Source organism: Lactuca virosa, chromosome 4, assembly GCF_052849685.1.
Source record: "Lactuca virosa cultivar CGN04683 chromosome 4, Lactuca_virosa_CGN04683_v6, whole genome shotgun sequence".
Taxonomy (NCBI): domain Eukaryota; kingdom Viridiplantae; phylum Streptophyta; class Magnoliopsida; order Asterales; family Asteraceae; genus Lactuca; species Lactuca virosa.
The window spans coordinates 514,182,632-514,326,810 of record NC_136429.1 but is presented as its reverse complement, the minus strand read 5'-3'; positions in this window follow the sequence as shown (position 1 = coordinate 514,326,810).

Here is a 144,179-nt window from a genome sequence, read left to right as displayed (position 1 = left end):
AACTCACCAACTTAATTGTTGACACTTTTTCAAAACTACTTGTATTCTCAGGAAATCAGTGAAACAGGAAATCAACAACATCTTGAGGATGGGACGTTAAATCGTCAAACAGTTCATTTTGTCATCATAATGTAATTGATTTTGAAACATGTAAACATATACTATGGTGTAACCTTTTCAATTATATTTATGATGGTTGTATTTACTTTGAGCACTATTATACTCGTTGTTGTGATACTATACATGAAGTCCTCGACCCCCGGACGTTTCCACCATCCTTGGTTTGGGGGTGTGACAGATTGGTATCAGAGCATTGTTTATAGTGAACTAAGTATATCGAACCACATAAGATATACAAACTATAAATGCATTGGGACTAAAGTCTCTGATTAAACATTTTCAAATAACTATACTTTTAGAAATAAATAGTTTCTTGTTAAAAGTATACATGCATGCATACATACTAAGGTCAGCATCATACTAGAACAAAACAAAAGTGGTGATTGTTGAACGGCACAAGTAATCTTGGGGATGTATAGTCAGGTCTGGGAATGACATAGCCTGATCAACTATGTCTATCCCAGAAGTGATTAGCATATGCCCGGGAATGGTTGTGGTGTTGCAACAAGTCTAAAAACTTACCAACTCTATCTACAAAGAGACATTGAAAACATAAGACAAACATTAAAATACTATGGGAGTATTTTGTGATACTATAACCAACATATGTGAAAACTAAAGACCCCCATTAGTAGGTCTATAATGACTGAGTGCATACGCTAAGGTTATACATAATTAAAGATATTATAGACTCAAAATCTATGACTATTGCTCTACTTCCTGTTCCTTGTTTGGTTGTGGACTTAGAGTAGAGTCATTTATTCGAAGGTCTATTCAATCTCAGATTATGTATAACTAGTATGCACTATGTGATTATAGACGTGACTAATAAGGATCACCCCCTATAAGTAATTATAGGATTAGACGTCTATTAATTACCTCTTCTACCCCTATTCTCGCACGAGCAACGTGACGGGAGCTCAACTACCAAGAGACCCTATTCTTCCTAACCAGGAAAATGGTGGTTGGATCAGAGAGAAATTCAAAGATTATCCTGAAGAAATAATAGAGGAAGACCCCGAAGACAATTAGGAAGAAGAGCGAGAGGAAGAGAAACCGAAGGAAAACAAAGGAAAAGAAGAAATGGGAGAAGACCCCGACGAGGCTTCCATGGTCCGACGCCTCGATAAGCCGTAGATTTACAGAGACGGAGTTAGGAACAAGGTTAACACCCTCCCTATGACATGCATGAGGCTTCTACAACCTCAGCAGAGGAGGATTAGTAGACAGGGCTCTCCTTGTCATAATACGCCGTATCACTCACTTGAGCGTACAAACACGAGCAACGGTCAGCCGAAATCATGGAGGTTGGCGCTACCACCAAGATCACCATAATTCGCCTTCATCACCTGGATGGAGGCCACAAACAGATCAGAGAACACATCAAAGCCTTCAGAGGGAAGTGACCGCAACTCGAGCCGAGATTAGAGAGTATCGGGAACGTCAAACAGCATTAGAGAAAACGCGTGTTAAAAGCAGGACATGAAATAACAAAAGCCAGGGCAGAGGATAGGGCAATGCAGACTTTCATGTCTTCATTCTATGGCCCACGAAGCATCACCCGCCACGAGTAGTGTGTACACTACTGACATCCTATTACAAACTCAAACTCCTGGCTTGCGTTTGAACACTACCCCGTCATATATATAAATTCGACCCTTCAAATTTAGAGACTACACTATTCAAGGGGTCGCGCCGCCATCAAAGTTTTTCCTTACATTAACGAAATATAGACCTAATATAAGGTCAAACTTTTCTGAACTCAATGTACTAGATTATATCAATGAAATTGGCATGCATTTTGTTTCACTAGGAGTTTACCACATATTTCATAACCTGGTATTACAAACGATTTGCTTATAGCGACTCTACGATTGCTTAATGTATACCTCAAGATTATGTGTAATTAAGAGACGACCGACTTAGAAATGATGAGTCTGCCTCAGGTCCTAAATTCATAAGTTTATTTATATAGACCTCTTCTATGAATTGATTTCCACGGACACGGAAAAACTCGAATAAGTCTTACCATCTATATAAACACGCAGGGTTTTTACTAGTGAATCTATGATGGCTAGTGTAAACATTATGGCCATATACCATTAAGATTCTATGGACTTAGAATGTATGATTTCGCCTTACTTCATGTTCCTTGTTTGGTTGTGGGCTTAAGGCGGGGTAACTCATCCGAATGCCCTTGCAATCTTAATGATATACGACTAGTTTACACCAAGCGATTATAAAAGATCTGGTAGGACTTATATTGCAAATTTCGTCATTAATTGTCGAAGCACTCGTAATACTAGTACTCGCTAACTACATTATAAAATATTCATAGTAGTAATAGCAAGAATAATACGGAGAGCATAAAGGCATATTCATAGAATACACCATCACCTCGAAAAAATCACTTGTAGTTTTTAATCGACCTAACACCAATTACAATAAGATGTCCAAACATCGTGAATTAACGAAAGATGGCGTGGTCCTTACCATATCAATTCCATGTGCTACGAAAAGTACCCACATCTTTTCCCCAAACTCTCGTAGTCCCAGTCAAAATGCTAATTTCGGGACGAAATTCCTTCTAACGGGGGGCTGATGTGACAACCGTCAATTTATGGTCAAGTCAAAGTCAAATAAAGTCAACAAGTCAAACCGGTCAACTCAATTAACCTTGCATATTAGGGTATACAATATGCTACTACTGTACATCTCGCTATTTTAATAAGAAGTTAACACTTGGAAAGTTCGTATGATTGAAATTCTTAAACCCTAAACGGGATAAGTGAGGTAACAAAACGATAAAACACTATTGCATACCCTTCGGGGGTGTGTAAGACCCTTAAACATTGCTTAACGGGGTTTACGAACCTTGAGTTGCGAAGCTAAACACTCAAAAAGGTCACAAACAAAATCTCTTTCAATCTCTCTTTATCAATCTTAATCTCTCCCAAATCTCTCTCATAACCTCCCTCAACTTTTTATAATGAATTTAGGGCATTCCGACCCTTAATTTAGCCAAAAACTGCGCAAAACGGGGAGTTTATGCGAAAATCAGCCTTATAGGACCGAACCTTCTTAGGGCCGAAACCCTAAGAAGCGAAACCCATAAGAACCGAAACCCTCTTGCAAGAACCGAAGACTGCCGAAACCAAACTTCGCCTTCGCTTCTCTTCCTGCCTTCGCCTTCGGCCCATTTCGGTCTGTTTTGCCTTCAGGCCCAGCAGCAGGGACCGAACCTTCGGCCCAATCCGAGAAGCTTCGCAGTTTCGCCCCTTTCACCCGGTTTTCGACCACGACTTCGTTTTAAGCCCGTTTTTCATGATTTTGACGTGAGATTTTCACCCAAACTCATATTTTGACATATAAAACACTATATAATCATAATTTAAACATATTTTAGGGAAAATCATTTCCTAAGAATAAAATCTAGTAGGTAAGATTTATGGGTAGAGTGTTGACTTTATCTTTAGGTTATGACACAAGCAATACCACACACACACTCCATGGCCATCCCCAGTCACTATTCATCACTATTCAATCAATCTTTAGCCCTTCCACCCTCTTTTTCCAGCATATGAGGGTGATCAAGGCTGAAAATCTTTACTCCACCTCCCACATTCTACACACTTTCTCCAAGGATCAAACCCATTTCTCTCTCTCACTTTCTCTATCTAAAAACTCGAATTTGAAGGTTGTTCCTGAGCATTTCCCTCCAAGTTTAGTAATTAAATTCATCCTTCACTTGATTATCTTGCATCCTTTCACTCAAATCATGGTTTTCTTACACAAACATCATCATAATTGTTGCTAGATCTTCAAATCTTCAAGCATCTCCCAAGTGTTCTTGACTTGGAAACTTCTTCTATTCATCATCCATCTTCTGAAATCACTCAAGGTGAGTTCATACCCCTACATTTTCATGTTTTCTTCAAGTTTTAGGGGGGGGAATACAAGTTAAAAATACCAAAAACTCAACCAAACTCAAACAACAGCTTTCATCAGAAACGTTGAGTCTTATTCACGGACTGTTTTGACCATCTTAAACTTAATATATTTCAAAACGGTTTAATATGAAAATATTTCAGGTTCATACCTTTAAAATGACTACTTGCACATCTCCATACGATATTTCTACAATTTATGGTAATTTTTACAAAACTGCCTATAGTTTCAGAAACGAATTCGGACCAGTCTGTGAATATGAACGTTTTCACACAAGTTAAAGACTTCTAAAAATCATAATAAAAATTATGAATAAACTAGATACATTTTATGAACTCTCAGAGTTTACGGATTCAGTTTTCGACTTCGTATTAACAACATTAACAACACTTTGTAGTATCTTGAGTATCTTGAGCAAAGTCCATAACAATGCAGAAGGGTTAAAAACTAGTTAAAACAATGCAGAAGGGTTAAAAACTAGTTACATAGTTTACAATATTAACAACACTTTGTAGTATCTTGAGCAAAGTCCATAACAATAAGTTCTAAATATTAAATGTATTTTCTTGTTAGTTTATCATCATAAACAGAAATTTAGTCATTCATGATAAAGATTCTTCATTCATTTTGAACACATATAATAAACTACAATAAGCATAGTTTATGGATTCTACGATAAAACCATACTACATGAAAAAGGTTTACTCTCAAAACAAATGGGTTTTTCATATACTACTTGATAAAATATAATAGTAATAGTTTATGGATTCATATCACTAATTTATTTTCATAAAAAGTGATATCACTTTCACCACGGAAGGGGTTTAACACTCAAACTATATGTAAACTAGTTAACGTAAGTTGTGAGACAATTTTTCCATCGTACTCTTAGAGTACGGGTTCAAATTCATGTAAGTTATAACCAGAGTCTCTTGTAGGGAGAGCGTGATAATTGTGTATAGATCTATATTGGGATTGACACCCCACACCTCGCTGCTAGCTACAGTGGACTGGCAGGTCTACGGGTGACAAGAGTCATATGATCTTGACGTCTGAAAAACGTTGTTGCAGGTTATTTCTCGTTATAGCATGGTTATAACGACTCAAATAGGGAGTTAACAATCTTTCAAGTTTACAGGGAAAATTCTACTTTGAAAAGGGGCTTTATCTATTTAAAACTACAAACACATTATAAGTATAAAACACACTCATACTCTCGGTCCTGGGATTTAGGACTACATGACTTTTATAAGGAAAATATTGGATTTTCTTTGGAATCACATTTCTATTAAAACTACGTTTCATCTAGAATTGTTAGACTTCAGCTATAATCGCTAAGTGTACATGTCAGAGTTATATTAGTTTAGTCGCAATCGACTTAGAATTTGTGGGCCCGCCTTACTTCCTGTTCCTTGTTGGGTTGTGGACCTAGGGCAGACCCATTATATTCGACGGTTTATTTAACTTAAATTTTATATAACTTATATACGCTGGGTGATTATAGAAGGAATCTACGGGTGTTTCTTTAGGGTACATTATCGCATAACATAGGAGCGTTCATTTCACACTTAATAAAGAAAATATTGGATTTTCTTTGGAATCACATTTCTATTAAAACTACGTTTCATCTAGAATTGTTAGACTTCAGCTATAATTGCTAAGTGTACATGTCAGAGTTATATATGAGTTTAGTCGCAATCGACTTAGAATTGGTGGGCCCGCCTTACTTCCTGTTCCTTGTTTCGTTGTGGACCTAGGGTAGACCCATTATATTCGACGGTTTATTTAACTTAAATTTTATATAACTTATATACGCTAGGTGATTATAGAAGGAATCTACGGGTCTTTCTAGGGTACATTATCGCATAACATAGGAGCGTTCATTTCACACTTAATAAAAAAAATATTGGATTTTATGGAATCATACTCTATCGCTTTTTACAAGAAAAACGGCTTCTTTCTCAAATAAAACTCTTATGAACTCACCAACTTAATTGTTGACACTTTTTCAAAACTACTTGTATTCTCAGGAAATCAGTGAAACAGGAAATCAACAACATCTTGAGGATGGGACGTTAAATCGTCAAACAGTTCATTTTGTCATCATAATGTAATTGATTTTAAAACATGTAAACATATACTATGGTGTAACCTTTTCAATTATATTTATGATGGTTGTATTTACTTTGAGCACTATTATACTCGTTGTTGTGATACTATACATGAAGTCCTCCACCCCCGGACGTTTCCGCCATCCTTGGTTTGGGGGTGTGACACAACCACAACTGGTTGAAGATGATGTAGGTGTGACCCAGCCACAACCGGTTGAAGATGATGTAGGTGTGAGCCAGCCACATCCATTAGTAGATAGTGATGAGGATTTGGATAATCTTTTTAAAGATTATTTATATTAGTATGTTTAATCGTAATGCCTAATAATAAAAATGAATGTGAATTCATTTTTATGTTGGTATTGAACGAGCCTAGGAATAAATCTCTTTAGTTAGTATTTTTTTTAGTATTTCTAATGAGTCTTGGTTTTAACAATTTGGTACGTTTATGGTTTTAGGTACTTGGATATTGGAATTTTTAGTAGTTTTTATTGATTATTATTGAATTTTGTTATTGTTGACATTCTTTTTATTGATTATTATTGAATTCTTTTTTCAAATTTATACATGTTATCGTAAGTATCTATACAAAGTAACTATAAATTTTGAAAATGATGTTCGATTAATTCATAATATAGCATCCTACTTTCATAAATAATTATTATTTTACAAAATGAACATTTTAAACTATCTCAATCGCAGAATATTCATAATCAAAACTCATGTAACAAATTGAAAATTTCATTTACAAACAAACACAACAAATATTAATCATTTTTCTTAGGGTTATCTACAGAAAAGTCCCAAACTTTTTTCAAAAGTTTCAATAAAGTCCTAAAAGTTTTTTTTTTGAACAGAAAAGTCCCAATATTTTGAAAAAATCATATAATCTATCATTTGCTGTTCAAATATAAAAAATGACTTTTTCGTTAATTTAGTCAAAAAATAAAAATATTGGGACTTTTCTATTCAAAATAAAAACTTTTAGGACTTTATTGAAACTTTTGAAAAAAGTTTGGGACTTTTCTGTAGATTACCCTTTTTCTTATCTTGAACAAGTGCAATACGAAAATCATAAAACAATGGAAAAAGAATTAACATAACGAGGGAGAAAAAGAAACACGTTAAGATAAATAACTTTAAAATATAAAAAAAGATTATAAAATATTAAGAAAATAGATTTATGCAAATCTGATATATTAAAAGATAAATAATGGAAAATATGATATTTGGTTTCATAAATTTAAGTAAGTTGCATTATCCTAATTTGAAAATAAAAAATTTACAATATGTATTTATTGAATTATAAATTATCAAAAAATAAATAATGGAAAATATGATACTTAGTTTCATAAATTTACAATATGTATTTATTAAATTATAAATTTTGAAAAAAAAAATTTTAAATGGTTATGACAAAAGAAAATATATGAATTTTAAAAATTTTACATTATCTTAATTTGAAATTTAAAAAACATATCCTAAACTTTCTACATTATCTATCCTAACTAAATAAATGTTGGATATGTTTCATTGACTTTTTCTTATCCCTATATATATATATATATATATATATATATATATATATATATATATATATATATATATATATATATTCTATTGCGCCATTTTTAAGTCACTTATCACATTATCATTCGTCTGCTGTTCCTGCAAAATGTATGTTTTTCTTATGGTTTTTGTTTTTAAGTTCTTAAGTTTTGGTTTAAAGTGTTATAAAAATTAAAAGTGCATATTTCTTCATCCTACAGCCGCTATTAAGAGTTGTTTCCTTGATTAATCAAAGTCAAACAGGTATGTCTTTCATGTTTTTGAGCCTTTTGTTTTTGTAATTCGCTAAATTAAGCAGTATGCATCACGTTAATATGTTTATATTTCATTGATTTTACTTCTTCAAACATTTTGATCCTACATAACATACCATATGACCATATGTTTTCCTAATTATATGTGACCAATTACTTGAACAATGTAGCCACTTTGTGTATGTATGCTTTTAATTTTTATCAACAATTATCATATAGAATAAACAGTTTTCTAAAATCTTTAATAATGCAATCCATATAAACAATCATAAATAATAGAATATTACCAAATTAATCGATTTATAATGATGTACCTCCTTTTAACTGAGCATTTCACAACTTGCTAGCTTCCAAATTTCCTGTCATCAACAAAATAACAAAAAAATATAAATATAAAGTATGTTACTATAAACAATGAAAAATATTGGAGTACAAACTTAGATTGATATCTTCTTAAAATTTATCTAAAACTTTATTTGAATTCAATCAAAGGCAAAGACAGATCCTGTTAGCAAAATTTCATAATTTTTTCGAGTATTATTTAAGATAGCTTTTTAATTGGAACATAGAAGAAATGAATACAAGCAAATAGACACTAACTAATCTCACATGGCAGTTAAAAAAATGATCTCACAGCTAACATAACCCATCAATAATAATAATAATAAACATAGCATACTGCACTTGATTATTTCAATCAAATATATACCTGTATATTTCAAAAACTTTAAAAAATGAAAGAAAAAAACAGTTACCTGTGTTCATATGAAGAAGCCTCCATTGATGCAACAGCTTGAAATATTTTCAGGGGTGTTAATGATATTCCTAAACAAAACAGCTTGTCAAATCTGATTCGGTACTTTGTCATATTATTAAATACATCAAGTTTGTTTGTGGGTTTGAGTTCACAAAGAAAAAAAAGGAAGAAATTTCTTTTTTATGTTTTGTTTAATTGTCAACCAAAATAAGATCTCAAACGCACCTGTAGCTGAAGAGCAAAGATATTAAATCCCACAAACGCCCCCACCATTCACGCTCGAACAAACCTGCATCTAGTTTAACATAAAAACAGATGAGGAAATAAAAATCAGGAATGGTCATTCATAAACCGAAAATAAGAATATTATGTTATTATAAGAAAAGAATATTGTAATTTACTTAATAAATTTGGAAAAAAAAATACACAGGTTATGTTATAATTCTCCCTAACATTCATGATGTATTTTTCATTCATATGGAATGAACCATTCCATTTCGATCCTGATTTGATCATACCAAATAGTAGCTAAATCTATTTTGATAAATTAATGTTGCAAAGAAGTGAACACCACCTTGGAGATCTTACATGTTTACAGGAAGATAAGAGATAAATATGTACCTCCCAAGTTGAATCCCACGACTAAGGAATGGAGGTTGATCAAGAATGGCCCATTGATTTCCATTAGGTAAAAGACACAACAATTATTGTAAAAACACCAAAAAAAACTTAGGAATCAGAACACTCAGAAACATAGGAATTAGAATGTAACCACGCTTAAGTAAAAAAAACAGACTAATAGAAGAACATACACATAGTCAGGGTGTGTGGAGAGATTGGGAACGGAATCCGACTGTTTTCTGCAAATTACGAACTTCAGAGGTATTCAGATATCAAAAGCCACAAAAGCAACTGCAAAAATTCGATAAAACACCAACTCATTACGTTACCTGAAGAAGATTTTGGCAGTACAACAGAATATAGTTGATTATACCGTTGTTGTTGCTGTTGATGGTGATGATGAAGCTGAGCGACACTGCTTCTGAGAATCATCAGGAATCCTTGAGCCTAAATATTATTCACTTGGGTTTCTTTCTTTGTCTGGTCAACTCGGCATCTGCGGAGCTTGAGGCGCGTTAGGTTAGGGCACCAAAACGAGATACGGATCGGCCCTTTCGTCATTTATACTAACGGATCTGTGGTCACACTGCAGCGCGGGTTTGGTAACGGAGTCAAGCTGTGCGAAATTTAACGGAATAACAGGTAGAAGATCAGATTGGGAGTTTAGATCAAGGCGGTAGCGAATCTCGCCTTAGACGAGTAACCATGTGCGAGATAAGAGGGAACAACGCGCGGCGGCGACGACGGTTGCTAGAAGAGGATCGGCTCATCCAGACGAAGTGGTAATGGAGTTCTAAAGCAAATGTCGGCTGTAAGAATCGATTTTGCAATTTAGGGTTTGATAGAAGATAAGAGGGTGTTATAACATTACCCGATATAACCCTATATTATTATTAAAAAAATAAAATAATAATGAATGGTAAATATTCACAAATTAACGTATGTATAGAAAAAAAATAATTAGAATATATATATTTAGGGAAAAAGAGTTCATATATTATATGAATTGTTTTTTTATTCTTACATTAAATTAAATGTAATAATGTAATTTGAACTTTTAAAATATTTCACATAAACATAAAACTAATTTAGGCTTTTAAATAAAAATGATTTTTTTTAATTATTAAATAAAAATAATAATTTATAAAAATGTTTATATGGTTAAAATAAATTATACAAACAAATACCTATTTGTATTCCATACTGACATGGATATTTTAGTAATGGATGGTCATACCACTGTTCGAGATTTTTCTGCATTACGACAAGTTCACGTATGGTGGAACATACTAGCTGTTCGAGTTTTGTTTGTGTGAGACGACGTTGAACATAAGAGACTTCTTATTTGGCTGATTGATCGCAACGTAAGTATTACCACAATAAAATGAATATGTCATTATTTGTTTAATGTTCTATTTATAATTCACTTATTGTTATTATATAACATATCTTAGAGAGACAAAATGATCGCAATTGTCCCACGGGTTTTGAGGTCAATTTTGAACATGAATTTGGTTGGACGCGTTATCTCTTTAAATAATTTCCAAATGGATCATCTTTTCGAAGACCACCCACGATATCAACATTATAGAATTTTCTTTGGTGAGTGGGCTATATTGATAAAGAGTAACACAATTTTTACTCTCTTGGGAAATGATATCGCCAATTCATTTCCAATTTATCCATTGTGTTCTTCTATCACAAGCCTCACAAGAGATTTTAGCCGTCGAAGAATGTTGATAGGTGCATTTATATATTTGATTATATATATTTTGTTTTTTTATATATTTCATACGACAAATTAAATAATACAAAATTTGGTGTATTGTAGATGTCGTTGGAAAAATCGTATGGGGAAGACGAATGAGCCCATTCTATGCATTTGAACTATTTATCCAAAATGAGATGTAAGATTATATATAGATATAGATATATAAAAATATTAATAGTATGTTAATATAATGTATTTTATATAAATGTGTTAACCAATTATTATTATTATTATTATTATTATTATTATTATTATTATTATGTGTTTTAACAAAATTTTGTTTGAATGAATAGGGGGCATACAATAAAGTTGATGTTCAATCACGTACCGATGAGCCTTATGATACAAATATATCTTGCAATTGTGAATCAATCCATAATTTATGTCTCTAGGGACAAGTTGGTCCACCAAAATTTTTGTAAGTTAACTATGTGCAACATTATATATAGTTTCAATTATTTATAAATAAATTATTTCAATATACCTTATTAACTGTATAATATATGTCCATACAGATAATATTTTGGTTTCAACTGCATTGACCGATGTCACGTTAGATCCAAGAATGCCGGAATCTGATAGGATTCGAATGAGAGATAGGGAAAATATTTAATTTTTCCATAGTTATTTGTGTGCATCGTATGTGGTAGTTATTTGTTTGCGGGATTTAAGGTTTTTATTTGTTTTTATAGTTTTTTTGGTATTTATTTGTTTGCGGATTTTGTGATATGGATTTTTGGTACGCTTTAAGTTGATAAATTTTACTTTCTTTGTTTGACAATTTTTTGTTATATGGTTGTATTTTGTTATTGTTGTTTATAGGATATTGATATTGTTGTATATTAATTAAAAGAAATATTCTACCAAATAGAATTTACAAATATTATCTAAATATAAATCAATCAAAATGAATTTATCCAATTATTGAAAAAAAAATTATTGAAACCTGAAAGAACGATACACTGAAAAAATTATTCAAAATTCAAATTTTAAGTTGACACAGTAAGTCAATTCCCAAAAATTGTTAAAACATTATTTCCGAGTCTTCCAAAAACAAAACTATATAACTTAATGTAACGATCAATCTCACATATAAATAAATAGTTCAACCCAATCAATTTTCGATTAATATATAAGTATTTTATAAAAAAATCATTTTTTATTACAATGTGTTATGAAACTTTTCATTTTTAATTTTTATTGATTTTGTATTAGTTAGCATTACTCTTAATAATGCTATTTCAATTGGTTATTTTATGTTATTATTACCGTATTGTGTCATGTTTGTCATATTTTAATTGGTTCGTTTCGTGTCAATGTAAAAAAACAAGTTATCGTGTCATGTCGTGTCGGACTAAAACACGACATGACACCCCAATTTGATAGCACTAATTGAGGAAAACAATTCTCATAAAGAAAACAATTTACCCAATAAGACAATCAACTTTACTTTTTTAATCAGGAAAAGTAGTTTTAACACAAAATAGCAACATACATATAACTTTAAATCAAAACAAAAACATACTTATATTTGAAGTCCAAAAAACAAATGGCCTCTAGAAACTAATTTTCGTAAAAACTATTCACACCCGTCGCTTGGCGCGGGTAAACGGCTAGTATATATATATATATATATATATATATATATATATATATATATATATATATATATATATATATATATATATATATATATCCAAAGGTGATATAGACATCCGGACAAAGCATCCTACTCTAGAGCCACAACCAAGCGAGGAACATGCAAGAAAGCCTAGATCAAGAGTTCTTAGGATATCCTACGTGACTACATACATCCCCTAGGGCACCACACTAGACGATAACAAGCATACGGTAATCGAACTAGCATTCCACTACTGCTATATCCTAACATACAAGGATATATACTACAACACGTAGTATAGTGATGAAACTCACCTGAACCGAAGACCCAAGAACACCGCGACACACTCACGCTCTGAACTGATTACTCCCGCGAGCCAACTAACACCAAAGCATGGGAGGACCTTAATCAATAACCCAATTCCTTTATGTTTAAATAAAAGTCAGGGGGTCAAAAAGCCAACTGTCAAAGGTCAAAGTCAATAACCAACATTTCCAATAGTTAACCCTCACGTCATGACCAACCCTTAGTCACATCATGAGAATGTGTTCAGCCCAATTTTAGACTCGGTCACGCACTAACTCAGCCAAGCCGGCCATATCAACTCAAATAGCAGACATCACAACGTGAACCCTCCTTGGTTATGTTGTGAACAAATCAGGATAAAATAATCAAGGGACTCTCCACCGTCACGTCCTGACATTCTCGATGTACATGCATTAAGTCTTCAACTCTAACTTTCCATAATGGTTTAAGGGACTCCAAAGATTCATAAAATTATGACAAGTTTTTGTACATGCATACCCCATGCATGTCCTCTAGAAAATCTAGGTCAAAAGGCAAGAAAGTGACCAAATTCTCATGCAATGCTTGGCAACTACATCCAATTCTTAGATCCACAAGGTATGATGCTCTAGGGACTTAGGAGGACCATAAAGTTGCCAACTTTAGTCCATCAATTTATTCAAATCAAAACCATGAACGAAAAAAGGGACTAAAAAACCTAGGTGTAAGATAATAACCATAAAGGTGGAAAATTGAATCCTTACAAATGGTCCAAAAGGTGATATCAAGGATGAAAAGTTGTTGCTTCCTTGATCTTTGCATTGAAACTCATTTTTCTTCCTTGAAAGAGCATTAAAACCACCAAAATGAGCCAAGAACCACCCAGAGGAATTAGGGTTATGGTTTTTTGAGGCTTGAGTGTGATGGAAGCTCATAATGAACCCTAAATTTGAGTTAATGGGGTTTAAAATGCAAAAGAAACCCTAAAATATCATGGGCTTGGGTTGCAACCTTCCTCAGATCGTCACCACATACGTGTCATGTCAAGACCATAGTCTAGATACATGTTCTTTTCATAGGCTTGTCATGTCGTGACATCCTTATGGTCACATCATGACACCTGTTTTTCCCTAAAAGGCATGCTTTTGACTCTTTAATGCCCTCAACCGATCCATTCTGGAAAACGGGTGTTACACATTGATGAATCGATATACACCTCCTAGGCAGCCGCGTACCTCTTAAGGATTAATCAAAGATTAATAATGGACTAATAATTATATCTATACCTACCATTAAAATAAATATACAAATTATATTTTACTTAATCTAAAAGAAAAAAATATGGATGTCTTAATGCTTAAAGGATCACTTACTCCACTTAATCTGCTAACACATGATTTATGTATCAAGATAAAAAGAAACATATCTATATATTTATAAATGTTGGTAATATTAGTGTCATCATTATATTTAGTATAACTATGATTCTAATAAAGACAAACTGAGTTTCATTTAGTTATATTTTAAGACAATATGTATGAAGCGCACACTCAGATATTCAATAAAAACTAGGGAACATAGGGATCTGTGGGTAGTACGTCTGGTGCGATTCCTTAGGGTACTGCCCCGGGCATGGTCTACGGGTAGATCCCTTGACATGAGTCCTGTTGACCCGTCAATAGGTGGGGTAAAGGGGACCGCCCTTGCAGGGTGTGGGTGATGGGGAGTGTCTCGATACAACAAACTATCCATATACAGAAAAGGGAAACCCCTAATTTTTCTTGCCAAAATCTAGTGTTTGCATCCACAACAAAATAGGGGTCGTTTCCATTATTAACTGTCATCTTTCTCATATATCTACCTACCTAAGAAAATATTTCATTTCTTACCACATGGCTTTTCCTGTCCCTCCTCCGAGGTTATTTTCCCACTCATTCAGTCATAGTGCAATGTAGAAAATTCCTTTCTTATACTTTGTACTCATTGGACATTCAATCTGTGTTGACCTTCTTTGCATTGTTTAATTTGTTTAAGGGTCCCTAATTTTAAATGATTTCCAATTTGAATTCTACTTATTATTTGAATTATCTAGAAACCAAAAACCAAATTGAATCTATATTTGTTTTTTCTCGGCATCATATGTAAGTGGAATCATACTGTTTAATAGATTATGGTTTTTGTTTCATGATTTTGATTTTTGGTTTCAAGGGTTCACATGTGTGGTTTTTGGTTTATATAATCATTATTTCTCAGAAACCCATGATTTTTATAGTTTGGTTTCTACTGAATTATCGATTTATATATATATATATATATATATATATATATATATATATATATATATATATATATATATATATATGGGACGGTTCACTTGAGATTAAAAAAAAGTAGAGATCTTGAGAGTCAATCTCAGCCATATATTTATCATTTGCCGCTCTAATGCTCCAGCGTACCGGCAGCAACGGGATATGCCTAATCATAAATGATTATATGGAAGAGAGGTATAATCATATAGGATTATAAATGTTTATACGTATATGCCTAATCATAAATGATTATACATATATGTCTGTTCACAGATTGAGTAATCATAAATGACTATGACAGTTGGTGGCAGAAGAGATAGTGGTGACAGAAGTGACGGTGGTATAAGTAACGGAGGTGACAGTGGTGGGGTCGGCTGGTGTCAGAGGTGGTGGTAGTGGTGGTGGCGGTGGCGGTTATGGTGGTGGGGATGGTGGCAGAGGAGAAAGGAATGGACAACACTGTATAATCATTTATGATTATACCAGGCCTGTCGCGCCGGTACGCCGAATGGTTAGAGCGGCAGATGTGAAATACTTGGCTGAGGTTGAATCTCAAGATCTCTATTTTATTTTTAATCTCAACGGAACCTACCTCTCTCTCTCTCTCTCTCTCTATATATATATATATATATATATATATATATATATATATATATATATATATATATATACACACTAGCCTTTTACCCGCGTTAAGCGACGGGTATATAGTTTGTTACGTCAATTATTTACATTTCGAAACATGTTATATTTTAAGGAATGTACGTTACTTTTTGACAAATCGTTATCGTTCGGTGTTTACATGTCAATCAGAAATATCCCTTTAGAAATATGTTGCTATTTTAGATTAAATATAGATGTATGTGGACATATTTTGTTAAAAAAGTAATATTTTATTATGAACGTTCTACTTGAAGTCTCATATAGTTTGGTTTTATGAATTGTTTTCCTTACGGCCAACGGGGAATATTTCATGGATGACATACGACATGTAGGAGGGTTGTTTCATCTAAGTGAAAAAGGATTGATAAATTATTAATTTATTTTTGTTGATTAGTATCCTCGCGTAATGAGAGCTTTGAATATTAGCATTTTGTGTAATTTGTTTAGTTTTCTTAATAGTTTTAAGATCAAAATCTTAATGTTAAATGTTATATATAAGTAAGTTGCGTGTAAATTAAAACCGATGCATTTCCAATAGTTTGAAATATGTTCACGAAAAAGGTGCGCAAACGTTGGTACAAAAAAAACCCAGTTTGGTCAACGCAGATGTAAAATACAAAACGCCTTGAAATTAGAATTTGTAAGGTTTAAGCTAGACCGCATACTTAAAATCCTAAAAAAAATGATAAATTACAACCAGTTAAATTGTAATATTCTTTTGTAAGCATATAGTGGACAAATAACTTCCATAGATTATTTTTAATAAAAAACTTAATAATAAATCAAGAAAATAACATTCAATTTGTTAAATGTTAAATGAAAGAAATGGCAATGGTCTTCCATTTATATGTTTAAATTCAAAAAAAAAGTAGTCAATTTTTAGTTTATCATGAAAAAAATTCAAAATACTTTGCTATTATCAGTAAATATTAAAGCGCATCGTTTTAATTGGTTTGTTTTGCAAAACATATTTCTATTTCTTATATTATATAAAGTACATACACACAAGGGGAAAGCCAACACATGTGAAATTGGACCAAGGGCAATATCGCCCAACAGAGGGAAAGCCAACACACTTATGTGTAGAGTAGTGCAAAACCAACCGGAACATCATATATTGCACTTTAGCATATTGTTTTTAACATTTAGAACATGCAATAAGCAAATATAACAACATTGGATGTTACTCACTCCCACTCCCATTCGAGGGTAAAATGGTCTAGATTTCCCTTTAACGACCAAACCAAGAAGCCAAGATTGTCAATCATCGCACCTTTTAAACCATTGGACTTATTCCAAACTACAATTAAGCTCTACAAATTTTTAGTCAAGCAATGATGAGAGTTTAATATCTTTAGAAACAAACATGAATTGCCTCCATTATCTCTAGCTTGATCTCGATACAAACTCTTTAATTTTATGTCTTAAGCTTTTGAAAACCAAAATAACACCTCCATTATCTATTTTGTATTTTTTTTCTTCTTTTCTTATTTATTATATGTCTAATTGTTTTTAGTTTTATTATTCAAAATTGATTAAACCATATGAACAAAGTTTAATACAAAACACATAAACGAAAAAAAATCAAAGTTTGAGACAAAGGAACAAAATTCATTTCCATGTGAAGACCAATCTAAATATAGCAAAGTGAGAGGCAAAGGAAAAACTCAACCCACCATGTTATGTAAATAGAGCATATAATTTTGTTCATCTTGATGTTTGATAGTGTCATTGTACTTCTCCTTAAAAAGGCGTGAATTTGTCTTGGTATTAAAGTGTGTCATGGAAGTAACCCACGCCCTCTTGAGGGTAAAATGGTTTAGACCGCCCCTGTTGACACAAAGAGGTGTAGCTAAGTAGTATTCCGATGCAAATTCATGTTTTTGATTAACTACAACATGAAAAAGTACTAAATATTATATTAGAATCTTGAAAAATCATTAGATAATTCATCGTATATTATAAAGAATACATGTAACCCTCGATGGTGTGTATATATATGCTAAAAAAATATCCAAACTTGATTAACACAAAGGGAGAAATTTGGTATGGAGTGCTAGATTCAATACCTTGGCATTAAAGTTTAAGCCACAAAATCAAACTTCAGACCCATAGTATTTCATATGTATCATAAAGAGTCTCATCCAAATACAATCACGTTTCTCATCAAGATTCAAGGACCAATACATAAATGGAAGAAAAACATACAAATCTAATATTATATATACATATTTATCAAATACACATACAAATTTTTATTTTCAAAGTACTTCGCGTATGTTGATGGCTGCTTCACAGAACTCTTAAAAGTCCATCTTCCTGTAAGACATGGGCACCATCTACAACACTACTCCACACATGATGTTAATGTGAATGGTACGGGTGAAGATCAACACAATAGCAAATGTATATGTTTATATGGAACAATGGAAAGAAGAAATGACGATCATAGAGTAGACATAGATTTCAGAGGAGAGTATTATTCTCACTGGTTTGTAGCATTCTTATGGATGGAGAATTTTGTGCCTGAGAAGATACAATGGGTAAAGTTATTTGCATCTGGTATAAGTAAGGCTTGAAAAAAAGGAGGAATGAAATTTGTTGTTTCCTTTTAAGAGGAAACATGTCCAAGTACATATTGTTTGTATAGTATATACATGGTTTGGAGATTCTCTGTCAACCAAGATTATAAAAAGTGTTGTCTGTTGCTCAATTAATAGAAATGATACTCTTGAGAGAAAAGACAAACCGGTTAGATGCTCCTATTAAGACCTGCCAAAAACAAATACAACATAATCATGGTTAATAGATGGTTTGATTCATTCAAATTACATCTAGGGGTAAAAGTGGCATCGTGACTGGTTTCTACAAAAAATTAAGATAAATAATGAAATCAGATTACTCAGCGTGAGACTAATTATTATAATAAATTAATACAAAAAATTAATGGATTGTTTACCACGTCATCATTGTGTGACAGACCATGAGGAAGATCAAGTACCATGAATCTATCATGAGCCTTTAGTAATGCAATTTCCTCCTTCTGTTCCAGCTAATGACAACCATTTTTGTTTTTGTTTCTAGGTATGTTGTCCTCGGTTACCAAAATAATTGAAGTGAAGTTACAAACGATGTGAATATTTTTGAATTAATGGATGGTTTGGTTCATTCAGGTTATATTTAGGGGTAAGGGGTAAAATTGGTATTGTGTCTGTTTTACTAAACAGACCTGATGCACATAATGTGTAAGAAAACACACATCCTACTACAAAGCAAAAGCTGTGTAAATTCCTACACATAAATCCATATGAATTTGGAGCAAAAATTATGGTTAAGTGTTACTAAGTTTTTCAATATGCAACCAAATCCTTTCGAAATTATGCCTCTAACTATTAAACTTAAAAAAAACAATATTAACCCAAAATAGGATTTCACATGAAATTTAATGAGGCCATATTTGAAATGTGAATCTAATTCCAGAAATTGGAGAAGGCATTGAATCTTGCTTCACATTAGCTTGATTTCTAGCTTCTTAAGTGTATAATCCTATAACATAGAAACAAAATAAAAGAACGATGAAATCACAAAAACATGTAGTGACTTACCCAGTTTCATGTAACGTCCATAAAATTCGAGCCATTTAAATATAATAGCCCATGATTTAATTAGTCTTCCTTTTAATCACTAAATTAATTCATAATTAATTCAAGATTAAAACTAATTAAGTAACATGACTTTATATTAATATATTATAACTTATAATATATTAATAAATCGTAAGTATACAACTCTCATAAAATTATCCATAACTAGTTCGGGTGAAGTGCAACCCAAATGGACCATGCCGGGTCGGGTCAAGTATATACCAAATAAGTTATGGACTTAGACACCTTATCCAACACATTTCCCTCCAAGTTTAGTAATTAAATTCATCCTTTACTTGATTATCTTGCATCCTTTCACTCAAATCATGGGTTTCTTACACAAACATCATCATAATTGTTGCTAGATCTTCAAATCATCAAGCATCTCCCAAGTGTTCTTGACTTGGAAACTTCTTCTATTCATCATCCATCTTCTGAAATCACTCAAGGTGAGTTCATACCCCTACATTTTCACGTTTTCTTCAAGTTTTAGGGGGGGGGGGGGGGGGGGAATACAAGTTAAAAATACCAAAATCTCAACCAAACTCAAACAGCACCTTTATTCAGAAACGTTGAGTCTTATTCACGGACTGTTTTGACCATCTTAAACTTAATATATTTCAGAACTGTTTAATATGAAAATAGTTCAGGTTCATACCTTTAAAATGACTACTTGCACATCTCCATACGATTTTGCTACAATTTATGGTGATTTTTACAATACAACCTATCATTTCAGAAACGAATTCGGACCAGTCTGTGAATATGAACATTTTCACACAAGTTAAAGACATCTAAAAATCATAATAAAAATTATAAATAAACTAGACACATTTTATGAACTCTCAGAGTTTACGGATTCAGTGTTCGACTTCGTATTATTTTTCTATGATATTTTTAAAACAATGCAGAAGGGTTAAAAACTAGTTACATAGCTTACAATATTAACAACACTTTGAAGTATCTTGAGCAAAGTGCATAAAAATAAGTTCTAAATATTGAATGTATTTTCTTGTTAGTTTATCATCATAGACAGAAATTTAGTCATTCATGATAATGATTCTTCATTCATTTCGAACACATATAATAAACTACAATAAGCATAGTTTATGGATTCTACGATAAAACCATACTACATGAAAAAAGGTTTACTCTCAAAACAAATGGGTTTTTCATATACTGCTTGATGAACTATAATAATAATAGTTTATGGATTCATATCACTACATTGTGAGACAATTCTTCCATCGTACTCTTAGAGTACGGGTTCAAATTCCTGTAAGTTATAACCAGAGTCTCTTGTAGGGAGAGCGTGATAATTGCGTATAGATCTATATTGGGATTGACACCCCACACCTCGCTGCTAGCTACAGCGGACCGGCAGGTCTACGGGTGACAAGAGTCATAGGATCTTGACGTCTGAAAAACGTTGTTGCAGGTTATTTCTCGTTATAGTATGGTTATAAAGACTCACATAGGGAGTTAACAATCTTTCAAGTTTACAGGGAAAATTCTACCTTGAAAATGGGTTTTATCTATTTAAAACTACAAACACGTTATAAGTATAAAACACACTCATACTCTTGGTCCTGGGATTTAGGACTACATGACTTTTATAAGGAAAATATTGGATTTTCTTTGGAATCACATTTCTATTAAAACTACGTTTCATCTAGAATTGTTAGACTTCAGCTATAATCGCTAAGTGTACATGTCAGAGTTATATATGAGTTTAGTCGCAATCGACTTAGAATTGGTGGGCCCGCCTTACTTCCTGTTCCTTGTTTGGTTGTGGACCTAGGGCAGACCCATTATATTCGACGGTTTATTTAACTTAAATTTTATATAACTTATATACGCTGGGTGATTATAGAAGGAATCTACGTGTCTTTCTAGGGTACATTATCGCATAACATAGGAGCGTTCATTTCACACTTAATAAAGAAAATATTGGATTTTCTTTGGAATCACATTTCTATTAAAACTACGTTTCATCTAGAATTGTTAGACTTCAGCTATAATTGCTAAGTGTACATGTCAGAGTTATATATGAGTTTAGTCGCAATCGACTTAGAATTGGTGGGCCCACCTTACTTCCTATTCCTTGTTTGGTTGTGGACTTAGGGTAGACCCATTATATTCGACGGTTTACTTAACTTAAATTTTATATAACTTATATACGCTGGGTGATTATAGAAGGAATCTACGGGTCTTTCTAGGGTACATTATCGCATACCATAGGAGCGTTCATTTCACACTTAATAAAAAAAATATTGGATTTTCTAGAATCATACTCTATCGCTTTTTACAAGGAAAACGGCTTCTTTCTCAAATAAAACTCTTATGAACTCACCAACTTAATTGTTGACACTTTTTCAAAACTACTTGTATTCTCAGGAAATCAGTGAAACAGGAAATCAACAACATCTTGAGGATGGGACGTTAAATCGTCAAACAGTTCATTTTGTCATCATAATGTAATTGATTTTGAAACATGTAAACATATACTATGGTGTAACCTTTTCAATTATATTTATGATGGTTGTATTTACTTTGAGCACTATTATACTCGTTGTTGTGATACTATACATGAAGTCCTCGACCCCCGGACGTTTCCACCATCCTTGGTTTGGGGGTGTGACAGATTGGTATCAGAGCATTGTTTATAGTGAACTAAGTATATCGAACCACATAAGATATACATACTATAAATGCATTGGGACTAAAGTCTCTGATTAAACATTTTCAAATAACTATACTTTTAGAAATAAATAGTTTCTTGTTAAAAGTATACATGCATGCATACATACTAAGGTCAGCATCATACTAGAACAAAACAAAAGTGGTGATTGTTGAACGGCACAAGTAATCTTGGGGATGTATAGTCAGGTCTGGGAATGACATAGCCTGATCAACTATGTCTATCCCAGAAGTGATTAGCATATGCTCGGGAATGGTTGTGGTGTTGCAACAAGTCTAAAAACTTACCAACTCTATCTGCAAAGAGACATTGAAAACATAAGACAAACATTAAAATACTATGGGAGTATTTTGTGATACTATAACCAACATATGTGAAAACTAAAGACCCCCATTAGTAGGTCTATAATGACTGAGTGCATACGCTAAGGTTATACATAATTAAAGATATTATAGACTCAAAATCTATGACTATTGCTGTACTTCCTGTTCCTTGTTTGGTTGTGGACTTAGAGTAGAGTCATTTATTCGAAGGTCTATTCAATCTCAGATTATGTATAACTAGTATGCACTATGTGATTATAGACGTGACTAATAAGGATCACCCCCTATAAGTAATTATAGGATTAGACGTCTATTAATTACCTCTTCTACCCCTATTCTCGCACGAGCAACGTGACGGGAGCTCAACTACCAAGAGACCCTATTCTTCCTAACCAGGAAAATGGTGGTTGGATCAGAGAGAAATTCAAAGATTATCCTGAAGAAATAATAGAGGAAGACCCCGAAGACAATTAGGAAGAAGAGCGAGAGGAAGAGAAACCGAAGGAAAACAAAGGAAAAGAAGAAATGGGAGAAGACCCCGACGAGGCTTCCATGGTCCGACGCCTCGATAAGCCGTAGATTTACAGAGACGGAGTTAGGAACAAGGTTAACACCCTCCCTATGACATGCATGAGGCTTCTACAACCTCAGCAGAGGAGGATTAGTAGACAGGGCTCTCCTTGTCATAATACGCCGTATCACTCACTTGAGCGTACAAACACGAGCAACGGTCAGCCGAAATCATGGAGGTTGGCGCTACCACCAAGATCACCATAATTCGCCTTCGTCACCTGGATGGAGGCCACAAACAGATCAGAGAACACATCAAAGCCTTCAGAGGGAAGTGACCGCAACTCGAGCCGAGATTAGAGAGTATCGGGAACGTCAAACAGCATTAGAGAAAACGCGTGTTAAAAGCAGGACATGAAATAACAAAAGCCAGGGCAGAGGATAGGGCAATGCAGACTTTCATGTCTTCATTCTATGGCCCACGAAGCATCACCCGCCACGAGTAGTGTGTACACTACTGACATCCTATTACAGACTCAAACTCCTGGCTTGCGTTTGAACACTGCCCCGTCATATATATAAATTCGACCCTTCAAATTTAGAGACTACACTATTCAAGGGGTCGCGCCGCCATCAAAGTTTTTCCTTACATTAACGAAATATAGACCTAATATAAGGTCAAACTTTTCTGAACTCAATGTACTAGATTATATCAATGAAATTGGCATGCATTTTGTTTCACTAGGAGTTTACCACATATTTCATAACCTGGTATTACAAACGATTTGCTTATAGCGACTCTACGATTGCTTAATGTATACCTCAAGATTATGTGTAATTAAGAGACGACCGACTTAGAAATGATGAGTCTGCCTCAGGTCCTAAATTCATAAGTTTATTTATATAGACCTCTTCTATGAATTGATTTCCACGGACACGGAAAAACTCGAATAAGTCTTACCATCTATATAAACACGCAGGGTTTTTACTAGTGAATCTATGATGGCTAGTGTAAACATTATGGCCATATACCATTAAGATTCTATGGACTTAGAATGTATGATTTCGCCTTACTTCATGTTCCTTGTTTGGTTGTGGGCTTAAGGCGGGGTAACTCATCCGAATGCCCTTGCAATCTTAATGATATACGACTAGTTTACACCAAGCGATTATAAAAGATCTGGTAGGACTTATATTGCAAATTTCGTCATTAATTGTCGAAGCACTCGTAATACTAGTACTCGCTAACTACATTATAAAATATTCATAGTAGTAATAGCAAGAATAATACGGAGAGCATAAAGGCATATTCATAGAATACACCATCACCCCGAAAAAATCACTTGTAGTTTTTAATCGACCTAACACCAATTACAATAAGATGTCCAAACATCGTGAATTAACGAAAGATGGCGTGGTCCTTACCATATCAATTCCATGTGCTACGAAAAGTACCCACATCTTTTCCCCAAACTCTCGTAGTCCCAGTCAAAATGCTAATTTCGGGACGAAATTCCTTCTAACGGGGGGCTGATGTGACAACCGTCAATTTATGGTCAAGTCAAAGTCAAATAAAGTCAACAAGTCAAACCGGTCAACTCAATTAACCTTGCATATTAGGGTATACAATATGCTACTACTGTACATCTCGCTATTTTAATAAGAAGTTAACACTTGGAAAGTTCGTATGATTGAAATTCTTAAACCCTAAACGGGATAAGTGAGGTAACAAAACGATAAAACACTATTGCATACCCTTCGGGGGTGTGTAAGACCCTTAAACATTGCTTAACGGGGTTTACGAACCTTGAGTTGCGAAGCTAAACACTCAAAAAGGTCACAAACAAAATCTCTTTCAATCTCTCTTTATCAATCTTAATCTCTCCCAAATCTCTCTCATAACCTCCCTCAACTTTTTATAATGAATTTGGGGCATTCCGACCCTTAATTTAGCCAAAAACTGCGCAAAACGGGGAGTTTATGCGAAAATCAGCCTTATAGGACCGAACCTTCTTAGGGCCGAAACCCTAAGAAGCGAAACCCATAAGAACCGAAACCCTCTTGCAAGAACCGAAGACTGCCGAAACCAAACTTCGCCTTCGCTTCTCTTCCTGCCTTCGCCTTCGGCCCATTTCGGTCTGTTTTGCCTTCAGGCCCAGCAGCAGGGACCGAACCTTCGGCCCAATCCGAGAAGCTTCGCAGTTTCGCCCCTTTCACCCGGTTTTCGACCACGACTTCGTTTTAAGCTCGTTTTTTATGATTTTGACGTGAGATTTTCACCCAAACTCATATTTTGACATATAAAACACTATATAATCATAATTTAAACACATTTTAGGGAAAATCATTTCCTAAGAATAAAATCTAGTAGGTAAGATTTATGGGTAGAGTGTTGACTTTATCTTTAGGTTATGACACAAGCAATACCACACACACACTCCATGGCCATCCCCAGTCACTATTCATCACTATTCAATCAATCTTTAGCCCTTCCACCCTCTTTTTCCAGCATATGAGGGTGATCAAGGCTGAAAATCTTTACTCCACCTCCCACATTCTACACACTTTCTCCAAGGATCAAACCCATTTCTCTCTCTCACTTTCTCTATCTAAAAACTCGAATTTGAAGGTTGTTCCTGAGCATTTCCCTCCAAGTTTAGTAACTAAATTCATCCTTCACTTGATTATCTTGCATCCTTTCACTCAAATCATGGTTTTCTTACACAAACATCATCATAATTGTTGCTAGATCTTCAAATCTTCAAGCATCTCCCAAGTGTTCTTGACTTGGAAACTTCTTCTATTCATCATCCATCTTCTGAAATCACTCAAGGTGAGTTCATACCCCTACATTTTCATGTTTTATTCAAGTTTTAGGGGGGGGAATACAAGTTAAAAATACCAAAAACTCAACCAAACTCAAACAACAGCTTTCATCAGAAACGTTGAGTCTTATTCACGGACTGTTTTGACCATCTTAAACTTAATATATTTCAAAACGGTTTAATATGAAAATAGTTCAGGTTCATACCTTTAAAATGACTACTTGCACATCTCCATACGATTTTTCTACAATTTATGGTAATTTTTACAAAACTGCCTATAGTTTCAGAAACGAATTCGGACCAGTCTGTGAATATGAACGTTTTCACACAAGTTAAAGACTTCTAAAAATCATAATAAAAATTATGAATAAACTAGATACATTTTATGAACTCTCAGAGTTTACGGATTCAGTTTTCGACTTCGTATGATTTTTCTATGATATTTTTAAAACAATGCAGAAGGGTTAAAAACTAGTTACATAGTTTACAATATTAACAACACTTTGTAGTATCTTGAGCAAAGTCCATAACAATAAGTTCTAAATATTAAATGTATTTTCTTGTTAGTTTATCATCATAAACAGAAATTTAGTCATTCATGATAAAGATTCTTCATTCATTTTGAACACATATAATAAACTACAATAAGCATAGTTTATGGATTCTACGATAAAACCATACTACATGAAAAAGGTTTACTCTCAAAACAAATGGGTTTTTCATATACTACTTGATAAAATATAATAGTAATAGTTTATGGATTCATATCACTAATTTATTTTCATAAAAAGTGATATCACTTTCACCACGGAAGGGGTTTAACACTCAAACTATATGTAAACTAGTTAACGTAAGTTGTGAGACAATTTTTCCATCGTACTCTTAGAGTACGGGTTCAAATTCATGTAAGTTATAACCAGAGTCTCTTGTAGGGAGAGCGTGATAATTGTGTATAGATCTATATTGGGATTGACACCCCACACCTCGCTGCTAGCTACAGTGGACTGGCAGGTCTACGGGTGACAAGAGTCATATGATCTTGACGTCTGAAAAACGTTGTTGCAGGTTATTTCTCGTTATAGCATGGTTATAACGACTCAAATAGGGAGTTAACAATCTTTCAAGTTTACAGGGAAAATTCTACTTTGAAAAGGGGCTTTATCTATTTAAAACTACAAACACATTATAAGTATAAAACACACTCATACTCTCGGTCCTGGGATTTAGGACTACATGACTTTTATAAGGAAAATATTGGATTTTCTTTGGAATCACATTTCTATTAAAACTACGTTTCATCTAGAATTGTTAGACTTCAGCTATAATCGCTAAGTGTACATGTCAGAGTTATATTAGTTTAGTCGCAATCGACTTAGAATTTGTGGGCCCGCCTTACTTCCTGTTCCTTGTTGGGTTGTGGACCTAGGGCAGACCCATTATATTCGACGGTTTATTTAACTTAAATTTTATATAACTTATATACGCTGGGTGATTATAGAAGGAATCTACGGGTGTTTCTTTAGGGTATATTATCGCATAACATAGGAGCGTTCATTTCACACTTAATAAAGAAAATATTGGATTTTCTTTGGAATCACATTTCTATTAAAACTACGTTTCATCTAGAATTGTTAGACTTCAGCTATAATTGCTAAGTGTACATGTCAGAGTTATATATGAGTTTAGTCGCAATCGACTTAGAATTGGTGGGCCCGCCTTACTTCCTGTTCCTTGTTTCGTTGTGGACCTAGGGTAGACCCATTATATTCGACGGTTTATTTAACTTAAATTTTATATAACTTATATACGCTGGGTGATTATAGAAGGAATCTACGGGTCTTTCTAGGGTACATTATCGCATAACATAGGAGCGTTCATTTCACACTTAATAAAAAAAATATTGGATTTTATGGAATCATACTCTATCGCTTTTTACAAGAAAAACGGCTTCTTTCTCAAATAAAACTCTTATGAACTCACCAACTTAATTGTTGACACTTTTTCAAAACTACTTGTATTCTCAGGAAATCAGTGAAACAGGAAATCAACAACATCTTGAGGATGGGACGTTAAATCGTCAAACAGTTCATTTTGTCATCATAATGTAATTGATTTTAAAACATGTAAACATATACTATGGTGTAACCTTTTCAATTATATTTATGATGGTTGTATTTACTTTGAACACTATTATACTCGTTGTTGTGATACTATACATGAAGTCCTCCACCCCCGGACGTTTCCGCCATCCTTGGTTTGGGGGTGTGACACAACCACAACTGGTTGAAGATGATGTAGGTGTGACCCAGCCACAACCGGTTGAAGATGATGTAGGTGTGAGCCAGCCACATCCATTAGTAGATAGTGATGAGGATTTGGATAATCTTTTTAAAGATTATTTATATTAGTATGTTTAATCGTAATGCCTAATAATAAAAATGAATGTGAATTCATTTTTATGTTGGTATTGAACGAGCCTAGGAATAAATCTCTTTAGTTAGTATTTTTTTTAGTATTTCTAATGAGTCTTGGTTTTAACAATTTGGTACGTTTATGGTTTTAGGTACTTGGATATTGGAATTTTTAGTAGTTTTTATTGATTATTATTGAATTTTGTTATTGTTGACATTCTTTTTATTGATTATTATTGAATTCTTTTTTCAAATTTATACATGTTATCGTAAGTATCTATACAAAGTAACTATAAATTTTGAAAATGATGTTCGATTAATTCATAATATAGCATCCTACTTTCATAAATAATTATTATTTTACAAAATGAACATTTTAAACTATCTCAATCGCAGAATATTCATAATCAAAACTCATGTAACAAATTGAAAATTTCATTTACAAACAAACACAACAAATATTAATCATTTTTCTTAGGGTTATCTACAGAAAAGTCCCAAACTTTTTTCAAAAGTTTCAATAAAGTCCTAAAAGTTTTTTTTTTGAACAGAAAAGTCCCAATATTTTGAAAAAATCATATAATCTATCATTTGCTGTTCAAATATAAAAAATGACTTTTTCGTTAATTTAGTCAAAAAATAAAAATATTGGGACTTTTCTATTCAAAATAAAAACTTTTAAGACTTTATTGAAACTTTTGAAAAAAGTTTGGGACTTTTCTGTAGATTACCCTTTTTCTTATCTTGAACAAGTGCAATACGAAAATCATAAAACAATGGAAAAAGAATTAACATAACGAGGGAGAAAAAGAAACACGTTAAGATAAATAACTTTAAAATATAAAAAAGGATTATAAAATATTAAGAAAATAGATTTATGCAAATCTGATATATTAAAAGATAAATAATGGAAAAATGATATTTGGTTTCATAAATTTAAGTAAGTTGCATTATCCTAATTTGAAAATAAAAAATTTACAATATGTATTTATTGAATTATAAATTATCAAAAAATAAATAATGGAAAATATGATACTTAGTTTCATAAATTTACAATATGTATTTATTAAATTATAAATTTTGAAAAAAAAAATTTTAAATGGTTATGACAAAAGAAAATATATGAATTTTAAAAATTTTACATTATCTTAATTTGAAATTTAAAAAACATATCCTAAACTTTCTACATTATCTATCCTAACTAAATAAATGTTGGATATGTTTCATTGACTTTTTCTTATCCCTATATATATATATATATATATATATATATATATATATATATATATATATATATATATATATATATATTCTATTGCGCCATTTTTAAGTCACTTATCACATTATCATTCGTCTGCTGTTCCTGCAAAATGTATGTTTTTCTTATGGTTTTTGTTTTTAAGTTCTTAAGTTTTGGTTTAAAGTGTTATAAAAATTAAAAGTGCATATTTCTTCATCCTACAGCCGCTATTAAGAGTTGTTTCCTTGATTAATCAAAGTCAAACAGGTATGTCTTTCATGTTTTTGAGCCTTTTGTTTTTGTAATTCGCTAAATTAAGCAGTATGCATCACGTTAATATGTTTATATTTCATTGATTTTACTTCTTCAAACATTTTGATCCTACATAACATACCATATGACCATATGTTTTCCTAATTATATGTGACCAATTACTTGAACAATGTAGCCACTTTGTGTATGTATGCTTTTAATTTTTATCAACAAATATCATATAGAATAAACAGTTTTCTAAAATCTTTAATAATGCAATCCATATAAACAATCATAAATAATAGAATATTACCAAATTAATCGATTTATAATGATGTACCTCCTTTTAACTGAGCATTTCACAACTTGCTAGCTTCCAAATTTCCTGTCATCAACAAAATAACAAAAAAATATAAATATAAAGTATGTTACTATAAACAATGAAAAATATTGGAGTACAAACTTAGATTGATATCTTCTTAAAATTTATCTAAAACTTTATTTGAATTCAATCAAAGGCAAAGACAGATCCTGTTAGCAAAATTTCATAATTTTTTGGAGTATTATTTAAGATAGCTTTTTAATTGGAACATAGAAGAAATGAATACAAGCAAATAGACACTAACTAATCTCACATGACAGTTAAAAAAATGATCTCACAGCTAACATAACCCATCAATAATAATAATAATAAACATAGCATACTGCACTTGATTATTTCAATCAAATATATACCTGTATATTTCAAAAACTTTAAAAAATGAAAGAAAAAAACAGTTACCTGTGTTCATATGAAGAAGCCTCCATTGATGCAACAGCTTGAAATATTTTCAGGGGTGTTAATGATATTCCTAAACAAAACAGCTTGTCAAATCTGATTCGGTACTTTGTCATATTATTAAATACATCAAGTTTGTTTGTGGGTTTGAGTTCACAAAGAAAAAAAAGGAAGAAATTTCTTTTTTATGTTTTGTTTAATTGTCAACCAAAATAAGATCTCAAACGCACCTGTCGCTGAAGAGCAAAGATATTAAATCCCACAAACGCCCCCACCATTCACGCTCGAACAAACCTGCATCTAGTTTAACATAAAAACAGATGAGGAAATAAAAATCAGGAATGGTCATTCATAAACCGAAAATAAGAATATTATGTTATTATAAGAAAAGAATATTGTAATTTACTTAATAAATTTGGAAAAAAAATACACAGGTTATGTTATAATTCTCCCTAACATTCATGATGTATTTTTCATTCATATGGAATGAACCATTCCATTTCGATCCTGATTTGATCATACCAAATAGTAGCTAAATCTATTTTGATAAATTAATGTTGCAAAGAAGTGAACACCACCTTGGAGATCTTACATGTTTACAGGAAGATAAGAGATAAATATGTACCTCCCAAGTTGAATCCCACGACTAAGGAATGGAGGTTGATCAAGAATGGCCCATTGATTTCCATTAGGTAAAAGACACAACAATTATTGTAAAAACACCAAAAAAAACTTAGGAATCAGAACACTCAGAAACATAGGAATTAAAATGTAACCACGCTTAAGTAAAAAAAAAACAGACTAATAGAAGAACATACACATAGTCAGGGTGTGTGGAGAGATTGGGAACGGAATCCGACTGTTTTCTGCAAATTACGAACTTCAGAGGTATTCAGATATCAAAAGCCACAAAAGCAACTGCAAAAATTCGATAAAACACCAACTCATTACGTTACCTGAAGAAGATTTTGGCAGTACAACAGAATATAGTTGATTATACCGTTGTTGTTGCTGTTGATGGTGATGATGAAGCTGAGCGACACTGCTTCTGAGAATCATCAGGAATCCTTGAGCCTAAATATTATTCACTTGGGTTTCTTTCTTTGTCTGGTCAACTCGGCATCTGCGGAGCTTGAGGCGCGTTAGGTTAGGGCACCAAAACGAGATACGGATCGGCCCTTTCGTCATTTATACTAACGGATCTGTGGTCACACTGCAGCGCGGGTTTGGTAACGGAGTCAAGCTGTGCGAAATTTAACGGAATAACAGGTAGAAGATCAGATTGGGAGTTTAGATCAAGGCGGTAGCGAATCTCGCCTTAGACGAGTAACCATGTGCGAGATAAGAGGGAACAACGCGCGGCGGCGACGACGGTTGCTAGAAGAGGATCGGCTCATCCAGACGAAGTGGTAATGGAGTTCTAAAGCAAATGTCGGCTGTAAGAATCGATTTTGCAATTTAGGGTTTGATAGAAGATAAGAGGGTGTTATAACATTACCCGATATAACCCTATATTATTATTAAAAAAATAAAATAATAATGAATGGTAAATATTCACAAATTAACGTATGTATAGAAAAAAAATAATTAGAATATATATATTTAGGGAAAAAGAGTTCATATATTATATGAATTGTTTTTTTATTCTTACATTAAATTAAATGTAATAATGTAATTTGAACTTTTAAAATATTTCACATAAACATAAAACTAATTTAGGCTTTTAAATAAAAATGATTTTTTTTAATTATTAAATAAAAATAATAATTTATAAAAATGTTTATATGGTTAAAATAAATTATACAAACAAATACCTATTTGTATTCCATACTGACATGGATATTTTAGTAATGGATGGTCATACCACTGTTCGAGATTTTTCTGCATTACGACACGTTCACGTATAGTGGAACATACTAGCTGTTCGAGTTTTGTTTGTGTGGGACGACGTTGAACATAAGAGACTTCTTATTTGGCTGATTGATCGCAACGTAAGTATTACCACAATAAAATGAATATGTCATTATTTGTTTAATGTTCTATTTATAATTCACTTATTGTTATTATATAACATATCTTAGAGAGACAAAATGATCGCAATTGTCCCACGGGTTTTGAGGTCAATTTTGAACATGAATTTGGTTGGACGCGTTATCTCTTTAAATAATTTCCAAATGGATCATTTTTTCGAAGACCACCCACGATATCAACATTATAGAATTTTCTTTGGTGAGTGGGCTATATTGATAAAGAGTAACACAATTTTTACTCTCTTGGGAAATGATATCGCCAATTCATTTCCAATTTATCCATTGTGTTCTTCTATCACAAGCCTCACAAGAGATTTTAGCCGTCGAAGAATGTTGATAGGTGCATTTATATATTTGATTATATATATTTTGTTTTTTTATATATTTCATACGACAAATTAAATAATACAAAATTTGGTGTATTGTAGATGTCGTTGGAAAAATCGTATGGGGAAGACGAATGAGCCCATTCTATGCATTTGAACTATTTATCCAAAATGAGATGTAAGATTATATATAGATATAGATATATAAAAATATTAATAGTATGTTAATATAATGTATTTTATATAAATGTGTTAACCAATTATTATTATTATTATTATTATTATTATTATTATTATTATTATTATTATTATTATTATTATGTGTTTTAACAAAATTTTGTTTGAATGAATAGGGGGCATACAATAAAGTTGATGTTCAATCACGTACCGATGAGCCTTATGATACAAATATATCTTGCAATTGTGAATCAATCCATAATTTATGTCTCTAGGGACAAGTTGGTCCACCAAAATTTTTGTAAGTTAACTATGTGCAACATTATATATAGTTTCAATTATTTATAAATAAATTATTTCAATATACCTTATTAACTGTATAATATATGTCCATACAGATAATATTTTGGTTTCAACTGCATTGACCGATGTCACGTTAGATCCAAGAATGCCGGAATCTGATAGGATTCGAATGAGAGATAGGGAAAATATTTAATTTTTCCATAGTTATTTGTGTGCATCGTATGTGGTAGTTATTTGTTTGCGGGATTTAAGGTTTTTATTTGTTTTTATAGTTTTTTTGGTATTTATTTGTTTGCGGATTTTGTGATATGGATTTTTGGTACGCTTTAAGTTGATAAATTTTACTTTCTTTGTTTGACAATTTTTTGTTATATGGTTGTATTTTGTTATTGTTGTTTATAGGATATTGATATTGTTGTATATTAATTAAAAGAAATATTCTACCAAATAGAATTTACAAATATTATCTAAATATAAATCAATCAAAATGAATTTATCCAATTATTGGAAAAAAAATTATTGAAACCTGAAAGAACGATACACTGAAAAAATTATTCAAAATTCAAATTTTAAGTTGACACAGTAAGTCAATTCCCAAAAATTGTTAAAACATTATTTCCGAGTCTTCCAAAAACAAAACTATATAACTTAATGTAACGATCAATCTCACATATAAATAAATAGTTCAACCCAATCAATTTTCGATTAATATATAAGTATTTTATAAAAAAATCGTTTTTTATTACAATGTGTTATGAAACTTTTCATTTTTAATTTTTATTGATTTTGTATTAGTTAGCATAACTCTTAATAATGCTATTTCAATTGGTTATTTTATGTTATTATTACCGTATTGTGTCATGTTTGTCATATTTTAATTGGTTCGTTTCGTGTCAATGTAAAAAAACAAGTTATCGTGTCATGTCGTGTCGGACTAAAACACGACATGACACCCCAATTTGATAGCACTAATTGAGGAAAACAATTCTCATAAAGAAAACAATTTACCCAATAAGACAATCAACTTTACTTTTTTAATCAGGAAAAGTAGTTTTAACACAAAATAGCAACATACATATAACTTTAAATCAAAACAAAAACATACTTATATTTGAAGTCCAAAAAACAAATGGCCTCTAGAAACTAATTTTCGTAAAAACTATTCACACCCGTCGCTTGGCGCGGGTAAACGGCTAGTATATATATATATATATATATATATATATATATATATATATATATATATATATATATATATATATATATATATATATATATATATATGCAAAGGTGATATAGACATCCGGACAAAGCATCCTACTCTAGAGCCACAACCAAGCGAGGAACATGCAAGAAAGCCTAGATCAAGAGTTCTTAGGATATCCTACGTGACTACATACATCCCCTAGGGCACCACACTAGACGATAACAAGCATACGGTAATCGAACTAGCATTCCACTACTGCTATATCCTAACATACAAGGATATATACTACAACACGTAGTATAGTGATGAAACTCACCTGAATCGAAGACCCAAGAACACCGCGACACACTCACGCTCTGAACTGATTACTCCCGCGAGCCAACTAACACCAAAGCATGGGAGGACCTTAATCAATAACCCAATTCCTTTATGTTTAAATAAAAGTCAGGGGGTCAAAAAGCCAACTGTCAAAGGTCAAAGTCAATAACCAACATTTCCAATAGTTAACCCTCACGTCATGACCAACCCTTAGTCACATCATGAGAATGTGTTCAGCCCAATTTTAGACTCGGTCACGCACTAACTCAGCCAAGCCGGCCATATCAACTCAAATAGCAGACATCACAACGTGAACCCTCCTTGGTTATGTTGTGAACAAATCAGGATAAAATAATCAAGGGACTCTCCACCGTCACGTCCTGACATTCTCGATGTACATGCATTAAGTCTTCAACTCTAACTTTCCATAATGGTTTAAGGGACTCCAAAGATTCATAAAATTATGACAAGTTTTTGTACATGCATACCCCATGCATGTCCTCTAGAAAATCTAGGTCAAAAGGCAAGAAAGTGACCAAATTCTCATGCAATGCTTGGCAACTACATCCAATTCTTAGATCCACAAGGTATGATGCTCTAGGGACTTAGGAGGACCATAAAGTTGCCAACTTTAGTCCATCAATTTATTCAAATCAAAACCATGAACGAAAAAAGGGACTAAAAAACCTAGGTGTAAGATAATAACCATAAAGGTGGAAAATTGAATCCTTACAAATGGTCCAAAAGGTGATATCAAGGATGAAAAGTTGTTGCTTCCTTGATCTTTGCATTGAAACTCATTTTTCTTCCTTGAAAGAGCATTAAAACCACCAAAATGAGCCAAGAACCACCCAGAGGAATTAGGGTTATGGTTTTTTGAGGCTTGAGTGTGATGGAAGCTCATAATGAACCCTAAATTTGAGTTAATGGGGTTTAAAATGCAAAAGAAACCCTAAAATATCATGGGCTTGGGTTGCAACCTTCCTCAGATCGTCACCACATACGTGTCATGTCAAGACCATAGTCTAGATACGTGTTCTTTTCATAGGCTTGTCATGTCGTGACATCCTTATGGTCACATCATGACACCTGTTTTTCCCTAAAAGGCATGCTTTTGACTCTTTAATGCCCTCAACCGATCCATTCTGGAAAACGGGTGTTACACATTGATGAATCGATATACACCTCCTAGGCAGCCGCGTACCTCTTAAGGATTAATCAAAGATTAATAATGGACTAATAATTATATCTATACCTACCATTAAAATAAATATACAAATTATATTTTACTTAATCTAAAAGAAAAAAATATGGATGTCTTAATGCTTAAAGGATCACTTACTCCACTTAATCTGCTAACACATGATTTATGTATCAAGATAAAAAGAAACATATCTATATATTTATAAATGTTGGTAATATTAGTGTCATCATTATATTTAGTATAACTATGATTCTAATCAAGACAAACTGAGTTTCATTTAGTTATATTTTAAGACAATATGTATGAAGCGCACACTCAGATATTCAATAAAAACTAGGGAACATAGGGATCTGTGGGTAGTACGTCTGGTGCGATTCCTTGGGGTACTGCCCCGGGCATGGTCTACGGGTAGAGCCCTTGACATGAGTCCTGTTGACCCGTCAATAGGTGGGGTAAAGGGGACCGCCCTTGCAGGGTGTGGGTGATGGGGAGTGTCTCGATACAACAAACTATCCATATACAGAAAAGGGAAACCCCTAATTTTTCTTGCCAAAATCTAGTGTTTGCATCCACAACAAAATAGGGGTCGTTTCCATTATTAACTGTCATCTTTCTCATATATCTACCTACCTAAGAAAATATTTCATTTCTTACCACATGGCTTTTCCTGTCCCTCCTCCGAGGTTATTTTCCCACTCATTCAGTCATAGTGCAATGTAGAAAATTCCTTTCTTATACTTTGTACTCATTGGACATTCAATCTGTGTTGACCTTCTTTGCATTGTTTAATCTGTTTAAGGGTCCCTAATTTTAAATGATTTCCAATTTGAATTCTACTTATTATTTGAATTATCTAGAAACCAAAAACCAAATTGAATCTATATTTGTTTTTTCTCGGCATCATATGTAAGTGGAATCATACTGTTTAATAGATTATGGTTTTTGTTTCATGATTTTGATTTTTGGTTTCAAGGGTTCACATGTGTGGTTTTTGGTTTATATAATCATTATTTCTCAGAAACCCATGATTTTTATAGTTTGGTTTCTACTGAATTATCGATTTATATATATATATATATATATATATATATATATATATATATATATATATATATATGGGACGGTTCACTTGAGATTAAAAAAAAGTAGAGATCTTGAGAGTCAATCTCAGCCATATATTTATCATTTGCCGCTCTAATGCTCCAGCGTACCGGCAGCAACGGGATATGCCTAATCATAAATGATTATATGGAAGAGAGGTATAATCATATAGGATTATAAATGTTTATACGTATATGCCTAATCATAAATGATTATACATATATGTCTGTTCACAGATTGAGTAATCATAAATGACTATGACAGTTGGTGGCAGAAGAGATAGTGGTGACAGAAGTGACGGTGGTATAAGTAACGGAGGTGACAGTGGTGGGGTCGGCTGGTGTCAGAGGTGGTGGTAGTGGTGGTGGCGGTGGCGGTTATGGTGGTGGGGATGGTGGCAGAGGAGAAAGGAATGGACAACACTGTATAATCATTTATGATTATACCAGGCCTGTCGCGCCGGTACGCCGAATGGTTAGAGCGGCAGATGTGAAATACTTGGCTGAGGTTGAATCTCAAGATCTCTATTTTATTTTTAATCTCAACGGAACCTACCTCTCTCTCTCTCTCTCTATATATATATATATATATATATATATATGTATATATATATATATATATATATATATATATATATATATATATATACACTAGCCTTTTACCCGCGTTAAGCGACGGGTATATAGTTTGTTACGTCAATTATTTACATTTCGAAACATGTTATATTTTAAGGAATGTACGTTACTTTTTGACAAATCGTTATCGTTCGGTGTTTACATGTCAATCAGAAATATCCCTTTAGAAATATGTTGCTATTTTAGATTAAATATAGATGTATGTGGACATATTTTGTTAAAAAAGTAATATTTTATTATGAACGTTCTACTTGAAGTCTCATATAGTTTGGTTTTATGAATTGTTTTCCTTACGGCCAACGGGGAATATTTCATGGATGACATACGACATGTAGGAGGGTTGTTTCATCTAAGTGAAAAAGGATTGATAAATTGTTAATTTATTTTTGTTGATTAGTATCCTCGCGTAATGAGAGCTTTGAATATTAGCATTTTGTGTAATTTGTTTAGTTTTCTTAATAGTTTTAAGATCAAAATCTTAATGTTAAATGTTATATATAAGTAAGTTGCGTGTAAATTAAAACCGATGCATTTCCAATAGTTTGAAATATGTTCACGAAAAAGGTGCGCAAACGTTGGTACAAAAAAAACCCAGTTTGGTCAACGCAGATGTAAAATACAAAACGCCTTGAAATTAGAATTTGTAAGGTTTAAGCTAGACCGCATACTTAAAATCCTAAAAAAATGATAAATTACAACCAGTTAAATTGTAATATTCTTTTGTAAGCATATAGTGGACAAATAACTTCCATAGATTATTTTTAATAAAAAACTTAATAATAAATCAAGAAAATAACATTCAATTTGTTAAATGTTAAATGAAAGAAATGGCAATGGTCTTCCATTTATATGTTTAAATTCAAAAAAAAAGTAGTCAATTTTTAGTTTATCATGAAAAAAATTCAAAATACTTTGCTATTATCAGTAAATATTAAAGCGCATCGTTTTAATTGGTTTGTTTTGCAAAACATATTTCTATTTCTTATATTATATAAAGTACATACACACAAGGGGAAAGCCAACACATGTGAAATTGGACCAAGGGCAATATCGCCCAACAGAGGGAAAGCCAACACACTTATGTGTAGAGTAGTGCAAAACCAACCGGAACATCATATATTGCACTTTAGCATATTGTTTTTAACATTTAGAACATGCAATAAGCAAATATAACAACATTGGATGTTACTCACTCCCATTCGAGGGTAAAATGGTCTAGATTTCCCTTTAACGACCAAACCAAGAAGCCAAGATTGTCAATCATCGCACCTTTTAAACCATTGGACTTATTCCAAACTACAATTAAGCTCTACAAATTTTTAGTCAAGCAATGATGAGAGTTTAATATCTTTAGAAACAAACATGAATTGCCTCCATTATCTCTAGCTTGATCTCGATACAAACTCTTTAATTTTATGTCTTAAGCTTTTGAAAACCAAAATAACACCTCCATTATCTATTTTGTATTTTTTTTCTTCTTTTCTTATTTATTATATGTCTAATTGTTTTTAGTTTTATTATTCAAAATTGATTAAACCATATGAACAAAGTTTAATACAAAACACATAAACGAAAAAAAATCAAAGTTTGAGACAAAGGAACAAAATTCATTTCCATGTGAAGACCAATCTAAATATAGCAAAGTGAGAGGCAAAGGAAAAACTCAACCCACCATGTTATGTAAATAGAGCATATAATTTTGTTCATCTTGATGTTTGATAGTGTCATTGTACTTCTCCTTAAAAAGGCGTGAATTTGTCTTGGTATTAAAGTGTGTCATGGAAGTAACCCACGCCCTCTTGAGGGTAAAATGGTTTAGACCGCCCCTGTTGACACAAAGAGGTGTAGCTAAGTAGTATTCCGATGCAAATTCATGTTTTTGATTAACTACAACATGAAAAAGTACTAAATATTATATTAGAATCTTGAAAAATCATTAGATAATTCATCGTATATTATAAAGAATACATGTAACCCTCGATGGTGTGTATATATATGCTAAAAAAATATCCAAACTTGATTAACACAAAGGGAGAAATTTGGTATGGAGTGCTAGATTCAATACCTTGGCATTAAAGTTTAAGCCACAAAATCAAACTTCAGACCCATAGTATTTCATATGTATCATAAAGAGTCTCATCCAAATACAATCACGTTTCTCATCAAGATTCAAGGACCAATACATAAATGGAAGAAAAACATACAAATCTAATATTATATATACATATTTATCAAATACACATACAAATTTTTATTTTCAAAGTACTTCGCGTATGTTGATGGCTGCTTCACAGAACTCTTAAAAGTCCATCTTCCTGTAAGACATGGGCACCATCTACAACACTACTCCACACATGATGTTAATGTGAATGGTACGGGTGAAGATCAACACAATAGCAAATGTATATGTTTATATGGAACAATGGAAAGAAGAAATGACGATCATAGAGTAGACATAGATTTCAGAGGAGAGTATTATTCTCACTGGTTTGTAGCATTCTTATGGATGGAGAATTTTGTGCCTGAGAAGATACAATGGGTAAAGTTATTTGCATCTGGTATAAGTAAGGCTTGAAAAAAAGGAGGAATGAAATTTGTTGTTTCCTTTTAAGAGGAAACATGTCCAAGTACATATTGTTTGTATAGTATATACATGGTTTGGAGATTCTCTGTCAACCAAGATTATAAAAAGTGTTGTCTGTTGCTCAATTAATAGAAATGATACTCTTGAGAGAAAAGACAAACCGGTTAGATGCTCCTATTAAGACCTGCCAAAAACAAATACAACATAATCATGGTTAATAGATGGTTTGATTCATTCAAATTACATCTAGGGGTAAAAGTGGCATCGTGACTGGTTTCTACAAAAAATTAAGATAAATAATGAAATCAGATTACTCAGCGTGAGACTAATTATTATAATAAATTAATACAAAAAATTAATGGATTGTTTACCACGTCATCATTGTGTGACAGACCATGAGGAAGATCAAGTACCATGAATCTATCATGAGCCTTTAGTAATGCAATTTCCTCCTTCTGTTCCAGCTAATGACAACCATTTTTGTTTTTGTTTCTAGGTATGTTGTCCTCGGTTACCAAAATAATTGAAGTGAAGTTACAAACGATGTGAATATTTTTGAATTAATGGATGGTTTGGTTCATTCAGGTTATATTTAGGGGTAAGGGGTAAAATTGGTATTGTGTCTGTTTTACTAAACAGACCTGATGCACATAATGTGTAAGAAAACACACATCCTACTACAAAGCAAAAGCTGTGTAAATTCCTACACATAAATCCATATGAATTTGGAGCAAAAATTATGGTTAGGTGTTACTAAGTTTTTCAATATGCAACCAAATCCTTTCGAAATTATGCCTCTAACTATTAAACTTAAAAAAAACAATATTAACCCAAAATAGGATTTCACATGAAATTTAATGAGGCCATATTTGAAATGTGAATCTAATTCCAGAAATTGGAGAAGGCATTGAATCTTGCTTCACATTAGCTTGATTTCTAGCTTCTTAAGTGTATAATCCTATAACATAGAAACAAAATAAAAGAACGATGAAATCACAAAAACATGTAGTGACTTACCCAGTTTCATGTAACGTCCATAAAATTCGAGCCATTTAAAACCTTTTCAAACATTTAAAAACCAGTCAGTTATTACAATTTGTTTTCAAAATAGTTTAAGCATCAGAGTTCCCAAAAATCATAATCATCAATCGAGGAAGTGTACGGTCACGCCTTCGCCTTCCCGCGGTCATCCGCTGAACCTGAAACAATAAACTGAAACTGTAAGCTCAAAGGCTTAGTGAGTTACCCCCAAAATACCAACCTCATATAACCATAATCATATCATATCAACAAATACAGAACAACCATGTATCTCGAGTCTACAGTGTGACTGGTCCGCCCGCACCAGGCCTTCAGTCCACCTGGTCCACTCTCTGAGCCTACAGCCTGACTGGACCGCCCGCGTCGGGCCTTTAGTCTATCTGGCCCACTCTCTGAGCATCAGTACGTCTGGACCGCCGTCTCGGGGCCTTTAGGATGGGACGTTAAATCGTCAAACAGTTCATTTTGTCATCATAATGTAATTGATTTTGAAACATGTAAAGATATACTATGGTGTAACCTTTTCAATTATATTTATGATGGTTGTATTTACTTTGAGCACTATTATACTCGTTGTTGTGATACTATACATGAAGTCCTCGACCCCCGGACGTTTCCACCATCCTTGGTTTGGGGGTGTGACAGATTGGTATCAGAGCATTGTTTATAGTGAACTAAGTATATCGAACCACATAAGATATACAAACTATAAATGCATTGGGACTAAAGTCTCTGATTAAACATTTTCAAATAACTATACTTTTAGAAATAAATAGTTTCTTGTTAAAAGTATACATGCATGCATACATACTAAGGTCAGCATCATACTAGAACAAAACAAAAGTGGTGATTGTTGAACGGCACAAGTAATCTTGGGGATGTATAGTCAGGTCTGGGAATGACATAGCCTGATCAACTATGTCTATCCCAGAAGTGATTAGCATATGCTCGGGAATGGTTGTGGTGTTGCAACAAGTCTAAAAACTTACCAACTCTATCTGCAAAGAGACATTGAAAACATAAGACAAACATTAAAATACTATGGGAGTATTTTGTGATACTATAACCAACATATGTGAAAACTAAAGACCCCCATTAGTAGGTCTATAATGACTGAGTGCATACGCTAAGGTTATACATAATTAAAGATATTATAGACTCAAAATCTATGACTATTGCTGTACTTCCTGTTCCTTGTTTGGTTGTGGACTTAGAGTAGAGTCATTTATTCGAAGGTCTATTCAATCTCAGATTATGTATAACTAGTATGCACTATGTGATTATAGACGTGACTAATAAGGATCACCCCCTATAAGTAATTATAGGATTAGACGTCTATTAATTACCTCTTCTACCCCTATTCTCGCACGAGCAACGTGACGGGAGCTCAACTACCAAGAGACCCTATTCTTCCTAACCAGGAAAATGGTGGTTGGATCAGAGAGAAATTCAAAGATTATCCTGAAGAAATAATAGAGGAAGACCCCGAAGACAATTAGGAAGAAGAGCGAGAGGAAGAGAAACCGAAGGAAAACAAAGGAAAAGAAGAAATGGGAGAAGACCCCGACGAGGCTTCCATGGTCCGACGCCTCGATAAGCCGTAGATTTACAGAGACGGAGTTAGGAACAAGGTTAACACCCTCCCTATGACATGCATGAGGCTTCTACAACCTCAGTAGAGGAGGATTAGTAGACAGGGCTCTCCTTGTCATAATACGCCGTATCACTCACTTGAGCGTACAAACACGAGCAACAGTCAGCCGAAATCATGGAGGTTGGCGCTACCACCAAGATCACCATAATTCGCCTTCGTCACCTGGATGGAGGCCACAAACAGATCAGAGAACACATCAAAGCCTTCAGAGGGAAGTGACCGCAACTCGAGCCGAGATTAGAGAGTATCGGGAACGTCAAACAGCATTAGAGAAAACGCGTGTTAAAAGCAGGACATGAAATAACAAAAGCCAGGGCAGAGGATAGGGCAATGCAGACTTTCATGTCTTCATTCTATGGCCCACGAAGCATCACCCGCCACGAGTAGTGTGTACACTACTGACATCCTATTACAGACTCAAACTCCTGGCTTGCGTTTGAACACTGCCCCGTCATATATATAAATTCGACCCTTCAAATTTAGAGACTACACTATTCAAGGGGTCGCGCCGCCATCAAAGTTTTTCCTTACATTAACGAAATATAGACCTAATATAAGGTCAAACTTTTCTGAACTCAATGTACTAGATTATATCAATGAAATTGGCATGCATTTTGTTTCACTAGGAGTTTACCACATATTTCATAACCTGGTATTACAAACGATTTGCTTATAGCGACTCTACGATTGCTTAATGTATACCTCAAGATTATGTGTAATTAAGAGACGACCGACTTAGAAATGATGAGTCTGCCTCAGGTCCTAAATTCATAAGTTTATTTATATAGACCTCTTCTATGAATTGATTTCCACGGACACGGAAAAACTCGAATAAGTCTTACCATCTATATAAACACGCAGGGTTTTTACTAGTGAATCTATGATGGCTAGTGTAAACATTATGGCCATATACCATTAAGATTCTATGGACTTAGAATGTATGATTTCGCCTTACTTCATGTTCCTTGTTTGGTTGTGGGCTTAAGGCGGGGTAACTCATCCGAATGCCCTTGCAATCTTAATGATATACGACTAGTTTACACCAAGCGATTATAAAAGATCTGGTAGGACTTATATTGCAAATTTCGTCATTAATTGTCGAAGCACTCGTAATACTAGTACTCGCTAACTACATTATAAAATATTCATAGTAGTAATAGCAAGAATAATACGGAGAGCATAAAGGCATATTCATAGAATACACCATCACCCCGAAAAAATCACTTGTAGTTTTTAATCGACCTAACACCAATTACAATAAGATGTCCAAACATCGTGAATTAACGAAAGATGGCGTGGTCCTTACCATATCAATTCCATGTGCTACGAAAAGTACCCACATCTTTTCCCCAAACTCTCGTAGTCCCAGTCAAAATGCTAATTTCGGGACGAAATTCCTTCTAACGGGGGGCTGATGTGACAACCGTCAATTTATGGTCAAGTCAAAGTCAAATAAAGTCAACAAGTCAAACCGGTCAACTCAATTAACCTTGCATATTAGGGTATACAATATGCTACTACTGTACATCTCGCTATTTTAATAAGAAGTTAACACTTGGAAAGTTCGTATGATTGAAATTCTTAAACCCTAAACGGGATAAGTGAGGTAACAAAACGATAAAACACTATTGCATACCCTTCGGGGGTGTGTAAGACCCTTAAACATTGCTTAACGGGGTTTACGAACCTTGAGTTGCGAAGCTAAACACTCAAAAAGGTCACAAACAAAATCTCTTTCAATCTCTCTTTATCAATCTTAATCTCTCCCAAATCTCTCTCATAACCTCCCTCAACTTTTTATAATGAATTTGGGGCATTCCGACCCTTAATTTAGCCAAAAACTGCGCAAAACGGGGAGTTTATGCGAAAATCAGCCTTATAGGACCGAACCTTCTTAGGGCCGAAACCCTAAGAAGCGAAACCCATAAGAACCGAAACCCTCTTGCAAGAACCGAAGACTGCCGAAACCAAACTTCGCCTTCGCTTCTCTTCCTGCCTTCGCCTTCGGCCCATTTCGGTCTGTTTTGCCTTCAGGCCCAGCAGCAGGGACCGAACCTTCGGCCCAATCCGAGAAGCTTCGCAGTTTCGCCCCTTTCACCCGGTTTTCGACCACGACTTCGTTTTAAGCTCGTTTTTCATGATTTTGACGTGAGATTTTCACCCAAACTCATATTTTGACATATAAAACACTATATAATCATAATTTAAACACATTTTATGGAAAATCATTTCCTAAGAATAAAATCTAGTAGGTAAGATTTATGGGTAGAGTGTTGACTTTATCTTTAGGTTATGACACAAGCAATACCACACACACACTCCATGGCCATCCCCAGTCACTATTCATCACTATTCAATCAATCTTTAGCCCTTCCACCCTCTTTTTCCAGCATATGAGGGTGATCAAGGCTGAAAATCTTTACTCCACCTCCCACATTCTACACACTTTCTCCAAGGATCAAACCCATTTCTCTCTCTCACTTTCTCTATCTAAAAACTCGAATTTGAAGGTTGTTCCTGAGCATTTCCCTCCAAGTTTAGTAATTAAATTCATCCTTCACTTGATTATCTTGCATCCTTTCACTCAAATCATGGTTTTCTTACACAAACATCATCATAATTGTTGCTAGATCTTCAAATCTTCAAGCATCTCCCAAGTGTTCTTGACTTGGAAACTTCTTCTATTCATCATCCATCTTCTGAAATCACTCAAGGTGAGTTCATACCCCTACATTTTCATGTTTTCTTCAAGTTTTAGGGGGGGGGGGGGAATACAAGTTAAAAATACCAAAAACTCAACCAAACTCAAACAACAGCTTTCATCAGAAACGTTGAGTCTTATTCACGGACTGTTTTGACCATCTTAAACTTAATATATTTCAAAACGGTTTAATATGAAAATAGTTCAGGTTCATACCTTTAAAATGACTACTTGCACATCTCCATACGATTTTTCTACAATTTATGGTAATTTTTACAAAACTGCCTATAGTTTCAGAAACGAATTCGGACCAGTCTGTGAATATGAACGTTTTCACACAAGTTAAAGACTTCTAAAAATCATAATAAAAATTATGAATAAACTAGATACATTTTATGAACTCTCAGAGTTTACGGATTCAGTTTTCGACTTCGTATGATTTTTCTATGATATTTTTAAAACAATGCAGAAGGGTTAAAAACTAGTTACATAGTTTACAATATTAACAACACTTTGTAGTATCTTGAGCAAAGTCCATAACAATAAGTTCTAAATATTAAATGTATTTTCTTGTTAGTTTATCATCATAAACAGAAATTTAGTCATTCATGATAAAGATTCTTCATTCATTTTGAACACATATAATAAACTACAATAAGCATAGTTTATGGATTCTACGATAAAACCATACTACATGAAAAAGGTTTACTCTCAAAACAAATGGGTTTTTCATATACTACTTGATAAAATATAATAGTAATAGTTTATGGATTCATATCACTAATTTATTTTCATAAAAAGTGATATCACTTTCACCACGGAAGGGGTTTAACACTCAAACTATATGTAAACTAGTTAACGTAAGTTGTGAGACAATTTTTCCATCGTACTCTTAGAGTACGGGTTCAAATTCATGTAAGTTATAACCAGAGTCTCTTGTAGGGAGAGCGTGATAATTGTGTATAGATCTATATTGGGATTGACACCCCACACCTCGCTGCTAGCTACAGTGGACTGGCAGGTCTACGGGTGACAAGAGTCATATGATCTTGACGTCTGAAAAACGTTGTTGCAGGTTATTTCTCGTTATAGCATGGTTATAACGACTCAAATAGGGAGTTAACAATCTTTCAAGTTTACAGGGAAAATTCTACTTTGAAAAGGGGCTTTATCTATTTAAAACTACAAACACATTATAAGTATAAAACACACTCATACTCTCGGTCCTGGGATTTAGGACTACATGACTTTTATAAGGAAAATATTGGATTTTCTTTGGAATCACATTTCTATTAAAACTACGTTTCATCTAGAATTGTTAGACTTCAGCTATAATCGCTAAGTGTACATGTCAGAGTTATATTAGTTTAGTCGCAATCGACTTAGAATTTGTGGGCCCGCCTTACTTCCTGTTCCTTGTTGGGTTGTGGACCTAGGGCAGACCCATTATATTCGACGGTTTATTTAACTTAAATTTTATATAACTTATATACGCTGGGTGATTATAGAAGGAATCTACGGGTGTTTCTTTAGGGTATATTATCGCATAACATAGGAGCGTTCATTTCACACTTAATAAAGAAAATATTGGATTTTCTTTGGAATCACATTTCTATTAAAACTACGTTTCATCTAGAATTGTTAGACTTCAGCTATAATTGCTAAGTGTACATGTCAGAGTTATATATGAGTTTAGTCGCAATCGACTTAGAATTGGTGGGCCCGCCTTACTTCCTGTTCCTTGTTTCGTTGTGGACCTAGGGTAGACCCATTATATTCGACGGTTTATTTAACTTAAATTTTATATAACTTATATACGCTGGGTGATTATAGAAGGAATCTACGGGTCTTTCTAGGGTACATTATCGCATAACATAGGAGCGTTCATTTCACACTTAATAAAAAAAATATTGGATTTTATGGAATCATACTCTATCGCTTTTTACAAGAAAAACGGCTTCTTTCTCAAATAAAACTCTTATGAACTCACCAACTTAATTGTTGACACTTTTTCAAAACTACTTGTATTCTCAGGAAATCAGTGAAACAGGAAATCAACAACATCTTGAGGATGGGACGTTAAATCGTCAAACAGTTCATTTTGTCATCATAATGTAATTGATTTTAAAACATGTAAACATATACTATGGTGTAACCTTTTCAATTATATTTATGATGGTTGTATTTACTTTGAGCACTATTATACTCGTTGTTGTGATACTATACATGAAGTCCTCCACCCCCGGACGTTTCCGCCATCCTTGGTTTGGGGGTGTGACACAACCACAACTGGTTGAAGATGATGTAGGTGTGACCCAGCCACAACCGGTTGAAGATGATGTAGGTGTGAGCCAGCCACATCCATTAGTAGATAGTGATGAGGATTTGGATAATCTTTTTAAAGATTATTTATATTAGTATGTTTAATCGTAATGCCTAATAATAAAAATGAATGTGAATTCATTTTTATGTTGGTATTGAACGAGCCTAGGAATAAATCTCTTTAGTTAGTATTTTTTTTAGTATTTCTAATGAGTCTTGGTTTTAACAATTTGGTACGTTTATGGTTTTAGGTACTTGGATATTGGAATTTTTAGTAGTTTTTATTGATTATTATTGAATTTTGTTATTGTTGACATTCTTTTTATTGATTATTATTGAATTCTTTTTTCAAATTTATACATGTTATCGTAAGTATCTATACAAAGTAACTATAAATTTTGAAAATGATGTTCGATTAATTCATAATATAGCATCCTACTTTCATAAATAATTATTATTTTACAAAATGAACATTTTAAACTATCTCAATCGCAGAATATTCATAATCAAAACTCATGTAACAAATTGAAAATTTCATTTACAAACAAACACAACAAATATTAATCATTTTTCTTAGGGTTATCTACAGAAAAGTCGCAAACTTTTTTCAAAAGTTTCAATAAAGTCCTAAAAGTTTTTTTTTTTGAACAGAAAAGTCCCAATATTTTGAAAAAATCATATAATCTATCATTTGCTATTCAAATATAAAAAATGACTTTTTCGTTAATTTAGTCAAAAAATAAAAATATTGGGACTTTTCTATTCAAAATAAAAACTTTTAAGACTTTATTGAAACTTTTGAAAAAAGTTTGGGACTTTTCTGTAGATTACCCTTTTTCTTATCTTGAACAAGTGCAATATGAAAATCATAAAACAATGGAAAAAGAATTAACATAACGAGGGAGAAAAAGAAACACGTTAAGATAAATAACTTTAAAATATAAAAAAGGATTATAAAATATTAAGAAAATAGATTTATGCAAATCTGATATATTAAAAGATAAATAATGGAAAATATGATATTTGGTTTCATAAATTTAAGTAAGTTGCATTATCCTAATTTGAAAATAAAAAATTTACAATATGTATTTATTGAATTATAAATTATCAAAAAATAAATAATGGAAAATATGATACTTAGTTTCATAAATTTACAATATGTATTTATTAAATTATAAATTTTGAAAAAAAAAATTTTAAATGGTTATGACAAAAGAAAATATATGAATTTTAAAAATTTTACATTATCTTAATTTGAAATTTAAAAAACATATCCTAAACTTTCTACATTATCTATCCTAACTAAATAAATGTTGGATATGTTTCATTGACTTTTTCTTATCCCTATATATATATATATATATATATATATATATATATATATATATATATATATATATATATATATATATTCTATTGCGCCATTTTTAAGTCACTTATCACATTATCATTCGTCTGCTGTTCCTGCAAAATGTATGTTTTTCTTATGGTTTTTGTTTTTAAGTTCTTAAGTTTTGGTTTAAAGTGTTATAAAAATTAAAAGTGCATATTTCTTCATCCTACAGCCGCTATTAAGAGTTGTTTCCTTGATTAATCAAAGTCAAACAGGTATGTCTTTCATGTTTTTGAGCCTTTTGTTTTTGTAATTCGCTAAATTAAGCAGTATGCATCACGTTAATATGTTTATATTTCATTGATTTTACTTCTTCAAACATTTTGATCCTACATAACATACCATATGACCATATGTTTTCCTAATTATATGTGACCAATTACTTGAACAATGTAGCCACTTTGTGTATGTATGCTTTTAATTTTTATCAACAAATATCATATAGAATAAACAGTTTTCTAAAATCTTTAATAATGCAATCCATATAAACAATCATAAATAATAGAATATTACCAAATTAATCGATTTATAATGATGTACCTCCTTTTAACTGAGCATTTCACAACTTGCTAGCTTCCAAATTTCCTGTCATCAACAAAATAACAAAAAAATATAAATATAAAGTATGTTACTATAAACAATGAAAAATATTGGAGTACAAACTTAGATTGATATCTTCTTAAAATTTATCTAAAACTTTATTTGAATTCAATCAAAGGCAAAGACAGATCCTGTTAGCAAAATTTCATAATTTTTTGGAGTATTATTTAAGATAGCTTTTTAATTGGAACATAGAAGAAATGAATACAAGCAAATAGACACTAACTAATCTCACATGACAGTTAAAAAAATGATCTCACAGCTAACATAACCCATCAATAATAATAATAATAAACATAGCATACTGCACTTGATTATTTCAATCAAATATATACCTGTATATTTCAAAAACTTTAAAAAATGAAAGAAAAAAACAGTTACCTGTGTTCATATGAAGAAGCCTCCATTGATGCAACAGCTTGAAATATTTTCAGGGGTGTTAATGATATTCCTAAACAAAACAGCTTGTCAAATCTGATTCGGTACTTTGTCATATTATTAAATACATCAAGTTTGTTTGTGGGTTTGAGTTCACAAAGAAAAAAAAGGAAGAAATTTCTTTTTTATGTTTTGTTTAATTGTCAACCAAAATAAGATCTCAAACGCACCTGTCGCTGAAGAGCAAAGATATTAAATCCCACAAACGCCCCCACCATTCACGCTCGAACAAACCTGCATCTAGTTTAACATAAAAACAGATGAGGAAATAAAAATCAGGAATGGTCATTCATAAACCGAAAATAAGAATATTATGTTATTATAAGAAAAGAATATTGTAATTTACTTAATAAATTTGGAAAAAAAAATACACAGGTTATGTTATAATTCTCCCTAACATTCATGATGTATTTTTCATTCATATGGAATGAACCATTCCATTTCGATCCTGATTTGATCATACCAAATAGTAGCTAAATCTATTTTGATAAATTAATGTTGCAAAGAAGTGAACACCACCTTGGAGATCTTACATGTTTACAGGAAGATAAGAGATAAATATGTACCTCCCAAGTTGAATCCCACGACTAAGGAATGGAGGTTGATCAAGAATGGCCCATTGATTTCCATTAGGTAAAAGACACAACAATTATTGTAAAAACACCAAAAAAAACTTAGGAATCAGAACACTCAGAAACATAGGAATTAGAATGTAACCACGCTTAAGTAAAAAAAACAGACTAATAGAAGAACATACACATAGTCAGGGTGTGTGGAGAGATTGGGAACGGAATCCGACTGTTTTCTGCAAATTACGAACTTCAGAGGTATTCAGATATCAAAAGCCACAAAAGCAACTGCAAAAATTCGATAAAACACCAACTCATTACGTTACCTGAAGAAGATTTTGGCAGTACAACAGAATATAGTTGATTATACCGTTGTTGTTGCTGTTGATGGTGATGATGAAGCTGAGCGACACTGCTTCTGAGAATCATCAGGAATCCTTGAGCCTAAATATTATTCACTTGGGTTTCTTTCTTTGTCTGGTCAACTCGGCATCTGCGGAGCTTGAGGCGCGTTAGGTTAGGGCACCAAAACGAGATACGGATCGGCCCTTTCGTCATTTATACTAACGGATCTGTGGTCACACTGCAGCGCGGGTTTGGTAACAGAGTCAAGCTGTGCGAAATTTAACGGAATAACAGGTAGAAGATCAGATTGGGAGTTTAGATCAAGGCGGTAGCGAATCTCGCCTTAGACGAGTAACCATGTGCGAGATAAGAGGGAACAACGCGCGGCGGCGACGACGGTTGCTAGAAGAGGATCGGCTCATCCAGACGAAGTGGTAATCGAGTTCTAAAGCAAATGTCGGCTGTAAGAATCGATTTTGCAATTTAGGGTTTGATAGAAGATAAGAGGGTGTTATAACATTACCCGATATAACCCTATATTATTATTAAAAAAATAAAATAATAATGAATGGTAAATATTCACAAATTAACGTATGTATAGAAAAAACATAATTAGAATATATATATTTAGGGAAAAAGAGTTCATATATTATATGAATTGTTTTTTTATTCTTACATTAAATTAAATGTAATAATGTAATTTGAACTTTTAAAATATTTCACATAAACATAAAACTAATTTAGGCTTTTAAATAAAAATGATTTTTTTTAATTATTAAATAAAAATAATAATTTATAAAAATGTTTATATGGTTAAAATAAATTATACAAACAAATACCTATTTGTATTCCATACTGACATGGATATTTTAGTAATGGATGGTCATACCACTGTTCGAGATTTTTCTGCATTACGACACGTTCACGTATGGTGGAACATACTAGCTGTTCGAGTTTTGTTTGTGTGGGACGACGTTGAACATAAGAGACTTCTTATTTGGCTGATTGATCGCAACGTAAGTATTACCACAATAAAATGAATATGTCATTATTTGTTTAATGTTCTATTTATAATTCACTTATTGTTATTATATAACATATCTTAGAGAGACAAAATGATCGCAATTGTCCCACGGGTTTTGAGGTCAATTTTGAACATGAATTTGGTTGGACGCGTTATCTCTTTAAATAATTTCCAAATGGATCATTTTTTCGAAGACCACCCACGATATCAACATTATAGAATTTTCTTTGGTGAGTGGGCTATATTGATAAAGAGTAACACAATTTTTACTCTCTTGGGAAATGATATCGCCAATTCATTTCCAATTTATCCATTGTGTTCTTCTATCACAAGCCTCACAAGAGATTTTAGCCGTCGAAGAATGTTGATAGGTGCATTTATATATTTGATTATATATATTTTGTTTTTTTATATATTTCATACGACAAATTAAATAATACAAAATTTGGTGTATTGTAGATGTCGTTGGAAAAATCGTATGGGGAAGACGAATGAGCCCATTCTATGCATTTGAACTATTTATCCAAAATGAGATGTAAGATTATATATAGATATAGATATATAAAAATATTAATAGTATGTTAATATAATGTATTTTATATAAATGTGTTAACCAATTATTATTATTATTATTATTATTATTATTATTATTATTATTATTATTATTATTATGTGTTTTAACAAAATTTTGTTTGAATGAATAGGGGGCATACAATAAAGTTGATGTTCAATCACGTACCGATGAGCCTTATGATACAAATATATCTTGCAATTGTGAATCAATCCATAATTTATGTCTCTAGGGACAAGTTGGTCCACCAAAATTTTTGTAAGTTAACTATGTGCAACATTATATATAGTTTCAATTATTTATAAATAAATTATTTCAATATACCTTATTAACTGTATAATATATGTCCATACAGATAATATTTTGGTTTCAACTGCATTGACCGATGTCACGTTAGATCCAAGAATGCCGGAATCTGATAGGATTCGAATGAGAGATAGGGAAAATATTTAATTTTTCCATAGTTATTTGTGTGCATCGTATGTGGTAGTTATTTGTTTGCGGGATTTAAGGTTTTTATTTGTTTTTATAGTTTTTTTGGTATTTATTTGTTTGCGGATTTTGTGATATGGATTTTTGGTACGCTTTAAGTTGATAAATTTTACTTTCTTTGTTTGACAATTTTTTGTTATATGGTTGTATTTTGTTATTGTTGTTTATAGGATATTGATATTGTTGTATATTAATTAAAAGAAATATTCTACCAAATAGAATTTACAAATATTATCTAAATATAAATCAATCAAAATGAATTTATCCAATTATTGGAAAAAAAATTATTGAAACCTGAAAGAACGATACACTGAAAAAATTATTCAAAATTCAAATTTTAAGTTGACACAGTAAGTCAATTCCCAAAAATTGTTAAAACATTATTTCCGAGTCTTCCAAAAACAAAACTATATAACTTAATGTAACGATCAATCTCACATATAAATAAATAGTTCAACCCAATCAATTTTCGATTAATATATAAGTATTTTATAAAAAAATCGTTTTTTATTACAATGTGTTATGAAACTTTTCATTTTTAATTTTTATTGATTTTGTATTAGTTAGCATAACTCTTAATAATGCTATTTCAATTGGTTATTTTATGTTATTATTACCGTATTGTGTCATGTTTGTCATATTTTAATTGGTTCGTTTCGTGTCAATGTAAAAAAACAAGTTATCGTGTCATGTCGTGTCGGACTAAAACACGACATGACACCCCAATTTGATAGCACTAATTGAGGAAAACAATTCTCATAAAGAAAACAATTTACCCAATAAGACAATCAACTTTACTTTTTTAATCAGGAAAAGTAGTTTTAACACAAAATAGCAACATACATATAACTTTAAATCAAAACAAAAACATACTTATATTTGAAGTCCAAAAAACAAATGGCCTCTAGAAACTAATTTTCGTAAAAACTATTCACACCCGTCGCTTGGCGCGGGTAAACGGCTAGTATATATATATATATATATATATATATATATATATATATATATATATATATATATATATATGCAAAGGTGATATAGACATCCGGACAAAGCATCCTACTCTAGAGCCACAACCAAGCGAGGAACATGCAAGAAAGCCTAGATCAAGAGTTCTTAGGATATCCTACGTGACTACATACATCCCCTAGGGCACCACACTAGACGATAACAAGCATACGGTAATCGAACTAGCATTCCACTACTGCTATATCCTAACATACAAGGATATATACTACAACACGTAGTATAGTGATGAAACTCACCTGAATCGAAGACCCAAGAACACCGCGACACACTCACGCTCTGAACTGATTACTCCCGCGAGCCAACTAACACCAAAGCATGGGAGGACCTTAATCAATAACCCAATTCCTTTATGTTTAAATAAAAGTCAGGGGGTCAAAAAGCCAACTGTCAAAGGTCAAAGTCAATAACCAACATTTCCAATAGTTAACCCTCACGTCATGACCAACCCTTAGTCACATCATGAGAATGTGTTCAGCCCAATTTTAGACTCGGTCACGCACTAACTCAGCCAAGCCGGCCATATCAACTCAAATAGCAGACATCACAACGTGAACCCTCCTTGGTTATGTTGTGAACAAATCAGGATAAAATAATCAAGGGACTCTCCACCGTCACGTCCTGACATTCTCGATGTACATGCATTAAGTCTTCAACTCTAACTTTCCATAATGGTTTAAGGGACTCCAAAGATTCATAAAATTATGACAAGTTTTTGTACATGCATACCCCATGCATGTCCTCTAGAAAATCTAGGTCAAAAGGCAAGAAAGTGACCAAATTCTCATGCAATGCTTGGCAACTACATCCAATTCTTAGATCCACAAGGTATGATGCTCTAGGGACTTAGGAGGACCATAAAGTTGCCAACTTTAGTCCATCAATTTATTCAAATCAAAACCATGAACGAAAAAAGGGACTAAAAAACCTAGGTGTAAGATAATAACCATAAAGGTGGAAAATTGAATCCTTACAAATGGTCCAAAAGGTGATATCAAGGATGAAAAGTTGTTGCTTCCTTGATCTTTGCATTGAAACTCATTTTTCTTCCTTGAAAGAGCATTAAAACCACCAAAATGAGCCAAGAACCACCCAGAGGAATTAGGGTTATGGTTTTTTGAGGCTTGAGTGTGATGGAAGCTCATAATGAACCCTAAATTTGAGTTAATGGGGTTTAAAATGCAAAAGAAACCCTAAAATATCATGGGCTTGGGTTGCAACCTTCCTCAGATCGTCACCACATACGTGTCATGTCAAGACCATAGTCTAGATACGTGTTCTTTTCATAGGCTTGTCATGTCGTGACATCCTTATGGTCACATCATGACACCTGTTTTTCCCTAAAAGGCATGCTTTTGACTCTTTAATGCCCTCAACCGATCCATTCTGGAAAACGGGTGTTACACATTGATGAATCGATATACACCTCCTAGGCAGCCGCGTACCTCTTAAGGATTAATCAAAGATTAATAATGGACTAATAATTATATCTATACCTACCATTAAAATAAATATACAAATTATATTTTACTTAATCTAAAAGAAAAAAATATGGATGTCTTAATGCTTAAAGGATCACTTACTCCACTTAATCTGCTAACACATGATTTATGTATCAAGATAAAAAGAAACATATCTATATATTTATAAATGTTGGTAATATTAGTGTCATCATTATATTTAGTATAACTATGATTCTAATCAAGACAAACTGAGTTTCATTTAGTTATATTTTAAGACAATATGTATGAAGCGCACACTCAGATATTCAATAAAAACTAGGGAACATAGGGATCTGTGGGTAGTACGTCTGGTGCGATTCCTTGGGGTACTGCCCCGGGCATGGTCTACGGGTAGAGCCCTTGACATGAGTCCTGTTGACCCGCCAATAGGTGGGGTAAAGGGGACCGCCCTTGCAGGGTGTGGGTGATGGGGAGTGTCTCGATACAACAAACTATCCATATACAGAAAAGGGAAACCCCTAATTTTTCTTGCCAAAATCTAGTGTTTGCATCCACAACAAAATAGGGGTCGTTTCCATTATTAACTGTCATCTTTCTCATATATCTACCTACCTAAGAAAATATTTCATTTCTTACCACATGGCTTTTCCTGTCCCTCCTCCGAGGTTATTTTCCCACTCATTCAGTCATAGTGCAATGTAGAAAATTCCTTTCTTATACTTTGTACTCATTGGACATTCAATCTGTGTTGACCTTCTTTGCATTGTTTAATCTGTTTAAGGGTCCCTAATTTTAAATGATTTCCAATTTGAATTCTACTTATTATTTGAATTATCTAGAAACCAAAAACCAAATTGAATTTATATTTGTTTTTTCTCGGCATCATATGTAAGTGGAATCATACTGTTTAATAGATTATGGTTTTTGTTTCATGATTTTGATTTTTGGTTTCAAGGGTTCACATGTGTGGTTTTTGGTTTATATAATCATTATTTCTCAGAAACCCATGATTTTTATAGTTTGGTTTCTACTGAATTATCGATTTATATATATATATATATATATGGGACGGTTCACTTGAGATTAAAAAAAAGTAGAGATCTTGAGAGTCAATCTCAGCCATATATTTATCATTTGCCGCTCTAATGCTCCAGCGTACCGGCAGCAACGGGATATGCCTAATCATAAATGATTATATGGAAGAGAGGTATAATCATATAGGATTATAAATGTTTATACGTATATGCCTAATCATAAATGATTATACATATATGTCTGTTCACAGATTGAGTAATCATAAATGACTATGACAGTTGGTGGCAGAAGAGATAGTGGTGACAGAAGTGACGGTGGTATAAGTAACGGAGGTGACAGTGGTGGGGTCGGCTGGTGTCAGAGGTGGTGGTAGTGGTGGTGGCGGTGGCGGTTATGGTGGTGGGGATGGTGGCAGAGGAGAAAGGAATGGACAACACTGTATAATCATTTATGATTATACCAGGCCTATCGCGCCGGTACGCCGAATGGTTAGAGCGGCAGATGTGAAATACTTGGCTGAGGTTGAATCTCAAGATCTCTATTTTATTTTTAATCTCAACGGAACCTACCTCTCTCTCTCTCTCTATATATATATATATATATATATGTATATATATATATATATATATATATATATATATATATATATATATACACTAGCCTTTTACCCGCGTTAAGCGACGGGTATATAGTTTGTTACGTCAATTATTTACATTTCGAAACATGTTATATTTTAAGGAATGTACGTTACTTTTTGACAAATCGTTATCGTTCGGTGTTTACATGTCAATCAGAAATATCCCTTTAGAAATATGTTGCTATTTTAGATTAAATATAGATGTATGTGGACATATTTTGTTAAAAAAGTAATATTTTATTATGAACGTTCTACTTGAAGTCTCATATAGTTTGGTTTTATGAATTGTTTTCCTTACGGCCAACGGGGAATATTTCATGGATGACATACGACATGTAGGAGGGTTGTTTCATCTAAGTGAAAAAGGATTGATAAATTGTTAATTTATTTTTGTTGATTAGTATCCTCGCGTAATGAGAGCTTTGAATATTAGCATTTTGTGTAATTTGTTTAGTTTTCTTAATAGTTTTAAGATCAAAATCTTAATGTTAAATGTTATATATAAGTAAGTTGCGTGTAAATTAAAACCGATGCATTTCCAATAGTTTGAAATATGTTCACGAAAAAGGTGCGCAAACGTTGGTACAAAAAAAACCCAGTTTGGTCAACGCAGATGTAAAATACAAAACGCCTTGAAATTAGAATTTGTAAGGTTTAAGCTAGACCGCATACTTAAAATCCTAAAAAAATGATAAATTACAACCAGTTAAATTGTAATATTCTTTTGTAAGCATATAGTGGACAAATAACTTCCATAGATTATTTTTAATAAAAAACTTAATAATAAATCAAGAAAATAACATTCAATTTGTTAAATGTTAAATGAAAGAAATGGCAATGGTCTTCCATTTATATGTTTAAATTCAAAAAAAAAGTAGTCAATTTTTAGTTTATCATGAAAAAAATTCAAAATACTTTGCTATTATCAGTAAATATTAAAGCGCATCGTTTTAATTGGTTTGTTTTGCAAAACATATTTCTATTTCTTATATTATATAAAGTACATACACACAAGGGGAAAGCCAACACATGTGAAATTGGACCAAGGGCAATATCGCCCAACAGAGGGAAAGCCAACACACTTATGTGTAGAGTAGTGCAAAACCAACCGGAACATCATATATTGCACTTTAGCATATTGTTTTTAACATTTAGAACATGCAATAAGCAAATATAACAACATTGGATGTTACTCACTCCCATTCGAGGGTAAAATGGTCTAGATTTCCCTTTAACGACCAAACCAAGAAGCCAAGATTGTCAATCATCGCACCTTTTAAACCATTGGACTTATTCCAAACTACAATTAAGCTCTACAAATTTTTAGTCAAGCAATGATGAGAGTTTAATATCTTTAGAAACAAACATGAATTGCCTCCATTATCTCTAGCTTGATCTCGATACAAACTCTTTAATTTTATGTCTTAAGCTTTTGAAAACCAAAATAACACCTCCATTATCTATTTTGTATTTTTTTTCTTCTTTTCTTATTTATTATATGTCTAATTGTTTTTAGTTTTATTATTCAAAATTGATTAAACCATATGAACAAAGTTTAATACAAAACACATAAACGAAAAAAAATCAAAGTTTGAGACAAAGGAACAAAATTCATTTCCATGTGAAGACCAATCTAAATATAGCAAAGTGAGAGGCAAAGGAAAAACTCAACCCACCATGTTATGTAAATAGAGCATATAATTTTGTTCATCTTGATGTTTGATAGTGTCATTGTACTTCTCCTTAAAAAGGCGTGAATTTGTCTTGGTATTAAAGTGTGTCATGGAAGTAACCCACGCCCTCTTGAGGGTAAAATGGTTTAGACCGCCCCTGTTGACACAAAGAGGTGTAGCTAAGTAGTATTCCGATGCAAATTCATGTTTTTGATTAACTACAACATGAAAAAGTACTAAATATTATATTAGAATCTTGAAAAATCATTAGATAATTCATCGTATATTATAAAGAATACATGTAACCCTCGATGGTGTGTATATATATGCTAAAAAAATATCCAAACTTGATTAACACAAAGGGAGAAATTTGGTATGGAGTGCTAGATTCAATACCTTGGCATTAAAGTTTAAGCCACAAAATCAAACTTCAGACCCATAGTATTTCATATGTATCATAAAGAGTCTCATCCAAATACAATCACGTTTCTCATCAAGATTCAAGGACCAATACATAAATGGAAGAAAAACATACAAATCTAATATTGTATATACATATTTATCAAATACACATACAAATTTTTATTTTCAAAGTACTTCGCGTATGTTGATGGCTGCTTCACAGAACTCTTAAAAGTCCATCTTCCTGTAAGACATGGGCACCATCTACAACACTACTCCACACATGATGTTAATGTGAATGGTACGGGTGAAGATCAACACAATAGCAAATGTATATGTTTATATGGAACAATGGAAAGAAGAAATGACGATCATAGAGTAGACATAGATTTCAGAGGAGAGTATTATTCTCACTGGTTTGTAGCATTCTTATGGATGGAGAATTTTGTGCCTGAGAAGATACAATGGGTAAAGTTATTTGCATCTGGTATAAGTAAGGCTTGAAAAAAAGGAGGAATGAAATTTGTTGTTTCCTTTTAAGAGGAAACATGTCCAAGTACATATTGTTTGTATAGTATATACATGGTTTGGAGATTCTCTGTCAACCAAGATTATAAAAAGTGTTGTCTGTTGCTCAATTAATAGAAATGATACTCTTGAGAGAAAAGACAAACCGGTTAGATGCTCCTATTAAGACCTGCCAAAAACAAATACAACATAATCATGGTTAATAGATGGTTTGATTCATTCAAATTACATCTAGGGGTAAAAGTGGCATCGTGACTGGTTTCTACAAAAAATTAAGATAAATAATGAAATCAGATTACTCAGCGTGAGACTAATTATTATAATAAATTAATACAAAAAATTAATGGATTGTTTACCACGTCATCATTGTGTGACAGACCATGAGGAAGATCAAGTACCATGAATCTATCATGAGCCTTTAGTAATGCAATTTCCTCCTTCTGTTCCAGCTAATGACAACCATTTTTGTTTTTGTTTCTAGGTATGTTGTCCTCGGTTACCAAAATAATTGAAGTGAAGTTACAAACGATGTGAATATTTTTGAATTAATGGATGGTTTGGTTCATTCAGGTTATATTTAGGGGTAAGGGGTAAAATTGGTATTGTGTCTGTTTTACTAAACAGACCTGATGCACATAATGTGTAAGAAAACACACATCCTACTACAAAGCAAAAGCTGTGTAAATTCCTACACATAAATCCATATGAATTTGGAGCAAAAATTATGGTTAAGTGTTACTAAGTTTTTCAATATGCAACCAAATCCTTTCGAAATTATGCCTCTAACTATTAAACTTAAAAAAAACAATATTAACCCAAAATAGGATTTCACATGAAATTTAATGAGGCCATATTTGAAATGTGAATCTAATTCCAGAAATTGGAGAAGGCATTGAATCTTGCTTCACATTAGCTTGATTTCTAGCTTCTTAAGTGTATAATCCTATAACATAGAAACAAAATAAAAGAACGATGAAATCACAAAAACATGTAGTGACTTACCCAGTTTCATGTAACGTCCATAAAATTCGAGCCATTTAAATATAATAGCCCATGATTTAATTAGTCTTCCTTTTAATCACTAAATTAATTCATAATTAATTCAAGATTAAAACTAATTAAGTAACATGACTTTATATTAATATATTATAACTTATAATATATTAATAAATCGTAAGTATACAACTCTCATAAAATTATCCATAACTAGTTCGGGTGAAGTGCAACCCAAATGGACCATGCCGGGTCGGGTCAAGTATATACCAAATAAGTTATGGACTTAGACACCTTATCCAACACATTTCCCTCCAAGTTTAGTAATTAAATTCATCCTTTACTTGATTATCTTGCATCCTTTCACTCAAATCATGGGTTTCTTACACAAACATCATCATAATTGTTGCTAGATCTTCAAATCATCAAGCATCTCCCAAGTGTTCTTGACTTGGAAACTTCTTCTATTCATCATCCATCTTCTGAAATCACTCAAGGTGAGTTCATACCCCTACATTTTCACGTTTTCTTCAAGTTTTAGGGGGGGGGGGGGGGAATACAAGTTAAAAATACCAAAATCTCAACCAAACTCAAACAGCACCTTTATTCAGAAACGTTGAGTCTTATTCACGGACTGTTTTGACCATCTTAAACTTAATATATTTCAGAACTGTTTAATATGAAAATAGTTCAGGTTCATACCTTTAAAATGACTACTTGCACATCTCCATACGATTTTGCTACAATTTATGGTGATTTTTACAATACAACCTATCATTTCAGAAACGAATTCGGACCAGTCTGTGAATATGAACATTTTCACACAAGTTAAAGACATCTAAAAATCATAATAAAAATTATAAATAAACTAGACACATTTTATGAACTCTCAGAGTTTACGGATTCAGTGTTCGACTTCGTATTATTTTTCTATGATATTTTTAAAACAATGCAGAAGGGTTAAAAACTAGTTACATAGCTTACAATATTAACAACACTTTGAAGTATCTTGAGCAAAGTGCATAAAAATAAGTTCTAAATATTGAATGTATTTTCTTGTTAGTTTATCATCATAGACAGAAATTTAGTCATTCATGATAATGATTCTTCATTCATTTCGAACACATATAATAAACTACAATAAGCATAGTTTATGGATTCTACGATAAAACCATACTACATGAAAAAAGGTTTACTCTCAAAACAAATGGGTTTTTCATATACTGCTTGATGAACTATAATAATAATAGTTTATGGATTCATATCACTACATTGTGAGACAATTCTTCCATCGTACTCTTAGAGTACGGGTTCAAATTCCTGTAAGTTATAACCAGAGTCTCTTGTAGGGAGAGCGTGATAATTGCGTATAGATCTATATTGGGATTGACACCCCACACCTCGCTGCTAGCTACAGCGGACCGGCAGGTCTACGGGTGACAAGAGTCATAGGATCTTGACGTCTGAAAAACGTTGTTGCAGGTTATTTCTCGTTATAGTATGGTTATAAAGACTCACATAGGGAGTTAACAATCTTTCAAGTTTACAGGGAAAATTCTACCTTGAAAATGGGTTTTATCTATTTAAAACTACAAACACGTTATAAGTATAAAACACACTCATACTCTTGGTCCTGGGATTTAGGACTACATGACTTTTATAAGGAAAATATTGGATTTTCTTTGGAATCACATTTCTATTAAAACTACGTTTCATCTAGAATTGTTAGACTTCAGCTATAATCGCTAAGTGTACATGTCAGAGTTATATATGAGTTTAGTCGCAATCGACTTAGAATTAGTGGGCCCGCCTTACTTCCTGTTCCTTGTTTGGTTGTGGACCTAGGGCAGACCCATTATATTCGACGGTTTATTTAACTTAAATTTTATATAACTTATATACGCTGGGTGATTATAGAAGGAATCTACGTGTCTTTCTAGGGTACATTATCGCATAACATAGGAGCGTTCATTTCACACTTAATAAAGAAAATATTGGATTTTCTTTGGAATCACATTTCTATTAAAACTACGTTTCATCTAGAATTGTTAGACTTCAGCTATAATTGCTAAGTGTACATGTCAGAGTTATATATGAGTTTAGTCGCAATCGACTTAGAATTGGTGGGCCCACCTTACTTCCTATTCCTTGTTTGGTTGTGGACTTAGGGTAGACCCATTATATTCGACGGTTTACTTAACTTAAATTTTATATAACTTATATACGCTGGGTGATTATAGAAGGAATCTACGGGTCTTTCTAGGGTACATTATCGCATACCATAGGAGCGTTCATTTCACACTTAATAAAAAAAATATTGGATTTTCTAGAATCATACTCTATCGCTTTTTACAAGGAAAACGGCTTCTTTCTCAAATAAAACTCTTATGAACTCACCAACTTAATTGTTGACACTTTTTCAAAACTACTTGTATTCTCAGGAAATCAGTGAAACAGGAAATCAACAACATCTTGAGGATGGGACGTTAAATCGTCAAACAGTTCATTTTGTCATCATAATGTAATTGATTTTGAAACATGTAAACATATACTATGGTGTAACCTTTTCAATTATATTTATGATGGTTGTATTTACTTTGAGCACTATTATACTCGTTGTTGTGATACTATACATGAAGTCCTCGACCCCCGGACGTTTCCACCATCCTTGGTTTGGGGGTGTGACAGATTGGTATCAGAGCATTGTTTATAATGAACTAAGTATATCGAACCACATAAGATATACATACTATAAATGCATTGGGACTAAAGTCTCTGATTAAACATTTTCAAATAACTATACTTTTAGAAATAAATAGTTTCTTGTTAAAAGTATACATGCATGCATACATACTAAGGTCAGCATCATACTAGAACAAAACAAAAGTGGTGATTGTTGAACGGCACAAGTAATCTTGGGGATGTATAGTCAGGTCTGGGAATGACATAGCCTGATCAACTATGTCTATCCCAGAAGTGATTAGCATATGCTCGGGAATGGTTGTGGTGTTGCAACAAGTCTAAAAACTTACCAACTCTATCTGCAAAGAGACATTGAAAACATAAGACAAACATTAAAATACTATGAGAGTATTTTGTGATACTATAACCAACATATGTGAAAACTAAAGACCCCCATTAGTAGGTCTATAATGACTGAGTGCATACGCTAAGGTTATACATAATTAAAGATATTATAGACTCAAAATCTATGACTATTGCTGTACTTCCTGTTCCTTGTTTGGTTGTGGACTTAGAGTAGAGTCATTTATTCGAAGGTCTATTCAATCTCAGATTATGTATAACTAGTATGCACTATGTGATTATAGACGTGACTAATAAGGATCACCCCCTATAAGTAATTATAGGATTAGACGTCTATTAATTACCTCTTCTACCCCTATTCTCGCACGAGCAACGTGACGGGAGCTCAACTACCAAGAGACCCTATTCTTCCTAACCAGGAAAATGGTGGTTGGATCAGAGAGAAATTCAAAGATTATCCTGAAGAAATAATAGAGGAAGACCCCGAAGACAATTAGGAAGAAGAGCGAGAGGAAGAGAAACCGAAGGAAAACAAAGGAAAAGAAGAAATGGGAGAAGACCCCGACGAGGCTTCCATGGTCCGACGCCTCGATAAGCCGTAGATTTACAGAGACGGAGTTAGGAACAAGGTTAACACCCTCCCTATGACATGCATGAGGCTTCTACAACCTCAGTAGAGGAGGATTAGTAGACAGGGCTCTCCTTGTCATAATACGCCGTATCACTCACTTGAGCGTACAAACACGAGCAACGGTCAGCCGAAATCATGGAGGTTGGCGCTACCACCAAGATCACCATAATTCGCCTTCGTCACCTGGATGGAGGCCACAAACAGATCAGAGAACACATCAAAGCCTTCAGAGGGAAGTGACCGCAACTCGAGCCGAGATTAGAGAGTATCGGGAACGTCAAACAGCATTAGAGAAAACGCGTGTTAAAAGCAGGACATGAAATAACAAAAGCCAGGGCAGAGGATAGGGCAATGCAGACTTTCATGTCTTCATTCTATGGCCCACGAAGCATCACCCGCCACGAGTAGTGTGTACACTACTGACATCCTATTACAGACTCAAACTCCTGGCTTGCGTTTGAACACTGCCCCGTCATATATATAAATTCGACCCTTCAAATTTAGAGACTACACTATTCAAGGGGTCGCGCCGCCATCAAAGTTTTTCCTTACATTAACGAAATATAGACCTAATATAAGGTCAAACTTTTCTGAACTCAATGTACTAGATTATATCAATGAAATTGGCATGCATTTTGTTTCACTAGGAGTTTACCACATATTTCATAACCTGGTATTACAAACGATTTGCTTATAGCGACTCTACGATTGCTTAATGTATACCTCAAGATTATGTGTAATTAAGAGACGACCGACTTAGAAATGATGAGTCTGCCTCAGGTCCTAAATTCATAAGTTTATTTATATAGACCTCTTCTATGAATTGATTTCCACGGACACGGAAAAACTCGAATAAGTCTTACCATCTATATAAACACGCAGGGTTTTTACTAGTGAATCTATGATGGCTAGTGTAAACATTATGGCCATATACCATTAAGATTCTATGGACTTAGAATGTATGATTTCGCCTTACTTCATGTTCCTTGTTTGGTTGTGGGCTTAAGGCGGGGTAACTCATCCGAATGCCCTTGCAATCTTAATGATATACGACTAGTTTACACCAAGCGATTATAAAAGATCTGGTAGGACTTATATTGCAAATTTCGTCATTAATTGTCGAAGCACTCGTAATACTAGTACTCGCTAACTACATTATAAAATATTCATAGTAGTAATAGCAAGAATAATACGGAGAGCATAAAGGCATATTCATAGAATACACCATCACCCCGAAAAAATCACTTGTAGTTTTTAATCGACCTAACACCAATTACAATAAGATGTCCAAACATCGTGAATTAACGAAAGATGGCGTGGTCCTTACCATATCAATTCCATGTGCTACGAAAAGTACCCACATCTTTTCCCCAAACTCTCGTAGTCCCAGTCAAAATGCTAATTTCGGGACGAAATTCCTTCTAACGGGGGGCTGATGTGACAACCGTCAATTTATGGTCAAGTCAAAGTCAAATAAAGTCAACAAGTCAAACCGGTCAACTCAATTAACCTTGCATATTAGGGTATACAATATGCTACTACTGTACATCTCGCTATTTTAATAAGAAGTTAACACTTGGAAAGTTCGTATGATTGAAATTCTTAAACCCTAAACGGGATAAGTGAGGTAACAAAACGATAAAACACTATTGCATACCCTTCGGGGGTGTGTAAGACCCTTAAACATTGCTTAACGGGGTTTACGAACCTTGAGTTGCGAAGCTAAACACTCAAAAAGGTCACAAACAAAATCTCTTTCAATCTCTCTTTATCAATCTTAATCTCTCCCAAATCTCTCTCATAACCTCCCTCAACTTTTTATAATGAATTTGGGGCATTCCGACCCTTAATTTAGCCAAAAACTGCGCAAAACGGGGAGTTTATGCGAAAATCAGCCTTATAGGACCGAACCTTCTTAGGGCTGAAACCCTAAGAAGCGAAACCCATAAGAACCGAAACCCTCTTGCAAGAACCGAAGACTGCCGAAACCAAACTTCGCCTTCGCTTCTCTTCCTGCCTTCGCCTTCGGCCCATTTCGGTCTGTTTTGCCTTCAGGCCCAGCAGCAGGGACCGAACCTTCGGCCCAATCCGAGAAGCTTCGCAGTTTCGCCCCTTTCACCCGGTTTTCGACCACGACTTCGTTTTAAGCTCGTTTTTTTATGATTTTGACGTGAGATTTTCACCCAAACTCATATTTTGACATATAAAACACTATATAATCATAATTTAAACACATTTTAGGGAAAATCATTTCCTAAGAATAAAATCTAGTAGGTAAGATTTATGGGTAGAGTGTTGACTTTATCTTTAGGTTATGACACAAGCAATACCACACACACACTCCATGGCCATCCCCAGTCACTATTCATCACTATTCAATCAATCTTTAGCCCTTCCACCCTCTTTTTCCAGCATATGAGGGTGATCAAGGCTGAAAATCTTTACTCCACCTCCCACATTCTACACACTTTCTCCAAGGATCAAACCCATTTCTCTCTCTCACTTTCTCTATCTAAAAACTCGAATTTGAAGGTTGTTCCTGAGCATTTCCCTCCAAGTTTAGTAACTAAATTCATCCTTCACTTGATTATCTTGCATCCTTTCACTCAAATCATGGTTTTCTTACACAAACATCATCATAATTGTTGCTAGATCTTCAAATCTTCAAGCATCTCCCAAGTGTTCTTGACTTGGAAACTTCTTCTATTCATCATCCATCTTCTGAAATCACTCAAGGTGAGTTCATACCCCTACATTTTCATGTTTTCTTCAAGTTTTAGGGGGGGCGGGGGGGAATACAAGTTAAAAATACCAAAAACTCAACCAAACTCAAACAACAGCTTTCATCAGAAACGTTGAGTCTTATTCACGGACTGTTTTGACCATCTTAAACTTAATATATTTCAAAACGGTTTAATATGAAAATAGTTCAGGTTCATACCTTTAAAATGACTACTTGCACATCTCCATACGATTTTTCTACAATTTATGGTAATTTTTACAAAACTGCCTATAGTTTCAGAAACGAATTCGGACCAGTCTGTGAATATGAACGTTTTCACACAAGTTAAAGACTTCTAAAAATCATAATAAAAATTATGAATAAACTAGATACATTTTATGAACTCTCAGAGTTTACGGATTCAGTTTTCGACTTCGTATGATTTTTCTATGATATTTTTAAAACAATGCAGAAGGGTTAAAAACTAGTTACATAGTTTACAATATTAACAACACTTTGTAGTATCTTGAGCAAAGTCCATAACAATAAGTTCTAAATATTAAATGTATTTTCTTGTTAGTTTATCATCATAAACAGAAATTTAGTCATTCATGATAAAGATTCTTCATTCATTTTGAACACATATAATAAACTACAATAAGCATAGTTTATGGATTCTACGATAAAACCATACTACATGAAAAAGGTTTACTCTCAAAACAAATGGGTTTTTCATATACTACTTGATAAAATATAATAGTAATAGTTTATGGATTCATATCACTAATTTATTTTCATAAAAAGTGATATCACTTTCACCACGGAAGGGGTTTAACACTCAAACTATATGTAAACTAGTTAACGTAAGTTGTGAGACAATTTTTCCATCGTACTCTTAGAGTACGGGTTCAAATTCATGTAAGTTATAACCAGAGTCTCTTGTAGGGAGAGCGTGATAATTGTGTATAGATCTATATTGGGATTGACACCCCACACCTCGCTGCTAGCTACAGTGGACTGGCAGGTCTACGGGTGACAAGAGTCATATGATCTTGACGTCTGAAAAACGTTGTTGCAGGTTATTTCTCGTTATAGCATGGTTATAACGACTCAAATAGGGAGTTAACAATCTTTCAAGTTTACAGGGAAAATTCTACTTTGAAAAGGGGCTTTATCTATTTAAAACTACAAACACATTATAAGTATAAAACACACTCATACTCTCGGTCCTGGGATTTAGGACTACATGACTTTTATAAGGAAAATATTGGATTTTCTTTGGAATCACATTTCTATTAAAACTACGTTTCATCTAGAATTGTTAGACTTCAGCTATAATCGCTAAGTGTACATGTCAGAGTTATATTAGTTTAGTCGCAATCGACTTAGAATTTGTGGGCCCGCCTTACTTCCTGTTCCTTGTTGGGTTGTGGACCTAGGGCAGACCCATTATATTCGACGGTTTATTTAACTTAAATTTTATATAACTTATATACGCTGGGTGATTATAGAAGGAATCTACGGGTGTTTCTTTAGGGTATATTATCGCATAACATAGGAGCGTTCATTTCACACTTAATAAAGAAAATATTGGATTTTCTTTGGAATCACATTTCTATTAAAACTACGTTTCATCTAGAATTGTTAGACTTCAGCTATAATTGCTAAGTGTACATGTCAGAGTTATATATGAGTTTAGTCGCAATCGACTTAGAATTGGTGGGCCCGCCTTACTTCCTGTTCCTTGTTTCGTTGTGGACCTAGGGTAGACCCATTATATTCGACGGTTTATTTAACTTAAATTTTATATAACTTATATACGCTGGGTGATTATAGAAGGAATCTACGGGTCTTTCTAGGGTACATTATCGCATAACATAGGAGCGTTCATTTCACACTTAATAAAAAAAATATTGGATTTTATGGAATCATACTCTATCGCTTTTTACAAGAAAAACGGCTTCTTTCTCAAATAAAACTCTTATGAACTCACCAACTTAATTGTTGACACTTTTTCAAAACTACTTGTATTCTCAGGAAATCAGTGAAACAGGAAATCAACAACATCTTGAGGATGGGACGTTAAATCGTCAAACAGTTCATTTTGTCATCATAATGTAATTGATTTTAAAACATGTAAACATATACTATGGTGTAACCTTTTCAATTATATTTATGATGGTTGTATTTACTTTGAACACTATTATACTCGTTGTTGTGATACTATACATGAAGTCCTCCACCCCCGGACGTTTCCGCCATCCTTGGTTTGGGGGTGTGACACAACCACAACTGGTTGAAGATGATGTAGGTGTGACCCAGCCACAACCGGTTGAAGATGATGTAGGTGTGAGCCAGCCACATCCATTAGTAGATAGTGATGAGGATTTGGATAATCTTTTTAAAGATTATTTATATTAGTATGTTTAATCGTAATGCCTAATAATAAAAATGAATGTGAATTCATTTTTATGTTGGTATTGAACGAGCCTAGGAATAAATCTCTTTAGTTAGTATTTTTTTTAGTATTTCTAATGAGTCTTGGTTTTAACAATTTGGTACGTTTATGGTTTTAGGTACTTGGATATTGGAATTTTTAGTAGTTTTTATTGATTATTATTGAATTTTGTTATTGTTGACATTCTTTTTATTGATTATTATTGAATTCTTTTTTCAAATTTATACATGTTATCGTAAGTATCTATACAAAGTAACTATAAATTTTGAAAATGATGTTCGATTAATTCATAATATAGCATCCTACTTTCATAAATAATTATTATTTTACAAAATGAACATTTTAAACTATCTCAATCGCAGAATATTCATAATCAAAACTCATGTAACAAATTGAAAATTTCATTTACAAACAAACACAACAAATATTAATCATTTTTCTTAGGGTTATCTACAGAAAAGTCCCAAACTTTTTTCAAAAGTTTCAATAAAGTCCTAAAAGTTTTTTTTTTGAACAGAAAAGTCCCAATATTTTGAAAAAATCATATAATCTATCATTTGCTGTTCAAATATAAAAAATGACTTTTTCGTTAATTTAGTCAAAAAATAAAAATATTGGGACTTTTCTATTCAAAATAAAAACTTTTAAGACTTTATTGAAACTTTTGAAAAAAGTTTGGGACTTTTCTGTAGATTACCCTTTTTCTTATCTTGAACAAGTGCAATACGAAAATCATAAAACAATGGAAAAAGAATTAACATAACGAGGGAGAAAAAGAAACACGTTAAGATAAATAACTTTAAAATATAAAAAAGGATTATAAAATATTAAGAAAATAGATTTATGCAAATCTGATATATTAAAAGATAAATAATGGAAAAATGATATTTGGTTTCATAAATTTAAGTAAGTTGCATTATCCTAATTTGAAAATAAAAAATTTACAATATGTATTTATTGAATTATAAATTATCAAAAAATAAATAATGGAAAATATGATACTTAGTTTCATAAATTTACAATATGTATTTATTAAATTATAAATTTTGAAAAAAAAAATTTTAAATGGTTATGACAAAAGAAAATATATGAATTTTAAAAATTTTACATTATCTTAATTTGAAATTTAAAAAACATATCCTAAACTTTCTACATTATCTATCCTAACTAAATAAATGTTGGATATGTTTCATTGACTTTTTCTTATCCCTATATATATATATATATATATATATATATATATATATATATATATATATATATATATATATATATATATATATATATATATATATATATATATATATATATATATATATATATATATATATATTCTATTGCGCCATTTTTAAGTCACTTATCACATTATCATTCGTCTGCTGTTCCTGCAAAATGTATGTTTTTCTTATGGTTTTTGTTTTTAAGTTCTTAAGTTTTGGTTTAAAGTGTTATAAAAATTAAAAGTGCATATTTCTTCATCCTACAGCCGCTATTAAGAGTTGTTTCCTTGATTAATCAAAGTCAAACAGGTATGTCTTTCATGTTTTTGAGCCTTTTGTTTTTGTAATTCGCTAAATTAAGCAGTATGCATCACGTTAATATGTTTATATTTCATTGATTTTACTTCTTCAAACATTTTGATCCTACATAACATACCATATGACCATATGTTTTCCTAATTATATGTGACCAATTACTTGAACAATGTAGCCACTTTGTGTATGTATGCTTTTAATTTTTATCAACAAATATCATATAGAATAAACAGTTTTCTAAAATCTTTAATAATGCAATCCATATAAACAATCATAAATAATAGAATATTACCAAATTAATCGATTTATAATGATGTACCTCCTTTTAACTGAGCATTTCACAACTTGCTAGCTTCCAAATTTCCTGTCATCAACAAAATAACAAAAAAATATAAATATAAAGTATGTTACTATAAACAATGAAAAATATTGGAGTACAAACTTAGATTGATATCTTCTTAAAATTTATCTAAAACTTTATTTGAATTCAATCAAAGGCAAAGACAGATCCTGTTAGCAAAATTTCATAATTTTTTGGAGTATTATTTAAGATAGCTTTTTAATTGGAACATAGAAGAAATGAATACAAGCAAATAGACACTAACTAATCTCACATGACAGTTAAAAAAATGATCTCACAGCTAACATAACCCATCAATAATAATAATAATAAACATAGCATACTGCACTTGATTATTTCAATCAAATATATACCTGTATATTTCAAAAACTTTAAAAAATGAAAGAAAAAAACAGTTACCTGTGTTCATATGAAGAAGCCTCCATTGATGCAACAGCTTGAAATATTTTCAGGGGTGTTAATGATATTCCTAAACAAAACAGCTTGTCAAATCTGATTCGGTACTTTGTCATATTATTAAATACATCAAGTTTGTTTGTGGGTTTGAGTTCACAAAGAAAAAAAAGGAAGAAATTTCTTTTTTATGTTTTGTTTAATTGTCAACCAAAATAAGATCTCAAACGCACCTGTCGCTGAAGAGCAAAGATATTAAATCCCACAAACGCCCCCACCATTCACGCTCGAACAAACCTGCATCTAGTTTAACATAAAAACAGATGAGGAAATAAAAATCAGGAATGGTCATTCATAAACCGAAAATAAGAATATTATGTTATTATAAGAAAAGAATATTGTAATTTACTTAATAAATTTGGAAAAAAAATACACAGGTTATGTTATAATTCTCCCTAACATTCATGATGTATTTTTCATTCATATGGAATGAACCATTCCATTTCGATCCTGATTTGATCATACCAAATAGTAGCTAAATCTATTTTGATAAATTAATGTTGCAAAGAAGTGAACACCACCTTGGAGATCTTACATGTTTACAGGAAGATAAGAGATAAATATGTACCTCCCAAGTTGAATCCCACGACTAAGGAATGGAGGTTGATCAAGAATGGCCCATTGATTTCCATTAGGTAAAAGACACAACAATGATTGTAAAAACACCAAAAAAAACTTAGGAATCAGAACACTCAGAAACATAGGAATTAGAATGTAACCACGCTTAAGTAAAAAAAACAGACTAATAGAAGAACATACACATAGTCAGGGTGTGTGGAGAGATTGGGAACGGAATCCGACTGTTTTCTGCAAATTACGAACTTCAGAGGTATTCAGATATCAAAAGCCACAAAAGCAACTGCAAAAATTCGATAAAACACCAACTCATTACGTTACCTGAAGAAGATTTTGGCAGTACAACAGAATATAGTTGATTATACCGTTGTTGTTGCTGTTGATGGTGATGATGAAGCTGAGCGACACTGCTTCTGAGAATCATCAGGAATCCTTGAGCCTAAATATTATTCACTTGGGTTTCTTTCTTTGTCTGGTCAACTCGGCATCTGCGGAGCTTGAGGCGCGTTAGGTTAGGGCACCAAAACGAGATACGGATCGGCCCTTTCGTCATTTATACTAACGGATCTGTGGTCACACTGCAGCGCGGGTTTGGTAACGGAGTCAAGCTGTGCGAAATTTAACGGAATAACAGGTAGAAGATCAGATTGGGAGTTTAGATCAAGGCGGTAGCGAATCTCGCCTTAGACGAGTAACCATGTGCGAGATAAGAGGGAACAACGCGCGGCGGCGACGACGGTTGCTAGAAGAGGATCGGCTCATCCAGACGAAGTGGTAATGGAGTTCTAAAGCAAATGTCGGCTGTAAGAATCGATTTTGCAATTTAGGGTTTGATAGAAGATAAGAGGGTGTTATAACATTACCCGATATAACCCTATATTATTATTAAAAAAATAAAATAATAATGAATGGTAAATATTCACAAATTAACGTATGTATAGAAAAAAAATAATTAGAATATATATATTTAGGGAAAAAGAGTTCATATATTATATGAATTGTTTTTTTATTCTTACATTAAATTAAATGTAATAATGTAATTTGAACTTTTAAAATATTTCACATAAACATAAAACTAATTTAGGCTTTTAAATAAAAATGATTTTTTTTAATTATTAAATAAAAATAATAATTTATAAAAATGTTTATATGGTTAAAATAAATTATACAAACAAATACCTATTTGTATTCCATACTGACATGGATATTTTAGTAATGGATGGTCATACCACTGTTCGAGATTTTTCTGCATTACGACACGTTCACGTATAGTGGAACATACTAGCTGTTCGAGTTTTGTTTGTGTGGGACGACGTTGAACATAAGAGACTTCTTATTTGGCTGATTGATCGCAACGTAAGTATTACCACAATAAAATGAATATGTCATTATTTGTTTAATGTTCTATTTATAATTCACTTATTGTTATTATATAACATATCTTAGAGAGACAAAATGATCGCAATTGTCCCACGGGTTTTGAGGTCAATTTTGAACATGAATTTGGTTGGACGCGTTATCTCTTTAAATAATTTCCAAATGGATCATTTTTTCGAAGACCACCCACGATATCAACATTATAGAATTTTCTTTGGTGAGTGGGCTATATTGATAAAGAGTAACACAATTTTTACTCTCTTGGGAAATGATATCGCCAATTCATTTCCAATTTATCCATTGTGTTCTTCTATCACAAGCCTCACAAGAGATTTTAGCCGTCGAAGAATGTTGATAGGTGCATTTATATATTTGATTATATATATTTTGTTTTTTTATATATTTCATACGACAAATTAAATAATACAAAATTTGGTGTATTGTAGATGTCGTTGGAAAAATCGTATGGGGAAGACGAATGAGCCCATTCTATGCATTTGAACTATTTATCCAAAATGAGATGTAAGATTATATATAGATATAGATATATAAAAATATTAATAGTATGTTAATATAATGTATTTTATATAAATGTGTTAACCAATTATTATTATTATTATTATTATTATTATTATTATTATTATTATTATTATTATTATTATTATTATGTGTTTTAACAAAATTTTGTTTGAATGAATAGGGGGCATACAATAAAGTTGATGTTCAATCACGTACCGATGAGCCTTATGATACAAATATATCTTGCAATTGTGAATCAATCCATAATTTATGTCTCTAGGGACAAGTTGGTCCACCAAAATTTTTGTAAGTTAACTATGTGCAACATTATATATAGTTTCAATTATTTATAAATAAATTATTTCAATATACCTTATTAACTGTATAATATATGTCCATACAGATAATATTTTGGTTTCAACTGCATTGACCGATGTCACGTTAGATCCAAGAATGCCGGAATCTGATAGGATTCGAATGAGAGATAGGGAAAATATTTAATTTTTCCATAGTTATTTGTGTGCATCGTATGTGGTAGTTATTTGTTTGCGGGATTTAAGGTTTTTATTTGTTTTTATAGTTTTTTTGGTATTTATTTGTTTGCGGATTTTGTGATATGGATTTTTGGTACGCTTTAAGTTGATAAATTTTACTTTCTTTGTTTGACAATTTTTTGTTATATGGTTGTATTTTGTTATTGTTGTTTATAGGATATTGATATTGTTGTATATTAATTAAAAGAAATATTCTACCAAATAGAATTTACAAATATTATCTAAATATAAATCAATCAAAATGAATTTATCCAATTATTGGAAAAAAAATTATTGAAACCTGAAAGAACGATACACTGAAAAAATTATTCAAAATTCAAATTTTAAGTTGACACAGTAAGTCAATTCCCAAAAATTGTTAAAACATTATTTCCGAGTCTTCCAAAAACAAAACTATATAACTTAATGTAACGATCAATCTCACATATAAATAAATAGTTCAACCCAATCAATTTTCGATTAATATATAAGTATTTTATAAAAAAATCGTTTTTTATTACAATGTGTTATGAAACTTTTCATTTTTAATTTTTATTGATTTTGTATTAGTTAGCATAACTCTTAATAATGCTATTTCAATTGGTTATTTTATGTTATTATTACCGTATTGTGTCATGTTTGTCATATTTTAATTGGTTCGTTTCGTGTCAATGTAAAAAAACAAGTTATCGTGTCATGTCGTGTCGGACTAAAACACGACATGACACCCCAATTTGATAGCACTAATTGAGGAAAACAATTCTCATAAAGAAAACAATTTACCCAATAAGACAATCAACTTTACTTTTTTAATCAGGAAAAGTAGTTTTAACACAAAATAGCAACATACATATAACTTTAAATCAAAACAAAAACATACTTATATTTGAAGTCCAAAAAACAAATGGCCTCTAGAAACTAATTTTCGTAAAAACTATTCACACCCGTCGCTTGGCGCGGGTAAACGGCTAGTATATATATATATATATATATATATGCAAAGGTGATATAGACATCCGGACAAAGCATCCTACTCTAGAGCCACAACCAAGCGAGGAACATGCAAGAAAGCCTAGATCAAGAGTTCTTAGGATATCCTACGTGACTACATACATCCCCTAGGGCACCACACTAGACGATAACAAGCATACGGTAATCGAACTAGCATTCCACTACTGCTATATCCTAACATACAAGGATATATACTACAACACGTAGTATAGTGATGAAACTCACCTGAATCGAAGACCCAAGAACACCGCGACACACTCACGCTCTGAACTGATTACTCCCGCGAGCCAACTAACACCAAAGCATGGGAGGACCTTAATCAATAACCCAATTCCTTTATGTTTAAATAAAAGTCAGGGGGTCAAAAAGCCAACTGTCAAAGGTCAAAGTCAATAACCAACATTTCCAATAGTTAACCCTCACGTCATGACCAACCCTTAGTCACATCATGAGAATGTGTTCAGCCCAATTTTAGACTCGGTCACGCACTAACTCAGCCAAGCCGGCCATATCAACTCAAATAGCAGACATCACAACGTGAACCCTCCTTGGTTATGTTGTGAACAAATCAGGATAAAATAATCAAGGGACTCTCCACCGTCACGTCCTGACATTCTCGATGTACATGCATTAAGTCTTCAACTCTAACTTTCCATAATGGTTTAAGGGACTCCAAAGATTCATAAAATTATGACAAGTTTTTGTACATGCATACCCCATGCATGTCCTCTAGAAAATCTAGGTCAAAAGGCAAGAAAGTGACCAAATTCTCATGCAATGCTTGGCAACTACATCCAATTCTTAGATCCACAAGGTATGATGCTCTAGGGACTTAGGAGGACCATAAAGTTGCCAACTTTAGTCCATCAATTTATTCAAATCAAAACCATGAACGAAAAAAGGGACTAAAAAACCTAGGTGTAAGATAATAACCATAAAGGTGGAAAATTGAATCCTTACAAATGGTCCAAAAGGTGATATCAAGGATGAAAAGTTGTTGCTTCCTTGATCTTTGCATTGAAACTCATTTTTCTTCCTTGAAAGAGCATTAAAACCACCAAAATGAGCCAAGAACCACCCAGAGGAATTAGGGTTATGGTTTTTTGAGGCTTGAGTGTGATGGAAGCTCATAATGAACCCTAAATTTGAGTTAATGGGGTTTAAAATGCAAAAGAAACCCTAAAATATCATGGGCTTGGGTTGCAACCTTCCTCAGATCGTCACCACATACGTGTCATGTCAAGACCATAGTCTAGATACGTGTTCTTTTCATAGGCTTGTCATGTCGTGACATCCTTATGGTCACATCATGACACCTGTTTTTCCCTAAAAGGCATGCTTTTGACTCTTTAATGCCCTCAACCGATCCATTCTGGAAAACGGGTGTTACACATTGATGAATCGATATACACCTCCTAGGCAGCCGCGTACCTCTTAAGGATTAATCAAAGATTAATAATGGACTAATAATTATATCTATACCTACCATTAAAATAAATATACAAATTATATTTTACTTAATCTAAAAGAAAAAAATATGGATGTCTTAATGCTTAAAGGATCACTTACTCCACTTAATCTGCTAACACATGATTTATGTATCAAGATAAAAAGAAACATATCTATATATTTATAAATGTTGGTAATATTAGTGTCATCATTATATTTAGTATAACTATGATTCTAATCAAGACAAACTGAGTTTCATTTAGTTATATTTTAAGACAATATGTATGAAGCGCACACTCAGATATTCAATAAAAACTAGGGAACATAGGGATCTGTGGGTAGTACGTCTGGTGCGATTCCTTGGGGTACTGCCCCGGGCATGGTCTACGGGTAGAGCCCTTGACATGAGTCCTGTTGACCCGTCAATAGGTGGGGTAAAGGGGACCGCCCTTGCAGGGTGTGGGTGATGGGGAGTGTCTCGATACAACAAACTATCCATATACAGAAAAGGGAAACCCCTAATTTTTCTTGCCAAAATCTAGTGTTTGCATCCACAACAAAATAGGGGTCGTTTCCATTATTAACTGTCATCTTTCTCATATATCTACCTACCTAAGAAAATATTTCATTTCTTACCACATGGCTTTTCCTGTCCCTCCTCCGAGGTTATTTTCCCACTCATTCAGTCATAGTGCAATGTAGAAAATTCCTTTCTTATACTTTGTACTCATTGGACATTCAATCTGTGTTGACCTTCTTTGCATTGTTTAATCTGTTTAAGGGTCCCTAATTTTAAATGATTTCCAATTTGAATTCTACTTATTATTTGAATTATCTAGAAACCAAAAACCAAATTGAATCTATATTTGTTTTTTCTCGGCATCATATGTAAGTGGAATCATACTGTTTAATAGATTATGGTTTTTGTTTCATGATTTTGATTTTTGGTTTCAAGGGTTCACATGTGTGGTTTTTGGTTTATATAATCATTATTTCTCAGAAACCCATGATTTTTATAGTTTGGTTTCTACTGAATTATCGATTTATATATATATATATATATATATATATATATATATATATATATATATATATATGGGACGGTTCACTTGAGATTAAAAAAAAGTAGAGATCTTGAGAGTCAATCTCAGCCATATATTTATCATTTGCCGCTCTAATGCTCCAGCGTACCGGCAGCAACGGGATATGCCTAATCATAAATGATTATATGGAAGAGAGGTATAATCATATAGGATTATAAATGTTTATACGTATATGCCTAATCATAAATGATTATACATATATGTCTGTTCACAGATTGAGTAATCATAAATGACTATGACAGTTGGTGGCAGAAGAGATAGTGGTGACAGAAGTGACGGTGGTATAAGTAACGGAGGTGACAGTGGTGGGGTCGGCTGGTGTCAGAGGTGGTGGTAGTGGTGGTGGCGGTGGCGGTTATGGTGGTGGGGATGGTGGCAGAGGAGAAAGGAATGGACAACACTGTATAATCATTTATGATTATACCAGGCCTGTCGCGCCGGTACGCCGAATGGTTAGAGCGGCAGATGTGAAATACTTGGCTGAGGTTGAATCTCAAGATCTCTATTTTATTTTTAATCTCAACGGAACCTACCTCTCTCTCTCTCTCTCTCTCTCTCTATATATATATATATATATATATATATATATATATATATATATATATATATATATATATATATATGTATATATATATATATATATATATATATATATATATATATATACACTAGCCTTTTACCCGCGTTAAGCGACGGGTATATAGTTTGTTACGTCAATTATTTACATTTCGAAACATGTTATATTTTAAGGAATGTACGTTACTTTTTGACAAATCGTTATCGTTCGGTGTTTACATGTCAATCAGAAATATCCCTTTAGAAATATGTTGCTATTTTAGATTAAATATAGATGTATGTGGACATATTTTGTTAAAAAAGTAATATTTTATTATGAACGTTCTACTTGAAGTCTCATATAGTTTGGTTTTATGAATTGTTTTCCTTACGGCCAACGGGGAATATTTCATGGATGACATACGACATGTAGGAGGGTTGTTTCATCTAAGTGAAAAAGGATTGATAAATTGTTAATTTATTTTTGTTGATTAGTATCCTCGCGTAATGAGAGCTTTGAATATTAGCATTTTGTGTAATTTGTTTAGTTTTCTTAATAGTTTTAAGATCAAAATCTTAATGTTAAATGTTATATATAAGTAAGTTGCGTGTAAATTAAAACCGATGCATTTCCAATAGTTTGAAATATGTTCACGAAAAAGGTGCGCAAACGTTGGTACAAAAAAAACCCAGTTTGGTCAACGCAGATGTAAAATACAAAACGCCTTGAAATTAGAATTTGTAAGGTTTAAGCTAGACCGCATACTTAAAATCCTAAAAAAATGATAAATTACAACCAGTTAAATTGTAATATTCTTTTGTAAGCATATAGTGGACAAATAACTTCCATAGATTATTTTTAATAAAAAACTTAATAATAAATCAAGAAAATAACATTCAATTTGTTAAATGTTAAATGAAAGAAATGGCAATGGTCTTCCATTTATATGTTTAAATTCAAAAAAAAAGTAGTCAATTTTTAGTTTATCATGAAAAAAATTCAAAATACTTTGCTATTATCAGTAAATATTAAAGCGCATCGTTTTAATTGGTTTGTTTTGCAAAACATATTTCTATTTCTTATATTATATAAAGTACATACACACAAGGGGAAAGCCAACACATGTGAAATTGGACCAAGGGCAATATCGCCCAACAGAGGGAAAGCCAACACACTTATGTGTAGAGTAGTGCAAAACCAACCGGAACATCATATATTGCACTTTAGCATATTGTTTTTAACATTTAGAACATGCAATAAGCAAATATAACAACATTGGATGTTACTCACTCCCATTCGAGGGTAAAATGGTCTAGATTTCCCTTTAACGACCAAACCAAGAAGCCAAGATTGTCAATCATCGCACCTTTTAAACCATTGGACTTATTCCAAACTACAATTAAGCTCTACAAATTTTTAGTCAAGCAATGATGAGAGTTTAATATCTTTAGAAACAAACATGAATTGCCTCCATTATCTCTAGCTTGATCTCGATACAAACTCTTTAATTTTATGTCTTAAGCTTTTGAAAACCAAAATAACACCTCCATTATCTATTTTGTATTTTTTTTCTTCTTTTCTTATTTATTATATGTCTAATTGTTTTTAGTTTTATTATTCAAAATTGATTAAACCATATGAACAAAGTTTAATACAAAACACATAAACGAAAAAAAATCAAAGTTTGAGACAAAGGAACAAAATTCATTTCCATGTGAAGACCAATCTAAATATAGCAAAGTGAGAGGCAAAGGAAAAACTCAACCCACCATGTTATGTAAATAGAGCATATAATTTTGTTCATCTTGATGTTTGATAGTGTCATTGTACTTCTCCTTAAAAAGGCGTGAATTTGTCTTGGTATTAAAGTGTGTCATGGAAGTAACCCACGCCCTCTTGAGGGTAAAATGGTTTAGACCGCCCCTGTTGACACAAAGAGGTGTAGCTAAGTAGTATTCCGATGCAAATTCATGTTTTTGATTAACTACAACATGAAAAAGTACTAAATATTATATTAGAATCTTGAAAAATCATTAGATAATTCATCGTATATTATAAAGAATACATGTAACCCTCGATGGTGTGTATATATATGCTAAAAAAATATCCAAACTTGATTAACACAAAGGGAGAAATTTGGTATGGAGTGCTAGATTCAATACCTTGGCATTAAAGTTTAAGCCACAAAATCAAACTTCAGACCCATAGTATTTCATATGTATCATAAAGAGTCTCATCCAAATACAATCACGTTTCTCATCAAGATTCAAGGACCAATACATAAATGGAAGAAAAACATACAAATCTAATATTATATATACATATTTATCAAATACACATACAAATTTTTATTTTCAAAGTACTTCGCGTATGTTGATGGCTGCTTCACAGAACTCTTAAAAGTCCATCTTCCTGTAAGACATGGGCACCATCTACAACACTACTCCACACATGATGTTAATGTGAATGGTACGGGTGAAGATCAACACAATAGCAAATGTATATGTTTATATGGAACAATGGAAAGAAGAAATGACGATCATAGAGTAGACATAGATTTCAGAGGAGAGTATTATTCTCACTGGTTTGTAGCATTCTTATGGATGGAGAATTTTGTGCCTGAGAAGATACAATGGGTAAAGTTATTTGCATCTGGTATAAGTAAGGCTTGAAAAAAAGGAGGAATGAAATTTGTTGTTTCCTTTTAAGAGGAAACATGTCCAAGTACATATTGTTTGTATAGTATATACATGGTTTGGAGATTCTCTGTCAACCAAGATTATAAAAAGTGTTGTCTGTTGCTCAATTAATAGAAATGATACTCTTGAGAGAAAAGACAAACCGGTTAGATGCTCCTATTAAGACCTGCCAAAAACAAATACAACATAATCATGGTTAATAGATGGTTTGATTCATTCAAATTACATCTAGGGGTAAAAGTGGCATCGTGACTGGTTTCTACAAAAAATTAAGATAAATAATGAAATCAGATTACTCAGCGTGAGACTAATTATTATAATAAATTAATACAAAAAATTAATGGATTGTTTACCACGTCATCATTGTGTGACAGACCATGAGGAAGATCAAGTACCATGAATCTATCATGAGCCTTTAGTAATGCAATTTCCTCCTTCTGTTCCAGCTAATGACAACCATTTTTGTTTTTGTTTCTAGGTATGTTGTCCTCGGTTACCAAAATAATTGAAGTGAAGTTACAAACGATGTGAATATTTTTGAATTAATGGATGGTTTGGTTCATTCAGGTTATATTTAGGGGTAAGGGGTAAAATTGGTATTGTGTCTGTTTTACTAAACAGACCTGATGCACATAATGTGTAAGAAAACACACATCCTACTACAAAGCAAAAGCTGTGTAAATTCCTACACATAAATCCATATGAATTTGGAGCAAAAATTATGGTTAAGTGTTACTAAGTTTTTCAATATGCAACCAAATCCTTTCGAAATTATGCCTCTAACTATTAAACTTAAAAAAAACAATATTAACCCAAAATAGGATTTCACATGAAATTTAATGAGGCCATATTTGAAATGTGAATCTAATTCCAGAAATTGGAGAAGGCATTGAATCTTGCTTCACATTAGCTTGATTTCTAGCTTCTTAAGTGTATAATCCTATAACATAGAAACAAAATAAAAGAACGATGAAATCACAAAAACATGTAGTGACTTACCCAGTTTCATGTAACGTCCATAAAATTCGAGCCATTTAAAACCTTTTCAAACATTTAAAAACCAGTCAGTTATTACAATTTGTTTTCAAAATAGTTTAAGCATCAGAGTTCCCAAAAATCATAATCATCAATCGAGGAAGTGTACGGTCACGCCTTCGCCTTCCCGCGGTCATCCGCTGAACCTGAAACAATAAACTGAAACTGTAAGCTCAAAGGCTTAGTGAGTTACCCCCAAAATACCAACCTCATATAACCATAATCATATCATATCAACAAATACAGAACAACCATGTATCTCGAGTCTACAGTGTGACTGGTCCGCCCGCACCAGGCCTTCAGTCCACCTGGTCCACTCTCTGAGCCTACAGCCTGACTGGACCGCCCGCGTCGGGCCTTTAGTCTATCTGGCCCACTCTCTGAGCATCAGTACGTCTGGACCGCCGTCTCGGGGCCTTTAGGATGGGACGTTAAATCGTCAAACAGTTCATTTTGTCATCATAATGTAATTGATTTTGAAACATGTAAACATATACTATGGTGTAACCTTTTCAATTATATTTATGATGGTTGTATTTACTTTGAGCACTATTATACTCGTTGTTGTGATACTATACATGAAGTCCTCGACCCCCGGACGTTTCCACCATCCTTGGTTTGGGGGTGTGACAGATTGGTATCAAAGCATTGTTTATAGTGAACTAAGTATATCGAACCACATAAGATATACAAACTATAAATGCATTGGGACTAAAGTCTCTGATTAAACATTTTCAAATAACTATACTTTTAGAAATAAATAGTTTCTTGTTAAAAGTATACATGCATGCATACATACTAAGGTCAGCATCATACTAGAACAAAACAAAAGTGGTGATTGTTGAACGGCACAAGTAATCTTGGGGATGTATAGTCAGGTCTGGGAATGACATAGCCTGATCAACTATGTCTATCCCAGAAGTGATTAGCATATGCTCGGGAATGGTTGTGGTGTTGCAACAAGTCTAAAAACTTACCAACTCTATCTGCAAAGAGACATTGAAAACATAAGACAAACATTAAAATACTATGGGAGTATTTTGTGATACTATAACCAACATATGTGAAAACTAAAGACCCCCATTAGTAGGTCTATAATGACTGAGTGCATACGCTAAGGTTATACATAATTAAAGATATTATAGACTCAAAATCTATGACTATTGCTGTACTTCCTGTTCCTTGTTTGGTTGTGGACTTAGAGTAGAGTCATTTATTCGAAGGTCTATTCAATCTCAGATTATGTATAACTAGTATGCACTATGTGATTATAGACGTGACTAATAAGGATCACCCCCTATAAGTAATTATAGGATTAGACGTCTATTAATTACCTCTTCTACCCCTATTCTCGCACGAGCAACGTGACGGGAGCTCAACTACCAAGAGACCCTATTCTTCCTAACCAGGAAAATGGTGGTTGGATCAGAGAGAAATTCAAAGATTATCCTGAAGAAATAATAGAGGAAGACCCCGAAGACAATTAGGAAGAAGAGCGAGAGGAAGAGAAACCGAAGGAAAACAAAGGAAAAGAAGAAATGGGAGAAGACCCCGACGAGGCTTCCATGGTCCGACGCCTCGATAAGCCGTAGATTTACAGAGACGGAGTTAGGAACAAGGTTAACACCCTCCCTATGACATGCATGAGGCTTCTACAACCTCAGTAGAGGAGGATTAGTAGACAGGGCTCTCCTTGTCATAATACGCCGTATCACTCACTTGAGCGTACAAACACGAGCAACAGTCAGCCGAAATCATGGAGGTTGGCGCTACCACCAAGATCACCATAATTCGCCTTCGTCACCTGGATGGAGGCCACAAACAGATCAGAGAACACATCAAAGCCTTCAGAGGGAAGTGACCGCAACTCGAGCCGAGATTAGAGAGTATCGGGAACGTCAAACAGCATTAGAGAAAACGCGTGTTAAAAGCAGGACATGAAATAACAAAAGCCAGGGCAGAGGATAGGGCAATGCAGACTTTCATGTCTTCATTCTATGGCCCACGAAGCATCACCCGCCACGAGTAGTGTGTACACTACTGACATCCTATTACAGACTCAAACTCCTGGCTTGCGTTTGAACACTGCCCCGTCATATATATAAATTCGACCCTTCAAATTTAGAGACTACACTATTCAAGGGGTCGCGCCGCCATCAAAGTTTTTCCTTACATTAACGAAATATAGACCTAATATAAGGTCAAACTTTTCTGAACTCAATGTACTAGATTATATCAATGAAATTGGCATGCATTTTGTTTCACTAGGAGTTTACCACATATTTCATAACCTGGTATTACAAACGATTTGCTTATAGCGACTCTACGATTGCTTAATGTATACCTCAAGATTATGTGTAATTAAGAGACGACCGACTTAGAAATGATGAGTCTGCCTCAGGTCCTAAATTCATAAGTTTATTTATATAGACCTCTTTTATGAATTGATTTCCACGGACACGGAAAAACTCGAATAAGTCTTACCATCTATATAAACACGCAGGGTTTTTACTAGTGAATCTATGATGGCTAGTGTAAACATTATGGCCATATACCATTAAGATTCTATGGACTTAGAATGTATGATTTCGCCTTACTTCATGTTCCTTGTTTGGTTGTGGGCTTAAGGCGGGGTAACTCATCCGAATGCCCTTGCAATCTTAATGATATACGACTAGTTTACACCAAGCGATTATAAAAGATCTGGTAGGACTTATATTGCAAATTTCGTCATTAATTGTCGAAGCACTCGTAATACTAGTACTCGCTAACTACATTATAAAATATTCATAGTAGTAATAGCAAGAATAATACGGAGAGCATAAAGGCATATTCATAGAATACACCATCACCCCGAAAAAATCACTTGTAGTTTTTAATCGACCTAACACCAATTACAATAAGATGTCCAAACATCGTGAATTAACGAAAGATGGCGTGGTCCTTACCATATCAATTCCATGTGCTACGAAAAGTACCCACATCTTTTCCCCAAACTCTCGTAGTCCCAGTCAAAATGCTAATTTCGGGACGAAATTCCTTCTAACGGGGGGCTGATGTGACAACCGTCAATTTATGGTCAAGTCAAAGTCAAATAAAGTCAACAAGTCAAACCGGTCAACTCAATTAACCTTGCATATTAGGGTATACAATATGCTACTACTGTACATCTCGCTATTTTAATAAGAAGTTAACACTTGGAAAGTTCGTATGATTGAAATTCTTAAACCCTAAACGGGATAAGTGAGGTAACAAAACGATAAAACACTATTGCATACCCTTCGGGGGTGTGTAAGACCCTTAAACATTGCTTAACGGGGTTTACGAACCTTGAGTTGCGAAGCTAAACACTCAAAAAGGTCACAAACAAAATCTCTTTCAATCTCTCTTTATCAATCTTAATCTCTCCCAAATCTCTCTCATAACCTCCCTCAACTTTTTATAATGAATTTGGGGCATTCCGACCCTTAATTTAGCCAAAAACTGCGCAAAACGGGGAGTTTATGCGAAAATCAGCCTTATAGGACCGAACCTTCTTAGGGCCGAAACCCTAAGAAGCGAAACCCATAAGAACCGAAACCCTCTTGCAAGAACCGAAGACTGCCGAAACCAAACTTCGCCTTCGCTTCTCTTCCTGCCTTCGCCTTCGGCCCATTTCGGTCTGTTTTGCCTTCAGGCCCAGCAGCAGGGACCGAACCTTCGGCCCAATCCGAGAAGCTTCGCAGTTTCGCCCCTTTCACCCGGTTTTCGACCACGACTTCGTTTTAAGCTCGTTTTTCATGATTTTGACGTGAGATTTTCACCCAAACTCATATTTTGACATATAAAACACTATATAATCATAATTTAAACACATTTTATGGAAAATCATTTCCTAAGAATAAAATCTAGTAGGTAAGATTTATGGGTAGAGTGTTGACTTTATCTTTAGGTTATGACACAAGCAATACCACACACACACTCCATGGCCATCCCCAGTCACTATTCATCACTATTCAATCAATCTTTAGCCCTTCCACCCTCTTTTTCCAGCATATGAGGGTGATCAAGGCTGAAAATCTTTACTCCACCTCCCACATTCTACACACTTTCTCCAAGGATCAAACCCATTTCTCTCTCTCACTTTCTCTATCTAAAAACTCGAATTTGAAGGTTGTTCCTGAGCATTTCCCTCCAAGTTTAGTAATTAAATTCATCCTTCACTTGATTATCTTGCATCCTTTCACTCAAATCATGGTTTTCTTACACAAACATCATCATAATTGTTGCTAGATCTTCAAATCTTCAAGCATCTCCCAAGTGTTCTTGACTTGGAAACTTCTTCTATTCATCATCCATCTTCTGAAATCACTCAAGGTGAGTTCATACCCCTACATTTTCATGTTTTCTTCAAGTTTTAGGGGGGGGGGGAATACAAGTTAAAAATACCAAAAACTCAACCAAACTCAAACAACAGCTTTCATCAGAAACGTTGAGTCTTATTCACGGACTGTTTTGACCATCTTAAACTTAATATATTTCAAAACGGTTTAATATGAAAATAGTTCAGGTTCATACCTTTAAAATGACTACTTGCACATCTCCATACGATTTTTCTACAATTTATGGTAATTTTTACAAAACTGCCTATAGTTTCAGAAACGAATTCGGACCAGTCTGTGAATATGAACGTTTTCACACAAGTTAAAGACTTCTAAAAATCATAATAAAAATTATGAATAAACTAGATACATTTTATGAACTCTCAGAGTTTACGGATTCAGTTTTCGACTTCGTATGATTTTTCTATGATATTTTTAAAACAATGCAGAAGGGTTAAAAACTAGTTACATAGTTTACAATATTAACAACACTTTGTAGTATCTTGAGCAAAGTCCATAACAATAAGTTCTAAATATTAAATGTATTTTCTTGTTAGTTTATCATCATAAACAGAAATTTAGTCATTCATGATAAAGATTCTTCATTCATTTTGAACACATATAATAAACTACAATAAGCATAGTTTATGGATTCTACGATAAAACCATACTACATGAAAAAGGTTTACTCTCAAAACAAATGGGTTTTTCATATACTACTTGATAAAATATAATAGTAATAGTTTATGGATTCATATCACTAATTTATTTTCATAAAAAGTGATATCACTTTCACCACGGAAGGGGTTTAACACTCAAACTATATGTAAACTAGTTAACGTAAGTTGTGAGACAATTTTTCCATCGTACTCTTAGAGTACGGGTTCAAATTCATGTAAGTTATAACCAGAGTCTCTTGTAGGGAGAGCGTGATAATTGTGTATAGATCTATATTGGGATTGACACCCCACACCTCGCTGCTAGCTACAGTGGACTGGCAGGTCTACGGGTGACAAGAGTCATATGATCTTGACGTCTGAAAAACGTTGTTGCAGGTTATTTCTCGTTATAGCATGGTTATAACGACTCAAATAGGGAGTTAACAATCTTTCAAGTTTACAGGGAAAATTCTACTTTGAAAAGGGGCTTTATCTATTTAAAACTACAAACACATTATAAGTATAAAACACACTCATACTCTCGGTCCTGGGATTTAGGACTACATGACTTTTATAAGGAAAATATTGGATTTTCTTTGGAATCACATTTCTATTAAAACTACGTTTCATCTAGAATTGTTAGACTTCAGCTATAATCGCTAAGTGTACATGTCAGAGTTATATTAGTTTAGTCGCAATCGACTTAGAATTTGTGGGCCCGCCTTACTTCCTGTTCCTTGTTGGGTTGTGGACCTAGGGCAGACCCATTATATTCGACGGTTTATTTAACTTAAATTTTATATAACTTATATACGCTGGGTGATTATAGAAGGAATCTACGGGTGTTTCTTTAGGGTATATTATCGCATAACATAGGAGCGTTCATTTCACACTTAATAAAGAAAATATTGGATTTTCTTTGGAATCACATTTCTATTAAAACTACGTTTCATCTAGAATTGTTAGACTTCAGCTATAATTGCTAAGTGTACATGTCAGAGTTATATATGAGTTTAGTCGCAATCGACTTAGAATTGGTGGGCCCGCCTTACTTCCTGTTCCTTGTTTCGTTGTGGACCTAGGGTAGACCCATTATATTCGACGGTTTATTTAACTTAAATTTTATATAACTTATATACGCTGGGTGATTATAGAAGGAATCTACGGGTCTTTCTAGGGTACATTATCGCATAACATAGGAGCGTTCATTTCACACTTAATAAAAAAAATATTGGATTTTATGGAATCATACTCTATCGCTTTTTACAAGAAAAACGGCTTCTTTCTCAAATAAAACTCTTATGAACTCACCAACTTAATTGTTGACACTTTTTCAAAACTACTTGTATTCTCAGGAAATCAGTGAAACAGGAAATCAACAACATCTTGAGGATGGGACGTTAAATCGTCAAACAGTTCATTTTGTCATCATAATGTAATTGATTTTAAAACATGTAAACATATACTATGGTGTAACCTTTTCAATTATATTTATGATGGTTGTATTTACTTTGAGCACTATTATACTCGTTGTTGTGATACTATACATGAAGTCCTCCACCCCCGGACGTTTCCGCCATCCTTGGTTTGGGGGTGTGACACAACCACAACTGGTTGAAGATGATGTAGGTGTGACCCAGCCACAACCGGTTGAAGATGATGTAGGTGTGAGCCAGCCACATCCATTAGTAGATAGTGATGAGGATTTGGATAATCTTTTTAAAGATTATTTATATTAGTATGTTTAATCGTAATGCCTAATAATAAAAATGAATGTGAATTCATTTTTATGTTGGTATTGAACGAGCCTAGGAATAAATCTCTTTAGTTAGTATTTTTTTTAGTATTTCTAATGAGTCTTGGTTTTAACAATTTGGTACGTTTATGGTTTTAGGTACTTGGATATTGGAATTTTTAGTAGTTTTTATTGATTATTATTGAATTTTGTTATTGTTGACATTCTTTTTATTGATTATTATTGAATTCTTTTTTCAAATTTATACATGTTATCGTAAGTATCTATACAAAGTAACTATAAATTTTGAAAATGATGTTCGATTAATTCATAATATAGCATCCTACTTTCATAAATAATTATTATTTTACAAAATGAACATTTTAAACTATCTCAATCGCAGAATATTCATAATCAAAACTCATGTAACAAATTGAAAATTTCATTTACAAACAAACACAACAAATATTAATCATTTTTCTTAGGGTTATCAACAGAAAAGTCCCAAACTTTTTTCAAAAGTTTCAATAAAGTCCTAAAAGTTTTTTTTTTGAACAGAAAAGTCCCAATATTTTGAAAAAATCATATAATCTATCATTTGCTATTCAAATATAAAAAATGACTTTTTCGTTAATTTAGTCAAAAAATAAAAATATTGGGACTTTTCTATTCAAAATAAAAACTTTTAAGACTTTATTGAAACTTTTGAAAAAAGTTTGGGACTTTTCTGTAGATTACCCTTTTTCTTATCTTGAACAAGTGCAATACGAAAATCATAAAACAATGGAAAAAGAATTAACATAACGAGGGAGAAAAAGAAACACGTTAAGATAAATAACTTTAAAATATAAAAAAGGATTATAAAATATTAAGAAAATAGATTTATGCAAATCTGATATATTAAAAGATAAATAATGGAAAATATGATATTTGGTTTCATAAATTTAAGTAAGTTGCATTATCCTAATTTGAAAATAAAAAATTTACAATATGTATTTATTGAATTATAAATTATCAAAAAATAAATAATGGAAAATATGATACTTAGTTTCATAAATTTACAATATGTATTTATTAAATTATAAATTTTGAAAAAAAAAATTTTAAATGGTTATGACAAAAGAAAATATATGAATTTTAAAAATTTTACATTATCTTAATTTGAAATTTAAAAAACATATCCTAAACTTTCTACATTATCTATCCTAACTAAATAAATGTTGGATATGTTTCATTGACTTTTTCTTATCCCTATATATATATATATATATATATATATATATATATATATATATATATATATATATATATATATATATATTCTATTGCGCCATTTTTAAGTCACTTATCACATTATCATTCGTCTGCTGTTCCTGCAAAATGTATGTTTTTCTTATGGTTTTTGTTTTTAAGTTCTTAAGTTTTGGTTTAAAGTGTTATAAAAATTAAAAGTGCATATTTCTTCATCCTACAGCCGCTATTAAGAGTTGTTTCCTTGATTAATCAAAGTCAAACAGGTATGTCTTTCATGTTTTTGAGCCTTTTGTTTTTGTAATTCGCTAAATTAAGCAGTATGCATCACGTTAATATGTTTATATTTCATTGATTTTACTTCTTCAAACATTTTGATCCTACATAACATACCATATGACCATATGTTTTCCTAATTATATGTGACCAATTACTTGAACAATGTAGCCACTTTGTGTATGTATGCTTTTAATTTTTATCAACAAATATCATATAGAATAAACAGTTTTCTAAAATCTTTAATAATGCAATCCATATAAACAATCATAAATAATAGAATATTACCAAATTAATCGATTTATAATGATGTACCTCCTTTTAACTGAGCATTTCACAACTTGCTAGCTTCCAAATTTCCTGTCATCAACAAAATAACAAAAAAATATAAATATAAAGTATGTTACTATAAACAATGAAAAATATTGGAGTACAAACTTAGATTGATATCTTCTTAAAATTTATCTAAAACTTTATTTGAATTCAATCAAAGGCAAAGACAGATCCTGTTAGCAAAATTTCATAATTTTTTGGAGTATTATTTAAGATAGCTTTTTAATTGGAACATAGAAGAAATGAATACAAGCAAATAGACACTAACTAATCTCACATGACAGTTAAAAAAATGATCTCACAGCTAACATAACCCATCAATAATAATAATAATAAACATAGCATACTGCACTTGATTATTTCAATCAAATATATACCTGTATATTTCAAAAACTTTAAAAAATGAAAGAAAAAAACAGTTACCTGTGTTCATATGAAGAAGCCTCCATTGATGCAACAGCTTGAAATATTTTCAGGGGTGTTAATGATATTCCTAAACAAAACAGCTTGTCAAATCTGATTCGGTACTTTGTCATATTATTAAATACATCAAGTTTGTTTTTGGGTTTGAGTTCACAAAGAAAAAAAAGGAAGAAATTTCTTTTTTATGTTTTGTTTAATTGTCAACCAAAATAAGATCTCAAACGCACCTGTCGCTGAAGAGCAAAGATATTAAATCCCACAAACGCCCCCACCATTCACGCTCGAACAAACCTGCATCTAGTTTAACATAAAAACAGATGAGGAAATAAAAATCAGGAATGGTCATTCATAAACCGAAAATAAGAATATTATGTTATTATAAGAAAAGAATATTGTAATTTACTTAATAAATTTGGAAAAAAAAATACACAGGTTATGTTATAATTCTCCCTAACATTCATGATGTATTTTTCATTCATATGGAATGAACCATTCCATTTCGATCCTGATTTGATCATACCAAATAGTAGCTAAATCTATTTTGATAAATTAATGTTGCAAAGAAGTGAACACCACCTTGGAGATCTTACATGTTTACAGGAAGATAAGAGATAAATATGTACCTCCCAAGTTGAATCCCACGACTAAGGAATGGAGGTTGATCAAGAATGGCCCATTGATTTCCATTAGGTAAAAGACACAACAATTATTGTAAAAACACCAAAAAAAACTTAGGAATCAGAACACTCAGAAACATAGGAATTAGAATGTAACCACGCTTAAGTAAAAAAAACAGACTAATAGAAGAACATACACATAGTCAGGGTGTGTGGAGAGATTGGGAACGGAATCCGACTGTTTTCTGCAAATTACGAACTTCAGAGGTATTCAGATATCAAAAGCCACAAAAGCAACTGCAAAAATTCGATAAAACACCAACTCATTACGTTACCTGAAGAAGATTTTGGCAGTACAACAGAATATAGTTGATTATACCGTTGTTGTTGCTGTTGATGGTGATGATGAAGCTGAGCGACACTGCTTCTGAGAATCATCAGGAATCCTTGAGCCTAAATATTATTCACTTGGGTTTCTTTCTTTGTCTGGTCAACTCGGCATCTGCGGAGCTTGAGGCGCGTTAGGTTAGGGCACCAAAACGAGATACAGATCGGCCCTTTCGTCATTTATACTAACGGATCTGTGGTCACACTGCAGCGCGGGTTTGGTAACAGAGTCAAGCTGTGCGAAATTTAACGGAATAACAGGTAGAAGATCAGATTGGGAGTTTAGATCAAGGCGGTAGCGAATCTCGCCTTAGACGAGTAACCATGTGCGAGATAAGAGGGAACAACGCGCGGCGGCGACGACGGTTGCTAGAAGAGGATCGGCTCATCCAGACGAAGTGGTAATGGAGTTCTAAAGCAAATGTCGGCTGTAAGAATCGATTTTGCAATTTAGGGTTTGATAGAAGATAAGAGGGTGTTATAACATTACCCGATATAACCCTATATTATTATTAAAAAAATAAAATAATAATGAATGGTAAATATTCACAAATTAACGTATGTATAGAAAAAACATAATTAGAATATATATATTTAGGGAAAAAGAGTTCATATATTATATGAATTGTTTTTTTATTCTTACATTAAATTAAATGTAATAATGTAATTTGAACTTTTAAAATATTTCACATAAACATAAAACTAATTTAGGCTTTTAAATAAAAATGATTTTTTTTAATTATTAAATAAAAATAATAATTTATAAAAATGTTTATATGGTTAAAATAAATTATACAAACAAATACCTATTTGTATTCCATACTGACATGGATATTTTAGTAATGGATGGTCATACCACTGTTCGAGATTTTTCTGCATTACGACACGTTCACGTATGGTGGAACATACTAGCTGTTCGAGTTTTGTTTGTGTGGGACGACGTTGAACATAAGAGACTTCTTATTTGGCTGATTGATCGCAACGTAAGTATTACCACAATAAAATGAATATGTCATTATTTGTTTAATGTTCTATTTATAATTCACTTATTGTTATTATATAACATATCTTAGAGAGACAAAATGATCGCAATTGTCCCACGGGTTTTGAGGTCAATTTTGAACATGAATTTGGTTGGACGCGTTATCTCTTTAAATAATTTCCAAATGGATCATTTTTTCGAAGACCACCCACGATATCAACATTATAGAATTTTCTTTGGTGAGTGGGCTATATTGATAAAGAGTAACACAATTTTTACTCTCTTGGGAAATGATATCGCCAATTCATTTCCAATTTATCCATTGTGTTCTTCTATCACAAGCCTCACAAGAGATTTTAGCCGTCGAAGAATGTTGATAGGTGCATTTATATATTTGATTATATATATTTTGTTTTTTTATATATTTCATACGACAAATTAAATAATACAAAATTTGGTGTATTGTAGATGTCGTTGGAAAAATCGTATGGGGAAGACGAATGAGCCCATTCTATGCATTTGAACTATTTATCCAAAATGAGATGTAAGATTATATATAGATATAGATATATAAAAATATTAATAGTATGTTAATATAATGTATTTTATATAAATGTGTTAACCAATTATTATTATTATTATTATTATTATTATTATTATTATTATTATTATTATGTGTTTTAACAAAATTTTGTTTGAATGAATAGGGGGCATACAATAAAGTTGATGTTCAATCACGTACCGATGAGCCTTATGATACAAATATATCTTGCAATTGTGAATCAATCCATAATTTATGTCTCTAGGGACAAGTTGGTCCACCAAAATTTTTGTAAGTTAACTATGTGCAACATTATATATAGTTTCAATTATTTATAAATAAATTATTTCAATATACCTTATTAACTGTATAATATATGTCCATACAGATAATATTTTGGTTTCAACTGCATTGACCGATGTCACGTTAGATCCAAGAATGCCGGAATCTGATAGGATTCGAATGAGAGATAGGGAAAATATTTAATTTTTCCATAGTTATTTGTGTGCATCGTATGTGGTAGTTATTTGTTTGCGGGATTTAAGGTTTTTATTTGTTTTTATAGTTTTTTTGGTATTTATTTGTTTGCGGATTTTGTGATATGGATTTTTGGTACGCTTTAAGTTGATAAATTTTACTTTCTTTGTTTGACAATTTTTTGTTATATGGTTGTATTTTGTTATTGTTGTTTATAGGATATTGATATTGTTGTATATTAATTAAAAGAAATATTCTACCAAATAGAATTTACAAATATTATCTAAATATAAATCAATCAAAATGAATTTATCCAATTATTGGAAAAAAAATTATTGAAACCTGAAAGAACGATACACTGAAAAAATTATTCAAAATTCAAATTTTAAGTTGACACAGTAAGTCAATTCCCAAAAATTGTTAAAACATTATTTCCGAGTCTTCCAAAAACAAAACTATATAACTTAATGTAACGATCAATCTCACATATAAATAAATAGTTCAACCCAATCAATTTTCGATTAATATATAAGTATTTTATAAAAAAATCGTTTTTTATTACAATGTGTTATGAAACTTTTCATTTTTAATTTTTATTGATTTTGTATTAGTTAGCATAACTCTTAATAATGCTATTTCAATTGGTTATTTTATGTTATTATTACCGTATTGTGTCATGTTTGTCATATTTTAATTGGTTCGTTTCGTGTCAATGTAAAAAAACAAGTTATCGTGTCATGTCGTGTCGGACTAAAACACGACATGACACCCCAATTTGATAGCACTAATTGAGGAAAACAATTCTCATAAAGAAAACAATTTACCCAATAAGACAATCAACTTTACTTTTTTAATCAGGAAAAGTAGTTTTAACACAAAATAGCAACATACATATAACTTTAAATCAAAACAAAAACATACTTATATTTGAAGTCCAAAAAACAAATGGCCTCTAGAAACTAATTTTCGTAAAAACTATTCACACCCGTCGCTTGGCGCGGGTAAACGGCTAGTATATATATATATATATATATATATATATATATATATATATATATATATATATATATATATGCAAAGGTGATATAGACATCCGGACAAAGCATCCTACTCTAGAGCCACAACCAAGCGAGGAACATGCAAGAAAGCCTAGATCAAGAGTTCTTAGGATATCCTACGTGACTACATACATCCCCTAGGGCACCACACTAGACGATAACAAGCATACGGTAATCGAACTAGCATTCCACTACTGCTATATCCTAACATACAAGGATATATACTACAACACGTAGTATAGTGATGAAACTCACCTGAATCGAAGACCCAAGAACACCGCGACACACTCACGCTCTGAACTGATTACTCCCGCGAGCCAACTAACACCAAAGCATGGGAGGACCTTAATCAATAACCCAATTCCTTTATGTTTAAATAAAAGTCAGGGGGTCAAAAAGCCAACTGTCAAAGGTCAAAGTCAATAACCAACATTTCCAATAGTTAACCCTCACGTCATGACCAACCCTTAGTCACATCATGAGAATGTGTTCAGCCCAATTTTAGACTCGGTCACGCACTAACTCAGCCAAGCCGGCCATATCAACTCAAATAGCAGACATCACAACGTGAACCCTCCTTGGTTATGTTGTGAACAAATCAGGATAAAATAATCAAGGGACTCTCCACCGTCACGTCCTGACATTCTCGATGTACATGCATTAAGTCTTCAACTCTAACTTTCCATAATGGTTTAAGGGACTCCAAAGATTCATAAAATTATGACAAGTTTTTGTACATGCATACCCCATGCATGTCCTCTAGAAAATCTAGGTCAAAAGGCAAGAAAGTGACCAAATTCTCATGCAATGCTTGGCAACTACATCCAATTCTTAGATCCACAAGGTATGATGCTCTAGGGACTTAGGAGGACCATAAAGTTGCCAACTTTAGTCCATCAATTTATTCAAATCAAAACCATGAACGAAAAAAGGGACTAAAAAACCTAGGTGTAAGATAATAACCATAAAGGTGGAAAATTGAATCCTTACAAATGGTCCAAAAGGTGATATCAAGGATGAAAAGTTGTTGCTTCCTTGATCTTTGCATTGAAACTCATTTTTCTTCCTTGAAAGAGCATTAAAACCACCAAAATGAGCCAAGAACCACCCAGAGGAATTAGGGTTATGGTTTTTTGAGGCTTGAGTGTGATGGAAGCTCATAATGAACCCTAAATTTGAGTTAATGGGGTTTAAAATGCAAAAGAAACCCTAAAATATCATGGGCTTGGGTTGCAACCTTCCTCAGATCGTCACCACATACGTGTCATGTCAAGACCATAGTCTAGATACGTGTTCTTTTCATAGGCTTGTCATGTCGTGACATCCTTATGGTCACATCATGACACCTGTTTTTCCCTAAAAGGCATGCTTTTGACTCTTTAATGCCCTCAACCGATCCATTCTGGAAAACGGGTGTTACACATTGATGAATCGATATACACCTCCTAGGCAGCCGCGTACCTCTTAAGGATTAATCAAAGATTAATAATGGACTAATAATTATATCTATACCTACCATTAAAATAAATATACAAATTATATTTTACTTAATCTAAAAGAAAAAAATATGGATGTCTTAATGCTTAAAGGATCACTTACTCCACTTAATCTGCTAACACATGATTTATGTATCAAGATAAAAAGAAACATATCTATATATTTATAAATGTTGGTAATATTAGTGTCATCATTATATTTAGTATAACTATGATTCTAATCAAGACAAACTGAGTTTCATTTAGTTATATTTTAAGACAATATGTATGAAGCGCACACTCAGATATTCAATAAAAACTAGGGAACATAGGGATCTGTGGGTAGTACGTCTGGTGCGATTCCTTGGGGTACTGCCCCGGGCATGGTCTACGGGTAGAGCCCTTGACATGAGTCCTGTTGACCCGTCAATAGGTGGGGTAAAGGGGACCGCCCTTGCAGGGTGTGGGTGATGGGGAGTGTCTCGATACAACAAACTATCCATATACAGAAAAGGGAAACCCCTAATTTTTCTTGCCAAAATCTAGTGTTTGCATCCACAACAAAATAGGGGTCGTTTCCATTATTAACTGTCATCTTTCTCATATATCTACCTACCTAAGAAAATATTTCATTTCTTACCACATGGCTTTTCCTGTCCCTCCTCCGAGGTTATTTTCCCACTCATTCAGTCATAGTGCAATGTAGAAAATTCCTTTCTTATACTTTGTACTCATTGGACATTCAATCTGTGTTGACCTTCTTTGCATTGTTTAATCTGTTTAAGGGTCCCTAATTTTAAATGATTTCCAATTTGAATTCTACTTATTATTTGAATTATCTAGAAACCAAAAACCAAATTGAATCTATATTTGTTTTTTCTCGGCATCATATGTAAGTGGAATCATACTGTTTAATAGATTATGGTTTTTGTTTCATGATTTTGATTTTTGGTTTCAAGGGTTCACATGTGTGGTTTTTGGTTTATATAATCATTATTTCTCAGAAACCCATGATTTTTATAGTTTGGTTTCTACTGAATTATCGATTTATATATATATATATATATATATATATATATATATATATATATATATATATATATATATATATATATATATATATATATATATATATATATGGGACGGTTCACTTGAGATTAAAAAAAAGTAGAGATCTTGAGAGTCAATCTCAGCCATATATTTATCATTTGCCGCTCTAATGCTCCAGCGTACCGGCAGCAACGGGATATGCCTAATCATAAATGATTATATGGAAGAGAGGTATAATCATATAGGATTATAAATGTTTATACGTATATGCCTAATCATAAATGATTATACATATATGTCTGTTCACAGATTGAGTAATCATAAATGACTATGACAGTTGGTGGCAGAAGAGATAGTGGTGACAGAAGTGACGGTGGTATAAGTAACGGAGGTGACAGTGGTGGGGTCGGCTGGTGTCAGAGGTGGTGGTAGTGGTGGTGGCGGTGGCGGTTATGGTGGTGGGGATGGTGGCAGAGGAGAAAGGAATGGACAACACTGTATAATCATTTATGATTATACCAGGCCTATCGCGCCGGTACGCCGAATGGTTAGAGCGGCAGATGTGAAATACTTGGCTGAGGTTGAATCTCAAGATCTCTATTTTATTTTTAATCTCAACGGAACCTACCTCTCTCTCTCTCTATATATATATATATATATATATATATATATATATATATAGAGCGGCAGATGTGAAATACTTGGCTGAGGTTGAATCTCAAGATCTCTATTTTATTTTTAATCTCAACGGAACCTACCTCTCTCTCTATATATATATATATATATATATATATATATATATATATATATATATATATGTATATATATATATATATATATATATATATATATATATATATATATATATATATATACACTAGCCTTTTACCCGCGTTAAGCGACGGGTATATAGTTTGTTACGTCAATTATTTACATTTCGAAACATGTTATATTTTAAGGAATGTACGTTACTTTTTGACAAATCGTTATCGTTCGGTGTTTACATGTCAATCAGAAATATCCCTTTAGAAATATGTTGCTATTTTAGATTAAATATAGATGTATGTGGACATATTTTGTTAAAAAAGTAATATTTTATTATGAACGTTCTACTTGAAGTCTCATATAGTTTGGTTTTATGAATTGTTTTCCTTACGGCCAACGGGGAATATTTCATGGATGACATACGACATGTAGGAGGGTTGTTTCATCTAAGTGAAAAAGGATTGATAAATTGTTAATTTATTTTTGTTGATTAGTATCCTCGCGTAATGAGAGCTTTGAATATTAGCATTTTGTGTAATTTGTTTAGTTTTCTTAATAGTTTTAAGATCAAAATCTTAATGTTAAATGTTATATATAAGTAAGTTGCGTGTAAATTAAAACCGATGCATTTCCAATAGTTTGAAATATGTTCACGAAAAAGGTGCGCAAACGTTGGTACAAAAAAAACCCAGTTTGGTCAACGCAGATGTAAAATACAAAACGCCTTGAAATTAGAATTTGTAAGGTTTAAGCTAGACCGCATACTTAAAATCCTAAAAAAATGATAAATTACAACCAGTTAAATTGTAATATTCTTTTGTAAGCATATAGTGGACAAATAACTTCCATAGATTATTTTTAATAAAAAACTTAATAATAAATCAAGAAAATAACATTCAATTTGTTAAATGTTAAATGAAAGAAATGGCAATGGTCTTCCATTTATATGTTTAAATTCAAAAAAAAAGTAGTCAATTTTTAGTTTATCATGAAAAAAATTCAAAATACTTTGCTATTATCAGTAAATATTAAAGCGCATCGTTTTAATTGGTTTGTTTTGCAAAACATATTTCTATTTCTTATATTATATAAAGTACATACACACAAGGGGAAAGCCAACACATGTGAAATTGGACCAAGGGCAATATCGCCCAACAGAGGGAAAGCCAACACACTTATGTGTAGAGTAGTGCAAAACCAACCGGAACATCATATATTGCACTTTAGCATATTGTTTTTAACATTTAGAACATGCAATAAGCAAATATAACAACATTGGATGTTACTCACTCCCATTCGAGGGTAAAATGGTCTAGATTTCCCTTTAACGACCAAACCAAGAAGCCAAGATTGTCAATCATCGCACCTTTTAAACCATTGGACTTATTCCAAACTACAATTAAGCTCTACAAATTTTTAGTCAAGCAATGATGAGAGTTTAATATCTTTAGAAACAAACATGAATTGCCTCCATTATCTCTAGCTTGATCTCGATACAAACTCTTTAATTTTATGTCTTAAGCTTTTGAAAACAAAAATAACACCTCCATTATCTATTTTGTATTTTTTTTCTTCTTTTCTTATTTATTATATGTCTAATTGTTTTTAGTTTTATTATTCAAAATTGATTAAACCATATGAACAAAGTTTAATACAAAACACATAAACGAAAAAAAATCAAAGTTTGAGACAAAGGAACAAAATTCATTTCCATGTGAAGACCAATCTAAATATAGCAAAGTGAGAGGCAAAGGAAAAACTCAACCCACCATGTTATGTAAATAGAGCATATAATTTTGTTCATCTTGATGTTTGATAGTGTCATTGTACTTCTCCTTAAAAAGGCGTGAATTTGTCTTGGTATTAAAGTGTGTCATGGAAGTAACCCACGCCCTCTTGAGGGTAAAATGGTTTAGACCGCCCCTGTTGACACAAAGAGGTGTAGCTAAGTAGTATTCCGATGCAAATTCATGTTTTTGATTAACTACAACATGAAAAAGTACTAAATATTATATTAGAATCTTGAAAAATCATTAGATAATTCATCGTATATTATAAAGAATACATGTAACCCTCGATGGTGTGTATATATATGCTAAAAAAATATCCAAACTTGATTAACACAAAGGGAGAAATTTGGTATGGAGTGCTAGATTCAATACCTTGGCATTAAAGTTTAAGCCACAAAATCAAACTTCAGACCCATAGTATTTCATATGTATCATAAAGAGTCTCATCCAAATACAATCACGTTTCTCATCAAGATTCAAGGACCAATACATAAATGGAAGAAAAACATACAAATCTAATATTATATATACATATTTATCAAATACACATACAAATTTTTATTTTCAAAGTACTTCGCGTAGGTTGATGGCTGCTTCACAGAACTCTTAAAAGTCCATCTTCCTGTAAGACATGGGCACCATCTACAACACTACTCCACACATGATGTTAATGTGAATGGTACGGGTGAAGATCAACACAATAGCAAATGTATATGTTTATATGGAACAATGGAAAGAAGAAATGACGATCATAGAGTAGACATAGATTTCAGAGGAGAGTATTATTCTCACTGGTTTGTAGCATTCTTATGGATGGAGAATTTTGTGCCTGAGAAGATACAATGGGTAAAGTTATTTGCATCTGGTATAAGTAAGGCTTGAAAAAAAGGAGGAATGAAATTTGTTGTTTCCTTTTAAGAGGAAACATGTCCAAGTACATATTGTTTGTATAGTATATACATGGTTTGGAGATTCTCTGTCAACCAAGATTATAAAAAGTGTTGTCTGTTGCTCAATTAATAGAAATGATACTCTTGAGAGAAAAGACAAACCGGTTAGATGCTCCTATTAAGACCTGCCAAAAACAAATACAACATAATCATGGTTAATAGATGGTTTGATTCATTCAAATTACATCTAGGGGTAAAAGTGGCATCGTGACTGGTTTCTACAAAAAATTAAGATAAATAATGAAATCAGATTACTCAGCGTGAGACTAATTATTATAATAAATTAATACAAAAAATTAATGGATTGTTTACCACGTCATCATTGTGTGACAGACCATGAGGAAGATCAAGTACCATGAATCTATCATGAGCCTTTAGTAATGCAATTTCCTCCTTCTGTTCCAGCTAATGACAACCATTTTTGTTTTTGTTTCTAGGTATGTTGTCCTCGGTTACCAAAATAATTGAAGTGAAGTTACAAACGATGTGAATATTTTTGAATTAATGGATGGTTTGGTTCATTCAGGTTATATTTAGGGGTAAGGGGTAAAATTGGTATTGTGTCTGTTTTACTAAACAGACCTGATGCACATAATGTGTAAGAAAACACACATCCTACTACAAAGCAAAAGCTGTGTAAATTCCTACACATAAATCCATATGAATTTGGAGCAAAAATTATGGTTAAGTGTTACTAAGTTTTTCAATATGCAACCAAATCCTTTCGAAATTATGCCTCTAACTATTAAACTTAAAAAAAACAATATTAACCCAAAATAGGATTTCACATGAAATTTAATGAGGCCATATTTGAAATGTGAATCTAATTCCAGAAATTGGAGAAGGCATTGAATCTTGCTTCACATTAGCTTGATTTCTAGCTTCTTAAGTGTATAATCCTATAACATAGAAACAAAATAAAAGAACGATGAAATCACAAAAACATGTAGTGACTTACCCAGTTTCATGTAACGTCCATAAAATTCGAGCCATTTAAAACCTTTTCAAACATTTAAAAACCAGTCAGTTATTACAATTTGTTTTCAAAATAGTTTAAGCATCAGAGTTCCCAAAAATCATAATCATCAATCGAGGAAGTGTACGGTCACGCCTTCGCCTTCCCGCGGTCATCCGCTGAACCTGAAACAATAAACTGAAACTGTAAGCTCAAAGGCTTAGTGAGTTACCCCCAAAATACCAACCTCATATAACCATAATCATATCATATCAACAAATACAGAACAACCATGTATCTCGAGTCTACAGTGTGACTGGTCCGCCCGCACCAGGCCTTCAGTCCACCTGGTCCACTCTCTGAGCCTACAGCCTGACTGGACCGCCCGCGTCGGGCCTTTAGTCTATCTGGCCCACTCTCTGAGCATCAGTACGTCTGGACCGCCGTCTCGGGGCCTTTAGCCTATCCGGACCGCTCGCCGGCCTTCAGCTTGGCTACGTGCCCTCCCGGGTCTGCAGCCTATCCGGTCCGCCCTAGGTATGTTGGCCAACAACACAAAGCAGGACCCGCCTCAACCCAACCCCCAATCAAACAACCATGTGCACATATAACAAATAATCACATAACAGTCTATAGAAAAACAAACAGATCTAACAGATCATATAGCATAGCAACATCCTACAACCAGAATACCGACCTAACTGGTCACCAACATAGCATCATCCTATATACCAGGATACCGACCTAAACCAGGTCACTAAACATAATACCATCCTAATTACCAGGACGCCGATCTAACATATCAATAAGCATATCAAACAAATACCAGTATACAATCCGAGAAAGGGTCGGCCTTGGTGCCTTAGACCCTGTTGATATAGTGAGGATAACTCACCTCGCAATGCCGACCTAAACTGAAGTATCAACTCCCGAATCGCTATCTCACCGGGAATCCCGAACTATCACATGATCAATACCAAGTCATTACACAACATAACAATCTTGACTAAGAGTCCACCCAATCCGTCATGTCCATTCTCTTTTATTGGGCCAAGGCCCAATTCCAAGTCCATAACCTTGAAAGTCTTTATGCAAGGCCCATTATTGGCCCAATTTACTAAATTGGGCCCAACTTCCTTATTGGGCTTAACTTAATGATCCACTATCACCAATACTGGTCCAAAACATATCTACTCAGAAAGTCCAGCAAGGCCCAAACCCTACTAGCCCAAAAAGTAGCCCAAACCCAAAGCCCAAATCACCAAAAGTCCACAGAAGGCGTACGTTGGGCGTACCCCAAGGCTACACGGGGGGTACACGAGTCTCGCATTGACTGGAAAACGGGGTCAATGACTCAGTACGCTGGGCGTACAGAACCTTACGCTGGGCGTACAGAACCTTACGCTGGGCGTATGCAGGGTTTCGCCAAAACCCTAATAAGTGCTTAATGGCTTTAGCACTTAAGCCCAAACTCCAGATCCAGTGACCAAATGTGCCTAGGACTCATAAAGTCTTGAACTTTATCACTTTGGACGTCCAGAAAGCTCTTAATCCATTAAGACTCTTTTACTACATGCATGGGACATCTTAAGCCATTGGGACCTCATTTTATCACTTAAGACCTCTTCAAGGTCTAGAAAGGACAGCTTATCTCGTCCAAAATGCATCATGCACCATTTTGGGGTTTTTGGGACAAGAAATGGTTCCATAATGCTAGAAAGGCTAGATCTATGACCTACAAACATAAAGTTTGAAGCTTTTTACCTTCTGGAGCTTCTAGGGCACAACACAACTTCAGATCTACAAGCCAATCTCCTTCTTCAACTATTTGTTGCAATAGATTCACCTTCAAGAGCTCAAAATACCCACCAACTCACTCTCACACACAAGAACTAGGGTTTGGGGACGTTTCTGGAAGATGGAGGCTGAGAAGGAGGAGAGAAAATGAGCCATAAGAATGTTTATATAGCCCCCAATCCGAGATATTAGGGTTTCCTTCTGTTATGAGTACGCCCAGCATACACAAGTGTATGCCCAGCGTACTAAGGCGCGCCCTAGTACTGTCAGCGTACCCTTATGTACGCGCAACGTACTCCTCCTGGTCCCAAAATTACAATTTATCCCTTAGGCTCTTCATGGCTTTACCCTTCCATCCCCAGGGAATACAAATGACAAAACCTGGGATGTTACAACTCTCCCCCACTTAAATTCAATTTCGTCCTCGAAATCATTCCTTACCATCCCTGGTAACCCGACATCCTGAGGGGCACCTCCACAACCATGACATCCGACGACTTTCGAAGTAGACTAAACCCAATGAGAATCTTTCCTTCCAGAGAAAACGAATCTATAAACCCATACGACACACAACCCCACTCCACCTAAAATCCGCCATCTGGAAACTTGAATTCGGTCCGTCTCCCTAACAGACCACACATACCAACCCTCGCTAGTTCCCTTCCCATTACTACTAACGAACTACTCAGCCGTGGGAAACTGAGGATTCTACCCATAAATAGAACCATGGGTCATATTTTGCTGAACCCCCGCCCCTACGACTCACCGTTGGCCCACATCAGGTATCTTGGCCTACTGCATAGAGCAGGACGACCTCAGCCCGATCAAGCACAACATGCCATCTAATCGACCATCAGAAAAAGATGTCCACTTAATACCGACGATAATTTACCATGACGTTCCTTGCCATCCACCACTTCCATAGAATACAGTCCCGCAAGCGATTACCACCAACAACATACCTACCAGTACCGGCCCACCAGTACCGGCCCACCAGTATCGGGATGGAATACCCTAGATTGAAATACCAACATGTCGAATCAATTCAACCATCGAGTTGAAACTCTCAGGGTTTGTTGGCCTACCGCCTCAAACCCACCGCCCCTCTTGAGCCTCCGTGCCTACGACTTTAAGTCAGCCCGCACTGGGTATCTTGGCCTACTGCATAGAGCAGGACCGCGTCAACCCTACCCATATATAATGTGTCGCCATAGACGATCAGGAGAAAGATCTAACCCGAACGTGCTCCTACAAAAGACATAATCAACACAATCTCTATGCCCACAGCATATGACTGTAATGTTCCCGATAACCTATCGACACTGATCTCGTCACTTCAGTTGTCCCAACGCTCCATCCTGGAGATTCTCATCTCCTGCATTTCCCCAGAATGCCTAATCAATGTCCTTCATAACACCAACAAGCGTCACAGTACTGAAACCTCACCCCACACTATCCACTTGTAGAACAAGTTGCTACCCCATAACACATATATACTCAGAACCTGATCATATAACTAACAAAACCCATACAAAGTCTTCAACATACTCCATCAGGATGTTCAATACTTGGGGACAGACCTACTGATTGCTATCGTATGGCAGCATACTCAATACCTGCATATAGATCTACTAACACACATAGAGTCTTCAGCATGACTGGACCGCCTCACCAGGCCTTCAGTCTATTTGGACCACTCTCAGAACCTTCAGCATGTCTGGACCACCTCTCTGGGCCTTCAGCATGTCTGGATCGTTCTTCGAGCCTTCGGCCTGAATGGTATGCCCCACCGGCCTTCAGTCTATCCGGACCGCTCTAAAATGTTGAGCATCTCCCTGGACCACCCCTCCTGGTGATCTCTCCCATGCAGACTGTTCTCACCCACTTGGGGTTCCGAACTCCTGATCCATTCTGTGGACTCTAACCCCGGCCTAACCCTAGGCCTCATGTCCATCGTCCACCCTCTTAGAAATCTGTGGTCTGCTCCCTGATCCGCGTGTCTACCACATATGCTAAATAACCCGCACACCTGTGCCGAAAGTACTGCCGAGCCCTGACAGCTAACAAAACCCTCAATCAATCAATCCAAAAACCCTCAGAGTCGAGCACACCCTCGACCGAATACTCGAATTGAACTCAATTCATGACTAGAACTCCAACCTGGTTCCCCAACTTCTGTTATCACGCACCAAGAAGACGTGTTTCTTATGCTGGGGAGTTTTACCGAACCCCAAACCAACACAACCCTCAAACCAAGCAGCCACTGGGGCCTCCATTCTCCCTGTCGGGTTGTGTAACTTTTCCCGTTTCAAAACCTCTCCCACTTCTGCATCCCGGGGTAACTCTCCCCCACTTAGATTCGACTAAGCCTTCACAATATATGAAAATTGGAGGATTCCCAATCCTTCTCACTTCCAAACGATCGATACGATGACAACCAACTCTTTCTAACTAGCGCTTCATTACTAGCCAATCCCAATTGATCACACACTTCTAAGAACCAGATGAACACTTCCTGAATCCCAGTGAAACCGACAATCATTAATGCTTGAATGACCCCACACTAAAGTCCTGAAGACCAAAAGATAGATCCTCCACCTAATACCTCGGCAACGAGTTACTTCCCTCGGCCCCTTCATTCGCCAATCAATAGCGGTTACTAAAACCACTGATTCCTGACAATGTTGAATAGCCATCCCACGAAACCCTGTCCGTAGACCTCCCACATAATACCCCTTTTCTAAAGGTGCTCCAAACAAGTCTCCCGCCTCGGGCTCTGGAAATCATTTCATTCAGGGTTCGCACCCTGACTCACTCACCCGCTCAAACGTCTGCAGCTGAACTGCAGTAGCTGAAGCAACCTCCGCACTAAACTGGGCTACAAACTACTCCCAAGACATAGTCTACAATCCCAAAAGTGCAATAAGCCGCACAATCAATCCTTACCACCTGATACAAGAGATCCAAGGAAAACCGGACCTCATAAAATACTTATGCCACATCGACCCACCTGCGCTCACCAGCGCTGAAATAATGTCGCCAATCCCTGCAACCAAGAGACCCTGAGCTGGAATATAACCTGATCCTGGGGTCACAAGCTTGCTCGCTCCTTTGAGCTCGAAAAACTGAAAGGGCACAATCCTTTCCCTATAAAATGACAGTCCAATCCATCAGTTAACCATTCCACTTCCAGCTGCAAAACCCCAGCTGAACATAATCATTACTCCTTTACGGAGTCCCTGCGACTCACATTCCAGCCTCGAGCAAACTCCCAAGCCTCAAATCTAGAAATTCATGTGTCATCCACTTCCGCTCAACCCGTAGAATGCAAAGACTACAGAATATCTCCCTGATCTCAAGTAACTGCAGTCCTCTGCTCAGCAGAATATGTCCTAGAAACAAGTCTCGATACTGGGAAGCTCAACCAGCTCATCCCCCTGCCGTCGTTACAGCTGCTGCAACTGCAAAGCGCTCATAGAATTACTCAACCATGGAGGTCTTAATAGACCCGAACATCTCCGGCAACTGTCCCCGCACAATCTTGATCACCTCCTCCCGGATGATCTCAATGACACGATCCTCTAAAAATGCTGGCCTATCCTGGCTGCCAGCTCCAGATCCTAACCTGGATCCGGTCTCAATACGTCTCGTAACCACCATTCTGGTAAGACACCAAAAAGATCTCTGATAATCCATATAATGATAGGGGGCCAACTCCCAACCCAACCCTAGGGGTTGTGACTTCCTTGCTACGCGTATGAGTCATGTGCTTTCAGTAGTACGGGCCCATACTACCTTCCACACATACCCATATTTATCTCAAGTATCACCACAACACCCTAACAAAATACATATACATAGCGAGCGCTCAATCCTCACTCCTAGAGGAAAGCTAAATATCTCATAACTGGCCTCCCGGCCTCTCAATACCCACCCATCCATGAAACTTCCACCAACCCTGCAGCACTAGTGTATGCTAGCCATACATAACGCTGGACCCTATAGACTTTCGAATATCTGATCCTACCCTAAGCCCCTAATCAACAAGAACAGAACATAAGGCCAAATCAAACATTCTCAAGCTATAAGATCTTAATTATGTACAGCCGTGATACATACACAAGAAACTACATTAATGATGTCAATCTCATATAATGAAAACACTAGGCTAGCAGGCATCATGTAATCAAGCAATTCTATCATGCAATTCCTGAAGATCCTTAGCCTAGTACTAGCATGTTGTTCCAACATATCACAATATCAAATAACTGTATGGTATTTTGGGGTCTACTTACTGGCTCCGGATGATCGTACACTTTGTATCATCTTTTACTTATTTTGAAAACCATTTAAAAAAAATCATTTCGAAAATCTTTGTCCTTAGTTTGAGACTGGATTCACACGAATGTTCCTCCAATTCACTCAAACCAAGGCTCTGATACTGTCACACCCCGGCCGTCGGCAGAAACACCGGGCGGTGTAACGTCATTTCTCGTATCATAGTTATCAACTTCCTGAAAACACGTGCAATTTAAAATACGTCAACATAAAGTTGGTGAGTCCATAGGTTTTGACTCCATATAAAAATAATACATTTTCCAAGTTCAAAAGTTTAGTTTTGAAAGTATCATTTTGCATCTCAAACAATTAATATATATATATATATATATATATATATATATATATATATATATATATATCCTAGGTATAATGGTTTACTTACCAAATAAGTATATACCTATAAGTCTTATATATTAAAAATATAAATGTTTGTAATTCCATACAAACTAAGTTGCTACGTATAAATCTTATTTCAATTCTATACGAGTAAAAACCGCTACGTATAAATCTATTTCAATTCTATACGAGTAAAATCGCTACGTATAAATCTTATTTCAATTCTATACGAGTAAAACCGCTACGTATAAATCTATTTCAATTCTATACGAGTATGTGTGCTAGGTATAATTATCTACGTAATATACAAGTAGTATACCTACCAATTTCTTGTACTTAGAGTATAAGTGTTTGGGAAACTTATACTAAACATTAATACTTGTATAATGACAAAGTATAATGCTACTAACAATTTGCTACCATGAGTCCGTAACCGCGGCTATATGACTAGTTTCAAACCTCTGCTTGATGTTACAAGTTTCGCATCTTAAGATAAGTTCCACACGCTTCATCAACGTCGGAACAATAAACAAATAAAAGGACAGTTCGTCACTCGCACACCGTTGTGTTGTAGCTAGCAACCACGAGTGGGGTTGTCAACCCGTATCTTATTCATACATGACTTCCACGCTCACTCGGGATTAGCGGTTACAAGTCAGAGGATTTTCCCTAAGATTTCCAATCTTAGTTGATGAATACAATAACTCATGTAGACTTGTCGAGTTCCGTTAGTTCTAGTAGTAAAAACATATTCGTGTCTAAAACCCTAAGTTATTAGACTATGCTTTAAGCATTACTCATAATATTTATAATACTTAGGCAGTACAACAACTATAATTTGAGTTAAAACCAGGTTTTATCTTGACATAAAACCAACAATAGCAACACACTTAACAAGTATATATAGAACTCCTGAATATACCTTCAGGGTTATATTAATAACATAATAGGTTTTATCTTGACATAAAACCAACAATAACAACGTACCTATCAATTAACATATAGAACTTCCGAGTACAACTCTGGAACTATATCGCACACAACATATATATAGAATCCTAAGTATAACTCAAGATCTACATTAATACAAGAACATGCTAACAAGTTGATAATAGTTGTATATATATTCAAAATATTATATTTAAACAACTATATCCTGGTTAATATAACTATCTACGTTGATACTAATCTACTATCATTAGACATAATATTAACGTATATACAGTATTTAGCATGTGTTTTCCCCCGAAAATATTAAAAAGTGGGGCCGTGAAACTCACCCTAGTAGCGTGATCTATAGAATCTAAACGGACAAAAGCTCGTCGTTGTCAGGCTCGGGAAGGGAAACGGCCTTCGGAAAACGAGAGAGAAAGGAAGTAGAAGGTGTAAGGAATGAAAGGGTCATGATCGCTATTTATAGGCTGTTCTGGGCCCATTCACGTCGTGACACACCTAGGGTCACGTCGTGAACATCCATGAGTCACCCCGTAGCTTTAACAGGTGTTTTCTAGCCTCGATTAGTGTCCCTGACACGTTTCACGTCATGAAATTAATGTTCACGTCGTGAACCATGGCGGCTAGGGTTTTTGCCACGTGTCATGCACTTAGACAGCTGCATCTTCGGAAGCTCATAACGTTTGCATACAAACTCTGTTTTTAACGTTCTTTATATCCACGCGTAGGTAATTCTGAGTACTACAACTTTGTTTTACATTCTAATAGCTAATTCTAAGTATATTTTAAAATCCTCTTGTTATAAGGATCTTATAGTGTTCGGTTTATCATAACTTCTTCACGCGAAGTCAGATTTAGATGTTCTCTATATTTTTGAAATCATATGGACGTATACTTTGATTTATACTATAAAGTAGGTATGAAAGTTCATATTTATATTAGAATTATCATGAAATACATAGTGAGTTTACTACATTCCTTGTTTTGACAAAATCACATTACATGATTGGTATAATCACATGTGATTGTTATTGACCTAATTTTGACGGGTGTTACAAATACCAACTTGTAACGTCCATAAAATTCGAGCCAATTTAAAACCTTTTCAAACATTTAAAAACCATTCACTTATTACAATTTGTTTTCAAAATAAATTAAGCATCAGAGTTCCCAGAAATCATAATCATCAATCGAGGAAGTGTACGGTCACGCCTTCGCCTTCCCGCGGTCATACGCTGAACCTGAAACAATAAACTGAAACTGTAAGCTCGAAGGCTTAGTGAGTTACCCCCAAAATACCAACCTCATATAACCATAATCATATCATATCAACAAATACAGAACAGCCATGCATCTCGAGTCTACAGTGTGACTGGTCCGCCCGCACTAGGCCTTCAATCCACTTGGTCCACTCTCTGAGTCTACAGTTTGACTGGACCGCCCGCGCCGGGCCTTCAGTCTATCTGGCCCACTCTCCGAGCCTCGTAACGTCTGGACCGCCCTCTCGGGGCCTTCAGCCTGGCTAGTTGCCCTCCTGTCCGCCCTGGGTATGTTGGCCTACAGCACAAAGCAGGACCCGCCTCAACCCAACCCCCAATCAAACAACCATGTGCACATATAACAGATAATCACATAACAGTCTATAGACTAACAAACCGATCTAACATATCATATAGCATAACAACATCCTACAACCAGGATACCGACCTAACTGGTCACCAACATAGCATCATCCTATATACCAGGATACCAACCTAAACCAGGTCACTAAACATAAAACCATCCTAATTACCAGCACGCCGATCTAACAGATCAATAAGCATATCAAACAAATACCAGTATACAATCCGAGAAAGGGCCGACCTTGGTCCTTTAGACCCTGTTGATATAGTGAGGCTAACTCACCTCGCAATGCCGACCTGAACTGAAGTATCAACTCCCGAATCGCTATCTCACGGAGAATCTCGAACTATCACATGATAAATACCAAGTCATTACACAACATAACAATCTTGAATAAGGGTCCACTCAATCCATCATGTCCATTCTCTTTTATTGGGCCAAGGCCCAATTCCAAGTCCACAACCTCGAAAGACTTTATGCAAGGCCCATTATTGGCCCAATTTACTAAATTGGGCCCAACTTCCTTATTGGGCTTAACCCCATGATCCACTATCACCGATACTGGTCCAAAACATATCTACTCAGAAAGTCCAGCAAGGCCCAAACCCTACTAGCGCAAAAAGTAGCCCAAACCCAAAGCCCACATCACCAAAAGTCCACAAAAGGCGTACTCTGGGCGTACCCCAAGGCTACGCGGTGCGTACACGAGTCTCGCATTAACTAGAAAACGGGGTCATTGACTCAGTATGCTGGGCGTACAGAACCTTACGCTGGGCGTACACAGGGTTTCGCCAAAACCCTAATAAGTGCTTAATGGCTTAAGCACTTAAGCCCAAACTCCAGATCCAGTGACCAAATGTGCCTAGGACTCATAAAGTCTTGAACTTTATCACTTTGGACGTCTAGAAAGCTCTTAATCCATTAAGACCCTTCTACTACATGCATGGGACATCTTAAGCCATTGGGACCTTATTTTATCACTTAAGACCTCTTCAAGGTCCAGAAAGGACAACTTATCTCGTCCAAAATGCATCATGCACCATATTGGGGTTTTTGGGACAAGAAATGGTTCCATAATGCTAGAAAGGCTAGATCTATGACCTACAAGCATAAAGTTTGAAGCTTTTTACCTTCTGGAGCTTCTAGGGCACAACACAACTTCAGATCTACAAGCCAATCTCCTTCTTCAACTATTTGTTGCAATGGCTTCACCTTCAAGAGCTCAAAATACCCACCAACTCACTCTCACACACAAGAACTAGGTTTGGGGACATTTCTGGAAGATGGAGGCTGAGAAGGAGGAGAGAAAATGAGCCATAAGGATGTTTATATAGCCCCCAATCCGAGATATTAGGGTTTCCTTATGTTATGAGTACGCCCAACGTACACAAGTGTACACCCAGCATACTAGGGCGCGCCCTAATACGCTCAACGTACCCTTATGTACGCGCAACGTACTTCTCCTGGTCCCAAAATTATAATTTAGCCCTTAGGCTCTTCATGGCTTTACCCTTCCATCCCCAGGGACTACAAATGACAAAACATGGAATGTTACATTTCAACCCCTCACATAGATGCACTTATAAAAAACCCTGTACACAAACAAATTTTAGTCCCCATACACAAATAGATTTTAGAACCATGTCTAAAATTAATACAATAAAAAATGGACAGAGTTTATGCTTATTTTATTATGGTATAAGATATGAAGTCCATATCTACATAAAATCTATCTTTGTACATTACTACATAAAAATGCGACCTTCTAAAATAAAATAAAGAATAAGCTTATCGTGTTTTACAGTGTTCTGGCTAAGAGAAGCTTTAATAGCCAAAACATAGTATCGCCCAATGAACAACTCTAATCCCAAGATTTGTAAACTACAAATCGGACCCTGAAATCCCAATATCAGATGTACAGAAATGAACAACAACGGGTTCTTGAAAGGATCTAAAAGCGAAAAAAAAGAAAAAACTCACTTGTTAGAAACCGTACGACGTATTCAATCTTCTATAGTGTAAGAAACAAATCATATACACAAACATTGTTAAACAAACACAGTCAGAGAAACGAAAGAGAGTGAGAATAAAGATCTTTATGGTCGTGAAGGGAAAGAGAACGACCTCTGATGCGATTTTGTTTGGTAGTGTGCAATGATGGAGCATTGCTAGTGAAAAGGATGGAGATGTGGTGGATGGCGGTGAGTCGGTGACGACGGAGCATGGAGCATGCGTAGTTGATGACAATGAGGCAAAGCATGTAAAGAGGGATATGATGTGGTGGAGGTGGTCGGCGGCTGAAGTGAATGCGAAAAGAGGAGCCCTAGCACGAAAATGAGGGCAACCTTGGGTATTTACCTCGACTGGGAGATAAATAAGTTGAGAAAAAGGAAGTTGACCGATTCAATTCGTAAAGGAGATGGAATACTGGGTCAATCTTATCCGAGAACTGATGGGTTTGAGCCATAAGAACTTTCCTATGTGCACATGCAAACCCTAATGCTTGGATCTAGGTTTCTCTAACTGAACAAGCAATTTATCCAAGTATTGCAAACCCTAGATCTAGTGAGTATAATTCAAATTTGATGAGAGAAATCAGATCTAGATGATTACCTCTTGTTGCTTGCTTGAATCTTCTTGTTCTTGGAGCTTAGAGTCACAATTGTCACTCCTCTAATGGCTTACAAATACCAACTAGCAATATGATGATTTGGAGAGAGGATGTAGGCACAAAATCGGCTCTTAGGAACTCCTTAGGGTTTCTGGTAGCCGATTTCTGTAGCCCTTGGGGTCTTTAAATAGTTGAGCTGCTAGGGTTACATCCTGAAACCCTAATTGAATAACTTAGGCCCTAAGCAATCCAAAGATCCTTCTAGATTGAGGCTTGGACGAATTCAAGGAGTCCATACACCTTGATTTCGTCCACCCTATAATCCATAAGGATCCATAGCCCAAAATCAACTATCACACAATTGACAGTTCCAGTCCCCTTTATTTAATTAATCTCTTTTAGTCACCAAATTAATTCCTAATTAATCTATGATTAATATTAATCAAATAATATGATTATTCCTTTAATATATTATTCTCATAATATATTAATAAATCATAATATCTTCTCTCTCTTCATAAATCACCCTGTCAAGTTGCTATGGTGAAGGCAACCCAAAAGGACCATGCACTACCGGGTGAAGTACTTACCAAATATAGTTACTGGCTTAGACACTAATCCAACAGTCTCCCACTTAGATAAGTCTAGTAACTACAAATGCAAGCACAACCCGATTAGCAATCGTAGCTCTCAAAGATGCTATCGAACTCTGATCTTATCAGTAACCTATCCTTTAGATAAGGGATCGTATAATCCTCTGTTCTAGATATCATGTGGACAATTACATGGAACATAATCATACTTATTGTCCATCAGTTAGTTTCTCGACCTCAGATTCATTTGACATGGAACTTAATTGAACATGTCAATTCAGTCCTGACCGGGCCCGACACATAAGTCAAATCAAATCATCGAGGGGCCCTGATATCGCTTTTACCCTCTTAGGATAAAAGGAACAGATAAACTTCGACTTATATGCATTTATTATCCACTAATCAAATCATACACAACAATGCGTTTTATAACATCAAGTTACTGATGCGTTTGCGCATTATCAATGCACAACCAATTAGCAAACAACAAACCATATATCTAGGTTTTAAGACCATATGATATTACCGTCTTGTGATCGCTCGTGATGAATTCCATGAAGCGATTCCAGCAAGCGTGGGTTTATTCCAATGCTCAAATCAAGTTTATAAGCACTCATGAATGTTGTAGCAAACCTTTGCTATGTCTAATACATTTTAGACATTCTACACACCAATTCATGACAGTCTTCATTCATATCTACTTCCAACATATGAACGACTGTGGACTGTTCGAATAATTCGATCATTATCAAATAATTTAATTATTCAGGAAGTCAAAACATGCAAAATGAAACAATAGGTAAATGATTAACATAAGACAGCAACATTACTAATAAATAATACTCCTTTATTTAATCATCGAATGTTAATTACAATTTATCTATTACACGTTTCTAAACTATCTAATCTATACTAATATCGTCCTTCAGCCCAATGCTCCTAGCGTGCTGCAAGTGCTTAACCCTGCTCAGTCCCTTCGTACGCGGATCTGCTGGGTTATCCTCTGACGATACCATATTCACTACGAGGAGCCCTTCTTCCACCCGATGTCTAATAAAGTGATATTTTCTGTCGATATGTCGAGATCTACCGTGATCCCTTGGTTCCTTGGTTAAGGCAACCGCTCCTTCATTATCACAGAAAATTTCCATAGGCTCTTGTATGGCCGGCACAACTCCAAGGTCTCCAATGAAGTTCTTCAACCATATTGCCTCCTTTGACGCTTCGCTCGCCGCTATATACTCTGATTCGCACGTTGAATCAGCTACGGTCTCCTGTTTGGAACTTTTCCAAGTTAGTGCTCCTCCATTAAGGGTAAAGACCCAGCCCGACTGTGAACGGTAGTTGTCCCTGTCGGTCTGAAAACTGGCGTCACTGTACCCTCGCACCTTTAAGTCATCACTCCCACCGAAGACTAGAAACCATTCCTTGATCCTTCGAAGGTACTTAAGAATATTCTTGATTGCGATCCAATGCGCTCTGCCAGGGTTCCCTTGATATCTGCTGACCATGCTCAAAGCGAAGGCCACATCCGGGTGAGTACAAGTCATAGCATACATGATTGAGCCAACTGCGGAAGCGTAAGGTACTCGGCTCATCTCTGCTATCTCGACTTCAGTACTCGGACTTTGAGTCTTACTCAACTTGGCATTACTTTGGATTGGTAACTCCCCTTTCTTTGAATTCTCCATACTAAAACTTTTTAGTACCTTGTCCACGTAAGTATTCTGACTAAGTCCTATTAGTCTCTTACTTCTGTTTCTCACTATCCTTATTCCCAAAATATAGGAAGCCTCTCCGAGGTCCTTCATAGCGAAGCACTTCCAGAGCCAGGACTTAACCTCCTGCAGTGTCGGGACGTCGTTTCCTATGAGAATTATGTCGTCGACATACAATATGAGGAAGCTTACTATACTCCCACTGGCTTTGACATATACACATGATTCATCTTCGCTTCGCAGAAAACCAAACTCTTTGACCTTCTCATCAAAACAAAGATTCCACCTACGAGACGCTTGCTTAAGTCCATAAATGGACTTCTCAAGCTTACACACTCTATTGGGATGCTTCGCATTGACAAAACCCTCTGGCTGAGCCATGTAAACATCCTCAGACAACTTCCCATTAAGGAAAGCGGTCTTGACATCCATCTGCCATATTTCATAATCATGAAATGCAGCAATGGCCAGCATCACCCTGATAGACTTTATCTTCGCAAATGGTGAGAAGGTTTCGTCGTAGTCAACTCCAGGAGTTTGAGTGACACCTTTCGCAACCAATCGTGCCTTATAAGTGTGCACATTCCCATCCACGACAGTCTTCTTCTTGAAGATCCACTTGCACCCGACCGTCTTACGACCTGGTACATTGTCAACCAAATTCCAAACTTGGTTGTCATACATGGACTGAATCTCGCTGTCCATATCCTCTTTCCATTTTGCAGATTCTGGGCCTGCCATGGCTTCCTTATAGCTGTTAGGTTCGTCTAAATTCACTAGTGTACTATCACTAATGAACGTATCCCCTTCCGTAGTAATATGAAAACCATAAAACTGGGGTGGAACACTAACCCTTTCGGAACGTCTAAAAGGTAAGGACTCATCAATCGGTTCAACCGGAGTTTCCTCCTCAGGTTGAGCGCCAGTGTTAGAGGTTCCTTCATCGATCGACTCTTGAAGCTCTTCAAGATCGATTTGCCTCCCACTGTCTCCTTGGCTTATGAGTTCTCGCTCTCGGAAAACCCCTCTCCTCGCGACGAAGACAACATTGTCACTCGGTCTGTAGAAGAGATATCCAAAGGATTTCTGTGGGTAGCCGATGAAAATGCACCGCTCACTACGAGGTTCGAGCTTGTCGTGAGTCTCTCGTCTTACGAAAACCTCACAACCCCAAACCTTGATATGTGCCAACGAGGGAGCCTTCCATGTCCACATTCCGTGAGGTGTTTTGGCAACCTTCTTTGTAGGGACTAAGTTAAGGATATGGGCGGCAGTCTCTAAGGCATACCCCCAGAATAAGATAGGTAGTGAAGCACGACTCATCATGGAACGAACCATGTCTAGCAAGGTTCGATTACGCCTCTCAGCCACACCATTCAACCGTGGTGTCCTAGGTGGCGTCAATTGCGAAACAATTCTGCATTCCTTGAGATAGTCGTGGAATTCAAGACTTAGCCACCTCGATCAGATCGAAGCATCTTGATTTTTCTGCCCAACTGATTCTCCACTTCTTGTTTAAAATCTTTGAACTTTTCAAAGGTTTCTGACTTGTGCTTGATTAAGTAGATATACCCATATCTGCTATAATCGTCTGTGAAAGTCACATAGAAGCGATTTGCATCCCTTGTGGTGGATCTAAAGGGTCCACATACATCTGTATGTATGAGATCCAATAAACCCTCACCCCTCGCACAAGTGCCAGTGAAGGGTGACTTGGTCATCTTTCCAAGTAAACAAGACTCGCACACGTCATCGTCCCTAAGGTCGAATGACTCCAACACTCCATCCTTTTGGAGTTGGGCTATGCGTTTCTTATTGACATGTCCAAGACGACAATGCCACAAGCATTCCTTATCCATACTATTGGAAGAATCCACACACAACACATCATTTCCTAAGTTATCTACAACCATCACAGTTTCATATATTCCATTACAAGGCGATGCTTCAAAATATAAAACATTATTAAGATAAGCATAAATAGAACCCTTTTCATTATCAAATGAATATCTAAAACCTTGTCTATATAAACCATGAAATGAAATGATGTTTCTAGCCATATCTGGGGAATAGCAACAATTATTCAAATCCAAATCTAATCCATTACTAAGCACTAAGGAGTATACTCCAATCTTGGTGACAGGCGACGTTCTTCTGTTTCCCATGATCAGATTCATCCTTCCATGCTCCACATCCCTATTTCTTCTTAGTCCCTGCAAATCAGAACATATGTGAAAACCACATCTTGTATTAAGAACCCAAGAAGTAGCATGTGATAAGCCATTAGATTTAATTGTGTAAATACCTGCAAAAGATGGCTTGATCTTCCCATCCTTGATGGCCTGCAGATATTCTGGTCAGCTTCTCTTCCAATGCCCTATCTTGTGGCAGTGGTGGCACTCTGCCTCTTTAGGGTTAGAGTTGGGTTTAGCATAACCAGCTTTGGTTCCACTAGAAGAGGTGCCATCTTGGGACTTTCCCTTGTGGTGGCCCCTTGAGGGAGCCTTCCTCTTCTTACCCTTCCCTTGCCCTATTTCCAAGACAGGGGCAACAGCAGGAGTTGGAGTTGATGCAACAGATTTATCCTTGAGGTTGCTCTCAGCTGTCCTCAACAAGCCCTGAAGCTTGCTCAAGGAGACCTCTTCCTTATTCATGTGGTAGGTCATGTGGAACTGGCTATAGCAGGAAGGCAATGAGTGAAGGATGATATCAATTGCCAGCTCTTCATCGAAGTTCACATTCAACTTCAGCAGGCGATCGACATATCTCTGTATCTTTTGCAGATGAGCGGTAAGGGACTCTCCATTACCCATTCTGGTAGTGATCATCGAAGTGATGATTTCATACCTTTCTTGCCTAGCTCTCTGGTGGTAGCGTTCCAGCAGATCCTGATGCATCTCATAGGGGTACTTGTCCTCATAGGACTTCTGGAGTTTTGCAGTCATAGTCGCTAGCATGATGCAATGGACTTTCGTGGCATCACGCTCGTGGGCCTCATAGGCTGCGATCTCTTCAGTGGTAGTAGTGTCGATGTCAATCTCCTTTAGTTTCTCATCAAGGACATGTTCTTTGTCCTCGTAGCGAGTGACCATGCGAATGTTTCGGATCCAATTACTGAAATTGGTCCCATCAAATATCACTTTCCCACACAAGTTCATGAGTGAGAACGAACCAGAGGAGTTTGAACCAAAAGCGTTATTGTTTGCGTTCGACATCTGAAAAGGAAAAATGACAAAGTTGATTAGAAATGAATTTCCCCAATTAATCACCCAAATGAAAATTTTAGGGCTAGGAACCAACAACATTATTCACAAATTAGAAAAGGGATGCCGTAATCTAACAAGTAAATAATTTGAAGGCAAGTGAATGTCTATTCACTAATTCTCCACCTTGAAAAACGAAAAAGAGATTAAGTTTTAAATGTATTGAAAAACTCCTAGATCTTTTGAGATTCATTGAACTTTTCAATGGCATGTTTAAATCTCGATATGCCCCTCTAGTTTGTGACCGGGATGCCGAGGATCACAAAGCGGGTGTGAATAACCATGCAAATGTACATGGTGCCTTCATTGTTACAGTCACCTATTCGATGTGCCGGTTAGCCACACACGCTCCATCGAACTATGACAAACAATGAGTCACCCTTTGCCACCTTTGCTTAGAACCGAATTAATGTGCCGGTTAACCACACACGTTCCATTAACGTCTTAGCAAGGGTACAAAGTGTAATTTCATGGAATTGCATCAAATTCACTTTTGCCTAAGGTAACTAAGATTGGGAATTTTGTAAAAACATTTAGTTACTTTATATAGATTCATTATACTTTTAAATGAGGAAAGTTTGACCTATCCTACCCGTTCGGCTAACGACCCTCCACCAATCAAGGAAGCGGTGGGTGAGAATGGACACCCATTAAACGGCCATTTTATAGGCCATAACCTTATACCCCCCTTATAGATCGGTTTCGTGAATGAGGCCTACTAACGGTAAGACTAGCATTTAAGTTATACATATATATTAATCTTATAATATTATAAGTATAAGGTTGAATTTTAAAACTTGCAAAATTCTAAGGTTTGAAATTTAAATAGTTCAAATTAAAACTTTTAATCACAAAACTTAAATTTCAAAACTTGAGGACAAGTTTTTGAAATTTTCAAAACATAAAGGATCAAATAGCAAATAATATAAATTAAACAATTAATTTAATGATTATCTAAATTTGACGTAGTCAATATTACTTGCAAGAGAATTCAACAATTAATTCAAATAATCAATTATTATCAAATAAGGAAATTATTATTCAAACAAATGGTAATTATCTTTTGTTTTGATGAGGATATTGACAAAAAGATGATAAAATTCGGTTTTTATTGAACCAAAACGATTTAGGTAAGTATCCTCAAGCAAAACAGCAAGAAATCCCGAAAATCACTCTGACAGACGCTCCGACTCGCCGAGTCCCCTTATGGACTCGTCGAGTTCATCCTACTCGTCGAGTCCACAATGGGACTCGCCGAGTCTGTCAGTCAGAAGGCAGAAAAACGATTTTTCCAAAGCTTGAACAAATAAACAATGCATCAATTCAATAGAAATCAATCAAAGCTCTGATACCACTGATGGGTTTGAGCCATAAGAACTTTCCTATGTACATATGCAAACCCTAATGCTTGGATCTAGATTTCTCTAATTGAACATGCAATTTATCCAAGTCTTCCAAACCCTAGATCTAGTGAGTATAATTCAAATTTGATGAGACAAATCAGATCTAGATGATTACCTCTTGTTGCTTGCTTGAATCTTCTTGTTCTTGGAGCTTAGAGTCACAATTGTCACTCCTCTAATGGCTTACAAATACCAACTAGCAATATGATGATTTGGAGAGAGGATGTAGGCACAAAATCGGCTCTTAGGAACTCCTTAGGGTTTCTGGTAGCCGATTTCTGTAGCCCTTGGGGTCTTTAAATACTTGAGATGCTAGGGTTACATCCTGAAACCCTAATTGAATAACTTAGGCCCTAAGCAATCCAAAGATCCTTCTAGATTGAGGCTTGGACGAATTCAAGGAGTCCATACACCTTGATTTCGTCCACCCTATAATCCATAAGGATCCATAGCCCAAAATCAACTATCACACAATTGACAGTTCCAATCCCCTTTATTTAATTAATCTCTTTTAGTCACCAAATTAATTCCTAATTAATCTATGATTAATATTAATCAAATAATATGATTATTCCTTTAATATATTATTCTCATAATATATTAATAAATCATAATATCTTTTCTCTCTTCATAAATCACCCTGTCAAGTTGCTATGGTGAAGGCAACCCAAAAGGACCATGCACAACCGGGTCAAGTAGTTCCCAAATATAGTTACTGGCTTAGACACTAATCCAATAAGAACTTATAAATTCAAAATTTGTAATATGACTTTTTCAAAGGTTTGACCAGATAAGATCTTATCTGATTTCTCTGCAGTGCATAAAGTTGTTGTATATGATGTTTTAAGAGTTGTACCTCTTAAAATTCAGCCTTTGACCAAATATATATATTAAGGTAATATATATATATATATATATATATATATATATATATATATATATATATATATATATATATATATATATAACAGAAGTATAAATTTCTATCTTAACCATGCAAGATAGACACAAATAAGGAAATACAATCCCATACAAAAGGGAGTCTTCTGTTATATGGAAAGTTCGATTTCATTACTATCCTTAACCCATTAGGAACTTATCTTCAATATTTAGTGCTTCATTTGCTGTCGAATCTTCATGAGGCTTCATGATGACCATCAGTGGCAGCAATAGCAAACACATAACTTTTGACTTATCAAATCACAAGGGTCCTAACAATCTCCCTATATTTGATAATGTCAATACTAACTATACTAGAAAAAAGTAGATATTTATATACTACAAAGTATAATGTGTAAACTATACAAAAGTAATACAAGTTTAAAGAAGTATACCAACAGTTCTATTTTCATACTCAACAGCTTCACTCATTATTTCAAGCTTGACAAAAGATAAATCTCTTAGCAGTTCATGTATTCTCTTTCTCAGTTCCAATTACAACATGAGATGATAATGTAACGCAATCATCTTCCCTTTTATCAAGTCTCCCAGACATAGTAAATGATGTGTTGGAGCCTTATGTAAATCAGAATGCCTTTGAAAACACATGTTGCCATTTTTATCTTCATAAAAAACCCATAAATAGGTTTTCAACTAATTTATAACACTCAGGAACAGCGTTAGGGGCAAGCTATTATTTATTAGTGTAGACCCAAACATAATAAGCCCCTTGATGTGTTCATTTTCATAATTCTTCCTTCTTCTTCTCTGCCTTTGTGAAGGATGAGGAGGTGGAGGCGGTGCAACAAAATTTAACCTCTAAAACATATCCATAAGATTCCCTACAACCATTCACAGTTCTTGATACATAGTACTCTTGGAATTTGAGATACCTTGCATTATTTCTTTAAAATCAGTATAACCATATCTTGTACGTTCCGAAATTAATATCTGCTTAGGAGAGAAGTCAGAGCCACCTTCTTTTGAAATATGAATGGTTAGGACTCTGCTATTTTTAGGCTTAGAACACCTAACCTTCACAATCTGGTTAACTTTAACCCTCCTAACAGCAACATCTCCATATTTTCCCTGATTATCCCTTTGAGTTGCCAGAGTTAGCTTCTCTTTCTCTCCATTACTTGAAGAATGTTTTGTTGAATTGCATGTTGTTGCTGAAGAATGGTAGGAGTAATAATGTCATTAAGAAAATCTTCATTTTTCTTCAAGGCAATATCATTCATGATCTTGATATTTTGCTCCTTAACAAATAATGCAACATCTTCAATAGAACACCCAAGCTCAGCTGTAATAGAGGGAATATCATTATTATCTAGCAGATCACCATAAATCTTCTTAGGCCTCTTGAAGAAGGAAGGCTCTAAAGGATGATTTTCAATCCTCTTCTTGAATACTGAACTGATAGGAGCAATATCGTCAGTACTTGATGAGTCCTTAGTAAAAGTCTTATTCTAAGGAAATATGGCATTTAGAGGAACAACAACAACATTCTCATTTAAGAAATCTAACTCATATATAGTTAGTTCTTCATCATCCAAATCTCTATCAATGTGGTCAACCATGTGAGTGAGAGTAGCCACTAAAGTGGCAACGAAATTGCATGGGAGAGCTGTGATGGCATCCATCAGTTGATAAAGAGTGACAGGAAGAACGCTCTTGGGCTGTGCTTGAGATCTAAGTACCTGCTCACAAGTAGAAGTGAACATTAATCTTGGGGTGGGAGGAATTAGTAAATTTTGTATTAGCTCAGTGTGATGAGAGATATTGATTGTTTCATTTTCCCCTGAGAGAGCTTTAAAGGAATCAGGGACAATTGAAATGGTATGAGAACTAATATAGGGTATGGAGATCTTCTATCATCAAGGGTTGGAGATCTTTTATCATCAGCAGTTGGAGATCTTTTGACATTAGGGTTTGGAGATTTGTGAGCAGGGATGGTGATCTAAGTGACTGTGCAACTTGTTCCACATGTATTTCACCCTGACTCACATGCCCTGATGCATTATCTATAGAAAAAGAGTTTTCTTCTTGATTTTCTAGTTGATTTGGTCGGTGTCATATAAGATACGAACTATGGTGTGCTTGTTAATTGGAGGGGTAGAAAAGATTAAGGTATTATCACCTGCTTCAGGTATGATAATTTGAAATGGTGGTTCAATATAAGCATATAACCTTCGTTTGAACCATGATCAACATTTGTATAATCATTTCTACCGTCATCTTCATCATGTTCATCATTGTTATCATGATTATCATCCACTAAGTTATCAACAGGAGGCATAAGTTGAAACGTATAATTGATCCAATTTCTCATGTGGGTGTTATGGGGAGATTAGTCTCAGTGTCAGGGGCTTCAAAGATTTAATGGGTCAATTGCTTTGTTTGTAGAAGATGGCCTTGAAAAGCTGTATATGACACCTGAACCAAATCTTGTTCTATGGCTAAAGAAATAAATGTCATGAACAGGACATTCGATTGACGATTTGGAGACTTTTGCAACATCATTACAATCTAATCGAAGAACATATTGAAAAAAATCCATATTACGACCATGGAACATGGCATATAGGATATCCATCTCTATTGTGTTGAGCTAATCCCATCCACTAGTCTTGTGAGATGAACACAAAATGATAATAGCAGTGAGATACTTCCAGGTATATGGCCTACACAACCTTTTAATGAAATTCAACATTTTTCCATGTTTGTTCATGTCATACCCCAATGGCAGGAAAAATAGTGTAAAGCTCCCGATCTTTCTGAATAGGGTAAAAGAGGTCAAAGACAGGAAGACGAAGGGCATTCTGCATATGATCAACATTGATTGTCATTAAAATGTATCCACCACTAATGTCACATTTGATTATTCTGAGATATTCATCATACTTTACAGTGAACTAGAATTCACACAATGCTTGAGCCTTTGTATCGATAGACTGACGTGTGAGGGTTGTGGTGAGAGGATTAGATTGAAAGTATTGAGCAAACTCTTCAAATATGATTCCTATCATTCGAGCATGTATCTCAAATATATAAATGGCCTTAGAGTGTTTGATTTTAATGAGAAGGAGAGGAGCAGTGGAAGCAGAGGGTTCACATCTAAATCAGAAAAATGATGAGCGAAGGTAACAACCATGGTGTTCATAGAAAAAATTTCTTGTGGGAAGAGTTATTGAGTTTGTGAAAAAGGATTTGAGCTTCAAATTGCAATTAATTATAAAGTAACGAGGATGTTAAGGTTCCTGAGAAGGTAGGCTTAATCTCATCCGTTGATCAAAAATAGTCGCCTAAGTAGGTAATCATTTACGGATTAGACGGAACAGATGTAGAGGTTATTCATCTAAAATTGTTGTTTGTTGAGAACTAAAAAGACATATATGTCTGTAGTTATGCATCAGTGGCAAGTGAAGCGTCATCAGTAGATGATCATTTGTAGAGCATAAAGAGTACCATAAACATAGGTCAATGATTAGTCAGGGAACATAGTGTCACACCCCGCTAAAGCGGAAACACGAAGCATGCCAGCAGTAACAGTTTCATAGCAAAAGTTAAAGATACATCACCATCATAAAAACATTTGTAGTTTACAATACATATTTAAAGAAAACACATCCAAGACAAGTCTCAAAATAAACATCATTTTTCAAAAACTAGGAACACAAAAGCATTTTCCCACTTGATGCAGTATACATATGATGATGAATCTTTCGACCACTTACTAATTATTTCCTGAAAAAGCATGTAAAACGAGTGTCAACTATAAAAATAGTTTGTGAGTTCATATGTTTACAAAAATATAGTTTCATGAAACATAATCAAAGTTTTGATAGAAGTTTCCATAAAAAGTACATTGCTAAAATGATTAAATAAGTTCGTTGCCATCATGATAAATAAAGTTTGTTGCTAAAACGAGATACAAGGTTCGTATGTGCATAATGATTATACCATGAGTTCACAACCCAAGCCTAATGACCGAGGGTGCCCTCTTCTATGTCTATCGCTAACATAGGGAAATATGGTAAAATGCACTCAAGCGAATCGTGCGAGTGAGGAGTTGTCTACCTCCTAATAGCGCTATCCATAATAACCATAGGCTCAAATGAGTTAATGAGTTGTGTGAATTGATTCCAGGGACTTAAACGCGATAAGGCCTCATGAATTAAAGTAACATACACATACATACAAAGTATAGCAACCAAGTTTCATACAAGTCAAAATAAATACAACGAACATAAATAGATTAGGACATGCTTTTCCACCCCAAAACATAAAAACCGAAAATAGGGGAGTGGTGAATACTCACAATGTTTCAAGTAGGTACAAGTGGTGCCTCGGAATACACCAACGCCTTACTACCAGGATCCTACGGCATCAAACACACACTAGTAAGTTTCTATGTCGAAATCCAATGCTAATATACTAAACTCTACATATAGAGAAATGCCAAATTTTTTTGTTCTAATATTGGTTTTATATTAATTGGTTACTATTTTTCTGAAATTATGAAAATTTATAACTCATGTGGTTAAGACAATTTTGGATATTAATTTTTCAAATTTTTTTTTGTAATATTAATTGAGGGTATTTCAACACATTTAAAGGTGTTTTAAACTCCTAAAAATGTAAAATATTATCAAACAGTTTCCAAAAATTGTCAAACCTTGTATTTTCATTCTAAATACAGTATAGGTCTTCCAGAAATTTTCCCTTGAATTTTTGATGTGATTAACTATTTTTCCAAATTTTTAAGCCTTCATAACAATATAAATTCATGAAAAATAGCATCCAAAGGATACAAATTCCCAAACTTTTTATAATACTTCCACTAGACATAATTAAGCTGGGAAAAATATAAAAATTGATTTCTAAACTGTTTAACCCAATTTTGATGATTTTTGTGCATTTATTATAATAAAAAATGAAATAAATAGCAAACAGTTTCCAAAATTACCCAAACTTTTTGTATTACTGTTATTAAACATTATTAAGCTGGGGAAAATATAAAAATGCATTTCTAAACTGTTTAACCCAATTTTATGATTTTTGTGCATTTATTCTAATAAGAAATGGGTTTAAGTGTATTTGATCTTGGGAAAATAGGAAAAAATAGCATACAGTATCGAAAAATCATAAAACTTTTTATGTAGCATCCTAATGTATTTAAGGTGTTCTGGTAAATTGTAGTGAATTTTGGATGAGCAGAACTATTTTATTTGTTTTTAGTTCATTATAAATATAAAAATCGGGGAAAAATAGGAATGTATTATGAAAAATTCTCAAAATATTTTTCTGGGTCTTTTACCTCTAGTAGGAGCTGCGAAAATTATTGCATATCATTTTCACATTCTCTAAAGTGGTTTTATGATTTATTGGGGCTAAACAAAAAGAAAATCAAAAGTCATACTAAAATGCAACAAAAATCGATGAAACTTAATGAGGTCCCATCATTTACTTTAGGGGTCCTCCACGAATTTATCTAGGATTTATAGACCTCAGAAAGTATTTTATATGATTTAAGCCCTTGTTTTCTTGTAACAATTTTAATAAATCAAGGAAATGATAAAAACTTTTGGGATTTTCCAGATACTCATATCATCTTACTGGGAATCTGGGGAAATTTTATTTCGAACTGAAAAAGATTTTTAGATTTTTTTATAAATAAAATCATTTACATGCACTATTAACAATGTACTTTGATCATCAAGCTCTTTAGCTTGGTGTTCATCACATGCATCACGGTTTGAAGACCATGAATGGACATATGTTGGTCATAGTGATGTTTTCAAAGGAAATACTTGAATGCATAAGGTATATGAACCTTTAAAACTTGTAAAAATTCGTATTTTAGGGTTTGACATAGGTTTTGGTCCTTGGATTTCACCATTTAACAACATGCATGTTGTTCTTGGGTGAAACCCTACCACCATCATCATCAAACTCGACATTTATGGATATGTTCATGAATGTTCATAAAGAATGGTGTAGAATAATGAGAAGTACAAGAAAAACCTTTAAAACAAGAAAGAAAAATGAAGGAAGATGAAGGATTTCATGATTACCTTGAAGAACAACCCTAGAAGATGAAGATTTGAAGATTGAGAGGTGTTCTTGGCTGGAGAATTTCGTGGGTTTGGAGAGGGAGAATGAGAGTGTTGAGTGGTTGAAGTGATAGAAAATAAGAGAGAGTGAGAAAGAAGTTAGAGTGCAAATGTGGTGAAAATGATTAGGTGTGTTGGGAAGGGGAAGGGTGTATTGGGAGAGGGGAGGCCGAGTTTTTTGAGGGTATTAGAGAGTCTCCCTCTCACTTATTTCTTCTAATTATAATCTCTCTTATTTTTATAAATTTTTCCATATTTTTATAACTATGCATCAACCTAGTTTTCTTTTCATAAAATCTTGACATTTAACTTGTAGATTAGGGTTAAATTTTAATAATTAAATTTTCTTTCCATGATTATATTTACTAAATTTTTTTTTAACTTAAATTGATCTTATAAGGTTCATAATAAATTTTTATGGAGTTTAGGTGTTAATTTTATAAAAAATTTAGGTTTTTAGGGCTTTTTTTTAGGGTTTTGGGACCTTGTTAGCTATTTAAAAATATAATGAAGTGAAATTAGAAGATTTTAATTTATTTTAGGGTTTATACCCTTTTTCAATTGTATCAATGTTTTTATTTTGTTTTAATTCAGGTATTGACATTCTCTATAGTAGTTGAACAATTCACTTGAATTGTAAGAGTCAAGTATATTAGTCCTAGATTTTTGTTGGATCCAAGTTTCTACAAGATTATGACCTAATATCTACTACTAGGCCATGGCATGATGTGTGTATATGGTTAATGAAAAGATGCATAAGTCCGAGAATGACCTGAATTTGACGGTTGTCATAGTATCCACCACTCAAAAAGAATTTCGTCCCGAAATTCATTCTATGTCATCGTTTGTCATCATATGGAAAAAGTTGTGGATACTTTTCCTTCATGAGGTCCTCACGCTCCCAGGTGTACTCCGGCCCGCGTTTTGAGTTCCATCGAACTTTCACAATCGGAATCTTACTCTTCTTGAGTTGTTTCACCTCTCTGTTAAGGATTTCTATCGGCTCCTCAACAAAATTCAGCTTATCACTGATCTTGATTTCCTCCAGAGGTATTACCAATCCTTCATCGGCTAAACATTTCTTAAGATTAGAGACGTGGAATGTGTCGTGAATGGCGCTTAACTCTTGGGGTAATTGAAGTTTATATGCCACCGGACCGATCCTTTCAATGATCTCAAAGGGTCCAACATATCTTGGGCTTAGTTTTCCTTTCTTACCAAATCGTACAAGCCCTTTCCAATGCGACACCTTTAGAAGTACCTTGTCTCCGACTTGGAATTCTAAAGGTTTCCGACGATTGTCTGCATAACTTTTCTGACGATCTCTGGCAGCTTTAAGCCTATTCTTAATGATGGAAATCTTGTCCGTTGTTTCCTGGATAAGGTCGAGTCTAGACAATTGCCTATCTCCGATTTCTGTCCAACACAAAGGAGAACGACACTTGCGTCCATACAATGCTTCATACGGAGCATATTGGATACTCGTGTGGTAACTGTTATTATAGGAAAACTCGATTAGAGGCAAATGAGTATCCCAATTTCCTTTGAATTCAATGACACACGCCCGTAGCATGTCTTCCAATGTTTGTATTGTTCTCTCCGTCTGCCCATCTGTCTGAGGGTGGTAAGCTGTGCTCAAATTTATCTGGGTTCCTAGTGCCTTTTGTAACATCCACCAAAATCGTGATGTAAAACGACTATCTCTATCAGAAATGATAGATAGGGGTACACCATGCAGAGCAACAATTTTGTCGATGTAGATTTGGGCCAATTTTTCCATATTGAAGTCTTCCCGAATAGGGAGAAAGTGAGCAGATTTCGTCAGTCGATCCACTATGACCCAAATTGAATCGTGACCTTTAGAAGTTCTAGGAAGTTTGGTAATGAAATCCATGGATATCTGCTCCCATTTCCATTGTGGAATTTCAGGCTGTTGCAACAAGCCAGATGGTTTCTGATGTTCTGCTTTGACTATTGAGCATTTCAAACACTTCCCAACATACAAGGCAATATCCTTTTTCATTCCAGGCCACCAATAGTACTCTTTAAGATCCTTGTACATCTTATCCGCTCCAGGGTGGATTGAGTATTTAGATCGATGAGACTCCTCTAGTGCTATGTCTCTCAGATTGTTAACCCTTGGAATCCAAACTTTGTCCTTAAAGTAACGTACTCCGTCGGGTTTGGTTTCAAATCTCTCTTCTAAACCATGTAAAGTTTCACCTGGAAGATTTTCCTTGATCAAGGCTTTCTCCTGGGCATCAATGATTTGAGATTTCAAGCTTGTATGAATTACCATCCCCAAAGCTCTCACGCGGGAAGGTTTTACTCTTTCTTTTCTGCTAAGAGCGTCGGCTACTACGTTAGCCTTGCCTGGGTGATATCGTATCTCACTGTCATAATCACTAAGCAACTCTACCCATCTCCTTTGCCGCATGTTTAACATTTTCTGATCTAGGATATGCTGAAGGCTTTTGTGATCGGTATAAATGATGCACTTGGTTCCGTACAAATAATGTCTCCATATCTTAAGAGCGAAAACTATTGCTCTTAGTTCTAGATCATGGGTTGTATAATTTTTCTCATGCGGTTTGAGTTGTCTGTAAGCATACGCAATAACCTTATCATTTTGCATTAACACACATCCTAAACCTTGATGAGACGCATCACAATACACTACAAAGTTCTCTGATCCATCCGGTAAGGCCAAAATTGGTGCATTGCACAGTTTGTTTTTCAGGATTTCGAAAGCTTCTTCGTGTTTCTCTTCCCAGAGAAATTTTCTATCCTTTTGGGTCAGAGATGTTAATGGTTGAGCAATCCTTGAGAAATTCTCAATGAAGCGTCTGTAGTACCCAGCTAAATCTAGAAACTGTCATATTTCTGTTGGGGTTTTGGGGGCTTCTCACTTCTTGATTGCCTCAATCTTAGCTGGATCTACATGAATTCCTCTTTCACCGATCACATGACCAAGGAAATGTACCTCCCGAATCCAGAATTCACACTTAGTGAACTTGGCATACAATTTATGCTCCTTTAATAGCTCTAACATTAGCTTCAAATGTCTCTCATGATCTTCTTTGGTTTGCGAGTAAACAAGTATGTCATCGATAAATACGATTACAAACTTGTCTAGGTATGGTCTACAGACCCTGTTCATCAAATCCATAAAAATAGCGGGCGCGTTCGTTAGTCCAAAAGGCATGACTAAGAACTCATAATGTCCATAACGGGTTCTAAATGCTGTTTTATGAATGTCTCCTTCGTGAACTCTCAGTTGAGGATATCCTGACCGAAGATCGATCTTGGAGAAGTATGAAGCGCCCTGTAACTGATCGAACAAGTCATCAATTCGAGGAAGAGGATATCGATTCTTGATCGTCAACTTTTTCAGTTCTCTGTAATCAATACACATTCGGAATGACCCGTCTTTCTTTTTGACGAATAACACGGGGGCTCCCCAAGGTGAAGAACTTGGTCGTATAAACCCCTTTTCTAGAAGTTCTTGAAGTTGTTCGGACAATTCTTGCATCTCGGATGGCGCAAGGCGATATGGTGCTTTTGCTACAGGTGCTGCTCCAGGAATTAGGTCGATCCGAAACTCGACTTGTCTGTGTGGGGGTAGTCCGGGTAATTCCTCCGGAAACACTTCAGGATAGTCCTGAACCACTGGGATTTCTTTGATTTGCTTTGCTTCGGGTTTTCTTTCTACCACATGCGTCATGAATGCAACACAATGCATCTTTAGGTACTTGTGAATCTTCATGCTTGACACAATGTTTAAACTTCTTCCCGGCTTCTCACCATATATGACAAGGGTTTCATTATTGGGGAGAGGTATTCTAATGACTTTCTCATAACAACCAATGTCCGCCCTATTCATGGATAACCAATCCATTCCTACTATTACATCAAAACTACCTAGCTCTATAGGAATTAGGTCAATGCTAAAGAGTTTATCAGCTAAGTTCAAAGTACAACCTGGAATTATTTCATTAGCCCTAATTTCATACCCATCAGCAAGTTCAATAGCATAAGTATTCCTCATCTTTCTCGATTTTAAGTCAATTAATGGTCTAAATTCTAAAGACACGAAACTCCTATCTGCTCCCGCATCGAATATTACTGATGCGAAGTGATTATTCAGGAGAAACGTACCTGTAATCACTTCAGGGTTTTGACGAGCTTCTTCTGCACCAATCACAAAGGCTACACCCCTAGCCTGCCCACCTTGATTCCTCTGGTTGACTTGCCTTCCCGGGTTCTGACCATTGTTACCAGGCCTCTTGTTCAATTTTGGACAAACATTTTTGAGGTGGTTTGTACTCCCACACTCATAGCACGCCCTTTTCTCACCCTTATTCAACCTACAATACTTGGTGAAATGGCCTGTGCGATTACACTTCTGGCACACTGGACAGGCTCCCATATGATGGAAACCACACCTGTCACACTTTGGATGCGGTCCAGCGTACTGGATTTGTTCCTGAGTCTTCACCGGGTCTTGTTCTTGTGTTTTCACCATGAAATTCCTTGTGGTTTTTTGCTTCCTCCCTAAACCACCATCCTTTTTCATTTCTCCTTGATTTTCTGACTTTCTCTTTTCACCTAAACTTCCCTTTATTGAATTCTTAGTTCGAATCATATCGTTAGTCAATCAATTTACCAAAGTCACTGCACTCTGAATGGTGGTTGGGTTTAATGAAGTAACCATTCCCCAAATCTCTGGTGCCAAACCCCAGATGTAGCGATCAATTCGTTTCTCCTCAGGAGTGACCATGTGAGGCACCAGCTTTGCAAGTTCATGGAATCGGACTGTGTACTTCTCTATCCGTGTTCCAACCATGGTATGATTCCAGAATTTAGACTCAAGATTCTGAATTTCATCTTTGGGACAATACTCCTCCATCAACATCTTCTTCAAGTCCTCCCATGTTAGTTGATACGCCGTTGCACGACCTCGGGTTTGCACCTGGGTATTCCACCATGTCAATGCCCTATCCTGGAGTAGACAAGTTGCATATTCCACTTTGTTGCGTTCGAGACATTTGCTAATGTGAAGGACCAACTCCATACTATCAATCCACTTCAGCAATCCAACTGCGCCTTCTTTTCCATGAAACTCCTTTGGTTTACATGCCATAAAGGACTTGTAGTTGCACTCTCTTTCATTGTTACCCTGATTTCCACTCGGATTTCCTTGAGTAGCATTTAGACCCGCTGTGACTTGAGTGACGATGTTTGGGATTGCCGCCATGAGCTGTTGTGCTACCAGTTTAGCAACATCAGGTGTTTCGTTCTGTGGGCGTCCACGAGTTGGCCTTCCTGAAGGCATGGTTCTAAGACACAATAATAAAATACATATAAGTAATTGTTTTTAAAATAGTGTAAAGTTTTCGGTACTACATTATTTTCCAAATCATTGCACAAAGTCAAAAACATATTATGCACCACTATTGTGCATACAGTTTTATTGTTTATGCAAAATCTTTTATCTGACAATAAACATTTATCATAATTTTCATAACTAAACTTCACATTTGAAACTTTTGACAAACATAATATAAGTTTTTCTACAAAATATTTAAAATAGTTTAAACATTCCAAAACATTACATCATTATCAAAACAAGGTTTTCAGTTTTTCTTCGAAAAGACATTTCAAAAGACATCCCACATGGGTATTCAAAACATAACGAAGTAAAGTACAAACATCAGAACCAAACATGGATCACTATCCCAACGAAAAACATCAACACCATAATCAGGAGTACTCCTCCAAACATGTAGCATGTGGTCACCAAACGATCCACAACTCTCTCTGCATTCCTGGCAGTCTGGATAGCTTCTGTCGCATACTGATGCAGGGTATCCATTCCTACCATCATCTCATCCAATATCTGTTGATGTTCATCAATCACTGCACGATCCTGACGTAAACCTGCTGCCATCCACTGAATCCTCCTCGACTCCTCCGGGGATAGACCTGTATGCCGAACAGGAATCTCGATGTCTCGCTGTGGTGGGGGTACTCCCGATCCTGCTATGCTAGGTCCTACCCTTCTAGGTCCTGCTCCGTCAGATGTCATCCCCATAGGTCTGGGGATGCTCTTCCTTGCCGTCCGTCGAACACAAAGACCGTAGAGTGGTGGCCGTGGTATCATCGATGCAGGCGAAGCTCCACCTTGCTGACTCGAGGAGTCGTCGCTACTAGTGTCATGTGAGTCTCCTATGTCTCTCATTGCTTCGGATGGATCTTCCTCCACATATACGGCGGGTCACGTCTCGGAAATGCCGTAACGTAGCCGGACTCGTCGGCCGAAAAGGTAGTGTGGGATGATGATGATTTTGACATAGTGGACTGAGACATAAGTATAATGAGCTATTAAATAGATAATAATGAATGCCTATAGTATGCAATGCTTACACACACCAAAATTTTTCCTTTTAATTTTTGAGATAAAGTTTTCATGAAAATTTAGTTGAACATATTCCCATTGTAATTAGCTCAAGTCTTGTAAAATCTTTCCTTAATTAAACATAGGTGATCAGGCTATGTTTAATTGAGGTCCAATAATACAATTCCCGACCTAATTATTTTAAAAATATGTTCGATGTTTCAAAATTCGTATATATTTCGGTTATAGTTTTGGTCTTCTAAAAGAAGATTGATGTTCTCTATAACCTTTGGCTCTGATACCATTTCTGTCACACCCCGCTAAAGCGGAAACACGAAGCATGACAACAATAACGGTTTCATAGCAAAAGTTAAAGATACATCACCATCACAAAAACATTTGTAGTTTACAATGCATATTTAAAGAAAACACATCCAAGACAAGTCTCAAAATAAACATCATTTTTCAAAAACTAGGAACACAAAAGCATTTTCCCACTTGATGCAGCATACATATGATGATGAATCTTTCGACCACTTACTAATTATTTCCTGAAAAAGCATGTAAAACGAGTGTCAACTATAAAAATAGTTGGTGAGTTCACATGTTTACAAAAATATAGTTTCATGAAACATAATCAAAGTTTTGATAGAAGTTTCCATAAAAAGTACATTGCTAAAATGATTAAATAAGTTCGTTGCCATCATGATAAATAAAGTTTGTTGCTAAAACGAGATACAAGGTTCGTATGTGCATAATGATTATACCATGAGTTCACAACCCAAGCCTAATGACCGAGGGTGCCCTCTTCTATGTCTATCGCTAACATAGGGAAATATGGTAAAATGCACTCAAGCGAATCCTGCGAGTGAGGAGTTGTCTACCTCCTAATAGCGCTATCCATAATAACCATAGGCTCAAATGAGTTAATGAGTTGTGTGAATTGATTCCAGGGACTTAAACGCGATAAGGCCTCATGAATTAAAGTAACATACACATACATACAAAGTATAGAAACCAAGTTTCATACGAGTCAAAATAAATACAACGAACATAAATAGATTAGGACATGCTTTTCCACCCCAAAACATAAAAACCGAAAATAGGGGAGTGGTGAATACTCACAATGTTTCAAGTAGGTACAAGTGGTGCCTCGGAATACACCAACGCCTTACTACCAGGATCCTACGGCATCAAACACACACTAGTAAGTTTCTATGTCGAAATCCAATGCTAATATACTAAACTCTACATATAGAGAAATGCCAAATTTTTTTGTTCTAATATTGGTTTTATATTAATTGGTTACTATTTTTCTGAAATTATGAAAATTTATAACTCATGTGGTTAAGACAATTTTGGATATTAATTTTCCATATTTTTTTAGGGTTTTGGGACCTTGTTAGCTATTTAAAAATATAATGAAGTGAAATTAGAAGATTTTAATTTATTTTAGGGTTTATACCCTTTTTCAATTGTATCAATGTTTTTATTTTGTTTTAATTTAGGTATTGACATTCTCTATAGTAGTTGAACAATTCACTTGAATTGTAAGAGTCAAGTATATTAGTTTTAGATTTTTGTTGGATCCAAGTTTCTACAAGATTATGACCTAATATCTACTACTAGGCCATGGCATGATGTGTGTATATGGTTAATGAAAAGATGCATAAGTCCGAGAATGACCTGAATTTGACGGTTGTCACACATAGTGTAATGTGACCACTGATATTCGTCAGGGGATGATGTTGAGCACAAAACCTAATTAATATCAGGGGTAATAGGGAAGAAAACCTTAGTTTTAGTCTAAAAAATTGTTTTCGTTAATTCTTTTAGTGCAATGGGAAGGATTTTCTTGTGGGGTGCTGCTAATAAGACACCCCTTAGACACCCTCTCATCATTTTTATAAAAAGTCAACCTATAATAAACTAATAAAAATCAGTTTTTTCGGAAAACAATGCAATTTCAACCAATAAAAATACTTCAAAATTAATTAGGGTTGTCTAAATGGTAAAAAGGGGTGTCTTTTTAGCCAACCCCTTTCTTGTGTTATAATACAGTCTATGGTGACAATAGATGAGGTCAAGGACACCATGTGTAATTTGTGTCTCATATAGCCTATGTTTTAATAGGATGTCACTGAAACTAAGTTTCATTCTAGAACAAATTTTCTCCATCATTTCATTTGGTACGGTAGGAAAGATTTTCTGTGTTATACCTTAATCTATGGTAACAATAGATAAGGTAAAGGATAATAAGTGCATTTTGTGTCTCATATAATTTATGGTTTAATAAGAAGATCACCGACACCAACTTATAATCTAGAACCATTTGTTCTCCTTCATTTTCCTTGGTAGAGTCTATCAGTGGATGACATATCTCATGTCAGTGAATGACCTACTGACGTGGTTAGGTTTTAGAACATATTGTTCACCATCAATTCATGTAAAGTACCATCGATACACTAATGTTCATATTTTAATGAAATGTAATTTTGAATTTAAAGCACTTAAATTTGAAGGGTTTCTTGGAACTCAAAGAGATAATGAGTTGTCGATTTATCTAAAATTTAGGTGGTTATGATTATCATATTAAACATATTAATTATTTATAATTTTTATTTAAATTTTTAGGAAGCAAAGCGGAAAACAATAAAAACTAAAAGCACACAAGACACATTATTTAAGTGGTTCGGTCAAGGTGACCTACGTTTATGGGCAACATAGGACTATTCTTCACTTCTGAGCTTTCAAAATGTAACGCCATGTTTCAGTTATGTTCCTTTCAACTAATTTAATACTTTGGATGTTGACATGGTGATGGAGTCTCATGGTGTGGCCAAGGCAAAAGTTTCGTGGGCACTAAGCTAGCGCCACATAGTGGAATCTATTCGCCATAGTGTGGTTGATGTTTAATGGTAAACCCTAATCCGGGGTTGAGCCCCTATTTGAAGGAATGTGATGGCTAGGGTTGCCCACCCTCAACCTCAATAACTCTCCGTCAGCCTTCGAGAGAAAACCCTAGCCTTCATTACTAACCTTTGTGTTTTTGTGTGTTTGGTTGTGTTTTGAAGAAGAAGAAGGCACCCTTCGGCTTTTTTTTCAGCAAACAACTCTCCCTATCTCTCTTGTGCTCGTGTTTTGGACTCTTGTAAGTCCTAAAGATCCAATATTTATGTTACTAGTCTTGAGATCTATCCCTTTTGTCCCTTAACCTTCATGATGTGAGAAATTGGAATATTGGATCTCATAAAGTTGGCAACTTTATGGATCCATGTGGTCAATTTAGGGCCTGTTTGATATGCATCTGACTGGGTTGGGTCAGACAATTTTTGCTGACTCGGTCAGCTAAATCTGTTTGGTAAATCAATCTTGGACCATCTGACTCGGAAAGAAAGCTCTGGCTCAGTAAGAAGAAAACCAACAACTGACTGAGAAAGAAGGAAGCGTTACCAATTGTGCCATTCCCTACGTTCCTCTTTCACGCCTCTGTTCCCCTCCCCCCACCGACCGACTCCTTCTCCTCTTCTCATCAGGTACGTCTTCTCCTCTTCCACGCCTCTATTCTTCTTCTTTAATCGATTCATAAAACCAATTTCATGAAATCGTTTTTGAAATTGATCCATGAATTCGTGAAACCGATTCACGAAACCATCTCGTTCATGAAAATCGTTTTTTAAATTGATTCATGAAACCGATTCATGAACCATCTCCTTCAATCGCAGGTTCACCTTTCTATTCTGAAATTGATTCATGAATTAATTTTATTCACATATTTCTTTATACCCTTTCTGTTCTGAATGGTCTGATTTTTGAAATTGATTTCTATTGGTTCATGAAATTGATTCCTTTTAAACTTCTCTAAAATTTTCGATTTTTTGATGTTATGTTCCTTTTTGATCAGGTGTACCTGCCTCTTGTTCAATAGTTGTGTTTGGAGGATGGAATTGTAGATTCCAACGAAAGATGATTGTGTTTGGAGGATGGAATTGTAGATTCCAGTGAAAGATGATTTGTGTTTGGAGGATGGAATTGTAGATTCCGGCGAAAGATGATGGCTTTTTGTTGTGGGTGTTGAGGGATTGAATTGAAAGTGGAGAAGAATTGAGATGAAACTGGGATTGCAATGGCATCAAATAGGGACCGAAGGCGGAAATGGATTGTGTGTTGGAATTGAAGACAACTCCGGAATTGGTGATTCCAGAGTATATTGAGGTGGGGATTTGTATTTGAAGTGGGAGGGTAAAATGGTCATTTTTTATCGGTCAGTACATTCAGTCAGATAGATAATCAAACAACATGGTTTCTTACTCGGTCAAGATTTCTTACCAAGACAGACCTTTCCCAGTCAGCACTTTCGCAGTCAGCAACTATCAAAGGGGGCTTTAGTGTCATATGTTCTAGATCTGAGGATCTATGGAGTTTTTGGTCCCATGCTCAAGCTTGAGTTCCTTATTTCCATGTTTTTATATAACCTAAAAATGAAGGGTCATGCATTGGATATCGCATGTCCATAAAGGTACGATTTTTATGGCTTATTAGGTGTAGGAAACCACTCTGGAAACTTTGGGTGAGCAACTCTAGAGATTGGGTGCTTAATGGGTGACTTTATGCATTTAATCACCTTTAGGGAATTAGGGTTTGGGATCTTGACTTATTGAGGTGTCCTAATAGATAAAGTTGGAAAATTTATCCGTCAAGACCATAGGAAGGACCATATCTGAGTTTTGGAGCTCTTGGAGTTGTAGGAAACTGACTTAATGATTAAACTGTTGAGACCAATCCCCACAGTGTGGCCTTAGGATGCCACGGCGTAGTCTTAAGTTTCCATAGTGTGGCGACTGGATAGGAACCCGTCTGCTTTGTCGTTTAGCGGCCATGACATGGCGACCAATTGGAGGTTGACCTTTGACTTTTGACCGTTGAGAGTTAACTTTGACCAAGTTTGACTTTAGGTCATTTTGGGTCTTTTAAGTAGTAGATTGAGGCTTGGTCCGTGTATGATGTACATGTGACCTCTAGAACAAGTGTTTGGAGGGGAATTAGTTCGGCTATCTTTCAGACTGTGAGGTGAGTTTTCCTCACATTACTCATAGGTCGAAGGCACCAATGTTGGCCACTAGGTTGTATGATGTATCCTGGTATATAGGATGTTGTTATGTTGTGGTGTTCTGTTAGACTGGTAGGTCTGCATGATTATCTGTTTCTAGTTATATGTTTATCCGTTACATATGTCGACATAGTGCGGTTAGGTTGAGGCAATACTGCTGTTGCGGAAGTTGACAAACCTGGGAGCAATCCAGAATTAAGCTGAGGGCCGGGAAGGCAAACCAGACTTATGTTATGGGCTCGGGAGCAATCCATATATGAGGTGTGGGCTGGGAGGGCCATCCAGACTTATGTTATGGGCTCAGGGGTAATCCAGTCTGATGGTTTTGGACCCAGTATGCATGTGGTTATATGTTTGTGTGGTGGTATTTTAGGGGAACTCACTAAGCTTTGGCTTACAATTTGATTTTATGGCTTCAGGTACATCAGAGGATTGGGGCCAGGTGAAGTCGTGATTATGCACATCATCCTGGATATTTATTTGACTTTTGATTTTGGGATACTATGATTTATACTTATGGTTTTGGAACTATGTTTTGTGTGAATTATGGATTTTGTGATGGTTTTAAAAATGGAAAATTTGTCATGATTTTTAGGATGTTACAAGTTGGTATCAGAACCCTGGTTTGAGCGAATTGGGTGAACACTTGTGTGATTCTAGACTCAAACTAAGGATCCGCAAAATGTTTTTCAAATTTTAACTCTAAAAGAACCGATAGAAAAGATGTGATGTGTACAATCAGCCGGAGCCAAGGAAAGTGATTCCCCAAGATACCCACATTTGTTTTTGTGTATTGATGATGTGGTAGAATTTCATGCTAGTATGTAGTCGAAGGATCTTTAGGAATTGCATGATGGAATTTCATGATGTATGATGCCTGATAACCTAAGAGAATTACTCGTTATGTTATATGGAACTAACATAATTACTGTGGATGCTTAGTGTATGCATCATAGTGTACATAACTAAGATTTTATAGCCTGTGAATGTTTGATTTATCCTTATTTCATGTTCCTTGTTTGGTTGTGGGATTAGGGTAGTGTTATATATGATTAGCTTGTACGAGCGGTTGCAGGTTTAGTGCAAGTTTCATGAGTAAGTAGGGGTTGTAGCAGGCCAACTTGAGGAATGATTAGCCACTCGCAAGAGAGTGAGTATAGGATGTGTGCGTATCCTAGTTATTAGGGTTTGTAGGCGGGTGGTCCGTGACGGTTCCTTGAGACAAATACGAGTAGGTGTGGAAGGTAGTATGGGTCCGTACTACTGGAAGCACAAGACATGTACGCATATCAAGGTAGTATTTAACCCTGAAGGTTTAGTCTTTCCATAAAGTTTTAATAGTATGGATCTTTTCTGATTATTTCTCAGTTTTTTTAGTATGCCGATCACTAGAGGTTCTAGATTAGGAGATGGCGGCCCGACGAGGCTAGGATTGACTGACAATCATATTCGGGAGATGATCACCACTCAAGTGACCATGTGTAACATCTCGGTGTTCAGGTACTTCAAAATTCAACCCTATAATCTTATCATATCGCATATTGGTCTCTAAGTAGAAAGAAGTGTCCATTGGAAGCCCTAGTGGCAAAATTGTAATTTTCAGAGGAATGGGAATACGGCATGCGTACGTGCGTACGCTTAGTGTACTAGGTCGCGCCCTAGTACGCTGCGCGTACATCAGCGTACATGGGGCGTACTCACCAGGTTTGGAAACCCTAAATTTTAGGGTTGAGCCCCTATATAACCATCCTTATAACCTCATTTCCCTCACCTCTCCAGCCTCCACTCCCTTGTGACGTTTTTGCAAACCCTAATCCCTTGAGTGTTTGTTTTGAGCTTAAGTGTGTGTTCTTGGTGTGTTGAAGGAAGAAAGAAGATTCATTGAGGAGCCTTGGGTAGAAGCAAGCTTGTAGATCTGTCATTTTTGCCTGTTTGGGAAACTTCAGAAGGTATAAAGCTTTGATCTTGACTTGTATTTCCTTAAGATCTTTCTATGTGAAGTTTTATGAGTTTTTAGTCCCTTTTTCTTGGACTTAATGAGTATGAGCTGCTCTAAGACCAAAGGAGTTGTCCTTTCAGAAGATTTGAGGTGCATTAAGTTGTAAAAATGTTATCTTGACTCATTTGGTTTTTGCATGCAAGTTATAGGAGTACTAAGTGGTTAAGACAAACTACTGTTGTGGGCTCAAGGGTAATTGAGTCTTATGGCAATGAACCCAGTATGCATGTTGTTATATATTTGTGTGGTGGTATTTTGGAGGAACTCACTAAGCTTTGGCTTAAAGTTTGATTTTATGGTTTCAGGTACATCAAAGGATAGGGGCAAGGTAAAGATGTGATTGTGCACATCATCCTGGATATTTTTTTGACTTATGATTTTAGGATACTCTAATTTATACTTATGGTTTTGGAACTATGTTTTGTGCGAATTATGAATTTTGTGATGGTTTTAATAAATGAAAATTTTGTCATGATTTTTAGGATGTTACATCCAAGTACCCCATTGAGTTCCAAGTGCTCCATTGAACTCAAATGTTCCATGAGAACGCTCCAAATGTTTAATTCACATTTAACATAAAATGTGTGTAGGCTTATCCAATAGATGCTATCCATTATGATATTTAAAAAAGAATTACTCATCAAACCCAAATTAATCTTCAATTTTTACTTAAGCTTATATGCCTAACTTCGTTTATCGTCTCTATAGAATTCATTTCGCCTATAAATGTCGTAATCAATACTTTATAACTTGTGTTGTGTGTATGGTTCGATTGTGATTTGTAGATTGAAATATGATCCTTCTATCAACTTAGTTTTTAGCCGAAACCAAATTGGACAAACTGGAGGATATTCACATTAATGATCCACATTATCATATAGGTTCATTAATCGGGTTTGTATATCCTTGGATTCTGCAAAACTTCAACATTACAAGTTATTTTTAAAAAAGGACAATACTTGTGTTTATGCATGTTTATTACATTACCATCATTTATAATTTATCATATAACAATGTCATTTTCATGATTGATTGAGTTTTTTTTTTTTTTTTTTTTTTTTTTTTTTTTTTTTTTACTTTTTTCAATTTATATTGCATTGTACAAATTCATGATATTATCAAATATTTATACACACAGAAAACATATTGAATATTCATAACAATGTGTATATTAATTTTAACTAATCATTATGAATTTACTGATAAAACTTCGATATTTGTAAATTAATTAACTTTTTGCAAATATTTTATTAGTCATTAAAATTTCGAATTATGAATAACATTTTTCTTTCTTAAACGTGGTTTCCATGGGTTTAAACCTAATAT